The sequence below is a fragment of the Triplophysa rosa genome, linkage group LG6, assembly GCF_024868665.1.
Source record: "Triplophysa rosa linkage group LG6, Trosa_1v2, whole genome shotgun sequence".
Lineage (NCBI taxonomy): Eukaryota > Metazoa > Chordata > Actinopteri > Cypriniformes > Nemacheilidae > Triplophysa > Triplophysa rosa.
Genome location: NC_079895.1, coordinates 9,339,838 through 9,484,016, shown reverse-complemented (window position 1 = coordinate 9,484,016; position 144,179 = coordinate 9,339,838). Strand labels below are relative to the sequence as shown.

The following is a 144,179-nucleotide window of genomic DNA, read 5'->3' as shown; positions in this document are numbered from 1 at the left end:
TGGCCCCTCACTTGTTTTTTTGAGAAATCACAACCCTTTAAATTTCATAATGTAGTCACCATCTAATAATCTAACAGTATTACCTTAAAGGGTCACTTAAAGGTGAAGTGTATTTTGTTTTGTATAAAAAATCCCTTTTTCTATCCCAGGTTAAAGGGAAACTCTACCCAAAAATGAAAATTCTGTCATGAATTACTCACCCTAGTTGTTCCAAACCTGATTACATTTCTTTATTTGGTTGAACACAAAGATATATATTTGGAAGAATGTTATCAACTGACAGTCCTGGGGCATATTTGACTACCATAGTAGGAAAAATGACTGTATTTTTTTTGTTCTGTTGAACACAAAAGAAGATATTTTGGGGAATGTTGGAAAGCAAACAGTTTTTGGGCTCCTTTGACTACCATTTATTTTTTGTCTACTATGGTAGTCAATGATGTCCCAGAATGGTCAGTTGCTAACATTCTTCCAAATATCTTTCTCTGTGTTCAACAGAACAAAGAATTTTATACAGGTTTGGAACAACTAGAGGGAATTTTCATTTTTGGGTGGAGTATCCCTTTAATAATCTGAGATTTGAGTTTGGCAAGCTTGCATGAGTTTTGTTTGATATGATATGCAGACACAGAAAGGACGCACTTCACCTTGAAAGAAATATTTCACCCTCCTTTGACACTCTTCAATGTCCTTGAATGAGCATGGAGTAAAAGTTGACTGTAATTTTGTTTTTTTTCTACAGAGCAGTAACGCTAAACACATCACACCATGCGATTATCCAAAACATCTATTATTGTCTGGTTTCTCATTTTGTCCGAGTCCTGCCCTTTTCCCCTCTCCAAGTTACCCAGCCATCATGTGACTGTGTCTAGACTTCTTAGTAATGTCTCTTAAGTGCACTGTACTTAATTGTGCCTGGAGCATTAATCTGAGAGTAGGCCAACATTTGTTCTACAAAGATGTATGTGATCATGTCACTTTTGTCCGGATCTGTGTATAGTATCTCACATGCACACAAAGGATAATTTACATCTCTGCATGTCCAGAATGTAATCTGTTCTGAACCGTGTCAGGCTGTGTATGTTTATGCTCATGCGTGTGTAAAAGTGGATGTATTTATCTTCCCCGTTCTTTAGGCAGAAGGGAAGTTTGTTTATTTTGTGAGCACAGATGGAGCATGACAATGCAAATACTACTGTGACTTCAAAATCCTCTTTGTTTAATTTTGTTTGAAAGGTTGTGCGAATGCAACATTGGTGTTATAGCAACGCAATAACGCAACGCTGAGCATACAAGCGCTGCACTTACTGTAAATGTCATGATGTTACTGTAGTCGTGTCATTTGCACCCTTTGAATCTGTTGGTATTAAAGCATCTTTAAAAGGTCTTATCTTTTAAAGGGATGCCCTTTGTCATATTTTAATCAGCATTTGTTCACTGTTTTCTGGAAGATGATTTTACTGAAAGTTCTCTTATTGCAAGGTCAGTCTTCCTGAAGCTTCGACCTTGATTTGAGTTTGTATCCCAAGGGCACAATGGTAAGAGAGAGCTATATGTGATTCCACAGTTAATGGATCACCCAGCATGTAACTTGTAAACCTTTCAGTTGTCAGCCCAGATTCATAACCACTATGTTCCTTGATCCATGAACTGGGGAACAGTGTTGATTTTCAAAATCATTCAGGCATCACGCTAGAGGTCTCTCAAAACAGTGTCGAAAATATCCTTTCACTTCTTTTCTAATGACCTTTAGATCATCATCTTTTCTGTTTTCGCTGTCTCCATCGTATCACCCTGTCCCAAAACAATTACTGGATTTCCTTATTTTCTTAAACATTTTTTTTTTGCCAAAGTTTTAGGAAGCATTACTTGATGTATCCTTAACAGATAAGGTAACTCCTGGATGCATTGTGATGGTAATGGTAATGTATAGAGATTCACCGTGACTGTATATCGGCCAATAATCGGTATCGGTTGATAAAAGGTCAATAAAAAGCAATCTTCCCATAGTTTAAAAATGGCTGATATTCAGGGCTCAAAAGAGGACAGGAAAATGCAATGAATTTGTGCTCTGTATATAGAAAATGTAAAAAAATCACTAGTTTGATGTTCAATATAATAGTCATTAAATGAATACGTCAGGATCTGTCACGACCAGAGTGTGCAGAAAAACCCAAGTGCAGGGCAGCGGTGGTAAGGAAGACAAGACTTTATTAACAGGGGACAAAACAAAACACCCACAATGAGGTAAAACACGGACACAACTTAAATACAGAACTGAAAAATAAACACTTCCCATGAGGGGGATAAACCAAGGGTATAAAATAACAAGACTACGATACGACAGGAACCAAACTAAATAAACATGACGCAACATCGAACAAACTTGAACACGAATTAAACAAGGCAGGGTAAACAGACAGGCGGGATCAGGCACAATATACAGGGCAGGAACACAATAAACAGGTAATAGCCAAACTCACAGGTATAGCTCGACGAACAACATAGTACGAACGAGCACAGGACAATAGACACGAGGGCATCTTATAGGGTAACTTACAAGAAAAGATAACAATGGGCAGGTGTGGGTAATGAGACACAGGCGGAAAGCTAAACGAGGGAACGAGAGGGGCGGGGCCATAGACGAGACCAGAGAGAGTGCATATTATGTCAAGACAACAATAATATGTCTCTCCCCACACAAAACATGAGGTTCTGTCATGATTCTGCCACTAGGTCAAGAAAAGCAAGGCAAGGTGGGACAGAACCATGATAGAATAAATAACATTCAGAAAGTTAAGAAATATAAATTGAATCTTCAGAATTTATATCGGCAGATATTGCTGAACAATCGACTATCGGTATTGGTGGAGAAGTTTAGTATCGGTGCATCTCTAGTAATTTTAGCCCCGGAAATAGTGCTGGATGATGTGGAGTGAAAGATTATTTAAAAAATGTATTCAATAAAGTATTGCTTAAACACAAACTTCCACACTATCTGAGCAAGTAATGAGCTGTAAAATGCTCAACAAACTACCAAAAATATTAGTTGAGAACTGTTTGTATGGTGCGAGTGCTGGATTCAGCCTCGTAAATATAAAACTATTTCTGCATTTGTGATCTTAAAACCGACAAAAAAGCTTACGTTCGAATAGGCAGTTGCAAATTCTTTAATAATGAAAACGTACTTACAGGCTGTGAGTGAGAAGTGGCAGACTGTCCTTACAAAGTTGGATTTGCCGCACTTTTTAGAATCAGCCTTTGTGCACAACCAGGTGTTAGTTTGGAACCGTTGTAAATAAAACTTAACCACCGATTTCTAATCCTACAGCGGCAATAGACATGCCTTCTTTCTTTGCGAATACATTTTGGGCGGTGTTTTTCAACGCTTCTCAAGAACTGACCTAGAAATGTGGGGGTCGTGTTTAAACGAGGCGTTTTAGGCAGGTTTGGATGAGCCTCCGCTTTTAAATAAAACATTTCTTTTGGTTTGAGACTTTAATGTTTGCAATTTTACGTGTCTAATATATGCATGAACAACTTGTAACACACCAAAGATACAGGAAAACACGAAATCGAGTCATATGACTCCTTTAAAGGGATAGTTCACCCAAAAATAAAACACGCCTGTCATTTATTTACCCTCATGTCATTCAAAGCCTGTATATGAATCTTTCATCTGTGGAACAAAAAAGATGATATTTTGAGAAATGTCTCAGTGGTGTTGTGGCAATAAATTGTACCAGTGTTGTTTGGTTACTAGCGTTTATTAGGCATGTGCCGGTATCAAATTTCCATGCTGCGATTAATTGATTAAAGTTTTATCGCGTAAGCGGTATTACCGTGGTATTCGATTGTATGAGAAATACAGGTTGAAAATATAAACCAACTTCAGTGTTTTCCTCTTGATAACAACTTCAATTACTTTAAATAATAAAGAGAACCTCGAACATTTAAATACAAATAAATATAAATTAAACAACACACAGTAATGATGTATAAAGTGAGTTTATTCAAACAGAATATACTGCAAAAGAACAACTTTTGTTAACTGCTTTTAAATATACTTATGTCTGTACAACGCTAGTACTACAATTCATATTATTATTATTATTGTTTGAATAACAAGCCAAGCCAGTGTGTTAACTATTATAGCAAGCTAAACATTTATAAACAGCAAATTCACTCGCACTTTGTGACGGTGTATGACTTTATTGCGTTCTATCAACGTATAATTAAAATAATAATTCTGCCACGGTCAAATTTAATTACTCGGCTTACTTTTAACCCAAAATATTTCCAAACCTCAGACTTCACCCTTTTAGAAGGGGGATAAATCGTCGGCAGCGTACATCAGAGTGCGCATGCGTCTTTTGCTCAGCAGCGCACACACACACACACACACACACACACACACACACACACACACACACACACACACACACGTAGGCATCTCCACATGGGGAATGGGATTGTTTAGATCAGAGAACGCATTCCTACGCAGCATACACGCAGTGTACTTTTATCCGGTTGATGAAAAATAAACAAATACGCGTTCTTAAAATCAAAATGCTGATCTATAATTTTTTGCGGTATTTGCCTGCGATAAACACATCACTCAAATCCATTACCACGGTTAATCGCATTACCGAATATCGGCACATGTCTAGCGTTTATAAAGTTATCTTTTGTGTCCTGCAGGTTTTGAATGATATGAGGGTGGGAAAATAGTGTATGAACTATTTATGGGTGACATATCCTTTTAAATTTTAGTTAGGGTGGATGTGGACAGAGACACCTTGAAACGCAGACTTTGTTTTCGATTATCCTTTTGGGATTCTTAGTTGATGTGTTGCAGCCCTTTCTCACCCACTTCACACCCTGACTGAGAACTTAATTTTGTCTGTGTGTCAGACAGTCAGCTGACCTTCACACCTGAGCAGCAGCTCATGGTTGGCTGCTTGAGCTATAGAAAGTGAGGCCCAAAAATCAATAATCTGACATCATTTATTTACCCTCACGTGGCCGAAAACTTGTATATGAATCCTTCTTCTGTGGAAAACAAAAGAAGATTTTTTTGAGAAATGTCTCGGAGGTTTAATGTCATACAATGGAAGTCAAGGGTGGGCAATGTTGTTTGGTTACCAACATTCTTCAAAATATCTACTTTAGTGTTCTGGAGATAAAAGAAAGTCATGCAGATTTAAGATGACATAAGGGTGAAGAATAACTGATGAACTATCCTTTTACGAAGCTGGTTTGGAAAATGGATGGATGAATATAGCTGCTTGTTTAAACACCCCCCCCCCAATCGTATACGCTCATGCCATGAAACAAGAATTCCGGCTGAAAAAACAGGTGTGTGTGGGATCATTTGAATGTGAAATGGATTCGCAGTAATGTGAGGTAATACCGGGTGGCCCTTGTGAAATGACATCAGTCGCATATTGATTTTTATCCCTGAAGGCTACAGCAGGTCATCTGTTCACTAGGAGGGTCATTAATAGGAGTTGATATGCTTTTGGATTGGAATAAATCTGCTTTTTTGTGTTTCATTTAGGCCGAGCGGAGCATCTGTGCACCCATGTGCCGTGGCCCACATTGCCATGGTAACCATTACCCAGCAGCACTGATGAAAGCGTGTCTCTTGCAGAAGCCTCTGTAGGTCCTCATTACCTCACCATGTGTGTCTGCCACTGACAGGGCGAGTGTGAGTGAGCATGTCTATGTGCGTAATAGAGAGAACGAGGTGAAAAAGTGAGAATATTTATTACATTTTGACAGGAGAGAGAGAGACTCGACTAAGGAGCATTATACTTTCTTTATGCTTGTACAGGCAAATATTTGTCCTCTTCCATTTTGATTATAATTTCAATGTAAACTGTGTGTACATTTCTCTCCCCTGCAATTACTCAGCTGTCAATCATCTGACCTTATTTAGCTCCACTGATAGCGTCCTGATGGTCTGTATACAGAATCCTTGCCAGGAAAGCATGTTTAAACTTAACAAGAACAGGAAAGAGGAGGAAGCAAAGCATTCCTGTACGCTCTCCCGGTTCTTCTATCAAATGACTTCTCTGAAGTTTCAGGCTTAGACGGCACACAGACCAACCATAGACTTTCATATACCATCGGATGCATATCACATACAAAAATAGCAATAGCTTTCTCAAAACGGCAAGCTCTGATCTGATTGGCTTTATACAGTTTCTGGAAGGCAGAAGTTTTTATCAGTCTGCTGGGAAGCAAAGTGTTTACAAGTGTCTAAGCTGCTACAATAGCAATATACAAAGCAAATCCAAACCAGTTCTTCATTGGAATCAAAGTTCGCAGAGTTCAATGCATCAGATTTAGTTTTGTTTGAGACATGTACGGTATTTTATCAAATGCAATTTCATTGATTCCCCAAAATGTCACATTTTGAAAGAAAACTGTGGTTGGCTGCTTTGCCTCAAAGGAATAGTTCAGCTATAAAATGAAAATTTTGTCATCGTTTATTCACTCTGTTGTCATTTTAAACCTGTAAGATTTTCTTTCTTCTGCAAAACACAAGAAGATATTTTGAAAAATGTTGGTAACCGAAAACCGTTGGTTCCCATTGACTTCTATTGTATGGACACAAAACCAATGCAAGTCAATGGGGACCAACGATTTTTTGTTACCAACATTTTTTTAAATGTCTTATTTTGTGTTCGGCAGAAGACAGAAATTCTTTGAAAGTTTGAAATGACAAGAGGTTGTGTAAATAATGACAGAATTTGCATTTTGAAGGTGAACTATTCCTTTAAGGTCAGACAAGCACCTTCCTGTCAATCTAGGTTGTTCTTAGCTAGATTAAGGTGCAGTGTGTATTGTATTATATGCTGGTAGCCTCGAGCCAGGCTTTTGATTATTTGTTTAACAGCATGAAGCTCCTCTCCAGGTTTACAAAGTGAAGAGTGCTACAGAGGAAAGCAATTAAAAAAAACAGAGGTCAAGTGTGGGGTTAACAGAAGGATGAGACCTAATGGGCCTATATTTGTCAGAGTTTGAGGCACAAATGTTAACACACTTGAAAAGTCAATGGGTCAGTGAGACTTCAAAAGGGGATACTTTTCAGTCATGTCACCCTTATTGAGCGTTCCCACCAAACGCGACTTGCGCGAATGAATTGGGCTATTCGCGCGTAGTTGGACGCTTGAACATTTTGAGTTTACTCGCTTCATTCGTGCGTGAAATTCACTTCAGAACAGACGCTAATTCACGTCATGGGAGGGGCTTCTGCCAGGCGGCTCCAGTCTCGTGTATATATATAGCTCAAATTGAGTAAAGATAGTTTTTTACAACTTACCAGATTGTCCGACCTCCTCACTCACTTTCTTCCAAGCAAGATCCTTTTTATTCCTGTTTCGATAAAAGTAAGATGTATCGTACAGCTTCGTGTATCCACATACGGCACTCACTTAATCCTTGGTGTTTCGAGTCAGATCCGTGGGCGTGGCTTGTTGGTTTTGATTAAATCTTTGGTGTTTCAAGTCTTACGAAACCTTTACCCTAACCCACACCCTAACCCTAACCTTACTGTAACCATCTAAACTACCTATGATTGTTAAAATTGACGAAAAAACACGTTTGGGTGATCACGTCTGACTCGAAACACCAAGGATTTAGTGAGTGCCATCCACATACAGCAACGATGATTTTGTCCGCCATTGTTGTTTCGGATTTCTGCCTCCGCTCGCTACGTCATAAACACGTCACTATTAGAGCATGCTTCTGATTGGTTAACTCGGCGCGAATTTTCGGCAAAATTCAGATTTTTCAACTCGCGCGAATCGCGCTGCAGGATGTCCTATCGCGTCCTTGCATTGACTTAACATGTAAATCACTCGCGCTTAACGGTTCATTCGCGTTTGGTGGGAATGCAGCATTAGAGATAAAAAACAAGTGTCAGTGTCTTGTCACACAACACGGCTAGTTTATAAGAGAATACCTCAGATTAACATGGCTGTTTTAACTACAACTATATCACAGCTCATTCTCTTCAACCAACTAAAAGTCAAATAGTAAACATTGTGATTTTTATGCAAGTACTGAAAGGTGTTATAGGGGATTGTGGGACTTTTACAGTGATTATCAAGATTATTAGAGACATGTTTACAGCAATACTAGATCTGATGGGAAAATACAGTACATACACTAAAACATACATCAAATAATTACCTCCATGTAAAAAACTGTGGAAAGTGTTGCTATAATTTGGTCACTTTAAAATTCATTACATTGACAGTTATTTTCTTCAGCTGACATCGCATGTCCATCATAGTCCCGAGCTAAACAAACTTGTGAGTCCTTGCACACATCGGCCTATGTTGTTACCTTGTTTTGATGCTTATCTCGCTGGCACCACAGAGACAATGGCTTGTTAGCCAATCGCACATCCTCGCAGCTGCAGTCACCTCTGGTCGATATGGTTATGGTGGGCGCGGTGATGACCTCACGCTGTGACCATAATCAACAGGACAAACAAAGACACAATTGGACGTTATATAAATTGGCTCAGCAAGATGCCTTTCAGACTGATCTTCACACAGGGATTATCCGTTTAAGTGTTGTTTTTACATTGCAAGGTGACTTGAAAATCATAATTAAAATTTGTACATTAATGACATTTATTGTCTAATATAAATACTCTTTATAAGATTCGCTTAATAGGACTAGGTGTCATAATCCCACTATTTAAGCACAGTTTAGTTGCCCAATAGGACATTTCACACGCCTATTACATGACAGGTAAGCGTCAAGAATATGAATAGAGGAAAGAAGGTCTGAGGTTTCACTTGGTTCGTCGGGTAGGCATCCTCTTTTTTGGGGGATACATGATTATAGAAATACATAGCATATTTACACTTACCTTTCCTTGCCATTATCAGAGAGACATCTCATGAGTTGTGTGTCGGATCTCACTTTCATCACATCCATTATCCTGGGTAAACGATTTTACTTCGAGAAATCTTTAGCAGCATTTTACAGTGAAATGACATGTATTATTCAGATGAATGAAAATTTAAGACTGTCACGATATTACATTTTTACTTATTTTGGCGAAAAGAATTCATGACGGCGATATTATCACAATATCTATTCAATAGTTTTTTTTAAATGAACAAATAATGCTATAAATCAGATTCATCTTTAATTCTGTTCAAAGATAAATTTAAATTGACTTAAAAGTACATTTAGTGCGAGGAGAAAAGAGAGAGTTTGTAACCGTTGGGGCTCTTCAAGTAATAGTTTACCCCAAAATAAAAATTCTGTCATCTCACCTTCTTGCCATTTCAAACCCGTTTCACTTTCTGCCTTTCGCAGAACACAGAAGAATATATTTTGAAGAATGTTGTTAACTGGCACCTATTCACTTGCATTGGTTTTGTGTCCATACAAAAAGAAGTGAATGGGTGCCGGCAATGTTCGGTTACCAACTTTCTTCAAAATATCTTCTTTTGTGTTCTATGGTAGAAAGAAAGTCATAAAGGTTTGAAATGACAAGATAGTGAGTAAATGATGACAGAATTTTCATTTTTGGGTGAACTATCACTTTAAGGCAAAAATTCAAACGGGTGCCAAATTATTCATGATATTATTATATAATTTACACAATATATCGATAATCATGATTTTTAACAATACAATTTTTGTCAAAAACAGCATATTGTGACACTCCTAAATCAAATGCAGTTTATTTGAGGTATGGCTTAAAATGAACTTGAGTTTTTCCTTAATGTTCTCATATAATTCGCAATAATTTTTCTATAGAACATGTCTGTGTATTTGAGCACTTTCCACCATCGTGCGGAACCGTCGACATGTCACGATTACAAACTGTTCTCGACTCGGAATTTAGATAATCGTGCTAATAGATTGCCTGCAGAGACGTTATAGCTCAGTCTCTTGTGTTACCAAGGCGGCTGGCCCGGAACGAGTGGAGCGATTAAGCAACGAGAACGATTTGGCGCGATGGTGGAAAAGCACTCTTTGTTATTGAAGTGCTTCAGTGGTTTATCGGAAGGAAAGGATGCTCTTGGTTTTATGAACTGGATTCATTCATGTCGTGCTTGTTTGGACCATTGATACCCTGTGAAATAATAACATGAGAGGAATTTGCAGACCCATACCAAGAATCATATGCTCAAATTTGGCTTGCCACACTGTGACCCACGGTGCGTGACACGCTTTATATATTTGCATGCATGGAGCTTATGCAGCTCTGAACCGCATGCACTGTGCAGGGTTTCAAAGCCATCCCGTTTGCTGTAGTTTAGTGCACAGTGTGGGAACTCTGCATCCCCCTCTGTCCTGTTCCCACGTCAGTCCCACGAACACACATACTCAGATACACACATCTGGCTCAGGCTTCAGCTGAGCATTGGGCTATTCTGTGTGTGTGAAAGAGAGATACATGATTTCAAACCATGAACAGAATGTAGGCGTGAAGAGGCACATATTCATGTTTCGGTAGCATTACCCCCTGATCTCTTAAAATAGTCATTTTAGAAAATAGCAGTGTGATTTTATTTACTCAACATGGGCTTACTGAATGTGTGTGTGCAGGTTTGACTTGTGAGGGCCAAAACTGTGAGCTCTTCTGTCATTTTTTTGTTTGTTTGTATTTTTGTTCGTGTGTAACGTGTTCAGAGGAGGTCATCTCTCAAGGGAGAGAGAGGCAGAAAGAGCAGTAGAAGAGAGCGGAGAAAAGATGCTGTGGCCCGCGTATGTTGCGTAAGCAGATTATATTATGTAAGGGCTTTTTTCCCCCAAAGGACGATAGACAAACAGTTCTGCTTTAGTTTGTGTGTTGGCTTCATTCACCATCATGACTTTTTGCCCCAGTGCCCCCACACACACAGTCAAGTTTCCAGAATGCGTGTGGTTTTACACCCATCTGTGTGTGTTGGGATGTATTTGGATGCTTCACACATGAGAAAAGATTCCACAGCTGGGTACCACTGCTCTCTCTCTCTCTCACTCTCTTTCTTCGATATGATCTCTTTTTGTTCGATCTCTGTCTTTCTCCCAGTAACTCTTTACAGCATCTATTGTCAGCCCACGTGTGTGACTGTGTATGACCAGGCTAAATTTAACAGCAGAGATATCTATCTTTCTATAAATATCCCTCTATACATGTAGTCCTGGATATGTTCTTCTGTGCTAAAGGGTGAGTTTCTTTCCCCCTGCTATTTTTTCCACACAAATTGATCAAATCTATGTAGTTCGTTTTGTAAGTCATCAATAATGATAGAAACTTATTTTAATATATACATTATGCACTGATGGGGCTTTTATCTAAATGTATATGCAATGGATTCATGCATTAGAAATGACTGATGTGATGACTGTTCAAGTTTATAGTCTAGAATGTGACATACTGCCCTGTCCTTTACATTCTGTCTCTCTGAACCCTTCGTGCTTTGCTGAGCCTTTCCTTCGGGCAATCCTCGATTTTCATCTTGATGTTGGCCAAAACTGGGAAACAATGACATCAATCATAATCTCTGTCTGTCTCCTCCCATCTCCATATTTTCATCTGTCCAACTGTCCTTCTGTTTGTAAGTCAGGGACACACCCATTTTCTCTCTTTTGCCCTTCAATTAATCTTTTATCCCCAGTCCAAATCCTTTTTGAAGTTCATTCAGCAGCCATGTTGACAACGCCCCATGGGCGGGTATTTCAAGTCATGAGAATACAGCTTTTATTGACCCGGATAAAAAACAGAAATCTGTGAAACTGTTTGCCTTCTGTTTCAGTTTGGTTTGTGCCTTATGTTTCGGTTAATGCCCTGTTGAAAAAAACAGCATATGCTGGGTTAGGTATGTTTTGATGCTGGTTTGACCAGCTTAAACCAGCTATGGACCAGCACACGACCAACTAAGCACCAGCTTAAACCAGCACAAACCAGCAAACCAGCATCAAAACATACCAAACCAGCATATGCTGGTTTTTTGAAATGATATTTGACTATGATTATTCCTGATTTGAGCAGAAATATAACATATATAATTTTCATTTAAGCCACCCAACCACATACCTTTCAGTCATTTTAGCATGCTGTCTTGTTAGCATTTAACCACATCAACCTCTTATTGCCCCTTCCCAGCTGAGGTAGACAGTGTTTCTTAGGTGCCTTCCCTCCGGGTCACCCCATTCCAGCTGGCACCGGGCCATTCACAAGCAGCTGCCAAACACGCAGTGGACAAACATTCCTAAACACACAGACAGAAAGAAACACAGAGTGGCCCAGCTGAAGCATACATCAACTTTCACACACGTACCTGTGATAGCACAATGCTTTGATGCTAAACAGAAACTTTATTACAATCAACCGCATTAAGCGTTTCCCACTGTTTGTTGACTTTGCCTACCACTGGGGCTCCAAAAAAGAAAACAAAATAAAACATCTGTCGACTGCTTGGCCGACCACAACCCTCCCTTCACTGGGCATCTCTTGTCTCAATCTAGGTTTAAGGCCACCCCATATTCTACACACTTTCCCTCTCTCTTTAGTTTAAAAAGCAATATTTAACTCTAGACGTCCTTCTCTTTCTGTATTTTTTGTGTCTTTATTTCTTCTGACTGCCCTCATCTCCCCAGGGCTGTTTATTTCCCTGTGTTGTTTTTTCTTTTGTTTTATGAATAAGCTAAAGATTAATTATGTTTTCTAAAAGCCTCTCCGTCCCACAGGAGATATTGTTGTGATTGGGGACCAACCTCTTTTATAGAGCGACCTTTCTGCCTGGCTTTATTACTTCAGCTTCCATATTAAAATGCCCTTGTTTCACATTCAGTCCTCTCTCCCTGCTTTTTTCGCCTTTATCTGTCGCTCTCCTGTGGTTTTTGCTTTCCTCATTTAGCTTATGGAGAGGGCGAATATAAGATGTTTTTAAGCTCTGGCATCATTACTTTATGGTAATTTAGCTCATTGTGCTTGATGATGTGTTGTGTATTATTCTTATGTTCGTTGGCAGGTTTAGTTTGGTTGGTATGTGCTGGAATGCATCTCTCTAGGTTGAGGAGAGAAAAGTAAATAGATGTGAACATTAAAAATGGTAAAATATTATTAAAGTTGGTTCATTTGAGGAGATTTTGTGACCTGACTGAACTTTATTGCTGAAATAATTTTACTACTAGAGGTAAAAGGATGTATTGAAAAAAGCGATTGTGGAAGTCCACCTGGTTAAATTACTTTACACCTCCATAAGCGAGGAAGGCGGGACAAGAGCCGTGGGGCAGGAAGGCTGGGCCGGTGGCGTGAGTGATAATGAGTAACAGCTGTACGCGCACCGGTCCCGCATGCCTCACGGGGCATAAGAGGACGAGCGACGGGACTGCCGACGAGAGAGGACCGGGCCCGGAAGTGTTAAGTTTTGTTTATGTTCGTGTGGCCGGCAGTCGTCCGTGAGGGGCTGCCGGCCTGTTTTTACTGCTGTTTATTGTTTATTTATTTTTGATTAAAGTGTTTGAATGTTTGCCGGTTCCCGCCTCCTTCCTTCCGTTTTATTGAGCTTTGCTACACATGGCTTCTGCTGTTGTTTGTTTTGTTATTCTTTCTTGTGAACTAGGTGGCGTGGGCGGCATTCACAAATGACAAAGAACAGTTGAAAAACAAATAGTGGATGATCGAAAATAGAGATCCTCTATAAGTGTGAAAATCAGTTACGTTTTGGAAAAACATTTGAAATGCAAAGAACTAGGTTATAAATTGAATAAGAAGGAGGTTTTATTGAATGTCAAATTTGATTTGAAATGACAGTTCTGTGGACTGTGTGGAAAAAAGGTACATTCAGAAGTCAAAGCTACCTTCCAAACCATTTATTATTATTTAGACCTGGGGGTTTCAAACTTTAGGATGCGAGGGAACCCCGAATATGATGAACCTTTTGTGAGGAACCCCTTACTAAAATACATTGTAACAATGTAACATTTAAGCTGTGTAAAATGAATAATAAGTGTGAAATTGTAAAGAAAACACCTTAAAGAATTGAGTGATGTTGAATGTATAAATCTGAACAGACAAAATTTTAATTTCAAATGTAGCAATTTTTATTACATCTTTGCAAAGACTCCTTTACAAAGCCCAGTGAGTGAAATAAAGGGATCTGTATTGAGAAAAACAGTTCTGAAAAGTATGCATAGCAAGATAGACGAAATAAACACTAAGAAATAAATATGAACACTTATAAATGAAACCGTAATAATGTTCTGTAGACTTTTAAAATCTTTGCGTTGTCTTTTTATTTTCTGGGGACCCCCTAGATTTCTCTGGAGGCCCCTAACCCCTAATTTAGACCATTTATTAAAACTACAAAATATATTTTTCAAATATCCTTGGATTCAGAAACTCAAATGAGCAGTCACATTTATACATTAATGATGTTTATCTGGTGTTCAAAAACTTCATACAAAGTGTTTTGATGCTTTTAATAGATTTTTTATCTGTTTTGGCTAGGAAGTATTAAGCAATAAAATAATACTTCTGCTACACATAAATGTACTCCTCACATGGAAACAAGTCAGTTTATTGAAGTTTAAAACCATTTCTGCTTAGATGGGATGGAGCCAGTGGCGTCAGCCACTCCCATTAGATTTCCCCATGCATGCAAACATATTTTCCTCCATAGTCAATGTCTCTTCCCCACCACTCAAATCCAAATTCTTTCTCCTCTTCTGTAAGTATATCTCACGCTTGTCTACCTCTCTCTTTACACATCCAAGCTTGTTATTTATGCATGAGTAAGCACCGTTCAGACAGTTAATTCTCCTCTTCTCTCTCAACTCCAGACCCTAGCTTCTCTTTTGCACTTGCTTTGCTGCCTTGTTTGGCATGCTACGATGGCCCAGAAGGACCTGAGACTTGCACTTTTTTAACAGATGTAAGAATGCTTCCAGCCAAGCATTTCATTTTGAGCACGTTTGGTGTCGCCAGTGATGGGGAAAGAAAAACATTTCAAACAGGAAATAGGTGTGACCACTTTCGGGTGTGAGTTGATTGAACAAAAAGCCGTGCTGTCAAATGGAGCGTGCAGGGTTGTAGTTCACCATGTACTTGTAACAAAGAATCATTTTTTGAAAATATTTCAATATTGATATTTCCCCTGTCATCGAGCATAAATCTTCTTGCACAGGCTAAGCAGTTCTCCAAGCATGACCTAATCTCCCCCCACGTCTTCTGTAATTAACGCAAGGGATTGGTACGAGTTTTGCTAATTAAGAGCTTGGAACAGATCCTCAGGGTTTGAGGAACCCAGAGCGATGCCGCTTAGTCACTCGACACAGCCTCTTAACTGCATCCCAATGATAAACTCTGACACAAGTCCTTGCATCTATCTGACGGTTAAGACGGCAGCCACGACCTAAGACGTACGCAATTGTGAATAAACAATATCAGCACAGGTGATTGCGGATGTCCTAGCAGGCTTTTTCCGCCAAGGATATGCAATGCAAAATGAAGGCATTACTTTTGTATTATTCAGTCACGTCCTTCACCTTGAGTTGCTAGTCAGGTGATATACAGCCTAATATTGTATTCTCTTTGTACTGCAAAACATTTTATATATCTCTGTCTGTCTGTCTGTCTGTCTTCTCTCTTACTATATGGAAAACTTTTCAAATGTTCTCAAGAGCATGGATCTCCGGGTGGAGCCCTGTGCCCACTTGGCACAGCAGTTGGTTACAAAGAATGGCAAGCTTTTGCCCTTGTGTCCTTTTAGCATGCACTTGTTCTTGGTAAAGACTCTCAGGAGGGGCGTGTCTTTGAGGTTTTTTGATGATGATGTGAGGGGTCCAGATCAATTTTAGGTGCATAGACCGTTTCATCGGACTTGCACGCGCCTGACCCCCAGTTAACTTCTGGTTTGTGTTTGGCTAGTGTCTAATAATATAACTATTTATATAACTATTTATATTTTATTTAATATATGTTAATATTCATTTGGATTATTATTTAACTGTATAATAATTGTGTTAAATAAACGATTTGTTGAATTTTGTTGTATGTTCATTTTATTAAATAAACTATTTGTTAAATTGGTCCTGTAGTTTGGTCGCATTTAAACAATAAACAAACCGTATGGTATCGCAGTCTAAATTCAAAATAATGGAGAGACAAGTTTAGCCAAGTAAGGTTCTTCTCGGCTTCTTTTGATTGTTATCAGAAATAATCTACAGGCACTCAATTGTTTGTCTTGTTTTTCAAGACAATAATAGTCAAATCAGGGATGTACACTAAAAAAATGTTGGATTATTTTTAACCCATGTTCGGGTTAAAAAGGAACAAACACAACCGTGTTTATCGAGTTAAATTAACCTAGAAACTGTCCACATTTGACCCAACAATGGGTTGAAACAAGCATTTTGTGCTAAAACAACCCAGCACAGGTAAATTTATCACCCAGCGATTGGGTTTGTCATTTTTTTGACCCAACCTTGAGTTGAAAATAGCATTTTTAGAGTAAACAGCATATTTCTAATGTTTTTCACCATTTTGAAAAGGAATCTTCTGTCATCCTTTACTCACCCTCTTGTCATTTCAAACCTGTATGACTTAAAGCCATTGCACATCGAGTCTGAAATTTGCATCCGGAATTTACGCACGTTAAAAAATAAATACGACCTCACGTTGTGTCAATCACATTTGCCTCTGATATTTTCGTCCGTCATAAAAAGATTCGGACTGGGTTCGATTTTCTGCGTTTTTTGCATTCGTAGCAAACATTTGGTGGAGTTTTGACAATCCAGAGACACCGTACAAACGAGCGCCAAATATGAAAAAACGCATATATGAAAATTTCGGACTGTATGTGCAAAGACCTTTATTCTGTGGCACAGAAAAGAAGATATTTTAAAGAAAATTGGTAACTGAACAATGGCGGCACCTATTGACTTGCAGTGGTTTTGTGTCCATACAATAGAAGTGAATGGGTACCATCATTGTTCGGTAACCAACATTCTTCAAAATTTCTTCTTTTGTGTTCTTTAGAAGAAAGTTTTACAGGTTTAAAATGACCAGTGGGTGAGTAAATGATGACAGAATTTTTTGGGTGAACTTTCACTCTTAAGGACTGTTTAACAAACACAATCATGTAAGACTAGATGTTGCACTACTCAGCTCGCTACTGTAGTTCTAGGTCTTCTGTTTCTCACCACAATATCTGAAAGACAGATTGTTCAACTTGACTTTTTAGGAAATAAATAACACCTGATAAGCACTCCCAGCAGAAGGCAGGGCAATCGGTTGTTAAAGCGTGTGCCGTATCGGAGCGTCCTCTGTTCGCTCAGGGCATAGATCCTGTGGACTGATTGTTTTTAGATGGATCCTCAGAAACTGTGTAGGCTGATGAATGTGTAGGCTATGTAGGCTGTGAAATAACAGTGATGAGGAGACTGATTGTGGAAATGGCCAGCAATTGCTTCAAGTGCAGCACTCCTGCTCGTGTGAGACCAGCTGTTCTCCGCAATCGTGTGCTGCTCTTCCCTGTTTCCAGAGCTCTTTCAAATAGGATGCTGAAGAACTCATTTGCCTGAAAGAGGATGAAATGAAGCAGTTTGGATAATGAAAACTGGAAATGACCTTGGAAATTGAAAATAGATCAAATGTACTGTATATTAAAAGCAGTATAGGGCAACTTCGATTAGATTAATCTTTCCTCTGTTTGGAAAGCAATAAAACTCTTGGTTCCAGGATAAACCTACAGTACATTAGAGAATGTTGAGTGGGTTTAATTGTATTAAATCCTTGTACGTTTTATGATGCATGTTTAATTATAAAGCAATTTCCTGGTGATGAATCGGGTCACTAAAATCTCAGTAGCTGCCGGTTGTTATTAGGTTGGAATTGTTTAAACTGTACTGGAACATCTTCCTTTCACACTCGGCAGAAGTTCATTTAATTATTGCTCAATATTATTAAGCCGTATGTCTACTGGTTTAATTCAATTAAATGATCACTATTACCTTGACACAGTGTATCAATGCAGGAGTATTTATGCAAAGTTTACAATAGTAACACATAACCTTCTCTTCAGTCCTACATTTTCCCTCCAAACAGTTTTATAATCTCTTGTCTGCTGTGCTCATATTTGCTTTAACCACACGTTCATCCATCAGGCTGTTTATAGGCAAGCCCAATGTCAGGAGATCAGTGCTGCCTCACATTTCTGCATAATTCTATTTTGGCTCAGACACCAACATTTTCAATTAGTTGGACGTTAGGATTGATGGCCGGCTAAACTCATTGTCAGTTAATCCACGCGCGTTCACCTCTAACCCTTCTAAATCACCGGTTCTCCATCCGGCACGGATTACCCTTAGCGAGGGAGAGAGACGGGCGGCACTAATCTACTGCTTTCTCAGAGCGAGGATCATTAGCTGGATTGAATTGTTTCTCTGTGGCTTGAATAGAGATGGATTATAGGCAGCACCAGGTGTTGTTCCATCTGATGATGAAAGTGCTTGATGTGGTATTTTGAGGTGGGGTTGGTGGATGGTGTCATAAGTGGGTTAATGATCTGATGGAGGAAAACCTCATTGGCCGTTGGTGTCAGGGGATCTTGGTGTACCAATATTCAGGCAAATTTGGCATAATTCAGTATTATTGAAAGGTTTGTCATTCTGTCAAAGTGACTTTTAAAGAATCCTGGCTATTTTTATGTATATAATGGAAGTGAAGGAGATCTGGTCTCGTCAAGCACCAAAATGACAAAGCACAATTCAGTTTTTTTTTAAAGTGGTTCTAACAACAGTTCATACAATATTTTATTCATACATATAGTTTTCCATACAAATGTTTTGTGATGTGAACTCACAAAAACGTAATTAAAGGTCCATGAAATTTAGCGGCATCTAGTTGTGAGGTTGCGAATTGCACAACCAATGGCTCACTCCACCCCTCGCACCTCCCTTTCTAAGCACTACGGTGGCTGACACAGGACTAAGATGTCGTCGAGATAATGTATTTACTAAATGCACGAAATGCGCTCTAGAGCAGTTTGTCCGTTTAGGGCTACTGTAGAAAAACAACATGGCGAATTCCATGAAAGGGGACCCACTGTGTATGTAGTAGAAAGAAATAGCTCATTCTAAGGTAATAAAAACATAACGCTTCATTATGTAAGATCTTTATAAACCTCTGAAGATATAGTTATATAGTTATGTATATTACATTCCATTTCTGTCAATAGATCCTCCAAAAAATGACACAAAGGACCTTTAAACGTCATTTTGAGCTTGACAGCATCTGTGCTTATTTTGTTTTTGCTGCTGCAGTGTTGGATGGCTTGGTTTGATTTTTTTGTATTAGATAAATTAGTTGTTGGTGTTAAATTACAGGACATTAATACTATGTCTTTGTGATCTCATCGAAACTTGCTCTCTTAGGAGTTTCAGGGGAATTAAGTCACTTTCCTCTGCAGCCTGCCATGTCACTGGCTCTTTGTTTACTTGCCCAGCATATTGCGCCAAGCTCAACACAAACCTCTCCTTTCACATCAATAATTTGCAGGCTCTGTTATCCTTTACCAGGTGTAACATGCTCTTTTATAATTTCCCAGATTTGTCTCAGAGTTTAGCCCACAGAGACAACCGTCCTGCAACATTTATAAATAAAGTCAACTGATGAATCTACTCTGATTTTGTGCCTTCAGTTCAGATTTTTTGTTTTGGCTTAAAGCAAACATCCGTACTAGATGTCATGTGTTTCTATATATTTCGATATATATTATTGCCTGAAATGCTTAGTTAACTAAGTTCTGTTTTAAGGAAGCCCTTCACACAGTGGTAGTTTAGTTCAGTCGTAAAGCATTGAAAAGTTTCAGTGTGTTCTCAGTATTAGAGACTGATGTCATGGTAAGTGTTTGTTGCTAAACCACTGGCTAAAATTCCCCTTAAAGGTCAGGGATTGGACACTTATTAAAACCAGCCAGTGCTGGTAGAAACAGGACAGAGGTCATTCCATCTAAGCCGTCGCCGACGCTTATTCCCTGACGCATTTTATGCCTTATTATATTTTTTTGTGTCGCTCTTCATTTTCAGCAGTTCTTTCCAGATTTGTCCTCCTCCTCCCTCGTTTGTCCATCCATCCAGCCTTCAATTTTTACGAGGTTCTCTCTAGTGCTTGTGCCTCCCTTTCATTCTTCTCCTTTTTCTCTAGTTAGATGGGAGCATGTCTAAATTTAACCGAACTTCATTTCACAGCACCCCCTCCCTGTACTTTTTTATGCCTCTCAGATTGATGGAGGGAAATGGTTCATAATATCACTGTAATTTTATTTTAGGGGGTAACATTTTTTTATTTTCTAGTTCTTCAGCTGTGTTTTTTGTCATTACTCCTGCTTGGTCATTTTTCTGTCCATGAAAGAAAATAATCTAGAAAATATATTTTTTAATATTATATATAGTTTAAGGTTGATAAACAAATATGGGAAAACCGAGTTTGTTTTAGACCACACACAATTGAATTTATATTAAAATGTGTTTTCAAATAGAGAATTTGTGTTACATTTTTTACATTTTCATTTTTTTACATTTCATTCAGTCATGCTGTTTACAACATATTTGCAATATTTTTTATTTGTTATTTTCTTTAAAAAAGACGCCTAGAGGGATTATGTCTGAACGATGTCCTTTTAGGCCAGAATGATACATTAAAAGCTTTGCAGATTTCCTGGATTTCCAGATTTCCTGGCTGATGGGTGGATAGACATATAAATGACCTGCCTATTCTCAGGTGCCCTTGGGAGCCTTACCACTGATGCTGGGCTTAAGACTTGCGTGGTCATGCCTAACCTGAGCTCTCCTCTATCCGTTCTGTCCTGCCTGAATCACACTGATGTCTTCCACTATCACCTAGTCTACTGGAACACCTGCTGGCCTGAATTTATCAGGCAGGCCCTGATCCAGAAAAGCGACAGCTTAAATGGTGTCTACCGGGTGCATAAAGAGGCAGACACACTATAAATGATAGTGGTTGTACACTCTCAAACTTGACTATAGTTCAGTGTTTCTGTGGTCGGTTTTGTTAAAGCCATAGTTTTTCTGTTTACTCTTTGAAACAATGTGAACTGTTCTTTTATATGTTGGCATCACAGAAAACAGTATTGAACTCAAATGTACAATGTTGTTGTGGGTGGTTGCCAGTGGTGACACTGAGGGCTTTAGTTATGTCTTGCTTGCATTTATGCCTGTCTTTTATATTAGGCACTTCTGAGATCCATTAGCTTCTTCTTACAGATTCTGTGTCTCTGTTATGAGTCAGTGTGATTTGTGCCAAATGGCTTGGGGTGGAAATCCCAGATTACTGCAGTGACATAATGAGTTTCCCTTTAGGAGGCTTTGTTATGGATTCAGTTTTGGATATTAAGACATACAGTACATACTGTGGGCTAGTGCTTCAGGTATTTACAATTAAACCAGTAACACTTCCTGAAAACTAACCTTTTGAATTTTCTGTTATTAAAAGTGGGTAAAATCTGCCATCAATTAGCTATTGCTGTTATTTAAAAACTTTGAGGTCAAGTGCTTTAAAACAAATGATTAAGAGCACATACATGAATACACTTACACTGTGTTCAAAGAAACACAAAGAATTGTATTCTGGAAATGAACACCATTCCCCCCCCCATTTTTTTGCATTATAAAGACAAATCAAAAGTTTGCTACTGTAGGTGAAAGTAAGGATACGGAGTTAATTGAATCACTTCATTAAGGGCCCTTTCACAAGGTCACTAGCGAGAGAACAGATGATGGTGGTGTGTCCTTGCAATTCATTTTTGTACTTTTGTACATATTTTCTATATTTTCATATTTGTTTATTTTTACTGTTTCAGTTCAGTTCAACCGAAAACCCCCAAAAGCAGTATGTGTTTTATTATCCACAGCAGCTTAAGTGTTATGTTTGCGGTTTTATTTTGAAAGCCATTTTAAAAATAAATTATGCTGCAGTCTTGAACAACCTACACATATGGCAAAATAATGCTATGCACTTTATTCTTTGATGCAAGTAGTACACAGTGATGCTTACTTTTAAAATGGCCTTACCCTTCGGCACTGTAAATGTTTTTCTCTATATTAACTGTCTATATATGTATTATATATACAGTATAATATATGAACTATATTAAATCTTTATAAAATATATTTGAAAATATGTATTATGTGTATGTGTCACGGAATGCTAAGTATCAATAAATGCACAATGACAGCGTATAATAAAGACAGGCTTTCAATAATCAATTAGAACTAAACAGGAACAAACCACAATGACATAAACACAGCACACAACCTTTATCCAGGACAAAAGAACTGAGAAGAACACAGGGCTTAAATACACTGAACTAATGAGCTAACTAGACAAGACACACCTGAACTGAATATGAAATCATTAGAAACCAAGGAAACAAACAAGGGAGAACTGAACCAATAATAACATAAGAACACAATGAAAGAAGAAAACAGATATACATGTTACTGTATGTATTATTCAATATTTTGTAACATTGTTTACGTTATGTATTAGTCTGTATGAAGATTTCAGATGCAAAAGCCTCTAAGTGCTATCTGACATTGGCTCCGATGTTTATATTAAAAGTTATTTCACTTTAATGGCAACGAGGACATTGCTATTAAAGTGAAATTACTGAACCTAAACATAGGAGCCTGGTAAAAAAGCATTTTCAATGAATACGTCCTGTTTGCCGTTCAAGTTACTGTATATAACTTTTAATATAATTTTTTTAATTAAAAAAAGTAAATAAAATTTCAAACAGCACTTTGATTTTGAACTTGTCATATAGAATAATACATTGTTAATGCATACCGTATCACAAAATACTAAATAATACATATGGAACATATATGGAAATGTATTATTTAGTATATTGCATAATATTTTCAAGTATATTCCCATATATTTTTATTTCGTTAGGGTAGTGGAGTCATGTAAGTAGACATCAATAATTTCGCAATAAAAAGTACTGTGTTAAGGGCAGCAGAGACGAAAACAAGAAAAGAAAGACACTACATGTGTCATGGCAGTTCTTACAATGCCCATACACAGTCCAGTGCTGCTGGTCAGAGATCAACAGGGATGTCATGCAGGATGTGGTTGTTTTATTTGTATAGACCAGAGGAAGGGAACCATAGTTCAGTTCGTTTAGATCACATAAATCTTCATTAATTTTCACTCTGTTGCTCTGTGGTTATGGGTAATATCAAATGTCTTGTGTGTTTGGATTGAAGCCTACGAACATGCCTGATCACTATAATAATGCCCATTTTGCTTTTTTATTTAAATGGACATGCAAGTTAAAACTTACTGGAAGGAACAGCTTGGAATAGAATGACATGATGTCTTCTTATCGCAAACAGTCCCTAATTAGATTTTTTCTCTTTTCAAGGACCCTTCGGTGGCTAAGATCAGCGGCAGTCGGAAAAAAACTGTCTCCTTCAGCAGTATGCCATCAGAAAAGAAGGTGAGCAGCGCCGCCGATTGCCTTGCCTTCATGCAGGGCGGCTGCGAGCTGAAGAAGGTACGGCCCAACTCGCGCATCTACTCGCGATTCTACACCCTGGACCCTGAACAGGCCTGCCTTCGCTGGGAGCCCTCAAAGAAAGACAGTGATCGAGCCAGACTTGACATCTCTGCCATCCGCGAGGTCCGCACCGGAAAGAGCACAGAGACCTTCCTCCATAATGGCCCATTGGATCATCTGGCCGAGGAAGCAGCCTTCTCCATCATTCATGGTGAAGAGTATCAGTCCTTGGACCTGGTTGCTCTCTCTGCAGACGTAGCCAACATCTGGGTAACCGGGTTGCGATACCTGTTGTCCCACCCTGGTTCCATTGGTGGGGGGAGTGGAGGTGAGGGAGGGGTGGGTGAGGGTAGTGTTGGGAGCAAGATGCGTCAAAACTGGTTGGCGGTGGAGTTCGCATTGGTTGATGAAAATGGACATGGAATTGTGTCTGAGGACACAGCAGTAGCCACCATCTGCAAACTCTGCCCTGGAATTAAGGAAGCAAAGGTAAGATGTTTTGATATAATGCACTTTAAAACATTAAACACAAAGTATTTTTTAAATGTTTCATTACCCAGCCTTGTTAAAGGAATAGCTCACCCCAAAATGAAAAAAAAAACATCTTTTCCGCACCCTCATGTCATTCCAAACCTCCGAAACGATCTTTTTCAGAACACAAAAGAAGATATTTTGAAGAACTTTGATAGCCAAACAACATTGACCCCCTTTGACTCTCATTGTACGAACACAAAACCAGACATTTCACAAAATATCTTCTTTTGTGTTCCTCAAAAGAAAGTGTCTTATACAGGTTTTGACTGAAATGAGGGTAATAAAGGATGACAACATTTTTATTTTGGGGTAAACAGTAGGGTGGCTTCCCTTTAAGCCACCCTGCTGAGATGCACAGCAATTGTTGGAGTTTGGTACTGTATCTGGCAGCTGGGACAGTCGAAGTAGCTTTATGTGCCTGTGTTTGTGTTTGGATCGGACAGTTGGGGACAGGGGTAAGACAGGCAGCAGCCACAGGGCCAGGTCTTAAAGTCTTTTTGACAGTGTGTGTGAGGCATCTTCTTCATGTGTATGTTAAGACAAGCAAAGGCAAAAAGGGCAAGCAAACACGTCAGACAGTGCGGAAGATCTGACTGTATAGGCATGACTCACCTTGCTCCTGGCTGGATTTTGAAATATGCAAGACACAGCCTAGGCTCTGTGAAGACCCACTGTGGCTGTGTTTATGACTTGTGACATTTGCCTTTCAAGATTCTGTTTATTGTCTGCTGCAAGCTGTTTGTGTGATTTGCCTTTGCTCTGTGTACATTTTATTCTGATTGAGGATTGTTCACCCAAGAAGCCTCACCCATTAGCCTTTTACACTGCATGTCTTTTATATAGAACTGTGTAGACAAAAAGTGATGACATACAAAATATTTAATATTATTTTTATAATAATAATGAAATGGATGACTGGTCATCATTAACCATATCTTATTGGCCCTCATTTATGAAACGACTGATGACAGAAAACTGGGCATGCGGTCGTTTTCACACAAAACTTGGCATTTATCAATGCGGGCATGAGCAGTGGCAGTGATCAAATCTCATGTCAGGTTTCAACTTGTGTATGCATGCTTTTTAGATGTTTTACCCTTTTTCTGACAAAAACTGGAGAAATAGAAAGACTGCTCATGTTTTAGTTTAACAAAAAATAAATTCCCACATGAAAAATAGTACTGTAGTAAATTGAAGTATACTGTAGAATGACTGACTACTACACTTTGCTAGTGTATATATTACAGAATTCTGTAGTGCTATAGTTAATCGATAAACTCTACTAAATACTACAGTATATTTAATATTAATTAGGGCTGTCAAACGATTAATCGCGATTAATCACATCCAGAATAAAGGTTTGTGTTGACATAATATATATCTGTGTAGTGTGCATAATCATTTTGTATTTATAAAGACAAAACATACACATACTTGTCTATAAATTTTAAAATTAATTTGATTAATTTATATTTACCAATAATTGAAATTGTAAATAAAAGTTTATTAATAGTTATATTTTATATTTTTCTTAAATATATGCATTTATGTGTATGTGTTTATAAATGCAAAATTAATATGCACAGAACACCAGCATATATTATGTAAACACAAACTTTTATTCTGGATGCGATTAATCACGATTAATCGTTTGACAGCCCTAATATTAATTATTATTAAAAATGTAGTCTTTATTTAGGCGTTTTACAGCAGTTCATTATAGATGGTTTCATCGGACTCACACGCCTGGCCCGAAGTTTTGGTTTTGTTTGGTTATAATAAAATTTAAAATATATAGATTTAATTTATATTAATATTTTATTGTATATTAATTGTATTAAATTAAATTAAAACTACTCAACGTTTATTGATTCTTTGCGGAGGTCACGCAACGTTTGTTTACGTTTTTGCCACTGAAACCGTCTATAGTAAATTCTTAAGTATATTACAGTATCGTTTTATAATTATGTTCAATAGAATAAAAAAGTATTTTCTTATATTAAATACTTATTTTATCATGTAATTTGAATTTCAGTTCATTTGAAGAAGTTCCTCTTTTTTCCATGTCGTAAACTCTTTGGGCAAGGTTTCTAACTCATAAATTTATAAGGCGTGATATTTAAATGACTGTTTTCAACTGCCACATTTATCAGCATCTGATCATTTGTACAATGGGATTGACAACATACAAATTTTTCATGAATCACACATAAACCTTGTAGTAACATGATTTCTGTGTTAAGATCTGCGCTTGTTTGAGAGCAAATGTTAGTTTAATAATGAAGGCCATCCTTCCCAAATCAAGTTTAAACCAGTTGCTGTTCAATAATATCAAACATAATTTTCTGATTGACATTTATAATTTTATGTGTGTGGAAAAATACAATAGATCTTCAAATCTTTTTGATCTTCTCTTCAGGTGCGTTTGCGCTTTAAGGAGATTCAGAGAAGCAAAGAGAAACTAACATCTCACGTTACGCTGGAGGAGTTCCAGGAGGCCTTCTGCGAGTTGTGCACACGTCCTGATGTCTATTTCCTACTAGTACAACTCTCTAAAGACCGAGAGTGCCTTGACGCTCAGGACCTGCGTCTTTTCTTGGAAACGGAGCAGGGTCTGTCATTGGCCACCACTGAGGGTTGCTTGGATCTGCTTCGGCGGTTTGAGCCTTCCGCTGCTGGACGTGAGCGAGGTCTTCTGGGCTTGGATGGTTTCACTCGTTACTTACAGTCAGCTGAGTGTCAGTTGTTAGACCCTGAGCACCAACAAGTGTGTCAGGACATGAAGATGCCCCTATCGCATTACTACATCAGTTCCTCCTACCGCTCTTACCTGCTGGACGATCAAGTGCACGGCCGGGCTGATCTTGGTGGGCTAATTCGAGCCTTGCAAACTGGCTGTCGGTGTCTGGAACTCGGGGTTACCGATGGGCCAGAAGGTGAGCCGCACTTGGGAGTAGACCATGGTCCTGATGGAAAACATCACCACCATCATCACCATCATCACCATCATGGTTCTGTTACCTTGCGAAGTGCACTGGAAGTAGTGAACAAGTATGCTTTCCTCACCTCCCAGTATCCTCTGCTGCTGTATTTGTGCCAGCGTTGCTCACCTTCTCAACAGCGTACTATTGCACAACACTTTAAGAAGGTATTTGGACAGAAACTTTATACCCCTGAATCTTTCCCTGTCAGTCTTGGAGGTCGTGCTACCACTTTTCCATCCCCGGAGCAGCTGAAGGGTAGGGTGCTTCTTGTTGGAAAGAAGCTACCCCCAGAGAAGGAGGAGGAGGAAGGAGATGTGTCTGAGGAGGATGAGGAAATTGGTGGTGGTGGTCCTTTGGCTGGCCGAAGAATGACTATTCCTGGGGAGGAGGAGCTTGGGGTGGTGCTCGTGGTTCCGCCACCCCCACAGCCAAGACGCCTCAGGTTACGTCGCGAATTGTCCGATATGGTTGCAATCGCGCGTACTGGAAGTCGTACCTTTTATGCTCACCGTGCAAGTGCTCAGACATCTCAGCAGCACTCACCCCCATCCACTCCCTCAACACCGGGCACACCATTGACCCTTGATCCCCCCTACTGGACCATGTGCTCTCTTGGGGAAGGGGAGGCCGGCCGGCTGGCTAGCGAGAGCCCAGAAGAGTTGGTGAGCTTTACCAAACGCAACCTGACCCGTGTGAGGCCCAGCTCAGTAAGGCTAGACTCGAGCAACCCAAACCCACAAGGCTACTGGAAAGGAGGTGTGCAGCTAGTGGCACTAAACCAGCAGACACCAGGTGCCATGCTGGACCTGACACGCGGTCGTTTTATGCAAAATGGAAGTTGTGGGTATGTCTTGCGTCCGGCAGTCATGCGGGAGGAGGTTTCCTACTTCAGTGCCCAGTCGCAAGGCTGTGTACCTGGTGTACCTCCACAGACACTCAGGGTAAAAGTCATCAGTGCCCATAGCCTTCCCAAACCACAGGGATCGGGTGCCAAAGGTGAGGTCATCGACCCTTATGTGGTGCTGGAGCTGCATGGTGTACCTGCAGACTGCGCTGAACAGAGAACCCGCACCGCTGCACAGAACCAAGATGACCCGCTGTTTGATGAGACATTTGAATTTCAGGTAAGGTTCTCTGTGCTTATCACACTTAAAGGGATAGTTCACTCCCCCCCAAAAAATTGTCATAATTTATTCACCCTCATGCCGTTCCAAACTCATGTCTGTAGAGTGGAAGTCAGTGGAAGTCAATAGGTTCCAATGTTGTTTTGGTTACCAACGTTCTTCAAAATATCTTCTTTTGTGTTCTGCAGAAGAAAGAAAGTCATACAGGCTTGGAATAAATGATAAAATAATTTGTGTTTTTAGGTGAACTATCTCTTTTAGGGCAATGTCCATTCTCATGTCTTAGGGGTGATTCACATCTCTCGTTTTCTGCATGGTTTAAGACGCAAAATGTGAATCGCCCCTTAATCAGAAGGCTTCAGTCCATAAAAGCAGTTAGCTGGGCAATGTCTCAAAGCACACTGATTACCTACTGCATGCAATATTAACACAGCTCCGACTGAGCTCAACCGCGAGTGCGCCCTTTTGCGTATCCTTACACACACATAAACTGAATAACCTCCCTCAGACGAGAGCTTCCAAACAAACACAGACTGTGATGTTTTACTGCTGTTAGACTACTGTGTGACTATAACAAAAACATTGTTCTGCCTAGCATAAACATTTTAAAGAGCACAACAACTTATTCAAAGCAGAAGCTTGAAAGACTATAAAAATAATGTATGGATTGCAAAAAAATAATTTCTTACTTAATATTTTTGTACTAAGTACAAAATATTTTCCAGTACAAATATCTAAAAATTCTTACATCAAGATACATTTACTTGACAAGAAAAGTGAGCTAAGATATAAACTCTTGTGTTATGATAATGTGTTATGATCCGTCCTTCGGATGAGAAGTTAAACCGAGGTCCTGACTCTCTGTAGTCATTAAAAATCCCAGGATGTCCTTCGAACAAGAGTATGGGTGTAACCCCGGCATCCTGGCCAAATTCGCCCATTCGCCTCTATACATCATGGCCTCCTAATCATCCCCATATGTACTAATTGGCTTCGTAACTGTCTCCTCTCCACCAATAAGATGGTGTGTGGTGGGCGTTCTGGCGCAATATGGGTGCCAGGTGGATGCTGCACATTGGTGGTGGTTGAGGAGATTCCCTCCTTCCATGTAAAGTGCTTTGAGTACCCCCAAAAGCGCTATATAAATGTAATGAATTAATAATTATTATTATGATAAAAAATTATAAGTAAATGAACTCAATTAAGTATCTTTCCTGTAGCTCAGTGGTAAGAGCATGGCACTAGCAATGCCAAGGTCATGGCTTCAATCACAGGGATTGCACATACTCAGAAACAAATGTACAGTATAATGCAATGTAAGTAGCGTTGGATAAAAGCGTCTGCCAAATGCGTAAATGTAAATGTAAGTACGTTTATGCTTAAAACAATTAAAAATATATAAGTACTTAATAAAGAGGTATTTTTCTAAACCCATTCATGGGCAGATATTTTTACATGTACACTTAACTTAGATTTTTTTTCATAAAACAAAACTGTAATTGGTTCTTCTGTGGCATTGCCTTTTGTAGCACCTTTGTAAAAAAAATCTTGTAAAAAACACATTTTCTGGCAGCTTGGGCGTCAGAAAAATACATTCAAATAACAGTTGGTCACACTTTATTTAAAGGTCCAATTCTCGCTATTAACAAACCATTAACTACGACTTTTGCCTCAATAAACTCTTAATTTGGTGTTTATTAATAGTTAATATGATAGTTGTTAGGTTTAGGTATTGGGTAGGATTAGGGATGTACTGTAGAATATGGTCATGCAGAATATGTGCTTTATAAGTACTAATAACAGCCAATATTCTAATAATCTGCATGCTAATAAGTAACTTGTTAGTAGTGAGAATTGGTCCCTATACTAAAGTGTTACCTAACAGCTTTACGTAAAATTACATGTTTTTCTTGTAAATTTGCAGTCTTTTTTCTGTATTTTGACTTTTTTACCGTATTTCAAAAATACTTGGAAAATCTGTAAAAAAACAGTAAAATTCTGTAAAATTACAGTATTAGGTCATTTTGCTTCTGAAGATAATTTGATTTAAGAATTTTTAGATATTTGTACGCCATATCAAGACAAACCTAGTGAGAAATTAATTCTTATTAGTTGTAGTAAATGTAGACCTACCCCTACTGTCAACAAGATGGAAGCATATTTCAAGAGAATTCTGAATTTATACTATATTAAGTTACCTCTTGCTGTTGCATTTGTCTTCATTACTTTTACTGTATGTGCCAACCAATACAGAACTGGCAACTATAACATACAATACATGTCTCCTACATGAACCATATACTGTATGTTTAGAGTACTGCTGACCTTTGATCAAAAACCAGAATGAGGTTAATGGATGCAGTTTGTCTCCATAGATGCAGTTGGGTGACGCAGGTGTGTGCAACTTACACCCCTTCCTAGGTCTGGTATTAGGGAAGATCTCTGTCAAAACGTAATGGCCTGCTAACACTAATGTTCTTGCTCTGCATTGTAGTTCAAGACTACAGTCTAGGTAACTTGTTCCCACTATTAGTGGGTGCCAGTTTCTCCCAGCTTGGCTCTTTTTCAATGAGCTGACCTTTCTTTCAGCAGAATCTAATTACGTTTGCAAGCCAAATTTAGAAAGAGATGCAGAAGGTAGTTTCCTGCTACAGGTGGACACTTGTTTTTACCTGTGACACGCGACGTGTATGCTTGAGTGTGTCCTTTGAAGGGTAAAACAAGGGCAGTATTGTTAAGAATACTGGTTTATAGCACTTTGGAAATATTACATTGGATGTTTCGACATAATTTTTTTGATTAATCTGTACAGTAATTGGACGGTTAAACAGGTAAGACGTGCCCTTACTGTACCTCTTACATACTGTATTAACCCCTGCTATTAGGATATAACCTATAGCTTGTGCCGTATGGTGATCTGAAGAGCAGGTTTTGTGGGGTTCAGTGAAATCTTAAATATATCTCCCACGCACACACTTTCTCGATCCTTTGGGATTTTGTTCCTCTTGTTGTTTGAGTCTGTTTGTCTTGTTGCTTGGAGCTTGAGGACGTCATACAATTACAAGTCATGGGAGGAGATTTGACTGCTAGATTGAGCCCTAGACACATACACACACACACACGCACACGCACACACACACGCACACACACGCACGCGCACGCACACACACACACACACACACACACACACACACACACACACACACACACACACACACACACACACACACACACACACACACAGCAGCAAGGGTACATCCCCTGGTGGGATCTGATAGAATGCTCTTGCGTCTCTTCCTGTGGCCTTTTCCACTGAACGCATTAGTCACTGAGGGACATGTGCCCCTAATGATGCCCAGGTGTGTGACATATTTTGGTCATAGGTGTATTTTTATGTGTAACCCACATAAAAGTACTGTGGTGGTACCATGTTACAGTGATGTATCAGACATAATACAATGGTACAGTATATTAATGTTGTTTACATGTTTTGAGGCATTTTCTTTTATTTGAGATGCATATTTAATGAGACAACATAATTGTTTTCTATCATGAAATGTGTGTCCGCACAGATGGCGCGAGTATATACCCATGCATTTGCATACACTGAATATGTTTGCACTTCAAAAACTCATTTTTGACTTGTCAAGATTTAGAAATGAGTAGTTATTTGGAGTGATAGTTCACCCAAAAATAGTCATCTTTTCAACCTCATGTTGTTAAAACTTGTATATGGCTTTTCTTCTTTGGAGAATTTTTTTGAGAAATGTTTTGTGTCCATTCAGTGGAAGTCAATGGGGGAATGATGTTTGGTTACCAATGTTCTCCAAAATATCTTTTATGTTCTGCATTAGAAAGTCATAAAGGTTTGGAATGACAATATGGAGAGTACATGATAAAATCATTTTTTATTTTTGAGTGAACTATCCCTGAAAAACAAGCGATGTTTTTATAGGGTGCAACTGTTCCCATTTTTCATCGTGTAAGAAATACAGACTTCCTTCTCATCTCCATTATTTTTGTCTGTTTTGTTACTCTTTAGGTCTGTCTGTTTACTTTACACAGGTACATGTCTTACAATAGGTCATTTATAAAGAGTTGTGCAAATTGTGCAAGTGTCTGAACATACATGGGTGAGTTTGATTATACCAGCCCCTCAGGTGTTCCTGCAGTGTAGGATTTATGTACATTATTATTATTACAGTATTTGTGTGTCTGTCCTAGATAACCAGATGCCCAGGTGATGATGTGTGCGTGCATGCAAAAAGTTTCCATATTCATGTAGAGGGGATTGTAGGAATGCACAATACGCATTAAGCACTTTATGCAAATGTATATTTTATGGCCATATAATGGTATGCTTGGCTCAGTGGTCTACAGTAAATTTTGCATGCTGCACAATGCTTAACAAAGGGTTTGGTCATATGTTTATGTTCATGTTCATGACCAAGATGCTTTAATGTATTGAACCTGTTGTTTTATATATTGTTGCTGTTAAATCTTTTTTGGCAAATATCATAATCCTCACCCACTGTTTTCTTCTTTCAGGTAAACATGCCTGAGCTAGCCCTGCTACGTTTTGTAGTTCTGGATGACGACTACATAGGTGATGACTTCATTGGCCAGTACACCATTGCCTTCGATTGCCTGCAGCCTGGCTACCGCAACGTGCCCCTTTTAGGCCTTGCTGGAGACCCTTTACCCCACGCCAGCCTGTTTGTACATGTGGCTATCACTAACCGCAGAGGTGGGGGTAAGGCTCAGAGACGGGGTCTGTCTGTCAGGAGAGGGGTACGGCGTGGACGAGAGTATGTCACACTCCGTAACACTGGAATCAAAGTTCTGGATGATGCTTTCCGCCCCGCTGGCGGACCTCTACGAGAGGCTACGGACCTGCGAGAAGATGCACTGGTAAGGAAGGGGACGCGTCATAAGTTTAGACATCCGCAAGAATGAACATTAGTAATGTAATTGTTTTAATACTAGGCAAGCTACAACCAGGTGATTCTACCCGACCACTTTTTGTTTTGGTGAATGGAACTCCCTCTTTCTGTCTCACTTTAATAACATGACCATGTCAGACACTGAAAACAGATATTACAGTGGGAAAGTATTTGGATTGTTGGGAGTATATTTATTGTTTTCTTTTTGAAGCCTCGGTTTTGAACAAGTATGAACCAGACGCAGAGCACACCTCCGCAATTGTCATGGAGCATTGCCATCCAGTGTGAAAGCAAAGCTCAGTTTTAATAACTATTTCTGGGTTTTACTTTTTCTGCTTACATGCTTCAAAATAGCTGTACAGTACAGCTGTTTAATAAAAAAAACTTAAAATAAAACAAGCAACAAATGTCCTGCTGGTCGAGACTCTGGGATGGATGTGTTGTTGGATTGGTAAGGAAGGTGTTGAGGGGTAGAGTATCTGTGGAGTCGGGTGACGGGGTTGGGATCAGATGCCACCCGTGTGTTAGGTGTAGAGACACAGACGAGAGAGAGAGTCTCCAAAATTATTGTGTTCACAGAGACCTTCTTAGGAATATGTGTGCATGCATACAGTGAGTCCCCCCAAAATAATTGCAAGATTGATTCAAAACACATTTACAGTAAGTCACACTTAAAAATTACATTTTGTTATTGATTAACATTTAGCGTTTTTCTCCTGGTTCATAACTCAAACCCTAGCAAATGTAAAAACTCTAGTGTGATAGTTCTTTAAAATAAATGCAAAACAATATAAACCATTAGAGAAGTTATAATGGTTTTAATGGGATTTGTACTGCCTTTAATGATGGTTCTACTGATGGATTCTTTTGGTGGGATGTTAAATCCTATCGGAATAATGCCCAAAACACACTACAAAAAGGAATTTTGTAATGGTTTTAATGGAAGAGCTAATGGTTCATAGCGGTATTTTAATGGAAACCATTAGAATTTCTGTAATGGTTTCTTTTTGGTTTCTATTGTTTTTTTTCAGTATTGTTGTTTTTTGTCAGCAGGATCTATACCCTAGCCCTCAACCCCTAAACCAGCATCTTTATATTTTCAAATAAACATGATTTAGTTTAATATATATTAGCTGTTTTCCTCATGGGGATCAGAAGATGTACCCATAAGGTCAGTTACTGCTATTTCTATCTACTGAAGGAATTACCAGTTTACAACACAAAGACACATTTTACTTTCTTCTTCGTCCAACTGTAGGCTTGCATTCGCATTATTCCTGTATAACACTCTTCTGTTGGTGTTATTGAACAACAGCAGTGTCCTCTTCATTCATTGCTGACTAATTATTCAGCACACCCCCATAGCTTAAACACAGATATGTACGCAAATCTTCCACTTTAGCCCGCAGAGACACACAAACACGTCCCCAAATGGGTTTGATTATCATTGTGGGTGTGTGATTCTGTCAGGTGGAAAATAGAAACTGGCTTTATATCTGCCACACTGTAATGAGAGGAAACATGATAAAAAGCTAAAAATCCGATTAGATCAAAAGCAGAGGCATTTCCCTGTTGAAGAAACCAGCATATGCTAGTTAGGTATGTTTTGATGCTGGTTTGTGCTGGTCATGTGCTGGTCCTTAGCTGGTCAAACCAGCATAAAAACATACCTAACCCAGCATATGCTGTTTTTTTCAACAGGGTTGACAGCTAAACAGACACAGCAAACGGTTATAATGCAAATGCCTGTTTGTTTACAGGTGGGAAGCTCATTATTTTTCTCTTGCCTTTTACTTCAGCTCTTTTCTCAATTGATTTGAGTAACTCTTCCTTGTTTTCTCTCAAAGTTCTCACAGGTTATTTACTGTCAACATATGTGACAAATTAGAAAGTACCTGCATGTTTCATCTGTTTCAATTTTTGAGCCTTCAGCTTTTCAAATAGTTGTCTCACACTTTCCATCCTGTATTAGTTCCCTTTACCGGTGACACATGCTGTTATTGAAATGTTTGCGGTAACCCAGTGTAACTATTTGTTCACGCTTCCTCTTTCTTTAGTGTGCCACTGTGGCTTTTAAAGAGCAGTGTGGGCTCCCCCCGGTGGCCACAATAAAGCAGTGCATCCAGAGCTTAGCCACAAGGCTGCAGAGTCCAGACGGACCCCCAGGAGCCACACTCGCACTGAAGGAGGGTTACCCATACCTGGAACCCCTCGGAAACTTGACAGACGCCACACGTAAACTGCTAAATGGTTATGACACGGTAAGAGACATACATTATGCAAGTCACACAATGTCGTGAGATTGTATTGTATTGTTGAATTGAAGTCTGTTGTGTGCAGGGAGTTAAATGACAGACAGCACATGAAGGGAAAATGTTTTGGGTGTTAAACAACTTTTTATGCCTTTTTTTTGGCATACGTAGTTTCTCTGACTCTGGGTTCTGTTGTGTGTTTGGGATGGGTAGAGTCAGACAGCACTGACTGGCAGGACATTTTATAAATATCTTTACTGTGGGAGAGGGCAACAAGGGTATTTCCAAAAAAATGTTATTGCTTAATATTCTACTTTCATGGTCCAGGAGCTGAAATTGAGATCACAGTTGCGCTTTAAGTATTAATGTGGTCTCATATGATGCTCAGAACAATGTAGGAAAGATACAAATAGACACAAATGAGACAATGTAAGTGTATAGAATCCATATGTGCTTGTTGAGCATTGGGTGGAAACCCCATTGGCATTAATAAGGATGTTGGAACATGCTGGTATTTATTCTTATTGAAACACATCAGTGTTCAGTAAGGTTTGCCATTTAATTGGATCGCTGTCTACAAGAAACAATTGCATCTCTTATTTGTTCCTGTGGGTTTGGATGCTTTTAACCAGATTGCCATAGATTGTGTGTACATGTACATTGTGAGCAGACCATAATCCTGTTCATGTCTGTGGCCTCCTCAGATGATCTCTGCCAACAAGCAGCTGATTGAAAACGCAGACGGAGTGCAGGAGAGAATCGCACAAGTGCAAAAGGAAGGTGAGTGGAGCTGGGAGCAGATGAGAGGAGTATGATTCATTTGTTCTTTCCACTGAATTTCAGTTTCTTTTAGGCCCTATTGGATGTGTGGACGTCATCAGAAACAGTCTATAAATTACTCAACATAACAACATTTTTAAAAGTCGCTTTAATTTTTACTGTTTCTTTATGAAGTTTAACATGCTGAATACGAAAATCTATTTTTTTTACCAACGATGTTACTCACAAAAAAAACAAAAAAATATTTTCACACATTTATACATTTCGGTATTATTACTTGTACGTAAAAATTACAAGGTACTGGCATAACACTGAGCTCAAAACAACAGTTTAACATAACAGTTACTATGTATTTTGGTGGAAACTATAGCTCCATAAAATGGTACTAGTTAAATATAGGGATGTCAAACGATTAACTCACGGTTTCTCGCATCCAAAATAAAAGTTTGTGTTTACAATATACTGTGTCTGTGTACTGTGCATATTCATTTTGTATAAACACATACACATACATGTATACATATTTAGGAAATATTTGCATGTATTTGTTTACATTTACCAATCATTTAAATTATATATAAATGTTTATATTTTTCTTAAATATATGCATGTATGTTTTTATAAATACAAAATTAATATGCATAGTACACAGACACACAGTCTATTATGTAAACACAAACTTTAATTCTGGATGCGATTAATCACGATTATTTGTTTGACAGCCCTTGTTAAATAGTGACTTCTGTAAAATTATAATGAATCCATCAATGACCAATTTTGAGAACCTTATTGTGGTTTCACTTACGGTAGCTGTTTTGTTAGAAACCACTGAGGAGTTCACATTATTCTTACCCGGGTACACACGACTGCATTTTAGTGAAAATACTCTGTTTTCATGTCCTTATGAGGACACATTGATGAAATATGAAAAACCACATCTACCATTTTGGAATGTAGAGCATTACACAGGCCTTGACAGAATTTATCAAGAGGAGCACAATATTCTCTAAACCAAGGATGATGCAGTACACGCATCTATTATTTGGCTGCTATGTTCCTACGGAATCACGTTCACTCCATAAATGGCATTTTAAAAAGCCCTGTTACTGTTAAGAGAAAGAAACATGTATTATGTGTTTTATGTTATGCCCTCTCAGGCATGGTGTTTCATGAAGACCTGCCCAGGTTAGGGGAGAAGGAAAATCTAAAAGGTCGTAAACAGAGTAAAGCTGTGGAAAGCTTCATTTGGAACATCACGGTGCTGAAGGTAAAGAGCGTGAGCGTTTTTGTTTTGAAATTCTGTCTCCCAAATTTGAGTTGTTTGACCTTATCGAAGTATAATGTGATTTCATGTTCTAGTTCAATTTTATGTTTACACATTTTTTTAGTTAAAAGCACGTGGAAGACTATTTCCTTTGGAAAAACTTTAGGTTTTTCATTAGTTTTTTTGCATTGGTTCATAAATAACTGCAGTAATACAACATTTTTTGTAGCTTTTATTTTGTTACTACTAGCTGCTATTTCTATTCAAAATGTTTATTCTAGTGTGTCATTAGTATACTTCTTTTAAACTAAAAAACAGAAAATAGTTTCAGTCGACCTTTATGTATTTCTCAGAAATATACTTACAATTACTCTTAGGTATACTTGACGTACTGTATACTGACAGATAAGTCTGGATACAGTATATTTTGGCCTATACTAAGTTATACCTGAAATATACTTTTAAGTGTACTGATTTAAAGTTAAAAAACAAAAACAATAATACCTAGATAGAAAGATAGTAGTGTATAATGTGCAAAATAATGTACAAAGTGTAAACTATAAGTATGATGTTAATTTCGCTTTATGAAAACTTAGTATACTTGCAAAACTACTTAACTAGAGTATACTTCAAAGTTGACTTTCATTAACTAAAAATGTGCTTGAACTAGTATTAAACTACTAAACTTTTACTTTACCTATAAGTTCAGTATAGTTGCAGTACAAACGAAAAGCATAGTTGTAAACTAGTTGTGTACTCAGAGTTGACTACTGTTACACTTTAAATATACTTAAAAGTATACTTTTATAAACTAAAGTTCTTTGTTTTAGGGGCAGTGTGATCTCCTGCGCAGTGCTAAGATAGATGCTTTGGACACTTTGAGGCAGCTGGCGTTAGCCTGTGAGGCGTGTGGCCTGACATTGACCTCTGATGGTCAGTACACCTCCCATGGCTTGTCCACCAGACGTGGCAGTAGCCATGGCAACGGTCGCATCTGAGCCACAGAGACATGCTGAGGGATTCCAAGAGTATTTATTCATGGAGGAATGAGTACATGAATGTCTAAATGGATGGATTGTTGGGCCGACAGATGACCAGATGTGTACGTGTCTCAGATGGACAGACAGTAGTAAAGGACATCTGTCCTTTGTTTATTGCAGTGCTTGTTTTTCGAGCACAGCGATGGCCAGTAGGTGTCAGTTGAGGACAAAATCAAGGAATGTTCTTATCAAGACAAACTAAATGAAGGACACCAGAGGAATTAAAGCAAATTCCTTTGTGGTTTATAAAAAATGACAAGGGGCATGCAAAATAACAAAGATTTTTAATGGAATGATTAACATTGCTATAACATTTCAGAAGACTGGACTTTGTTAGTTAACTCCTTGCCATTTGCTGGGTAGAGAGAAACATTCTTTCAAAATGAAAATGGTTTAAATGATCCATAATTTTAAAGAAATTTCTTAATATAAACAATAGTGTTGACTGCAGAACAGAGTTGATAACCACACCACCAAAGTGTGAGATTTTTTTCCCCTCAGGTTAGCATGAACACATTTCCAATACTCCACTTTCAAGTGTTCCACTAAGAGAGTGATGTCACTCTGCCTCGCCTTCGGGCTTCATCTCCCCTATGCCATCACTCCGATTGACAGCCCCCCAAGCCCTATCCAGTGTGTACGAGACGTATCCAGTGCCTCTATGTCTTAGGAAACCAAATCTTCATCTTCCATCTTCAGCTACCTGCAGGGACGTGACAGTATTCGTATTCAGCTCATTAAGAATGCAGAAGGAACACAAGTAGGCTTTGTTAAAACACAGCTCAGCGCTCCATCACAGTGTTAACTGAGCCTGTTCTCACGTCCTCTATGGGATAACCAGCTTTGGTTACACCACATATCTTTGTCATCCGTGCGGAAGACTGTGCCATGTATCCCATCAAGCAAGCATTCCTGGGATTGTTTGGGGAACAAATGTGACACACGCAATTTGATTTACATTATGGGTCAAGAGGTCAACATCATTTTCAATACAGATTCCTTGGCTTGTATGGCTTCTGAATTATGGGAAATTGAATCCACTGGAATGGTCTTCGCTATATTGTGAGAACATTGCCAAAAATGGTACTTAACATGACAAGAATGCCTGTTCTTTGATCAAACAATAACTGATTCAAAAACTTAAGAGGATCAAATTTTAATTAATGTCTTATATTGCATTATGTAACACTTGACAGTTTTGTGATAGACAGTGGCAGTATTGTCTCTACTGCTGCCACACTTACAATAGACTAGTTTTTATTATTCTTGATGTTTGCAACTTTTCTTTCCATAAGAGTAACAGAATAGACTTGTGAGATATAATATAAAATATATATTTTTGTCCTATGATAGACATAGAAGTGTGCATAGTAGTACAGTGTATGAACGTGAGGGTGCTAATGTAAATGCTTTTAAGACATGGTACATGTTCTGAATGTGACCAATCTCTCAGTCGCCCGAGCTGTTCATGTGGTCGTGTTTAAATGGAATAACCCTACTATTGATTGATGTCAAACTCTTGTTGAGAGAGTGAAATGTTTCATTTTGATGTGAATACCAAATGATCATATATGTTGTGAATTAAAGATTCACAACAGTTCATATATTATATGTGTAAAATTGAATGAAAAAGACGAGGCATAACATTTTCACTTTCTGTTGTCTTGTGTCGTCTCCACAACCTTTTACACACTGTTTTTAATCTATTTTTAAACCTTTTTATGTGATTTTACATTAACTGTTCATTTGTCCGTCTTTATCTTGTCATTTCTTTATCACAGAGGATCAGAGCTGTTCCAGAGAGGGGCCATATGTTGTATGCTCTCTCTTCCTAAAATTTGTCCCACTTTTTTTGCCTAGGGGTTGTCCTGCGACTATGAAGGTGTCTGAACTGAATGTGTGCTGACTCCATAAGTGTTCCTTAAATAACAAAACATTTGCTGAAGAGGAAAACACCCACAAACTTTAGACGATATAGCTTTAAACTAAAAACTAAGTTTCCATTGCAAACCTAGCAAGCACAAACATCCCCTTTAAAATAATAAAATGTATGCAAGTGTGTGCAAGACATGCAACCGTTACACCAACCCTTGGACCAGCACCCAGAGGATCTGTGTACCTGAAAACGGGCCAAAAACGGGTTTTGATGGCTCTTGAGACTAATCATAGAGGTGAAATGAGTTTCAGTTTAGACAGGTACAATTATTCTTAAAAGCAAGTTCAGTGTGTCATATCCTCAAGGGTCAATGACAAACAAAACAAACCCCAGTGAGCTGCACTTTAAACTAAACAGAGCAATCTAATTGAACCAGTCCATTGATTCCTGCAGTATTAGGTAGTAGTCTTACATGGTGCAATATTACTCTGACGTTTGACATTAAACATAATGACTAGTCTAATGAGAAGCATTAATCCAGCTGTCTTAATTTGCTGTTCTGCTTTTTATTTGTGTGGTTACTATCCTCTGTGTTTGTTGTTTTTCTAACTTTAAAAATAATGTTTTTTTGCATACTTGTTAGCAATTGTTGTTCTTGTATAAACAGAGTATTTATTAAAAGTGACAAGTGTGCGCTGAACAGAGCAAATTTCAAAGCAACATTGCTTTTATTTCAAAATGTTGATTGGTATTTTATAACATTATCAAGTTGATGTAACACAGATGTGCCCCAGACTAAATAAAGCTATCTTTTACTGACTGTCGCTTATGTTACTTCTAACTTTTGTCTCTTATCAATAGCTCTTAATACCATAAGTTGGATCTAATTGTTTAAAATACGTTTATCCTGATCATTTAACATTTTTATGATGCAACTGTATCAGTAGTGCCTTAAGTTGTCCAGCAGAGGGAGCCGTTTCTACTTTTTTTAATCATCTAAATACATCAATACGGCTGCACAGTGCATGAATTTAGATTTAAATGAACGAGCGCACATCATGTTGTTAGCAAACTCACCTCATGGTGGAGACAGTGACACACAACTGCAGAGCAAGAGAAGAAACGTGAATATCCACTCTGGTGCCTTCTGGAAAAGTCAAAAGCTACTGTAAACTAGGGCTGTATTCAGAAAATCTATAAAATGAATATAAAAGCTTTTGAATTTGATATAGCGAACATCTGCCAGCTGCTGGTTTGTATCAGGAGCATGCGCAGATCAGCCTTTTGCGCTTCAGAATAAGGGCAGGCCACGAGAGAGTACTTTTTAAAGACATTCTGAAGCTCTTAAATACCCACGGGGTGGACACTGGGCTCAAAAATAAATGAGGAGCATGGCTGCCTCAAATCTTCATATTTTCGGTGTACTGCGAAGCATACCTGTATGTGCACCTGCTCTTCGCCTCAGATCAGTGAATGACTCTTGCTGCGATATATTTCGCGGCCACGAGACACGCAAGAATCAACTAGATTTAAAGTTGCTGACGAACCGACAGGCAGCCTTGTTGTAATTTTTAGCACGAATATTCTACTTGGTTTTCGTTAAATTTGCTAAAAAGGAGTCTTTTAACGATATTGTTTCGTTTCAGAAGACGTAACGGATGCACGTTCAACAGTTTGTATCCTGTAACGTTACAGATAAAGTGACGTCAATTTTATATCTCAATCACCTACGTTTACAATAAGGGTAAGTTATGACAGAACTTTAGTTTTGTGTGAACTATTTTGACAACCTTGGAGAGTCGCACGTATTGTCGACCTCGAAGAAAAGTTAAGCAACGTTACGCTTAATGGGCGACTTTTACTTAACAGCGGTGAGAGCAATCAAATCCTTGACACAGCTAGCGTTAAAACAGCTAACTTAACCATTAGCAGCTTGAGCGTTGCGTTTCGTTTCGTTATTGTCGGATTCTCACAGCAAGTCACATCACCGGAACGTTTTTTAACCAAAGGCGCTCACCATCGATGGCGTTGCGCTTCTCAACGCTAATAGGGCCCTGTTAATTTTAGCTCAGAGGAGAGCCACTTTGAGTTTAATTACAGTCTTCCTGAGGCAGCAATTTCACTGTGATTTTGGCGGAGAAGAGGGAAAAAGCGCGAGAAATGATCACCTCTTAAAAGTGTCTAAATTGCATCTTATTTTTCCCCTCTTTTTAACCACAACAAAAGGGACGGGGACAATAGCGCGGCATGTTTCCTCCCAATCGAGCGCGCTGTGACCAATTACCAAGGCCATTATCTGAGACGTATTAAAGATGGCGCAGGAGGACTGATGAAGCGTGATTGAAAAGTTTGGCATGCAAAGTTTCTTTCCACGATGTTGTGTTTCCTCTCTAAGCTATGACACATTATTAACAGCCTCGCTTTCCTCCATATAAATGATGTTTTGTTACTTTCATAAACGTCCCTTGAGGAAAAATGAAACTGAAGAACTATTATATGCAGTCAATTGCATTATGTATTGTCCTATACTTGTGCATTTCGATAAATGTCATGATGAGGTTCATTGTCATATATGTCTCGACCTGGTTTTGACAGAATCACAATAGCATCAAAGCATCAAGGATGGACTGGCAGGGAGCACAGGGACTTTTTCCAGAGGGCCATTCGACTTGTGGACCTGCTGTCAAAGCCAAATATAGGAAGAAAAGGTGCTGACATCGTACCCCCGCCACCTTGGGGTAAGAAACAGACAATGTTCTTTAGGGTGCCATGGGATGGCTTTTTGCATACAGTCCTCATAATTACAGTTTTATCATATTCCTTTTTGCAGATTTGTGGCAGTGTTATGGGATTGTGAAGGGGTTAAGTTCAAACTGCACCTCTCATTGAAAATATATATTTTTTACTGAACAGCTTCCTTTGCTATACTTTCCTTTCCACTTTCTGCAAATACTGTTTTTTTTTCAACCTGGAATTATCCCTGGCTAGTTCTTTAGTCCCAGCCCTCATCCAAGCACTTTGTATTATTTCATGCAAAGTTGAAACTGGCTGACAGATCAAACTTTGACCTCTATAAGACAGCAGACAAAGCTAAGAAGGTATATATATATATATATATATTTTTTCTAAGCTGTTAGATAAGAGAAATGATTCCTTGTGGCTGTCTATGAAGTATGAAATCATTGCCTATTGTTTAAGCGTTTAAGAGTTGAGTTGCGAGTTGTTTGGAGAAGGAATAGTGTAATTGTCTCTCGGTATCATATGTGTGAAAGTGATCCCCCCTCTGGTGGCCCTGTGGGCTGAACTCCACCCCCTACTGATGAGAGGATACCTGTGTAATCAGACAGCACACCGAGAGCCATTGTGTCATAATCACTCTCATTCACACACATCAGCTTCCTACTGCAAGTTTCATTATCCTCCTGTCATTTACCTTTTCTTCTTTTTTTGGCCACTCACTTGTGTTACTTCTCATAGATTCTCATTAGCTCTTCTCTTCTCTTCTCTTCTCTTCTCTTCTCTTCTCTTCTCTTCTCTTCTCTTCTCTTCTCCTCTCCTCTCCTCTCCTCTCCTCTCTATGTACCATCTTTACTTTCTCTTCTGCATCCAGCATCACTTGCTGGGATAGAGAAGAGGCCTGTGTGATTAGCACACAATGTCTTTATGCCATTTATCTTTCATCATTATGTTGACTCCTTTTCATTTTTTCTTCTCCGCTCTCCATCTCTCGTATTACAGGAGTTGTTAATGGCCCGCGTCGCTTCAATTGGTTTCTAAATGCTTATGAGCGGGGGTCCAACTGTGCGCTTAATGAACAGGTAAGTCTGGGTAATTACAGCAATCTCAGCCCCCTCCCAAACACACACACATGCATATGCCAGTCTGGACCATACAAAGCCCAACAGGACTAAGGAAACCAGGCCCTGCAGGAGTCTGCAGAGGCGGAAAGAAAGGGCAGGAGTACAGAGAGACACTGTGAAAGAAAAACAAAGGAGACTGAACAGAAAGATTTAAATGTAGTAACTGGCTATTATCGGTGATTTAGATAAATGCTTGAGATGCTGCAGCGCGTAAATGCTGGAGATGCATTTGGTAGACAAGCGTGTGTTCATGGTGGAGATAAAACATGGATGCCTACTGAAAATGGTCGAGAGCCTGAGCAATTTACATGTAATATTTCAGATGAAATGAAGGTTCAAAATACATGTGTTTTGGGCAGATGCGTTTGTATTAAAGTTTTGACTTTTCCCTTAATTGCTACTAAGTGACTAAGTGTGAGGCTAACCGATTTTATGCTTGGTGTAATAGGGTTTGTCCATATCACTAACTCGAAGTATTAAACTTCAGCTTATTGAGGAGAGGTGTATAGTTACTTTTGATGATTACTTCTGGCACGCAATAAAACAGGCAAAATAATCCCACTTTGCAGAAGTGACCTGTGCCATATCCAGAGACCAGCAACCACTTAAAACTAGCAACCCATTTCAGTCATTTCCCAAAATAACGCAGAGGGTGCTTGGCAGGGTTCAGTGTGTATTGTGTACAATATGTGTTGTCGTGTAACTTCTGTGCTTATTCTGTTTTGATTTCTTAAATCTATAGACCACTTCGGAAAATGTATAAACAACGCTGGTCTGGAAGAGCTTCCTGTTTTTAGTTTTTTAACACTGCTCAAATGTTTGAACAGAATACAACCAACAGGACGTTTATAAGTGAATCAAAATGTTAAACGAATATGTTCAGTGCTGCTGGACCAGTGTTTACTTCTTGCGAAGTGGTCTATATAAATCAGAAACGACGATTTTAAAGTCTGGGGCTGTCATAGGATTTAAAATTAAATTAATGTTCTCTTATTTTGTTATTTATAGCATATTTACTGTTCCTCAGTTGTTTAAATCAGTTGTGATTGTGAAATATGTGTAGGATATTTCAGTTTGTACAGTATGTCACCTATAGTGTAGATTGGATTTAGTTTTTATGATTAGTAAAATTATATATTGTATTAACAATGATGATTTCTAAAAAGACATTCAGCATAATATATATAAATACACATTTCTAGTTTGGTGGTGAAGGCATACTTCAATGATGGGGCAAAAACGTTTTCGAAACCAACATGATATCTGATATTTATACAAGTGTTTTAAGGAATAATTAACTTGACACTCTCTCTTTTGAAACATCTCATCATTCCAGTGGGTCACATCTGTTTCCTCTGGTCTGTCCTGAGGCAGTGGATGAAGTTCCCCTCCCTAAAGCCGCCCGTTACAACCACCACCACCACCACTCTGCACACACGCCCTAACCATGGATATTTATCATGGGTTTTTGTAGAGAAGATGGAAGTGAATTGCTTAGGGATGGGAATTATTAATGTGGCAAAGTCATCTTAAAAGAGCAGATTTGTGGGAAATAGAAAATACCTAAATTTGGTGCCATGAGCAGAGCCAGCCTTGGGACCCCCACTGCTTGTATACATATTTTTGCCATTTGTTTAAACGTGCCAATTCCTGAAAAATGGAGGCAGGCTCCGAGGCAGACAGAGAGAAAACAGCAGTTGTGATGGGGGGCAACACTTTGCCAGATGCCCTTGCCTTTATGAACGTGAATCCTCGAAGGGGCGTTGGGCATCTTGTTCTCTCCGGTCCCCGAGGACGCAATCACGGTGTGCTACTGTCTGCAGGGAGAGAGAGGAGAGGTGAAGGGGCTCGGCCCAGGGTGTCTGTTCTGTATGAGCCTCTGGTTTGACACGGCCAGGCAGCTGGTTAATTCATTAAACTAGGGCTCTAATATAAACAGCCATTCATTTCACTCTTTGACAGTGTGCGGTCTGGACAATGTGAAGCACCCAAATATAACTGCCATACTGTGTTTATGTGTGTGTGTGTTCAAGGGGGAAATATGAATGTTTATGTGTACATGATGTTGAATGTGAAACGTTTGGAGCAGTCGGTAAGTATACGGGAAAGAGGGGCCAGCCAGTGCTTTTTGTTTAAACACAGGACATTTTGAGAGAAGCAGGGTGAGGTTTGGCTAATTGGCAGGGCTTACTGCACAGCTATGGCATTTCTCTGTACAAAGCAATAGAACCACAGGTTTGCATGTAGGTAAAAGCATGTTAGTGCAACGTGGACTATGTTTGAAATGGAAAGGAAAAAGGAATACTAGCATACTGCTTGTTGCATACTATATTTTAAAAGTAGCGTGTTAAACAGAATGCAGTATGGACTGGCAAAACTGTAGTACCTGTAGGATGCATTGCTGTCACATCCCTTGTTTCTGCCCTTTACCCAGTTACCATCTTTGTAGAAAACTTGCATAAAGATCATATAAAATGTAATGATTTGTGATCGATATACTTTGATATAGTGATATAATTAATTGGTTTAGGAAATGGTATATGTTAGGTGCATTGCATTGTGGGATATGGTATTTGAAGCGGCAGTAGTTAGTTGTTTGGTATACTGTGCTGCAGTCACAATTAGTGCCAAAATGTTTGTTTTGTGTTTTAGACAAAATTTTCATAATTTTTAGTATAGCTGCCAGCCACAGAAGGACATTTGTTGATGAGTTCCCTTGTAAAAAAAACAATTCATTTAAAATACATTTATTTCATACTAGTTTAAATGTATTAACATACACTGCTCAAAAAAATTAAGGGAACACCTAAATCACACTATATTAGATCTCAATGAACGAAATATCCAGGTTAAAACTCTTCACATATATACTATGCATAATGATGTGAAAACAAAATAATGTGACAATGGTCAATGAAAGCCAAAATCATAAACACATTCATGGCAGGAATTACAGTTAAATCACTGTAAAAATGATAATACTGGCTGATTCAACTTGTTTGTATTTCACCACAGTAACTCATAATGTTAGTCAGTTATGTGCATGGCCACACGTGCCTGTATGAACTCACAACAATGCCTGGGCAAACTCCTGATGAGATGACACATGGTGTCCTGTGGTGTCTCCTCCCAGACCTGGATCAGAGCATAAGTGAGCTCCTGGACAGTCTATGGTGCTACTTGATGGCTTCGGATGCATGAGATCGCAGAGGTTCTCAAATGAATTTAGGTCTGGGGAAGGTGAGGGCCAGTCAATGTCATCAATGCCTTCATCATCCAGAAACTGCCCACAGACTCTGGCCACATGAGGTCGGGCATTATCATGCACCAGGAGGGCTCTGCACTGCACCAGCATAAGATCTGACAATAGATCTGAGGATTTAATCCTGATACATCATAGCACGTGGAGGTCTGTAAGACCCTCTGAGAATGGTCCTCCCCAGACCACCCTTGCTGTTGCCTCTCCAGTGTACCTGTTGTCACTTTTATTTGCACCAAAACAAGTAAAATTGGTTCACAATCACTTATGCTTCCTTACCGGGTTGATTTATTTTCCTGAAGGTTAACTGACTTGGTGTTAAACCATGATGATTAAGTGTTCCCTTAGTTTTTTTGAGCAGCTGACATGACTTACTGATATAAAATTATAATTACACTTTATTTGGAGTACTACTTTTACACAATGCACATTTCTCAATATTAAGCCTGTGTTTTAATAAACATCTGTTCTAATGTCACTTTTGATACGGATTTTCAATGCAAGATATTTAAAATGTACCTGACGTATATTAGCAATATTTCCACTTTATCACAAGCAAATACACTTAAATATATCTTTACACCATGTCTACGAGACAAAAGACAATAGAACGCATTAGAATTCTAAATTTTGTCCACACTGGATGCGGCGGCTTCGTCCGGTGTAGACACGGTGTTAGTTGGACTTCAGCACTATTTCTACACAATTAAAGTATATTGAGTACAAAATTAGTTGCTCCAATTTAGAAGACCAATTTAGCATATCGCAAATACAATCGCAGTGTATTTTTGTTAAGTTGCCTAAGATGTAAATGGATTTGCAGTATACTTAGCATGAAATAAATGTATTTCAAACACATTTTAGCATATTTGTTTTTCACTAGGGATTATTTATTGTTTTATACAGATCCATTAGTAACAATACAATACACGAACATCGCCTAGATGTTCATTCACCACAGGCACAGGGGAGTGACTGACAGAGCCCTCCTGCTGTGCCCGCGCTTTGTTGAATTTTTTAGTAGATCAATCTCTACTGGAGCTTTTAGCTCAATGTCTCCATTTCACCTTGTGCAAGATGAAGAGAGAGAGAAAGCACAGGAAATTTGTGAAAATAGGCTCACTTATGTGTTTTAAAGTGAAATGAGAGTAATTTTAGAAATGCTTAAAAGACACACAAGGACAAACAAAGTGTATAAAACATCATGAAAGCTATATGCCACTTATTTCCGAGCCATACAGTATTGCTCTTTCTCTCTTGTTTCCTGCTCAAATTACAAAGTGTGTATTCATTAAAAATGCTCTTTGAATAATTAAAAAAAAATCTATTGGAAAGAAAAATGACAAATTGGTCTTCTCTTTAACATCTAAAAAATATTTTTTAGCAGTGAGATTAAAGAAAGGGCAAATTGAGACATTTGCTTTTCTAATTTGTCATATCTGTTTGGAACAACATGGGTGAGTAAGTGGTATATGCGATACCTTGTTAAATAATGTGACATATGATACAATAATGTGTTGAGTTTGTAAATCAATTTAAATCGTATTAAAATGTTGAAAAATATGTCACAGACTGCGCTCAGGTTTGTCCAAAAGACACAAAAGTCTTTTAATTAAAAGTCAGTATTAAATATGGTCTCAGAAGCTTCTCATTCAGTATGCCAGAATAATAGACCGCTTACTGTTTGTCAACAATTTTGTGTCTTCCTTTATTTATCCTAATTATAATTTTTTAAATTAGTTGTTATTCTGATATATTAATAGGCATATTGTTATTAATACACAAACATACATGCACAGGTGTGAGTGTAACCCCTCACTGCTTGCTTTTGGTTGCGAGCAGACGGAGTGTCTGGTGTTTAGGAGCACTGCCTTGTGCGGTTAAGCTGTTAAACACAGGCTTTTCATGGCCCTCTCATTACCTCTCCACCACCGATCCTCTCTCCAGCTTCATCTTCTCAGACGTGGCTGCATTCTCTCTCTCACTGCAGCACAGACCCGCATTCCACAGCATGCAGGGCAAAATAAGTGGCGGGTTGAACAAACACAACACCAGCAATTAATGGTTGCAGTCAACAGTCAGTACAGAGACAAATGGCAAAGCTGAACTCAGGCGGTGTCCCATTGACCTTCCCCAGCATCACTTGTTTGCTCCTGTTTTTCAGACTCTATTTCTTTATTTTTCTTCAAAAAACAGCTAGAACCGGCCTACGCTGATGTGCTGGTCTTAGGTGGTTTACCTGGAGACTGGGCAAGCTGGTGATCGGCTGGTCTAGCACGGTGGTCAGTAAACCACCTTCGGCTGGATTAAGCCGTTTTGTTTAGGAAAGCTAAAAACAGGTTAAGATCTATCGACAATGCCTGTGACATTACATACATTTTTAAATAAACAGCAACTAATTTAAAGCTTATTGTGGGACTTTCAATGCGAGTGCATATGCATGTCTTTGTTTTTACAAACTGGTGTATTTTCTGTTACTGTCAATAGAGCTTGACTTGTATTTACCCAGAGTACGCCTTTAAACGATTTTGTTGTGTATTTATTCCCCATTCAGGCCAGACAGAGGTTGTTTTGATCAAAAGTCATACAGATATTTATCTGTTTGGATTTAGATTATCTGTTCGAAAAACGATTTAATTGTGTGCGCTGTACGGCTGAGAAATGGCGAGACGGACACCTTTCCTAACAGAGTCCTGGTAGACAACCGTTTGACCACCAACAACGCTGGGCTCTGGTCTTATTTGTGTTTAATTCAAAGCCCCTGTTGAGATCACAGTTCGTCAGCCCAGACAGGGGCCGTTCGGGGGCCTACAAGCAGCTCGCGCGCTCACGTATCCGTGTGGGAGTGACTGCGTGTGGGGTCGTTGGGTCACAGCGTGCATCACCCTGATGGTTTTTGACACGGGCCTCCTCGCTCCTAGCTCATTTCTGCAGCCCCAAATAGAGGATGAAAGCTCTGCCCTTTCTCCTTTCCTCCCCCTCCCTCCCCATGCTTCTGTCTCCTATATGTTTATCTTATCATCAGAGCTCTTTATTGGTAAATAAGGGTGGCTGCCCTGCTGGTCTCTCCCGACGTTAACCGCCGCTGATGTGCTTGTGTAACCATAGCGCCCAGTGTTTAGGCTATTAGAGCTGCCTATTTACAATCTGGAGTTTCCTATTGATTATGTCTGCCTTGAATTCTGTTTACCCGAGAAATAAATAACACATGTGTCTCTTCCTCTCTCTCTCTCTCTCTCTCTCTTTTTGTCCGTCTCTCTCTTTACCAATGTTTTCGTGCGTTTTTGTCTATACCTTCCCAATATTTCATCGTCTTCATGTCTGCATATCAAGAATTGACGCTCCCTTATTTTTTATTCGGTCTCTAACAATGATTCCATTTATTCAGTGGTCGGCTTTTGTATTCTCACATCCACTTTTTCTTGAGTTGTGGTTATAATACAGTTGGTGAGTCATTAGCCGGCCCACACGGAATCTTCGCCCACAGAAATTTGTGAATTTCCACAGCTCCAACACCCGTTTTTAAACAAGGTTTCTTTTGTGTGTTTATTTATGACATTGTTGTCTTCTTATGCTTAACTTAATTATTGAATTGAATCTGTTTATTTCTTAATTCATTAATTAGATTTAGTTTTTCCTGAAACCGGCACATAAAGCCAGAGATCCCGTCTGGGCCTGGTCATTAGTTTTACAAAGACAACTGACCTCAACTAAGCACACAGTGTTTCAGTGCAATTCCAATACTTGGACCCAATTGCATTCTTGTGCAATCTGTAGTGGAGACACTACATATCATGGACAAACAGATGCATAGTTGATACATTTGTCCTATATGTTGTGACAGCAAAAATTAGCATACGATTTATCTTCATTGTTATTTAATATTCTAAAAATAAATATTAATAATATATTAACATTTTGTTTTCTACATTTTTGCTGTCACACCATAGGACACATGTGGTATACATTGTATTTGTCAACTACCCAAATACATGCTCACCCTCTCTTCATTTAGAGCAACCCATAGGGCAACCAGTACATACTTCTGTATGCATGTATGCTTTTATACGGATGCCCTTACACACATTCATTCTTCCAGCCATGCTTTGCCTCCTCTCATTGGTAACAGAACCCTGCATTGGAGGGGTGAAGGTCTATGTATGTGTCATTCGTTCCATCTCTCTTTCTCCCCCTCTTCCCCCCTTCACTGATCACATAGATAGAGACACAGATAAGGAAGTGGTTCATGTTCATATGTTTGTGTAGCGCTGCACGCCACACTGCTCACACCAGTGTCTGATTCAGAAAGACTGCATTAACCCACTCTCTTGCTACTCAATCCCATGTGCCCTAATCAGACATATGGAGTTAACCCTTTGTGTAGAACAGCAGAGCATTCCTAGCCTGGTCCCGTTTGCTTGAAAATTCAGCTTATGTTGGTAGATGTGTGGTGGAACTTCTTTACAGTAGCTACTGTAGTTCAAACTGGTGGGAATAGATTTTACAATATGGTTTTTGTAAAGTTTTGGAACAATGTGGCCAAACTTTAGGTATAGTTTATTCAAAAATATAAATTAATTCTTCATGTACACACCTTTATAAGTTTCTTTTGCAGAACATAAAAGAAGATATTTGGAAGAATGTTGGTAGCCAAACAAAATTGGCCCCTATTGACTTCCATTGAATGGACACAATGACACATTTTTCAAAATATCTTCTGTATTACACAGAAAAAAATGGTGAACAAATGGTGTGAGAATTTTTGTTTTTATTTTGGGGTAAACTGTCCCTCTAGATCTGGCATCATAACCTGCCTGTCACAGCTACAAACTGTTTTAATACCCAGCTTAAGGTGAATGTCCCAGCAGGGTTAAACTTCTGGCAGAGCTCCTTGGTCTGAAATTGCTTTCTGGGCTAACACTTCATGGTTAAATTAATTACACTAACCGGAACAAGCTTCACTAAATTGCCAAAAAGACTTGAGGGTTTAGAACAGGTTATATAAGCAGTCCTTGCTAAAACAGAAGACATAAGGTTTTTGGGACCGGGTTAACTTTCTCAGTGTCAGACCAGTGTTGGTCCTCTCAATGCAGTCCAGCATCAGAGTCTGTGATGAAGCCTTTTAACCCTTACAGTGCTTTCAGTCCCAGTGTGTTCCTCCAAAAACTGACACAGGCCACTAATGAAAAGGCCATGTGAGCGTCTGAGTGAGAGCAGCTTGTGTTTGTTCTGCCTATGACCGTTATTTGGAACTATTTAGAGTGACCTCACCCGGCTGGCACTGTCGTCATGCTAATAAAGCTTTTCTTGATTTGAATCAGACTGACACTGGAGAAAGGGAGTGGACCACAAAACCCCAAAATATCAAGGCGCTAATCCATCACAATACAAACACAAATATTGTGTATACACGTTAGATACTGTGTACATTTTCAGAACCATAAGCCATCATGGGAAATCTGACGGTGACATTTTTGTTTTGTGTTTGAATGCATGTCTGTACTGTATACCATGTATGACTACATGTGCTCAAATATTTGTATAACAGCATTTTGCTGTTACCTTTGTATAGCAAAACGTCTTGAAGCGATTAATAACTCATCTCTACCACTAGATCCTGTCTTTTGATCCTCGTTTTTGGTAGTCTCTCATTTACGTGCAGCATGCTTCAGAAAGGCTCTGTTGTTTACAAGTACAAGACGCTAGTTTATCTGAACCAGGAAAGACAATAGTAATTATATGTGTGAAGTGAATCGTTTGTTTGTATGGGGCTGTTGGTGGGTGGATGGGAAGCAAATGAAGTACACAACAGCGTAAACGGCAAACAGATGAGATTTCATCTGGTTTATCAAAGGCTCACATAGCAGTCTTGGAGGTATACATTTTGTGGATTTGGATTGTCAGTGGCTCTGTATCATGAACTGTTTTGTTTGTAATCTCTAGAGGGAGCTAGAGACCAAGCTAAAGGGTCCCTTGTACAATGATGAGTAAAGTATTATAATATTAGAAAGTGAAGAAAAGTATTTAGATACATGAAAGCCCCACTTGAATGTTTTTGCCTTATATATGAAATACTAAAACAAGTAGCATTTATTTTAAAGAAATAGTTCAGAAATGTAGCAAATGTTTGGGGTTGTCTCTTTCAAATCTTTTTGCAAAAAATTTCTTAGGTTTCAAAATATAGGACAAATAATGTATTTGTTATCTTTTTATATTATTGTCACATATCCAGTTTGGTTGTCATTTGTCTTCAATGTACCATATATGTCAAAACAATGTTGGGTCCATATACTGTATGAGTATTTTTGGTTGTATATTATATGATTTTAAGTAAAATATGTATATAATTTAATGTAAATATATAATTTATAAATTGGTAGCCGACAAAAAAAATGGTAAATGTGTTCTATGGTGTGACAGCAAAAAACAAAAACAATCTTGATTGTTATATTACAAATATAAATAATAATATAGAATATATATTGGTTTTGCAAATTTTTGTCACACCCTAGGACACACCCTAGTATGGTAACCTATGTTTGTTAACCACCCAAATATAGTATATGGACAATTACTGTTTTTATTAATGATGTTCTTAATTAAAAAATATTCGTTTTGACAATTGATTTTTTTTCTGTTGCTAATCAAATATAAGCAAACTTTAATACAGTATTAATTTTCTGTACAAAAGGTCAAATTTACTTTTGTTCATTAAGGCATATAACAGTATGGCCTTCTGAATATTCTTAACAACATGGGTCTTCAAGATTTACAAAAACCTGTAGAGCACATGATGTCATATAGCAAAATGGCAAATTACTAAAAATATTTTTAATTTAACATTTTACTCAAATTGTAACACAGAAAATACAAGAGAAAAATAGACGAGTGCAAAGGAGAAGCATTTTCCACTACTGGTCGGAGACATCTGGACCCAGCTGTACATATTCAGGTAGTTTGAGCTCAATTTGGATTTAATTATTAGTTCATCACTGCTCTGGAATCTGACTCAACACAGGCAGATGTGTAAATGTGTGTGTGCAGGTCAGAATGTGTGTATGTCTGTTATTACTGGCAGAGTGTGAGGTGTTGTACTGTGAAGGATCCATCAGCAGTGCAGAGCAGCGTTCAGGAAACCAGCCTTGACAGACACACCACTGATGGAGTTGTGAGTGTGTTTTACAGAGAACGTGAAGAGGTGAAACCTTTAGCGAAAAATCTGACTTTGGCACCTGCTCTCTGTTGCTCTGTCAAGTCAGAGAAAAAAAGAGGCTGTTTTTGCTTATTTAATTTATCATGATTTGTAATTGTAATTATTTTTCCCCAAGTTGTCCTATTCTACATTGCTGATTGCTTTTGATCGGTAGCCTTCAATGGAATGTAAGTTCTGCGGATGTCTCTAAGCTCTGTCACAGCCACAACAGTTTGACAAACAGTCAAATTATAGACTAATTAAAATACACTATGTATCCATGTAAAATAGCAGCAGTAATTGCTATGTTCAGAATAGGGGGACGTTTTGGAATGTGTTTTTATGAGTACACAAAATGTGTTGAGAAGGGTTTCTGCAATATTTTTGTGATTCTGCACATGTGGCTCATAAGAAAAAGTGGGAAAGGCATTGAAGGTGACACTTGGTGGCCATAATCAAAATGCCGCAAAACCACTGTAAAGCAAGCCCTAACCTGGGTCTATGACCCCGGGCCAGTTTGGTCACCATGGTTACAGTATCCTTGGTCTTACTGGCCGTGCAGTCTGCGGTTAGGTGCAGGGGAGTGTGCAGTGCCATGCTGAAATGATGCACTTTCCCTAAAAACCTCCAGCCTCTCAAAATCCAGCCTGGCTTTTCCAGTTCCACTCCATTACAGAGTTGAGCGAATATCCCAAATGCTCTTCCAAAAGCTTATGCTTCCATGTAAACAACACAATCCCCATAATTTACTGCTGGATTGACTGGAAGACGAGAAAGGAGAGAAGAAGAGACAGACGTTCAATAACAATAATGGCCAAAGCTATCAGCTATGCTTTCGCAACAAAGCATTATCTTCTGTTTTTCTAAAAATGGGTTCCAACGGAGAGAATTTGCAGAGAAATGATAGCGGTGAGCTGCCTTCCTCAGGCATGTGCTTTCATGGCCCTTGCGGTCAACACACCCCGGTGACAATGACCAGTGGCCCCTGATTGTCTGGTCTCAGAGGGGCAGGGCAGGCGTGGCAAGTTGTGGTGACCACGCCGAGTTCACACTGGCCCCACACAGGCGCCTGCGCTCCGGGCCAGCCGAGGTCATAAATAGTGGACGGAGAAGGGCCCACAAAGGACAGAGGATAAAGAATGGCTTGGATGATGCTGACCTTGAGATCTTTCTGACCACATAAAGAGTAGACATTCTTTCTCTTGGTGCCCAGGAGAAAACGCATTCCCACAGGATGTTATGTTCGTAAAACTGCTCTTCAAACTTATTTGACATATTGATTGTTTACAGCAAAATATTTGTGGTGCATGTTAAAAGGATCCTTTAAGAATGATTGTAACGTGTTATATAATGAGTTTTGTGGATGTAAGAGCTGTATGTGGATGTGATGCTCTTTCGAGTTTGGTGGGTCAGCTTGTGGCACCTGTCTGTTGTATAGTCACAGTCAAAGGTGAAGAAATCAGGTGTTGTCACCATGGATACATAGTCGTTTTCTCCCTTTTGCCATAACAAGAAATGCATCCCTTATATCCGTGTACGTGCTTGTGAAGGGAAAGAGAAACATGAAGGGTTTATAGAAAATTTACACGCAAACATAACAAAGCCCTGGTGTGTGTGTGTGTGTGTGTGCATGGAACCTCATATTGGTTCCAGTGAATGCCTTGACTCGATGGTTAATTTAATTTAGTTGTGTATCTTATACTATGGCCCTTGTGTTTTGAGTAAACAACACGGAAATAAATTAACTCTTGCGACTTGAATGAGCCAAGGTAAATGGTTTCCATAAACAGTTTGAGTAAACGCAACAAATGGAAAGTCGACAGTGTGAGTGTGCGGTAAAGGGGTTCCTGGTGGAGGTTTATGATGTCATAAATACTTTTTCTGATCTTTGAAGATAAGCAATTGTAGGAAGATGAAGAGAGATGAAGATAACCATCTTTGACATGGCCATTAATGTTTCTGGCCTGAACACAGGAAATGTCTAAGCTCGCGAGCTTTGTGAGCGGCTGAATGAATAGTCTGGTGGCCAGCCTCTCTATCTCACCTGTCTGCACACTGTTTTACTTTCACTGTTCATTCATCTGTCAGTTCACCTGCTCGTCTATCCATTCCTGGTTGTCGTTCGGTCTATACTCCCATAAATATTAGTAGCCCTAATTTGCCCTTTTTTAATTTAAATGGTTATGAATTACTTAATACCAATTAATACATTCCTTTTGAATTTAGCTTTTGATCACTGATGCTGCTCATTTATTTATGTGAATTTTAATATGCGCCTATTTGTGACGAATGTAGACTTTAGAGCACACACACACAGCAACTTTCATAGCACACACAACGCTAACCTATTCCGTTTGAATATGAGGCTTATCAATCACAAATTGTGGAAACAAGTGGCCAAATGAGGCATAACTGTATAAACACAGTTATCATATTTAATAGTATGAATATATTAATAGTAAACACTGATAAATAATTCTATGTTTTCTGGCCTTTTGAGTAGACCAATAAATCTGATCTTTAATTGAAATTTAATTTCCATCCTCACTCATATAGATTTTGCTTTGATTGAGAAATTGTTCTGGATAGTAGATATACTGTATTTCGGAGGCTCCTAAATTCTGCTGTTTGAAAAAGGCATTAATGTTATTGAGCCACGTATCACTACGTACTGTAATAATAAAAAAGACATTAACTTTTGTATTGGCAATGTCGTCATTTGAGACTATTTTATTACCATCAGACACAAGGCCATAGCAGGTGAGGGCAGAGGCTGGGCGTTAATGTTTGTTATACCCTTTATACAGAGGAGGTGGATTAAACGCTGTTCCTCATAAGGCTGCGTAGCACGTCCTTGATCACTTTAAGAGGTTGTTAAAATCATTAAACGCACAACTCATCAGCACTTTTTGACAGCCCTAGCGTGAGAATGAGCTTTCTCACCCATCATCTCAAAAATGACATCCATAAAATATTCAGTTCACCTTTAGCATCACCTTTATTTCAGGGTCTGTTTAAAAACAATAATGCTGTAAAGCGCTCGTTATGTTTACAGTCGCCGTAAAAAAGCAGCAGATCGGTGCTGTTAAATGACTGGGCTGTGTCTTGTTTAATGACAGCGCTGGTTTATTGTGATGAGACATATGACTGTCATCAATAGATGGGGTGGATAGTGCACATGATCCTACACATTATGGGTCTAATAGAAAATTGGCAGGTAGTGCAGCAGACCAACAGGCACTGAGCAACAAACCCATCGATTTTCATTGCCTTGTTCCCTCATTGACTCGCATGCTAAAACGAATGTCTAATTGTGCTCTATGAGGGAGGTCTGGTCATTGTTTATCCAATTATATATGACTTGTGTAATAACAGGTGATGTGGTTTGTCTTAACAATGCATTTAACGGTTATGAGACCTCATTGTCCGTTTCTATACGGGGACTGGAGCTGCTATTCTGTTAAATAGAAACATGTTTAATTTGATCCCAGAGACATTGCGAAAGTAGGTTTGTATATTGCGCCATTATGAAACCATGGGTGGTGTCTGCAAACGGATCCATATGGTTGCACCTGATGAGAGACGGACAGTTTTATTTTGTAATTTACAGTTTAGAATTTGGGTCTAAATTTGCAGACCTTATAAAACAGTTCTATTAGTACGATTGTATATGCATAAATTCATTCTTGCCTTTTCTGTGTACCCAAGTAAGTTATGTAATGGTAGAGCAGCAGTCGTCCGATTCCAGCGTTTCGTCCTGTTATGATGTATACATTAGAGATAATTGTTTGTATTTATCAAATAACACAATCATTTCTGTGCATGATGACCATCATTTATCTTGGTTTGAAAGAGGTAAGTTTGCAGTCATTGACACTGTAAGCAACTGCAAGTAATAAACCAGGATGTTTATTAAGTGAGGCGTCCTTCGCCATTACGTTGCTCCATACAGCAATAAAAGCAAAACCGTACTGACCAAGCACTTATTACATACAGTACAGATAAACTTTGAACGCCCAATAAACATTGAGAAGCTACAAATGCTATCAGCATTTTAAAAACAAGATTTTACACCCGGTATGTATAATAAAAATCCTTTTCTAGTCATACTTTGTTCTCATTAACTAAAACTGATGGACTGTTAGTTCACCTGTTGACAGACTGACCTTTGAATGCACATGGGAACACTGACATTGTCCAGTTACCATAAAATAACATTATGAGTTTCTGTGTATTTTTCCGATTGAATATTTTTAATAGATTTTTTGCTTATTGAGTTAAATGAAATGTATTATTTAAAGAACGGCACCAAGTTACCTTTTCTGAATCAATTCTAATTCAATGTTTCTGTGGTGCAACAGGTTTGCAGTCAAACCACATAGTATGTAGGCCCTGTGGAACTCTGGCACTGTGTTATTGATGGTAAAACCATTTCCACCAGTGGTAAGGATGGTGGCTAAACTGGCCATATACAGTATCCTTGTGGCGTGTGGTGCTGGGTGTCTTAGACTTACCTCAATCACAAGGAGTGAAGGGCCAATGGGATTTTTTTACTTTTCAACTGAGCTGTGTCATCCAATAAGTGACAAGAGATGCTATTTAGTACCACCTCCCTATGTGAAGACTCTAATCCGAGTACTCTTCAAATGTGACCCTGGACAACAAAACCAGTCTTATGGGTCAATTTTTCAAAATTGAGATTTTTACATCACATGAAAGCTGGATAATTAAGCTTTCTATTGATGTATGGGTTGTTAGGATAGGACAATATCAGGTGGAGATACGACAGTTTAAAACTCTGGAATCTGAGTGTGCAAANAATAAAAAAAATGTGCTTACCTGTCTATTAAAACACATGCGAGAGCGGAGTCTCTGTCGAGTCCAAGTTGGTCGCGAAGCTCTCTCCATTTAGAGAGAGCTGCTTGCCTCATTTGGCCTACGTTTACACTTTTTGGGGGTTTCCTTTACTCGCCAAAGCGTAATCGTGATCCATAATAACAGAACAACAGCTGCTGCGTCCCACATGCTGTATAACCACTTCCGCATTTGCGTGTTGCCATACGCATTGTCTCATTTCGGAAGACTGCGTCCTCCTGAGGTCTCATTTGAAGGCTGCTACGTCATCGAGGCTGTCTCGTTTCATAAAAGCAGGTAGGACACTAGGTGTGTATGGGATCAGAATTCCGTTAAAAGTATTGCGGGCATATTTAAAAATATAATAAGCGTAAATTAAATCCGTGAGTCAGAACTTTAAACACATTTTAAATTATATTGCACAAAATTAATACATAAAGACAAAGTTGTCCAAATCGCACACAAATAATGTTTTCGTGGGTTGTTTTACTCATTTTTGTGTTCTTTGATATTTTCTGCTTATATTTTCATTTTTTCTACGCATACGTTATTTTTTCCCTCGCTTGTTTTTCCACGTTCTGCGCTTGCTTTTCCAAATGCTGCAGTTCGAGTTCAAGGTATTAAGGCGGGCTTTTGCTTCACCATTGGTCCACTAGTTCTAGATTGACAGCTCCTCCTCTAGCTAATCAGTCGAAGAGGGTGTTGACGTCACTTCAAACGCGACTCGTGGCATACCCTAACTGTCATCTGCAAATCCCGGACAAGGTACACAGGTAATTGAACATAATTATATCGTTCCTGAGTGTCAGATACACTTCTTATATCTATTATGAGTACGCTCTGCCAGGTTTATTAAATAATTTGTTCTCCGATTCGACCATATGTGACCCTGGACAACAAAACCAGTCTTATGGGTCAATTTTTAAAAATTGAGATTTTTACATCACATGAAAGCTGAATAATTAAGCTTTCTATTGATGTATGGGTTGTTAGGATAGGACAATATCAGGTGGAGATACGACAGTTTAAAACTCTGGAATCTGAGTGTGCAAAAAAATCAAAATATTGAGAAAATCGCCTTCGAAGTTGTTAATCGGAGGCACTGTAGCAGGCCATCCACTCACAAAAATAAAGTTTTGATATATTTATGGTAGGAAATTTGCTAAATATCTTCATCTTTACTTAAAATCCTAATGATTTTTGGCATAAAAGAAAAATAGATAATTCTGACCCATACAATGTATTTTTGGCTTTTACTAAAAATGTTGCTGTGCTACTTAAGACTGGTTTTGTGATCCAGGGTCACAAATGTTAAACCTGTAAAATGATCACAAGACATTTAGACATCTCAGTATAATTCGCTCACGCTTTTCTGTGCATGTATTGTACATTATCTTCAGTACATTTGTCCTTCCGTGTCTAGTGTTTTGAACCCAGCGTGACCAGTAGGATAAGGTTTTGTGGTTTGTTTGAGAGAAAAACACAATGACTAAGTTCACCCTTCAAAAGTAGCTGGTGTTTAAATATAGGCAGACATACACACAAAAATACATAACAAATCACTATATTGCCCTGCCAGTATTGTGGTCATCTGCACACAGGGTTATGATCAGGCTTCTTTAAGACTTTTTTTCACTCAAGATTTTGTGGGCATTATGTTACACAGTATACTTTCAATGACATTTCCAAATCTGTATGTGACAGGATTAAGGGTATTGCAGTTTCTCTTGACCATGTTGGCATCTGTGAATAATATAATTTAAAGCGTTAAATAACCATATATATTTTTGACAGCTTTTTTTTAACAGCACACTCTCCAGAAATGTTTAGTAATTAGTGACCGCAGCAAGAGCAACTAGCCAATACAGCTAGTCATTAAAGGCACTTTAAATGAATGGGCTACGAGCAGTAGGTTTTCCATTAAGAGTACAATAAAACAACAACATTAAAACCACAAAGACTGTGAGTCCAAATGTAAAATTAACCAATCACACCCTTTTGCATGATGATGGGAAATCACATTTAAATGCTGTTTTAACCCCTCTCTGCGGTAAACAACATCTCTACGGTATCCTGTATTTGATTCACCAAACGTCACAGTGAATCAGAGAATTTTGATTAAAAAAATCATATCAAATGCATGTGGAATGTGTTTTAAAGTACATTCTAGTTGTCTGACTCATTGAAATGAATCCCCACCCAAAATTGTTTTGTAAATGCTAATGCTAATAGCTTTTCTTGTCATTTTAAAACCCCTGGTCACCATTCTTCATTGCATGGAAGAGTAAACAGTCTGCCGTAAATCTTTTGTCTTTGATGAAATAAAGAAAATCATATGGGTCTGGAATGACGTGAAGGTGAGTAAATAATGACAGATTTTTCATTTCTGCGTAATCCGTCCTTTTAAGACCTTCATCAATGTAAAGATCTAAAACAAAGATTAAGCTAAATTGTTCCCTTTTTCATGTAGCTTAAACCTGGAATATATTATGTCTATAGATAAATCAAGATAATTCAGTCCTACTCAACATTATACAAAAGCCACTTCTCCCAAAGACTAAAGTCTCTGCTGGGAATTTGAGCCCTAGTTCTTGTCTGCTGCTTATGTACTCATGCAGTTGTTTTGCAAATGCATGTACCATTGCTAATTGAATGAGCTTTAAAACTCAGAGTAGAGCCGGTATCTAGTATATAGTATAGAACCGGTATCCAAAGGCGCCCAAGCAAGAGGAAATGGAAATACTGTAATTAAGACACCATAGAGAACCAGCAGATATGAAGACACGGCCATCACCTTCCGTTAGGTGTGGCCCCTTGGGTCCTAGCATTGGGGGGTGTCCGTGCAGATTGCCTGTGTGGTTTAATTAAGAGCCCAGTAAATGTGCCGCCTCCACACCCCTGAGTCACATGATGGAATGTGTGATGGTTACAGATGCTGAGCTAATGACAACCTGGTGACACCCAACCGCATCCTCCCGCCTTCTTAAACTGTCTGTGGGCCAGACCCCCCACATCTCCAAGTTTGTGTGTGTCTTGTGTAGCGAGTCTTTCTACCTCCTGATGTGTATAATGGGGATGGCGATGATCGGTTGTGTGCATATTTATGGTCGAGCTTGGCAACAATTAGATCCTTCGTAACTGAACAGTAAACCTTTGTGTAGCTTTGGTTTACCATAGGAAAATACTGAACAGAAGGAATTGAATGTGTTGTTTGTTTGAATGAAGCAGCCAGAAAGAGAAAGAAGCAGGTAATTGGTTTCAGTGAGGGATCGGCTGTCAGAAGTCTGAGTTGTCAAGGTAAACTAACCTGCACGAGTGATGCAAAGTGGCAGCCACTGTTGTTCTGTAATACTGTATCTACTGTGTTACTGCAGCTTTTATCTCTCTTTCTCTTACCACTCTCTTATGTGGTCAACTCAGAGGTACAGACACAGTCAGAGGTTGTCGGTGATGCCACAGCTTGTGAACAGATGTGTTACACTGTGCCCTGATGCCCTCTGCCAAACACACATTGTACTCCCACCATTACCCACTTACTGTACGAAACAAAGAGCCCATGTCCTCTTTGATATCATTAGAATCTTTTAGTCTGTTAATGTTCCTCTGTTTGTTTGTGTTTAGTCTGTTAATTTTCCTCTGTTTGTTTTTGTAGACCTTGGCAGAGCCTGCATGTTTGTCCCAATTATGGCAGACGATTATATTTGTATTTTATTATTTAGATTGGGAAACCTGCTTGGAAACTATTTTTTCTTTCATTGCTATTAATAATAGAGAGATTAGACACTGTACTTTTAAATAACTACATATAAACCTGTTAACTTATTTTTTTAAGCATCCTCAAAAATGCAAGTATCCGCATTAATACCATTTGGTGTACAGACCTCTCATATCCAATATAGATTGATTGGTAATGATTAATGAGCATAAACACATAGACATTTACCAATGCTGAACAATTTGTTTCAAATACCACAAGATCATTGTTGGATATTTAAATGATAAGGCAAGTGAATTTCGTGCCCTATCCGTGCACTCCTCTCCACAGTTGTCTGATCGGCTGTCAGACAATGGAAAAACGGGAACATGTTTTCATTCATTGTTTACCTCTGAGATATTCTGTTGTTGTTATTTAGTCACAAAAATGTACTGTAGCCTAATCCTCCTTTCACAAAGTCTAAAAGATAATCAATGGCATGCAGTGCTTCATGTTTATCCTTGTGAGGCTGAAATGTGTAACTTCGCTTCTCGTGTTGAGTGACTAAAGGCTTCCTGATAGATGAGACACAGACATACAGAGAGACTAATACACAGATGGCTGGACATACTTACCCTCTTTCAATGGCCCATGGGTAGGTTGATGTAACCACTCATCTAAATAGCAAGAGACAGATGACCCAACCCGTCATATGCCTTCGACACATTGGTTTTATCTAACCTTAAAAGATCCAGCCCCTGTTAACTCTCTGTCTAAGTTGGCAGCCAGTTTTTAATGGATCAGGCTTTATTTGTGGTTGTCAGGCCAGCTACAAGGGGACATGCTTGACATTTTTCTCAGCTTGTCGCCTGGCTTTGGCCCTAATCAGCCTCTTCGGGTCTGCTAGCAAAGTGCAAAATCATGTCGCCTAACACTGTGCTATTTACTGCTCGGCCCACCAGCAGCCCTGCTAACACGCGGAACATCTAATAAATAATACATCGCAACAGACAGCGGGGGAGGCCACTAGTGTTTGTGTGCAAATAAAAGAGTAGAAATATGATGAGCGGGATAGTGCGGAATGCCTATTTGTTTCTGAGGAAATGCGAAATGCTAGGTCTAATTGTGTTCACGTGCGTGGTTGTCATTTTTAATTTTTGGCTAAAGTAAACGAGTTGTCTGGCCTGTGAGTAAGCTTTTGCCCTACTGGAAATTAAGACCATCTTCTAACACAGTAATGATTCAGAAGCAGGGCTACGTGTTACCCGGGCTGTGTGTAGTTATTTCTTTGTTAAATAGTTATCGCATTGTTACTTTATTATATTGTTCTATCACAATATATGGGTTTATTCAGTTGTGATAATATACTTACAATGTACTATTTATGTTTTACCCCCCAAGGGTAGAAACTAAGTACTATGAATTGATAGATTTCATAGCAGTAGTTAAATTATATTATTAACAAAATTCTATTCTATTTTGTAATGCATAGCTGTATTTTAATGTATAGTTGGAATGTACATTTACAGTACAGTTTTTTATTCTTTTCTGCTTGGGGGAATTTTAACATTTTTCAAAGTGTTGTTTAAAGAACTGAAGACACATTTGTGACCCTGCATGTATAAAGCTAAAGTTTGATGTTTTCTACATAAAATCATCCTACATAGTGTCAAGAACATTCTGTGAAACTGTAATCTTGATATCTTTAATATTGACTGAGTAAGACCATGTCAAATGTTGAAATCATAGTGAAATGAATGATTGAAATCAAACTTTGATGCTTATTATTTCAAAATCTGATTCTGAGGCGGGGACATTCATATGTTGTGAAATACTTTTCATGGGCTGTGAACTAAATCCACTAGCAGTTTCTTACATTTGGAATATGGCGAATAAAATATTCCAGCATGTCGCATTAAAAGAGAAATATATTCCCAACGGAGAGGGGCAAGAGTTAACTAAATCAAGCCATTGGGGACAGAGGGAAAAGCGAATGAAAAACTAGCTACCGTCTCTTTTATTGTTGGGTTTAATTAAATTTTCAGCTCTAATTACAATTAAGCCACTTAGTATGTATAATAATGTTTGCATCACGGAGCAGCACAGATGCAGTCCATCAGCGCAATTAAATATTAAACCGGCGGAGGGTGTACTAATAGTGGAGCAGCATGAAGCTCTACCGTCTGCGCGCCAGCCAATGCAACCGGGACTTCCCATGTGGTCGCTCGGAGACCTGACGAGCACCATCGCCATTTCCATGATTTCCTCCTTTGGTATTTATGCCCCTTTTTCAGTTAGTACTGCTTTTACCCCAAGCGCTCCTTGAGGTGAATATAGGTCATTTCGACAAGCATTTGGTGGAAAAGCATTACTAACAAAAAAAAAAGAAATCCGGCAAGAAATACCGACACATGGGTAAACAGCCCATGAGAGTTGGAGAGTGTTTTTGAGCTGTGAATCGGCGGTCTAATGCAAAATTAGTGTTGTGTTGCCAAATTATTCATGACCCGGGAATGAATGCGTTTTAAACTCAAATGATACATTTCTCGACTCATCCCTCTCTCTCCGTCTTTTCGTGTGTGCGCTAATGCCCAGCCCTCACTTTTCGACGATAAACCTTCACTCATCAAGGTGTTTTGAATTATTCAGGACACGGTGACCGCCAACAACACTAAACAAGGGTTTGTTTGGTTCTGCTTTGTCAAGCGCTTTGACAGCACGCATGTTTCCTCTCAACATTTAACAGTAAAGAGCAAACGTAGAAGATTTTGGTTTGTATGACACTGGTGCTCTTTAGAATGATCGAAATTGTGCCACAATCCAGGTTTTAGTCTACGTACCTTCCATCTATAATATTTATCTTTTTGTCCTCTGTAACAATTCCAAATTTGGACCAGCTGATCAAATAGTATTGTTCTGAAATTAATCAGTTGTTTTAGCTGCAGTTGTGCAGTCGTCCACGCCATCTCGCTCTTTGATTGTTGGAGTCAGTGCATCCCTTGGCATGCCCGAGTCCTTCATTATGGGCAGAGAGGAATGTGTAAGGGTGCAGGATCTTTGAACTGTAAAGTCAGGCTTTTGGCTCGGCCTGCATTAAGGCATGCCTGGATAAATTTAGCAGCCATAGATTCAACCGAAATGGAAGGCTCCTCTTGGGGTAATAATTGGGTGTTGCTGCCTTACATTACAAACGCTGTTGATTCCGTCCAAATATTTCTGCTCACAAACAAAGCATAAACACTAAATATATGAGAGTGAAAAAAATGACACTGAGGACTAAATCAGCCAGTGGTTAGTAGGGTGTGTGTACATTTTATGGGAAAGTCTGATGTCTGCGCCATGGTAAGTCAGGAGTTTATGGTGGTTTGTAATGTTATGCGTTTTTTGTCATTAAGATGTTTCTTTTTTTGCCCTATAGAAAATATGCATATTTTGTTGGAAACAAGATTTTAAAAAGTAAAATAAATAAAAGCTAGCATTTTGTGTTATCTTTTATTTACTGCATATAGACTGCATCCTGATATGATAGCTTTGTACTACTTAGATTTCTGTTTGTTTGCAGTTAAGTCTTAAAGTGACCCAAAAAATTTTATTCAAAATAAATGATGAAAATTCTGTCATCATTTACCCTCTTGTCATTTCAAAACGGTATGACTTCCTTCCTTCTGCAGAACAGAAAAGAGATATTTTGCTGAATGTTGGTAACCGAACAACAGCGGTACCCATTGACTGGCATTGGTTTTGTGTCTATACAATAGCAGTGAATGTCCTGCAGAAGGATATCAGGTTTGAAATGACAGGATGCTGAGTAAATGATGACAGCTTTTTTATTTTTGAATGATCCCTTTAAAATGATGATTAAGAAGAAACTTCTTATTAAAAGGCCATAACGTGACCTAAAACACTTTAATACTGTATCACAGTGTACTGTGTAGTAATGTTTTTAAAATAGGAATAGTACCATGTGTATGTGTTCTTAGCGTTTGCGTGCCGTGTTGTGATAATGCAATGTGACTATCAAAAATTTTGGATGTTTTTGTTACAGGGCACAGAGCGAATCTAGTGGTAACTATTACACACAAAAACCCTCATAACAACCAAATAACATGTGGTACCTTTGGACAAACACAGCGTGGAACACAAACAAATTCAGAGATCCCTTGTATCCCATGAAACACTACACCAGCATGTCAGTACGGCTTCGTTTAGCTCATTACCGCAACAACAAGCTTATGGGTAAATGTCTGACCGTAAATGATGAGATTCTCTTTTTTTGCATGGTTTGAATGTCATGATTTTGCTGCCAGTGTCTTGAATTTATTAAAACATATGGCTTTTGTTGCATTTATTTAGCAATCAGTACTTTTAATCAGTTTGAAGCCTGATAAGCTGCTGTTTATTGATCTCTTAAAAGTGTTATCTAATAAGCCATCTACGTGTGTGTGTGTGTCTGTATATGTATGTGTGTGCATGTGTTCATGTGTTCATGTCTGTGGGCGTGGGTTTGATGGAGATGTTTATGACGAGGGATTATCCAGCAGTCCAAAGGGCACCATAACTGCTGTCTATAAATTTCATATGAACCGGTTCATCATAATGCAAAGCCAAATTAAAAACCTTTCACAAAAATGATAAATATTCATATATGTGTATTTGTGTTTAGTCCTGTTATTAGTTGCACAGTTTTTAACACGGTATCAGTATGGACTGGGGTCCGTGGACCCCCAGAGGGCCACAAGTGCATTTTTACAAAATCCTCACTGTTAAAAGCACTATATCAATCATTTGAATTGAATTTAAAATGTGTCTCATTCTAGCATTAAATATTAAATCTCCTGATTGTTGTTGATGGGTTAAAGAACAGAAAATGTGCTAAGCAACACACAAACCACTATAATCTCAGCTGAAATGCTCGAAAACATAAAAATCTTAAATGGCACATAAATGACAATACTGTACAATATAATGACAAATTCAGGCAACATGACTTTGCTCTTATTCGATGTCGGCAAATATTATATTTGTGCACAGTACATCCACAGACGCATGTAATCAGTGTTGGGTAAGTTACTCTGAAAAAGTAATTAATTACTAGTTACTAATTACATATTCAATAGTGTAATTAGATTACTGTACAAATTACTCTGTCCTAAAAGTATTTAGTTACTTATTACTAATTACTTTCTATATCCTACATCAACCTTGATTAGTTAAATGATTTAAGGATAGACATGAAAGGGCTTATTTAATTAATTCAATCAAATAATATTAAACTACATAAAGTAGTATTATTAACTGACCAAAGTATGACAAATGTGAGAATTATACATTAAAGCAAGGATTTTAAAGTTAGACTTTGAATTTTGATGTCAATTCCACTATTGCACACACATATATTACACAAAGTATTTAGTTTAATTACATCAAAAGTAACTGTAATTAAATTACAGAAAAAATAAGAGAAATCCCTTACTTTACTTTTTCAAGGGGAAAGTAATTAAATTACAGTAACTAATTACTTAGTAACTAGTTACACCCAACACTGCATGTAATAAATGAAATCCCAGTCATAAAATATGTGAGTAAGGTTTACAAACACATCAATGTTTTGGCAACCAAGGCAAAACAAATTTAGGGGTGGGCATAAACTGTCAAATATAAAAACAACCAGTATGACATTAAACAGAAAAAACAAATGCAAACTAGCTTTTCCTCACAGACGTTTTGTTTCTGCAGTACAACAGCGAATTATGGCATTAACCATGGGGTGCAGTTCCTCCGCAGCGCCGTTATGAGCCTAGGGGGCAGTGTAGGCACAGCTGCCGGGGCTGTTTTATTGCCATTAAGAGCTTCGTTTTCATTGCATGACATGTCCTCACCTGATAACATCTTTGCATGGCCAGTCATCTGTTTGTAGAATGCTATATTTTAAGTAAGTTAAAATCTCGGGTAATGTTAAATTTTCACATCTGTTTTTTGGTTTGATTTTCCTGGAGTGGAATCATCAGAATCAGCAGGTTCTCGTCTAATTTTATACATAGGACCTTCTTTATATTGTTGGTTGATACAATTGAGTAACATGATACCCATTATGTTTAAAACATTTCAGTGGGACACAAGAGGGAAAAAGTGGATATTATTTTTCAACACAATCAAAGTCAAAGATTTTGTCAGATGATGACAATCTACTAAACGTCTCCTTTTGTATTTGACAGAAAAATTGAAGTCCTGTTGGAACAACATCAGAGTAAGTAAACAATAATCGGAATAATGCAGATTATTATGTATAGATGGTTTTATCGGATGCACGTGCATGGCCCGAAGTGCTTAACATTGCATTGATGCGTTCACTGATGCCCTGCCCCTTTTGATGTAATTGCTTTATTTTGAACAAGTGCATCAAAAATCTCTTTTTTTGTGATTTAGCTTTCTCTCTCTCTTGCTCTCCAGTCTCCATCTTGCCCGTCTTCCTCTCACCCTCATTGTGCTGTCTCATAATTTGCCTAACTGAAAGCAGGTGCGAAAATCATTTGACGGTGAGTGGGCCAGATGTGCTGCTCCCAAGATGTTGTCAGATTTGAAATCATTTTTCATAGCGCTATTCAAACTTCACCAATTGACATGGCTCCCTCCCATATGCTGCCTCACACACATCAGCTGCATGGCTCAACAGCGATTACAGGGCAGCTGTGAGTGGAGAGCACGATCAAGCAGTTTACACACACAATTGCTATTAATGCCCGAGACTCGAGAGGCTCCTTTATTTATTTATCGCTCACAATGCCGTTGTGTGGACGTGAAGCGAGACTGATTGGGTGCTGTTGTGTGCAGCAGGAGGCAGCAAACCGTGAGGGACACACCTGTTAGTGTTCTGCTCTCTTATCATGAGCTGCTTCTGTTACTCGCTCTATCTGTCTGTCTGTCTGTCTGTCTGACTGATTCTGATGTATGTCTGTTTATACAACAATTTTAATTCTACATTAATACGCTTAGGTACACTCTATTTATTATTATAACACTATACTATATTATTGCTAATTGTTCATTGTGATTCACTTTATAATTAAATGTAGTTACTTATTCAAGTATTTATTCTGTGATTTTTATAGCAGTACTAAGCCCCTTGATACTGTGCAATTTCACCATTATTTTGTAAAGATTTTAGGCACTCCTTATTTGTGGTGACATCATTGTTACTCGTGGCCTCTCATGACTTATTGTATTGTTATTCAACAACAATCATTGAAAGTTTAAAGGAAATTCTGTGACATTTTGCTTCACGCGGTGTATTGTCATAAGGCCTGAACAGGCACAGAAACTTCACAAACTATTTGAACGGTTTCCATTTCAATTCTGATCTTTCGTCTGTGGATAGTCTCAGACAAGAAACTACTCTGAGATGGTTTTTATGGTTTTATGGTGACAGACAGTAATATCAACCATACGCCATTCCACACAAAGAATGGGAAGAGATCTCGTCGCCTGCCTTTTTTGTCCGCCGATGACAAGGACAATGCTCTTTAATCTCTCCTCTCTTTTCTCATTTCTTGTCTACTTTCTAGTCTAACCTTTTCGATTCTTCGTCCTCCAGTAGCCCCCCCACCCACACAGCCCTCCCAGCATGCACTACAGACCAGATGCCAGTGTTGGGCCAGGATTCTCCTGAGGCTTCCAGTAACATATTGGTTTATAATTAATGAAATTAGCACCGTTATCTGTTGTGAAGATCCTAGCTCTGGAATTAGACTCTCTGGAGAAACAGAGAGAGAGAAAAGACAGGGATAAAATAGTTGAGAGAGAAGTGGAAAGGAGACAAAGGAGGCTGGTAAGGAACGTGGGATACCAAAATGAACAGAATGCCACTAATGAAGAAAAGAAATAGAGGAAATCTGAACGTGACAGAACAAACGGGCTTCCATCATTGCAGGAAGGACAAAGCCATGTTGAGCAGAGGAGAAAAGCTTTAAACCACACTTCACTACGCATTAAACAGAGACTATACATCAGTTTACATTAATGTAATGGTCAAAAACTCAACAGGAAACTGACAATATCTCTTGTGTGCTTCAATAAAATGTTCTTTTGGTATTGTACAGTCCAGACCACATTGGCAACTATGAATTTTGGAAAAGCTTAAATATGATAATGATCTTAGAGCAACTCTTTTTATTTAGTTCAGAGAAGTATCATAGTGTAAGGCAAAGATACGCAGAATTTTCATTTTAGGGTGAACTATACTTACTTGAATGTAGGCTTTAGTACAGTATTTTAGTAAATCCAAATATACCAAATGAAAGACATTGATCTTATTCCCTACTATATAAACATGTATGAGATTACAGTGCTTCTTTTCTCTGGAGAAAAATATGAGCAGCAGCATAATTCATCTGAAGTCTTTATTTAATCTTCATTTAATCTTATTGCTCTGTGGAAATTATATGGGAAATATTGAAGAGGCTGCACTGGTTCATTTTCTTTCCTTTGGGTGGTTATATCAGTCTTTCTTAGTTTCAGTTATATCATTCTGTTCTTTTCAAAACCATAATGGACAGGCTGCATCCTTCAGATAATCTATTAGTCCTGGTTTGGGTGGACAGTGTTTGGTCCTGGTGGATTTGTGTAATGACAGGGAACAGCACACGCTCGGCACTGGGTGAGACACGGCTGCGTCTACAGACACGTCGACTTGCAGGCAGCTCTCCAATGTTCAACCTCAACTGCTCCTTAGGGTCACTTTAGCCAGAGAGAGTGATTCTTGTTCCGCCTTGTGCCGATTGCTGTTCACACATACACAGACGCACACACACAAAGCATTGTTCTGTTTCAGAGAGACAAAAATGGACAGTTGGTATGTTTATAATAGACATTAATTAGTACATTCATAGAAAAGAATATGGACAAATGTGGTACCAACTGCGTCAGAAAACACACCACATGCATTGTGCTCACACCCACCCACCCACACACAATAGAGGTTTGTTTAGATGGGGTGGGTAAATTGTTATTGTTTGGAGGATATTCATCATGCTGCATGGCCCTGTGGTCCAGTGGCTTCTGTAATCTGATTAATGGAGCTTTATTAACAAAAGGTGGTTTGTTCAGACCCTGCAGGCGCCATGTATTACTGCCACTCAACTCCACAGTAATGGTCTGTTTGGGAAGCGCTATGATTAAGCACCATTACATGGATACTTAACTTTAGCTACACACAACTGAACTTGGTTAGCAAGCAATGAAGACAGAAAGGAAGATGTTTAAATCGACCAATCATTTGATATACATTGCATATTACAATCAACTGGACTGGATGGATCTAATAATATTTTTTAAAGTAATAGTTTCTAAATACAAAATAAAAGACCACATGCACTCAACTGTAAGCTAATATTTATATTCTAGATAGGAGGAGTCATTGATGCACGTTGGCACGGTTCCATACGCACTCCCTGGACAGACTCCTAATTATGGCCGCCCGAGCTGAGGCCGCCTGCGTGCGCTGCCGCTAACCTCATTCCGCACTATCTAGTCCTCGCCGTTAACTAATCCAATCAGAGCTCATTTCAAACTTCACACTGGAGCACTAATAGAATAATGCCATCATATCAGCTCTGCAGTGAAGGGGGAGGCACGTTCCACGACCTCTCGTGCACACACACACACACACACAGTTCAGACGGATTTCTGGCCCTCCCCCTCCACATCCTCTGGCACCACAGGGCTGGCAATAATAATTATTATGTAAATAAATACGCCAGCCGTAATCACATTCGTGCCACTGATCCAATTAGAGCGCTGATACTCGCTGGCTCTGTGCAGACCGGTGGCTGATAGGTAGAGTCTATATGTCTGTCTGGGCCCCTAATGCTGGAGCCAAACCTCTGAGCTCACCTGATCCATAAACATCCATCTACTTATTAAACACAACAAACAATATCACCAGTAGAATCTGTATCTTTGTTTTTCATCAAAGACAAAAACAAGGGGAAAATCCTCTTTTTTAATGTTTGTTTGTTTGTTAACTCGAGAGCTCTCCATGTTTTTTGCTCTACCTATTGGTTTCTTCAAAATTCTTCAAAATTCTTGCCTTGCCATGTAATATAATTCAACTACAGGCTAAAATATAGTTTCTTCCTAGTGTCTCAAAATTGAGTACACTTGGTACACTAAGTTTATCTTAAAAAGTTCTAAAGACTTTTTTTGTATATTAAGTACAAATTATTGCTTGAAAATAGAAATTTAAATACATTTTATTGCACTTTAGTTTATTTTAGTGCACTTTTTTTACCTGGGTATACACTTTAGGACCTTAGAGGCAGCACATGGGGAGTTGGCAAATAAACCATCCTATGTGTCTTATGGTGTGACAAAAATTTTGAAAAAAAAAACTAACAATAAAAATGAATCTCTCTAATGGTATTTTATTTGATAAATAAATATAAAATAATACAATAACAGTTTGTTTTCTACATTTTTGCTATGTCACACCATAGGACGCATGTACAGTATTTTTGTCAAATACCCAAGTGAAATCTGAAGAATAACACATTTGGTTACTTTACTATTTAGTCAGTTTTTATTAATTCCAAGCAAATGAAATATCTTCTTTGACACTGTTGTAAATAGATGCTCTTATTTTAATATCGCTCTGCATTGCTATTCAACAATGCCAAACTTGTTTCGACTGGATTTGACATTAGAGGTACGTTGCTTGCTTTTGCCATTACATCTGCTTATGATTTTTATAATTTTTAGTTGTTTATGGTGACTCGGAATTGTAGCATTGCATGTGTTTTATGAATGCAAGGAAACTGCAGTATTGAATTACCCACAGAGAGCACCACTTTAGGAGGCCAAATGTTTCAAAAAACGTACGGCACATCACTAGTGAGTGGCAAAGTCACATATTAGTTCTCACACTTGTCAACAGTCCACAACAGTAACAGCCAAACTCTTGTCAGGCCTCCAGAATGAATATGTAGTAATGGGAAAGGCCTATTAGTTTAAGCGATCCCTGCTTAGCGTGCGTAGTGCCATTGGCTCTGTTGGGAACAGTATAGTTAATGCATCATTCTAACGAATGGCTCCCAGACCTGAGTCCCTGCCTTTTACATCTCAATCAGGTCATTTCTGTTTATTTATGTATTGTACGAGGGGGGGGAGGTGTGGAGCCCGATGAAAAGTGCATATTTTTCTCTCTCGATTTAGTTAGTGGAAAGCTTTTACAATGAATTTGTGCATCTCTGCAGATCCAAGGTTTGAATCGCCTGTGTTGTGGAGAAAGTGAGCGCATGTGTTTGTGAGTGCGGTGTGTATGGACACACAGGGGTTAAAGAGATAAAAGGCATCGTATATACAAATGTCTACATGTATTTCCCCCATATGTATTCTTTATATCTACCCATCATATTCTCTCTCTCTTGCTCGCCCGCTCTCCCTGCCTCTCTTTTTCCCTCATATCCTTCTTCTTTCCCAGTTGGTCGCACGCTATTAAACAAACACTCTTAATATTTGGGCTGGCTGGCAGTTTGAATTTCATCTCATGGACGCATCTTGTTTCTTTCAAACCTTGACTGTTTTGACATTCGCTTCAATTAAGATATAAACAAGCAGGGCTCTTGATGGTGATGGCGGAGCCACTAATTTGCCTAATTGTTTGCAGTTGTCTGGGAAGCAGGGGCCTGATCGGCCGAACCAGAGAAGACGAGAAAGGAGAGGGGGGCACGAGAGAGGGAGAGAGAGAGAGAGAGAGGGAGGTACTCAGTGATTATGGCTCTAAAGACTTCCTTCGCCTGTTTATGTGCTAGATCAGCTTCAAACACGGCCATTAGACCACAATTACCGATTTAGACAAGGCAAGAAGGGCTCAGGGGAGGCAGTGGAGTGAGGATGTGGCCCTGGAGGGTGGACATCCCCAGACCCACGGGACTAAAAGAGGCAGTCAGATAAGCACCTCCAGTAAAGCGGCGATAAGGATTTATCAGCTGCTTGAACAGGCAAAAGACTCAAATGAGTGAATTAAAACATTGCTGTTGTGAATGCGGAAAGTGGGAGGTGTCTTTATTAATGTCTTGGAATAAGTATTGATTTAGCAGAAGTGTTTATCTTAAATTGCTCACTGTATATTTCTTAAGGTACAAAATACAATTTACAAATGACAAAATGTTAAACTTTACTGTTGCTTTGCTAATGGTCACAATGCTTGTGATCAGTAATCATGATCACCTCAACTCATAAACTCGCATTGAAAATGAATGATTTCTGTTCTTATTGCTGCCGGCACTTTTTGAATCCCTCTTTTTATACTGTAGATATGCCAAGATAGATTGTGCGACATCAACATTTTACATTTTAGTTGAGATTTACAGCATTGACTTGTCAATCAATCATGTCATGTTCTGACAACCTCACTGACACACAAAATTGAAACCATTACCGCACAAACCCAAGAAAGCCCTTGGTTTATTGTTGGCAGTGTCTTTGGCTGGAAAAGGAAAAAAAGATGTCAGACTGACTAAAGTTTGACGTGACTGGAAAACAGAATTTTGATCATAACATAAGGAAATGCTAAATAGAAAGATATTGTAGTTGCCAGCTATAGACAAGCTAGTGTAATTGAATGTTTGATATACTGTACATTTGTCTTTTTTCTCTCTGCCATTCTTTTTCACTCTTTCTCTCACACACACACGCACACACGCAAACACACACATACACGCACACACAAACACACACGCATCAGTTGCTGTGCTCCTGTTTGATCTTCATTATGCCTTATCAAGTTATGACATCACATTCCACGTAGTAGCAATCACATTGCAACCCAAAATTTCTGATATTGTCAGAACTTTGTATTCATCTCGAAAATTGGCTGTTGGTTAGCATGTCACAGACATTCTTAATTGTTTCAAAAATTTGTCTTAAGGGGCATTTACACTAGAACAATAACTATAACTATATTTGATAACGATAACTATAACGTTAACTATAACTACATTTGATAACGATAAAGTTATGCTTATTTAAGCTTGTGCGCTGCCGCTGCTGTGTTCCCAGTCACTAAAATGAATGTAGATGACCTGCTGATGATGCTTTCATTTTCATTCCCAAACGTCTTTTCTCCAAAATCTGACAGCAAAGGCTGGATGCTGTCTCTAAAGGCTGAATGTCCGGGATGTAAAGCGTTTATTTTGCCAGCTTGCTCGGACTTAAGCATTACATGCCGTAAACACACCGCTTTCCGACCACCACAGTCTTTAATTCTGACATAAAACTCGCATCACGATCATCAATGGCCAAACATTAGAGATCCGCCAAAGATTGTGACAATGTGTTTTGTTGTTCATTAGCTGGAAAAGTTCGTTCTGAAAGTGATCCCAACAACATCGTTCTCTGTGTCTTTATTGTTATAGTTGTGATGTGAACCCTGCTATTCTCCTTAATTAAGAATGATTTTTAAAACTTTATTTTTATAGTTAACGTTATCAGCAATAGTGTGAACAGCCCTTAAGACACAAAACTGATGAGAATTTTTTTGCAGTGTTCATCAACCTTTACAGATGCAACTTTGCCGAAGAGTCTGTTTGCCGAACATCACATCACATCCGCTTCAGGTCCGTTGCTCATTGCTTGTAGAGTTGATGGATAAGATGAGCTTAGTCAATGTCCATAATATATGCATATTGATGTACAAAATTATTTCATTTCAATTCAATTCAATTTTATTTAGCGCTTTTCACAATGTGCATTGTTCCAAAGCAGCTTTACAGGAAGCAAGATCATTATAATAAATAATATCTAATAAATAAATGAATAAATAAATAAATAAATGCAGTCTCCCGGTGAGCAAGCCAACACTGCACTGCTCTGCTGTGGCGAGGAACCCAAACTCCAAAAATTATTTATTTTTCTTCTCACTAACATTGTAATATACAGTAACAATAGAATAAAACACTAACCCCAAAAATCAATACATATCAGTGTTATTTCAGAAGTTTAAAAAAAATAATAATGAAATAACGACAAGCGGATACAAGACCTGTTTTCCGGTTTGGTCATGTGGCATTCGACAATTACCCTATTATCCTCCTCATGAGCCCAGTGGTTACTTGCTCCTTACTTGCTCCTTACAAGGCTTGAACCATTGACCTGTTATCAGACCTGAGCTTTGACAGCTACACCACAGCACCTCAAGTGGTAAAAAGGCCAAGTGTAACATATCAGCTTGACCAGATGGTGCAGAACAGAAGTCGTTCATGAGAGGCACTGATGACCTTTGGTTGAATTTGTCACCTCTTCCCTGGTGAAAGTGTCTTTAATGAATAAACCAATGATTCATTCACAGATAATGATGTGTGCTGGGTGAGCGATGACTGTTTAGGTGGTCATCTATTAGGGAGAAGGTTGTTGCCCTCAAAACCCATCTAGGCCCGCTTCCACTCAAGTGTGGAATCCGATGCATTATTAACACACGATAGAGTGGAAATAATTATTGCCATTATGTAGAATTGTTAATTTAAATTATTTACAATTTAATGACTTAAATTGTGCCTGACCTGTGTTATCGCTGCTTTGGACAGGCCATAGTATGGCAGTGGGTGGCCGGAAACAGTTCATGCCCTCTCTTGCTTGTGGCTGGCATGGGGCCGAGAGATGTGCAGCAGATGAAAGTGTCTTGGTGCTGCTGTGAATGCTATCATTCCTGCCATCTGCAGACAGAGCGCTGCATGCTGCGGCTCGAGAGGAGACAGCAGCTCAATGCTATCGCCGGGGCCATCAGCCAATGGCAGCGAACAAGAGAGGCGGCCCTGCACGCGCTCAGTGGTGGCTAATTGAGTGTGACCGCGGGGACATGAGGCATTGTGCCACACAGGTGAGCTAATACAGCCGCCCATGCCGGTTAATGCGAAGACAATGCCCACACGCATGGGTGCATGTATACAAGACTCAAGACAATATACCGCCAGTGCCTTAAATTTCTGGCAGTTCAAAATATCTGATATCAAATCATAATGTGAATATGAGTAAACAAACCTGCATTGCTCTGTGTTCTTTCAACATGTCTGGTTATCTTCCATTCTCTTGGTACTCGGACGATCTGCATATTTCTTTATGTAACCTGAGTGGAAAGTTAATACCAACTGCACCGGTTGTCTTAATGACTGACATTTAGCCATTAACTGCTCCAGGGTCATAAAGCAGTGCTGTTTCTCAAGCGCACTGACAATCACCGCTCACTCATTAATCACTGCTTAAGGGGAGGAGAGAAATAAGAGGTCAGAAACTGGTGTGAGAACATGTTAGATATTGATTCACATATGACACAGATACTGTATGAAGTTGAACATGAGTTCTCAAACCCTGTGTTTAGCTAAATAGCAAACTGTTTAAATGTGTTTAATTATTAAAAAATATTTTGGTAACACGTTACAATAAGCTTGTATTTGTTAACATTATTAAATGCATTCGCTGACATAAACCAGCAATGAGCAATACAGTTTTCAATGTTACTTAATGCCAATACAATTGTTCGTGTTAGAATGTAAAAAAATAGGAAATACTGAATATGAACTAATATAAATAAATGCCGTAGAAAGAAGTATTGTTCATTGTTAGTTCATGATAGATAATGAATGAAGTACAACTTTATTTTGAAGTATTAGCAATATTTGAATTATATTTAAATACTTTAAGATTTTTAGAGCTCATAAACTGTTTATAGTTTAATTCACGTTAACATTTCAAAATGTAAAGTCCCAGCAATACAAAAAATTACAACTCCAAAATTTTCATGGAATATTGCAGTGTTTATTATTAATAGCTTATTAGTGTGGGTCATTCTCTTTTAAAAAATCATGTGCCCTCATAATCTTCGATTAAAATCTAAAAATGCACTTCTGCCCCATTGTGGCTATCCATCTTCAAAAATGCAAGTTATGGCTACAAGATTTTTTTAAACTAGACATCATACACTTGCAGACTTTTTGAAAGTTTCAGATAGAAACACACTAACTGATCAAATCTGCAGACTGGCGCAGACTTTCTGCAACAAGTCCAGACTGAAAATCTGGGCAAAATTTGAGCAAAGTCTTGTAGTGTATTTTAGCCTTTAGACGCCTTGGGCAAGGCATCCGTTAACTCCTCCCCTCCAATAGTGGGTCACGCCCACAATTTTTTCTCATTCGCAATTCCTTTTCACTCGGAAATGCGACAGCGTATGTAAGTAAAAACGATCCATGGTTCACATGGACTTTAACATTCTTTCATGTGAAATATTTGTTTGTTTGGTTCTATTAGGTTTTAATTATTCTTTTATTTCATTCAGTTCTGGAATTTCTATAAAAACCCACAGGCTCCCTAATGAACCAGTAAGGTTTCGTGAGCCCCTTTTGGTAACCCTAAAACAATGAAAACTTCATGAAACGTCATGAAAGCTTTTTATGGTTGTGCCTCTCATAAAACACTACCGTGGCAATAGCATGGTTCAGAGACAGTATCCGGTGGTAATGTCATCATGTAAGTTGTTTTTATACAATGGTGGAAGTCAAATGTTACCAAAAGTTACTATAAGATTGTTATGTTTCTTACATTATGGTAGTGTGCAAAAGACTATTTGGTTTTACCATCAATGATATATTATTAATAACATGGTACTTTTCAGTAATGGACTGACCTGATCTTGTTTGTTAAATTTCATAGAAAATATATCATTTTTATCATTGAGGCCTGTTGTTCCATCAGCATAAAGGACTCGGGCTATATTTTAAACCGTGAAGTGAGTTCTGTGTCTTTTGCTCGGCATTCGCTGACCTTTAATACCATGAGGCGGCACAATGAGCACCAAGCCCATCATTATTTCCTATTTTTTACACAGACGCTCCTGACCAACAATCACTGGAGCCCACAGATTGTAAACGGCACCATCCGCCACAAGCGTCCACAGAATGTGGCCTCACGGGCGATGTTTGAGACGGCTATACATAGAGTCCCTTCAAAAAAGCCTCCATTCCACAGCGGCTGGGTTAACTGAGGGGGGAGATCGGAGCCGTGGCGGGCGCTGGGGTTGCTTTGCTCTGTCGGCTGTTAACCAGTGAAGGGTGATTGAGTTGGCGGAAAAAGTGTATTATGTGACAGCTTGCTGATGAATATTGAATAATTTGTGGAAAGCTACATTAGCGTGGGATTGTGTGGTGACATGAAAAGTGTATGTGATTGTCACGTATGAAAGATGGTTCGGCTGTTTTGTGTGTATGTAGTGTACCGTGGATCAAATGACCCTGGCCTTTACACGCTTCAAAATGAGGCTATTAAAAGTTTTTAGGCTGCTGTTTGGTAGACCGCTGTCTGGAGTCTTTGTCTCATGTGATTGTATATAATTTAAAAGTATTTTAGTAGCACTATTCAGTTGTTTAGATGTAATAATCTGTGCAACTTTAATGCAAGTAATGTGTCAAGAAAACTTGGTCAAGGGTCTAATTGTTATTCTCAAATTGCTATTTAAATCACGTGTTTCCTTTAAAAAAAGTTATTATATTCTGGCATATTTTTTATCTTACAAACCTTAAACTTTGATCCCCTTTTTATAAAACTAAACTATTCCCTGAGGTGTTAATAGTTACCATTACCGTTAAATGAATTTTAAATGATGTACACGGTAGTTCTTAGTATTAAGTTATGTTTGCATGGTAACACTTTACAAATTTCTGCATACTTTGGCCACAAAGAAACCTTTGAAGTGTAATATCAGGCTGGGGAAGACACACTCTGATGGATAAAAGAATGACAGCCATCAGTCAGGCTTTAATAAGATAAACAATAAAGGGGCAATGAGTGACGGAGAGATGGGCTGCTCAGTCACGTCTGGTTCTGTGTTAATGTCTGAAGTGAGTCCAGTGTTTGCCAATGTCACGTCTGAATGGGTCAATCATTCATGGATGATGTGTCACTGCATAAGGAGGATATTAGAGAGAGCGTATATAGAAATGCATTGAGAGAATTAACACGCGGGTCGATGTTAATGGACAGCCAATTGTTTTGAAATTATGGCAGTGGGTTTGCAAGTTTGTGCGTTGATCTTCCTGTAGAGCCAAACGTTTTATTTTGATTCAAGTTTTGTTGTTCTTGTAGCTTGTGATGTTTATTAGCATCAGTAGTTAAGTGGTGATGTCATTCCGTATGATTTGTTATTTATCTTAACCAAAAATATCTCAAGAAGTGTCTAGGAAGTGCTATAATAAAAAAAAGGAAAATCAATTTTGCAGCTCTGTTCTCATAAGAGTGCCCGAACGTCAGAAAGCATCAGCTATGGACGGGGTGGAGGCGTTTCACCCTGGGACCCCCTTGAGCAGGCCCGCTCCACACACCTGTCATCATGCCCTGGCTGCCGTTGGGCATGAGAGAGGAAGTTGTGATGGCATCTTGGAGAAATCCTGCATTTTTCTCTCTGTGCCATATTGTTATCAATGCCAACCCGGTTCACATGCAAACACTTTTTATAGTTTTCTAAATTACTGTAAAAGTTCCTGTCACCCAAAGAGTGGTAATTCTGGATCCTCTCTTATCTTTGAGCTGGTGTGTTTGTTCAGGTTTTTGATGGATGAAATCATTACATTTCCTCTCATGTTTTTTTCATGTTACAGAGGAGATTAGTTATTCTGGGATTTAGAGAAATGTGGTGTGTAATACATTTTTAATTGCAGCAGCTGTTTGGTCTCCTATATTGAATATTGTGCTTGACGGGGATAGTGATTAAATCAGACAAATCAAACCCACTGCAATCCTTGTTGTTATTTTGATCAGAAATAGCTTTTTGCCACACATACCTGACCCCCGCTTGGTTCCTCTTATGTGGACTCCGTCAACTTCTAATCTAAGTATTAGCAACTTAGTAAACAAATTCCAGATGTCATACTTGCGTGTGTAACAGGCATTATGAGAATTTTCACACAACCTGTTAGCAAGGTCTACATTGGACAGTTCTGGGTGGCATATTGTCATTTTATAATCTTACCTACGATTTTTGACCACACAATTTATTCCTTACGTGCTTGCTTTATGTTTTTGAGGTCAGATATCTTACTTTGGAGACCATGGAATAAAAGTATTCCTGTGTTTGTCAAAAGCCATTTGTATTTTTGTTGTCAAGCTAATTAGGGGCAGCAATCAAACGGAGACAGTTTTGATTTTCATGCTCGGTTGAGGTAATTGAATGTTTGTTCAGGAGAGCTGATTGGGTTGCGCTCATGTGAATGTTGTTGTTTGGTGCATTAGTGTCGACGTATGACACTGTGATACGGGCCAGTGACAGATGCCCTGCTTTAGCCTGATCTCCCTCGGGATGTCATCATGACAGCTCACATTTCCTCTCATCCTCAATCTCTCACTCAAATAATAAGCACAGGCCCAAATGAGCTTCTTTGGTACTTCTTCTGTATACTCTTAAGATTGAGATTGTTGTCGTGTTTCATGGAAGACATTGATGCTTTACCATTCAAGGACACCGATGATGTGAACTTTGAAAGGACAGTTCGGTTCATGTATCAAACTACTATATTTCATACGTCAGGTAGATTATAGCAAATGTATATTATGGGTAACCATTTCATGCATAGATGTCACTGCAGTGGACACCTATCAAAAAGCCATTTTTTGTATTTGCATGGGTTTGATGGCCAAGCACTACTAGTGCATCATCCTATACACTGTCACCTCTTGTGATAAATACACTGTCACCTCTTGGGATAAATACACTGTCACCTCTTGAGATAAATACACTGTCACCTCTTGAGATAAATACACTGTCACCTCTTGAGATAAATACACTGTCACCTCTTGGGATAAATACACTGTCACCTCTTGAAAATAAAAATGTGAAAAATGTTTTCATGTCCTAAACGCAATGAAAACACGAAGGAAACTAATCGTGACTGAGGATATCATAATTCATGCCATCTGTTCATGATGGTTAATATTTGTATATTTATTTATATTTATTAATATATTTATATGCGATTTATATTTGTTGTCAATATTGCCTGGGAACAGGATCAGTGAACAAATACATAATATTAATAAGATGTAAACTGAATCAATTTGTTTATTGAATAGAAAGGCTGAAATACTCACTGCAAAAAGGGTTTCATTCAACCAATTAAAATATTTTAGGGTAAGGATTCACATCTAAATTTTATAACTTGAGCCAATGAAAAATATATACCTTTTCTTTATTATTTTTCATTGGCTTAAATTATAAAAAAATAGATGTGAATCCTTACCCTAAAATGTTTTAATTGGTTGAATGAAACCCTTTTTTCAGTGCTGATGAACTGTTGCTGTTTTAAAGTTTAACAGAGTACAAGGGGTAATATTTTGTTAAATGTTTCATTTTGTGTTGAAAACCAGGAAAAACATACAGTACGTATTTCATTTCATTTGTGATATGAATTGATTATTTGAAACAAAATCCCATAATGTGGAATTATATGTTTGTATATTTATAAATACAGTACTTAAGAAAAGAGTGATGAAAGATCACTACTGCGTGTGTCTGAGTGATGAGAGAACCGGAGAAAAGGCAAAACAGTTAAAAGGAGACACATGAAAGCACGCTTTGGGTATTAGAGTGTTTATCAGTGTGTGTATTAATGTGTGGGAGTGAAATTGGGGGGTAGGTAGCGAGCGTGCCAACGGGAGACCACAGGTGTGTGTTTGAGCTTCACCCCACTGAATTCTGGGCAATAACAGTCATTGGTGCACCTGCGTCCCATGCCACCCCCACGCTCTCACCTCTAATGGCCCCTAATCACGCTGCATCAGGCCCTAATACCCCAGCAGCAGTGCCCTGGCAGCTGCCCCCTCTCCCCTGGCAGATAGCTGTCAATCTCCCTTCATCTGTTCTCTGTCCATCACTCTACACAGTGTGTCTGGTTCAAACGACATACGGCTCAAACTCTATAAATCTCTGAACTGAGAATAGGGCTGTTTTCATGTGATAGATTTGATGTCATGTGATTCTGTATTGTTTGGAGCGATTGTTTTACCCCATTTTGGCTGTTTTTGTCACATTCAAGTCCTTGGCACAATTAACAAAGTCCGTTACAACAAACACAATCAAAGATACAAGAAAAGTATTTGTAAAAATGGCCACACACAGATCCGCTAACACACACGTTTATGTAAACACAAAGTAACACAGGGAAACCGCACGCGGCCACCGACTCGCAACTCTTGGTCACACGCAGTGCTACATCTAAACTTTTCCCACAGAAACGATGATGCCTTTTATTGTGTCCGCTTAAAGCCCTCGGCCGCATGGGCCTCTTGAGTTTCCTCACACGCACTTTTCTGTGGTTTGATAATTACAAACAGACAGCACAGTGTTAGAAAGTTTGGGTGGGGCTTTGGTGGGCCAACATTTATTCAGGGGTGTGTGCTTTGCTCATGCCCAAGTGATGCCCACTTATCCATAGGCCCTGACCTGATTACCAGAAGTATCAAAATGACGTGGCTGTGACCTCTATGGAAAAACTGTGAACTTGTATGTATTCAGGAGCATTGTGGTATGTTTTTAATTTGTTAAAACCATTTGGTCACTCATAGTTAGATAGGATGGTACTGATCATCTGACTTTTATCCTCATCCCTACTAGACTAGAATTATGGCATGAAGATTTGCTCAATTAGACAAAAACAAAACAAGGTTTGCTTCTCATGCTCTTGTCCCTCAAGACCCACTGAAGTCCCATGCAGCTTTGTTGGGTACATAGTGAGTGGTTCCTGTACTTTAAAAATAGCCAATATCAGGTGCAGGGGCTAGAGTTGTCAGATTCTAGAGAGCTTTTAATTGGTCAGAAAAGAATTTATGAGATGCTGAAGTGCAGAATGATGTCATCAAAATCGTTCATCCATTTTGGTGGAAGTGAGAGACTTGCTTATATTTTTAATGCGAGTTTTGTCAATGATTTGGAGCACACTAGAAAACCAAAATAACTTTTTTATTTAAAGATGGTTTTAACGTAGTTTGCATTATTTTCACTGGCTGCTGTAGTGTTCTGATGATTCCTAGCATGTTTTAGCAGGTGCCTGTCTTTATTTGTGCTTGTTTTCGAATAACTTAAATATCACTTGCTACCCCACCTTTTCACCTAATGTAGATGCCATGTTGTTATAATTTGGCATAGAAGAATAATTTGAACAGAGAAGAATAATCTAAGAACCAAAGAGCAACACACAGATTGCCAGTAAAGTATACAGATATTAGTTGAGATAAATAGGGACGAAAAGAATAAGCGAGCAGAGAGAGATCCAGGTCGCCAAAGCTATCAGCAGCTGGGACTAAAACTCATCAGCCAGAAAACAAACCGGGCCACACATCCCTCTCTGGGTGGTCTGGCTCCATTGCGCTCATAGAGCGAGTGCTGATTCTCTTCCAGTGGATGCAGCAGCAAATCCTGCCAGGGACTACGGTTTTATAGCTACGCCACTTCGGCTCCTGATGCTCTCACTGCGACCGAAAAATCCTCTGGCTAATGACATCCAGTCCCAGACCTGGAGGGGGAGAAAGGGTTAAAGCCAGCCAATTGAGCGAATAACAAGTTAAATTAGGAGATTGGAGGGCTGGTGTGGAATAAAAACCAGAGGACACTACCGCAAGCTGTTCTTGGAGAGAAGGGAACCATGTGAAGGAGGGAGGCCTGGCAGGTGGCCAGAGACAGGACTTTAGTGATGTGCTCACGCCTCTGGATGGAGGACTACCTGAGGTTAGGGACTTTTACGTGAGGGATCTCCATACGTTTTTAGCGAGAGAGCAGGAAAGGGGGTTGGATAATAAAATGACATTTTCTTGTTGTACAGAATAAATGATTACAAAAAATGATGTACTTTAGTGTGGCAATTCAGTGGAGCTAATGCTAGTGGACGTTTTTGCGCTTGTATATAAATGCATATTTTATAAACCACAACAAACCCAAGAGAGCACACAATAAAATGAAAGCAAGAAATAGGTTAGAGGGTTAGAGAATACAATAAGGCATTAGAGCATTGATGCGGGAAACTCTTCCTCAATGAAGTTCTTGTTTACTGTGCTGAAACAAAGTCAGGTTTCTGTTTTCAATCAGGATTTTTAAATAACCGTTGATTCAAAAGAATTTATGAAAAAGCACTTAAGACTCACAGAAAATTGTTTGTTACGCATCAGATTGTAGTATAGTGATTTGTTTATTCAAATTTACTTGATATTCAATGAAATTTAAATAGATATGCATTAAAAACCACATTGTAATTTCCAGTAACATTTCTCTTATTTTGTTTGTTTGATTGCTTTTTATTTACAAAATGGGACAGTATTTTGGTCCTTTAGCTATAAACCTTTAACTCATTTGTCTCCATTCCTTATCCCTCCATTCCTAAACAACATACAGCCATACAATCAGCCCCTATAGATTTTTAGAAATGTTTGTAATCAGGCAGAAAAAGCACACACAAAAGTTCAATTTTCCTTGAATGCTCTTTATTTAAACAACACAATTTGAAAAACAAAATCAAAAACAAAACATTGTCATACAAACAAACGAGCCAAATGATGCATATAAATTAATTATCACTTAGTGATAATGACAATGCATTAAATTGACTAGGAAAGTACCAATTCAGGAGTTGCAATCCTGATTCACATTGTAGGCGATTATGAGTACAAAAATCATGAAAACAATGATGAAAATTATGAGAGCATATAAATTCGTCATCTCCGAAGCAAAGAACTGGAACGTTGTGCTTGGTTCAGAGGCACTGTAAGATATAGAGCGAAGATTATCCTTCCTATCCATAGGGTAACGAAATGGCAAGAAGCAGGTTTTTGCTTATGGTATAGAGTATGCGACCCTGTCAGTGAAAATCAGGCTAAAGTCTCAATCAACATTTGATTTTAATCATTTATTTCACTATGATTTCAATATGTGACATGGCCTTACTCAGTCAATTTTACAAATATTGAGGTTGTATTTTCACAGAGTCTTCTTAACATTATGTAGTATGATTTTACTGTTTTCTACATAAATCACAAAAAATGACTTAAGCCGGGTTTTCACAGGCACGGTCACACATCTCTGCATTGTTTTGTTTTTCTTGTGTACTTGCAAATTGAATACCTCAGTGACACATTATAGACTAAGTAGGTCAAATGTGACCTTGTCCGAATCTGCTTGTGTGCATGCCTAAATATTATAAAGCTTTTGAATTTTCACACAAAACTTTGAAAACCAACTTAGCAAACGATTAAACTTGATCTACAAGACTCTACAAGCCTTTGTCTTAACCGCAGTTCCACTTGTCAGACACACCACTCCGAGAATCTGCGTTCTCTCAAGGAAGTGCTCTCTTCACAAGACAAGATCACCTCCACTTAACCTCGACACCACAGCATGAGAGAGAACGATTACTTTCCCGCCTAGTGAACGAGAAAATGAGGGAGCATAAAGATGGTATAGTGAACTGAAAAGACTGAATGAGAATGAAAGACATCGATAATTGGGCAATGACCTTGACCTAGTGCTCATCAGGGACTCTTGGAATCTTCTTTGTTGTCTCCTAAGCGTCTCGCTCTCTCTCCACTAACTCTGACAAAGGCAGAAAGGAGGAGAAGATAGAGGAGAAGTGCGTGATGTTCTCTCATGCTGAGTGCGAAGCCACCCTCACGATAGGTTAAACATCAGTCTAGGACATAGACACATGCACGCACAGGCTCTCGTCATTTATGAGGATAATTTGGGAGGTGTATATGGATGGACTCATCAGAAGTGCTTGTCTCCAGCTGATCTGGGCTCGGCGGGGTGGCGGGATTTTGAGAAGATGCCTGGAGAGTAACGAAAGGGGTGGGGCAGACCCCCAAAACGAGGAATGATTGACAGATTTAAGTAAGGTGTACATCAAGCAGGCAATCGCTACCGTGTTATTAAAGACCTTTTGCAAGAATCTGCAGGTATCCAAGATAAAGATTGTGAGTCATTCCAAAGGCTATATCCATTATCAAATGCAACCAGAGACAATATGTCACGTATAAAGTAAATTTCAGATTTTATTCCATTTAAAATGTCAAACAAGAGCTCCTGAGATTTTGAACACCTTTAATGTGAGAACTTAACTTTGTTTCCCATATTTGATGAAATTGTTGGGGCAAAATGAATTACTACGTAACTGTTGTTTTGGTGGGAGAATGTAGAAGACAGTTATCACTATGAGTGAGGTACAGGCTCTTGACAGCGTGACTACTTTGTGAGCACCAGCACTTCCATGTAAATTATTGTCACTTTTGTACTCTTTTAAGAGGGATCTAGTTATTGAGTCCTTTGCTTTATATTGGCCTTTCCTTGAATCAAAGGAAGAAATGCAGCTTAGCTTGGGAACACAAAACAACCTCATAGGCAACATGGGTTCATCATTGTGATTCCATAATTGTGAACGTGTTCCCCCATTTAACTAATGTTCTGCTGAAATGCATTGGTTTGTATGAGAATGTTTAGATTTGGACATTGTCTATGTGAACCACGTCAGCATTTTGCACAGTAAAGACTCAAAATAAAACATTTCCATTTGTAATAGACAAAACATGGACATAGATCACAATTAACAATTTGAAACAAAAATAGTTTAAGGGTTAGGATTTAACAACATTTTTTTTTATTTTCCATGAAAGAGTAGGTAGCAGCTGATTCTCACAAGCAAATCAGAACCCTGGATCCAAGAGTTGTCATGATGTCATGAGCGTTTCACAACAGGTGGCCATGTTGCCTCATATTAGTCTTTGTTGTTGAACATTCATTCAGAATGCAAAGTTCATGCTTTTCTGATTGGCTCAATAGAAGGATTGTCATCTTATACACAAAAAGATCATATATTTTCCAATGATACTACTTTTGCTCCTGTTTATCTGCCAAGTGCTGTTCTCTTTGGAAGTTTTAATGTTGATAGAATTGGCAGTAAATATATATATATTTCAGATGATTTACTCAGTAACTTCAGTAACTGCTTCTAATTCTTTCCTCTCTGTTTTGGCAGTGTTCCTTTCATTCACCAACGTCTCTCATTACCAAAACAACCGCTCCAAGCTGAAAGCTGATATTAGACCATGAAAATACAACTAAAAATAACACCAAGAACAACCATAATAACAATAACAACAATAATAATTGCGGGTGAAGATAGCAATAAATAGTGCTGTGGAGTTGGGTGTGCGTAGATGTGGTCAAATCAGGACATTGTGGGCACCAGTCAGTAAAAGAGAGAGAGAGATGAGGGAGGCGACAGAAGAGAAAAGGACTACCACACTTCCACACAAGCGCTTGATTGTTGGCAGTTGCTGGAAACTGTTCGCTTTCCCAGCTAGGTCAGCGGCAGGCTGATGCAGTTAGACTGCATTGTCTTTGATTCTGTCCATAACAGTCAGTCCTCCTGCCACTGGATCCTACGTTTTTCCTCGCTGTATTTTTTAAGTGCAGAATAAGAACAACTGGGATGAAACCTATCATCTAAATGTCTTTGTGTAATGCAAGCACTCAACCATTAGACAGATTGGTCGTGAGCAGTCTGGGTTGGGTGCATGGGTGGTGGGATAAAGGGTTGACTTTGTTAACCATGTGGGACTGCTTGGAATGATGTGGTTGGTTGTGGGAGGGATGGCGCAATCTTCAAAAGCGCCATTGGGCTAACTGTGGTCCTTTTCGCACACCACATGTGTTTATAGTAGGGTTCATGGGCTGGGCCGATGTGTAAACCCAACATCTCATCTGTACCTTCAACCCAGCCCCACGCTTTAGCCCCGGTTGGTGACAGTCAGAATGCCCCATCATGGAGGGGAAAATGAGGATAGCCACAGCCTACCACAAATATCCCTGATAAGGCAGGAGTGATGGTATTGGTGTCCTAATGAAGATCAATGGCTCATCTAAAGCTCTGTCCCTGCCATTAACCCTGTGAAGAGGGTGCATGGATAGTGGTATCATGTAAAACACCCTTAGCACATCTGATTCTTTTCTTTTGTACTGCAAATGATGTGAAACTGGTCATTTTATGACATTCTTTGCATCCTAGTGTGAACTTTGGGGTTGAGGCAGCCATCTTAAAATGTGTTATGAACAACTTGTAAAAGCATTTACTACTATGAAATGAGTCGTATTCTATAGGAACTGTTTATGTACCATCTTATCCTTATTTGTAACGTGTGATCTACACACCTCACTTGAAGTTTTCTACAGCCTTAATCAATATGCGGATCTCGTCTGGTTTGGTTTGCCTTCTACAGGTCCTCAACAGACAGTAAAATTGTCAGTAAACTCCTAAGCTGTTTACTTCATACTCTTCTATGAAATAGTTGTAAGTGCTCACCCCAAGCTTTCCCCACCAATAGTCTCTACTGAAGCTGTTTTATCTCTGATATTCTGCCTGATCTCTGGGACTGGGGGATGTACCACACGGGGGCAAGGAACTGGGCCTGGCTGATCCCAGAGGCATGCCTTTGTCTTTACTGTCATCTTGACCTGAAGACGAAGCTGGAGTGGAAGCAGTGTTGGCTGCTCCGGTTGATGCACTCTCATGCCCACTGTAGATCTCCTCGTGACCATCTTCACTAGACTCTGCCTCCTCTGAACTGGAGAGCAGCTCTTCGTCACGATACTCGGCCACGTCCACACCACCGCCCTCAGCTCCTAGCTCCTTCAGCCGGCCGTGATGTTTCATGTGATAGCGTTGGTTCTGGAAAAACTTAACTATGGTGTGTTTGGGCAGATCCAGCTGGGCTGAAAGGGTGTGAATTGCTTCCTGGTCAGGGTAGAGGCCCACATCTTGAATAAAGCTCTGTAGGATGCCTAGGGCCTCCAGCGAGATCTTGGTACGGGAGCGAGGCTTTTTGGTGACAGAGCTAACCCCTCCGCTGTTGCCTGACGCTGCTACAGCCGGATGGTTCTCTTCAGCTCCTAAACTGGGCACAGGGTCTTCTCGGATGGGAGAGTGGTCCTTCAATGGCTGCACAGGCTGTCTGTGATGGGCCTGATGAGAAAGAGGAAAGGATGTGTTAGTGGGGAACAGTGGTGTTTTACCTGATGCTGGAGGCAAAGGTCATCAGAAAGCAATAAGTGAACAGCTGTTTAAAAGTTCAAAGTGTTCTTTTACTGAATGTCCTTTGGAATTAATGTCCTCAATGCACTTGTGATGACCTCTGGTAAAAATCTAACCAGACTGTCTCAGTTTATGATTGTTTAACTTTGTATGTTGTACACATATTGACTGTCTTGTCATTCTAAGAACATCTGACCAAGTATAAATTCCATGCTTGTAAACATACATGCTTATTTATTTCAAATATAAAAGAACGTCAGCTAGAAAATAACAGTTTTTATATGAGATATGAAACTGTTTAAGAATTTTAGGCCATTGTCTTGTACAAACACAGTGTAGCTGATTAGCAAAGCAATGCTATTGTTTTTACATCGATGCAGAGGCTGTGTTTGTTTGTCTCAATAAATTCGCCATTTTTTCTCCAGTTTGTGTGGGTGAAACAAGGAAAGGGGGAGGTGAGGGTGGCCAGAAAGCAAAGTAGTTATAAAACAGAATTCTATATAAATGTCATATTTTAAACGGGCAAGAAAAAGGATCCGATGGCTTCAGATACAAGGGAAGGTGCAGTGTGTCACAGCTGAGCTATCAGAGTCTGTGGGGCTGTCCTGCTGGGTTTATGACCAGGGTGGGGTGCCCAGTGCCTCCACACTGGAATGCTAAGCTATAAATCTGCGGTGCATTAAAATTAAAGGACCTACATAAAGATAATAGTCATGCGTCTCTCTCTCTCTCTGTCTCTCTCCTGCTCTCTCTCTCTATTCCCTAAATAATAACAGGGTATTTTTTAAATAATATTGAGGGCAGGCCAGACCATGAAATTGCTCCGATTTCACTTGTGGGGGCTGTTTTGGGCTGGCGCTTTACAGGAAGTGTGTAGGTTTGTTCTTTTTTCTTCTCTATTTCTCCATAATGTATTACTTTCCATGTCTCAGAGAAACAAACAGAGGCCACAAGAAAGGATCAGAAAAAGAAATGTCAAAGAAGTTTAAAGATGGTGAATAATTAGATTGACCACAAGGAATAACAGTGCAAAATACCCGTTAGCCCAGCGAAAGAGACCACACACACACATTTACAACTCATTCATCCTGTATATATTTGCTGTATGTACTGTATTATAAGATTCTGGGAAAAAGTTAGGTTCATTTTTTCGTACTAAAACATATACACATCTAAAATGCACAAAACACACACTTAAAAGAGACTGTACATTATTATTTATTTTGTGCATGCTCACATACACTCACGCACAAACACCTCATAAGCGGGCCTGTTCTCATTCACAGACTAATGATGACAACCATGTGTCCTAACTGAGAAGAAAAGAGAGTCTTCCAAAAGCCCATCCAGACTAAAAGGTCTTAGAGGCCTGTGTTCATGTGCTCTAATAGAGGACGTTAATGAAGACCTTTTACTGCCAAGCCAAAAGAGTGACTCCATTTAAAAATCAACCCCAATCCTGCTTGAGCTATGAAGTCAGCCTTCGATTTCCTCCACCATCCAATTTATTCACCTACTCAACGTCTTCTCAACCACAGAATTTTTTCCTTCACCCTCCCAAACTTCTTTTTCGTTGTATAATTCAATATTCATCCTCATTGGTTCCTTCTTTTCTAATTCCAAGTTGGGACGGCTTTGTGAGTTTATTGCATTAAGAGAAAGATACTTTTTTCTTTAAACACAAATCAAGGCAAATTATGGTGAAAAAGTATTAAAGAATTATAGAACATAAAAGATTCAGTTGATTCTTAATGAGGACTGTTTCTCTTGGGGATGAAGGCGGGGCTGAAATGGGGGAACTGTGTTGCCACAGGAGACGCCATTAACAAGCGGATAAATATGTAATGATGAGAAAGACACTTTGCTGTTGGTTTGCTTACGCATGACTTCACCTTCCCCAATCACAGTTTGCATCATTTTCACTTCCACATTGCAAGTACCTAGAGAATGGGTAAATCAGTATTCGTATGTCCTGAAGTTAATTTAAGAATGTGTAAAGTTTAGGCAGTCGAAACAAATAACAAAAACTGTCAATTAGTAACCAAGTACAACCTGATATGACTAAACCTTATTTATCAATATAATGTAGCATGCATCGCAAACTCACCCAAAGTACTACTGTTTATTTAGGCACAAAAAATAAATAAAACTGCAAAAATTAACTGGGCAGAAAAACAAAAAAATGATTTTACACTATTGTTTAATAGTTTTGGATGGTCAGTGACATCTGTAAAAACAATGTTGCTGTACTGGGTGTGTGTGTGTGCATGTGCAAGTATGCACATTGCCAGCACTCAGTTGGGGTCCCAATCCACACTGCAGGGTCTAGAGGGCACTCCAGCGCCCATGCAGCATCCAATTTAGCAAAAACAAAAAAGAAATTATTCATAAGAAATGTCCTGCCAAATGAGCAGAGGGAGGCACTTAGAACCACACACCCGGACGCATCCGAGAGGAAGCGTGGCGTTATCCAGAGTGTGTTTAGGTGTGTGTCTCTAAGGTAAGGCGAGCTCTGAGGTTTGCTTACACCTGTCCTATAGTTGGTTGAAACAGCTACGCTACAGCACCATGCACAGGACACAAACACTTGTGCACACATGTGCAATGACAGCATCGCACAGGCGATGGTTAATCTTGGCGCTGTCTGTCTGGAGACCACTTTCCTTTTCTGTCATATGAGCACAAGACAGTCACTCTCTTTCTTTGGTTTGACACATAGTTACAGGATTTCATGGTTAAAACTGAGGGAGGTCTGGGTAATGTGTTGAATTATATTTGATAAACAAATTTGCACATTTGTGACCCTGGATCACAAAACCAGTCTTAAGTAGCACGGGAACATTTTTTGTAAAAGACAAAAATACATTGTGTGGGTCCAAATTATCGATTTTTCTTTTATGCCAAAAATCATTAGGATATTAAGTAAAGATCATGTTCCATGAAGATATTTTGTAAATTTCCTTCCTTAAATATATAAAAACTTTATTTTTGTGAGTGGATGGTCTGCCACAGTGCCCCTGATTAACAACTTCAAAGGCTATTTTTTCAATATTTAGATTTTTTTGCGCGCTCAGATTCCTCAGTTTTAAACGGTTGTATCTCAGCCAGATATTGTCCTATTCTAACAACTCATATATCTTTAGAAAGTTGACTTATTCAGCTTTCAGATTATGTAAAAATCTCAATTTCGAAAAATTGACCCACAAGACTGGTTTTGTTGTCCAGGGTCACATTTAGAGCGTGTGAGCGGTGCGGAGTTGAAGCAGAGCGGAATAGAGTTGTAAAAACACAATGTTCCTTTATGACACGGATTAAGGATTAATTGTCTAATATGCCACTCTGCATTCTCAATTTAAAGTTTTGAGCAATCATATCATCATTTATGATGCTAATGCCTCACCTACAGTACACCTACTGTACATTTGAAGTGGCATGATTGGGGGGAGTCACACTGAGAGGGTCTTTGCTTAAACTGTATACATGTACAGTATATGATGTGTGTGTGTTCGTTCATTAATGTGCTCCTGTCTGCATTCGCAGATGGGACGCATGTGCCGTCTGTGGTAGGCAGGCTGGAGCCGAGGGGGCTGCTGGGTATTTTGATCTGACAGGGGTCTCTTATTACTACATCAAAAACATTGACATGCTTCCGTATGCTGTACGCTCACATATGACACAATGTCACTTTTGGTTTTCTTCTTTGGGAGGTTTCTGGACCCTGACAACTAAATCTATGGCTAACAGAAAGGCTGGTGTAGTTATACAGTAGTCAATATTGTGCAGGAGTTCATGACCAAAGCCACTGTGGAATTACTGGAGGTTTGCTTTAGTGAAATCCCACGAGTCACTACACGTGTGTGTGCGTGTGTGTGCGTGTGCGTGTGTGTTCCTTTTCTTCCCGCAATTATTAATATCAGGGCTGTGGTGGCACTGTCTGTCAGGGTGTGTCCTAAATGGGGCATTTCCTTCTGCGCCCAAAACACATAAATGAGTGTATTTACACACACACATGCTGCCAAAAGACTGTTTATTCCACTGACAAAAAAGAGAAAGCAAAAGAGCTAGAGAAAGATACGCAATGCACCGAGAGACTACCCGACAGTCTCTCTGTCTCCATTTGTTAGTACTAAATCTTAATAAGACTGCTTAACTAAAGTTAATAAATGTTAATAAACAGCAATCGTTGAGAGTGAATAAAACCACAACGCTTTACTGGCAGGAAAAGAAAGAACAGTAGGTTTAAAAAGAAGGTGGAAAGTATTGATCCAAGAGTTTGTAGATTTATGTGTATGCGGTTTGTGTGCGCATGTATTTACATATAAGTATTTGTGTGCATGTGTGTGTGCATACTGTATATGAATGTGTGTGTATGTTAATGCTGGAAAAGTGTGTGTCCACAGTCTATACTGTAATGACCCTGGCTGGCATAGGGGAAAGTCCATTTAATCAGTCGTGTGTTATTTGGAATTGTGTGTGTGATTAAAGAGTTTGGAGTGTGTGGGGTTATTAGATGTTGGCAGGAACGCTGCATGAATGATGCTGATATTAAAACTGAAGCCTTGTAGAAATGTGCATTCACACAATAAACACAGACACATAAACTAAAGAGAATTACGCAACATTCATTTAGCAAATTTCATTCCTTTGTCTAAATTATTTGAATTAAATGCATTTAAATTATTACATTTTATTCAGTTCTAGTTATCTTGTGTTTATGGACATTTAGAGTGTTCAGCATGATGTTTGAAATCTCACCTGAGGGTCAGAGGGCATGTGCAGTACAGTGTGTAGTCGTTCGCTGTGGTGATGGCGGGACTCTTCCTCATACACAAGGTCCCTGTCACCCTGCAGTAGGCTCAGAAACCTCCGGATAGTACACAGGTTCTCCCAGAGAGTCCTGTTCTCTGGGCTGGGACTCTCTTTCCAGCGAAGCAACTCACACAGCCATCCCTTAAAAAACAAAGCATTTTAAATATTAATACAAAAATAATTTATGAAAGTATATTTTTATTACACATCATACAAAAAGTCAGTAACAGGTAAAGTTTAAGTACTGTACACAAAACCTACTTAATTTGTAACCTAAATCACTAAATGATAACTTTTGTAAACGTGTCAATGGTGATTCAGTTACCACTGATGCATTCAGAGAGTTTATTCAGTACATTCATCAGACTGACTAAAACCATATGAATATCTCATTAAAAAGAACCACCGGAAGAGTCATTTGTTTGTGAATCAGACTACAGTGGTTGCACCCACAAGGACTGAAAATAAAACTCATCAGAAAAATATGAGTGTAGATTTATTTCATAGTGACTAATTAAGTTTAGACTTCAAGCTTTGATGGCACTTAAAAAGGAAAAAGTTCACTTTAATCATTTACTCATCCTCAGTGTCATTTCACACCTGCACTGTAAAAAATCCAAGAGTTTTCAAGATGAAAAATTTGAATTTACAAGTATCTTGAATACAAAAAAAATATTCTTGCACTTCGTATAAGTTATCAAAATAATTGAAGGAATTTCAACTTAATTGTGAGTTAAAGTAATGGATTTGATTAAATTAACGTGACTTTTTGAGCACATCATTTTTTACAGATTGATTTTATTCTGCAGAACACAAAAGAAGATTTTTTGAATAACATTGGTAACCAAACAACATTGGAACCCACTGACTTTCATTGTATAGACACAAAACCACTGACATGGCAGGTGTGTGAGCCGGCAACGCCGTGCATCGTCGTGGGAGTCTTGGTGGAGATCGAGGGCTTTGAGGGAAGCCCCGCCCCCACTCCTGCTGTAGAGGGTGAGCTGTTACTGGACTATGCCATTGAGGACTGGATTAATGAAGAGGAATACTGGCTGCTGCCTTCCCCACTGGTCCCGTCCAGCTCTTCCAAGTCCCCGCTGGTCCCGTCCAGCTCTTCCAGGTCCCCGCTGGTCCCGTCCAGCTCTTCCAGGTCCCCGCTGGTCCCGTCCAGCTCTTCCAGGTTTCCGCTGGTCCCGTCCAGCTCTTCAATGTCCCCGCTGGTCCTGTCCAACTCTTTGTCAGCCAGCACCTCCTCTTCAGCCTCCAAGAAGGGCCCACCCAGCCTCCCTCTCCCGCCTCCTCTGTTGTCATCAGCCAGTCCTTCTGCCCTGGGTCTGCTGGCATCTGGAGACCCCTCAGCTCACCCTCTGCATGCCAGCATCGTTAGGTCGGATGAGCTTCAGTATCTCCAGCCGCCAGCTACCTCTGGGGTTGAGTATGTCTCCGCCTCCAGCCTCCGAGACCCGGACTCCACCTCGGCCCTCTGACCCAGCGGCTACACCTTGGCTCCTGCCTCTCTCATCTCCACCTTGGCCCGTCATCCCACCTGGCTCCCTCATCCCTCCGGCTCCACCTTGGTCAGTTGTTGACCATCCACCGCCTTGGGACTACAATCCTACACCTCGTCACTCCGTCCCTGTGGCTATGTCAGGCACCTCCTTCCTCCCAGCTCTACTTCCATCCTTGGTCGTTCTGGCTCCGGCGCGGTCTTCCGGATCCCCGCCTCTGCCTCATTCGCCTGAGCCGTCTGCTTCGCCTTGGCCCTCTGGACCCTCTGTGTCACCTGGACTCTCCGTCTGCGTGGCTCCACCCTGGGATCCACTTCCATCAGCATCATCTCTGTCACTCAGCCCCCTGGTGTCGCCAGCCATCCCATCTCCACCATAGCACCTCCCTCCGGCAACTCCACTAGGGTCATCTTGGCTGGTCTCTGGACCATCATTTGGCTTCTCCTGCTCCAGGCCCCCTGGCTCCTCCCACCGTCCTCGCCACCCTGGCCCCACGGACTGCTACCTCTCCCCATTGCCTGCCCCTCGTCCACCTCCTGAACCCCCACCCTCCCTCCTCAGTTGGACCTTGTTGGCGCGAGGACACGCTGTTCCGAAGGGGGGCGTAATGTCACAGTTATCTTCAGTTTGGTTTTGTCTTCTGTGTTCATTATTAGTTAATTAGTCCCTCACCTGATTCTGTTTTACCTGATTCTGTTCCCCTTGTGTATTTAAGACTGTCTGTTCCTTAGTTATTTGTCTGCCTTCGTTTATGTTTGCGTGTGGTTCCTGTTCCTTTTTTTAAGAAACATGTAAAACTACATTTATTGGAGGTGGCGTTCGTGTGTGTACGTGTTTGTTTTATTGTTTTCTATTTTATGGTCTATTGCTTTTGTATTACCTCTATATTGTACAGCACATTGGTCAACTTCACGTTGTGTTTAATTGTGCTATATAAATAAATTAAAACTAAACTGTGTTCCCTTGCCTGTGGATTATCATTAAATACCTTTGTGGAATACTTTTCCTTGTCGTGCGCTTCAATATCTAGCCAACACGTAACAGTTAGTACATGGTGACAGAATTTTCATTTTTGGGTGAATTGTCCCTTTAAGTATTTAAATATTAATGAAGCACTATAAACAACTGCCACCACAAACCATCAGAAATGCATTGAAAGAACAGAGAGGCAAGAGAGTGTGTGAAAGACAGAGTGAAATGGTGGGAGATTAGAAAGATTTGATTATCTCTGCTAGACTGGGCCAGTCTTTGACACCAGCTGTTGTGGGCAGCCAACCTCTTCCAGCACACATTGTTAATGACCTGAGCATCTCTCTCACTCTCTCCTTTTCCCTCAGCTCCTCCTGGCCAGCTGCAGCAGATGGGTGCGTTCAGCCGTGACCCCCCACCCGACCCCAGACCTGTGAGACCTAACCGCATCTGTCACACACACATTTATGCTATATGTACTAATATACACACACACCACCAGGGCACCGCTTTGCTGACGCATCTCGTACACGCAAACATTTCAAAACTCTAACACATGCCTCCAGATGAGGTGGTCACACCTGCTAAGCCATGCCCTAATAATGTAGAGTTCCTCTGACAAGGAACCAGCAGCAGAGACTGATGCTCTCTCAGGCCATTACATGGTAAGAATTAGGCGCAGCTGGGAGCGGGACCATATTTGACTAAATCAATTATCTCTCTTTGGTCTAAAATGAGACGGAGACAAACAAATGGTCCAATAGATTTTTTGATTAGCACTTTGAATGCCATGCTTTCCAGCTTGTGTTAAAGAAATGGACCAATGTATTCTAACCAAAGTCCAAAATATGTCAATAGTTGGTGAATTGAGAAATTCTTAACAGTAATGAATATGAAAAACATCTAACAAAAGTATTTAAAAGTATTAAAATAATCGTTGTGGTCCACAAGTTGACAAGCTGACCATTTTTACATTTTTTGTAAGGAGGGTCAGATTTTCCTGAATCCATTGAAGTGCACACACATCTGGATCATCGGGTTTTGCAGCAAAATTACATTGCTTTGTGTTGCTTTCCCCATTATATTTTTTTATTTATTCACCAAAGTCAAATTTTGCAAGTGTTAATTTTGGATTCTGGCCTAAACCAAAGCTTATGAAGACGTTCCAAAAAACAAAAGCAGAACGTTATGTTCTTTATAACCTTTCAGCTAGCAACTCTTTCAGAAGCATTGAAAATGGCTCTTCTCTGCTCTTCTATGAGCATTCTTTATATAGCTACTCTGTGAACAAGTGTCAATGTCAAAGGTGTGTGGAGTGGAATCAGATATATCTCAGTGGCACAGAAAACATATTGAAAAAATGTAGTTGATGTACTGATGCACGTTTGTATCGGAGCATAAGCAGTGACTCATGGGAAGAGAGGGAGAGACTGACAGAGACAAAAAGAGAGAGAGATCTTTTGGCAGGAACTGGAATGGTAAGTCAGAGATGAATAAATGAAAGTCATTTATCAGATTTATCATATCTGATTATGATGTTGTTGTTTATCAACAGTAGAGACTCGCCAGGATCAGATATAAACGCCTGCATAGACGGACACCATTATTTCCCCTACACTGACTGACGAAAGAACATTTAAGCTTGGCATGTCCTAAAAAAGAAAACAATATTTAAGACTTCAAGACACATATTTTATTTGAAATACATTTGTTTTATGTAGTGTGCTTAGATGTTCTTCAGTCAGTCTGAAAATCTGGGGAAGCCCATTCTGGAAAAAGTATGATGCTACTAAGAACTTATTTATAATTTGCAAGTTCAGTGCCAGGTGTGCTGAAAAATTATATTGAAGACGAGAAATGTGCCAGGTTTAAACAATTACTATAAACTTAATCTGAATCAGTAGTTGTTGAATACATTCTTACTTGGCTCTTGTTGGCCGCCACCTTGGCAAATAGTGCCTGAGACACTTTTGCCCTTTTCATCTCTTGCTGGATTTCATCATAGATTGCTGACGTGATGTTAACCATCGGCTCCATTTTTAGGGGAAGGTCAGGGTTAGGACCAGAAGCCTTGGACTGGGATAATCCACCAAGTTAAGGAAACAAAAAGACAAATTGGTTAGAAAAATTTTCATTTTTGATAGAGAGATTATATTAAAAGATAACTTGGTATACATGTGTGACGAGGGAGGCGTGACGAGAGCCGTGGGAGGCTGGGACGCGATTGATAATGAGTGTCAGCTGGGCGTCACACCGGCCTCGTATCTCTCACTGAGGAGATCGGAAGCATAAAAGGACGAACGGCAGGAGAATACGGCGAGAGAGGACCGGGCCCGGACATACGTTAAGTTTTGTTTATGTTCGTGTGGCCGGCAGTCGTCCGTGAGGGGCTGCCGGCCTGTTTTGCTGCTGTTTATTGTTTATTTATTTTTGATTAAAATGTTTGAATGTTCGCCGGTTCCCGCCTCCTTCCGCTTTATTGAGCTTTATTACAACATGCATGATATTTTAGACCCTATTTGTATCTGGATTGTACTGAATCATTACGTATTCTTTAGTAATTGCTTTGGAGTACGTGTTTGAAGTACAGCATATTGATTTTGTGATGTGTTTTCTCATTCAATGTTTGAAGTCACTGTGCAGGCACAGGCAAGTAATCTCACATTCCCCAGTAAAAAACGATTGTAAGATAAACATATACAGACATAATAGTAATGATAATACACAAGAACATTCCAAAATAATCACTACTTTGTTCTCATATCAGAAGGATTTTATTGTCTGTATGGTTTAATTGACATTCGTCTTAAGTTTGAAAACAAGCCCATTCATATAATTCATACAAGCATTGTGGAAAGTCCACGCACAAGGTTCCAGGTCATTTAATATAAACGTGCCTTGACAGGAACAGTGTCGTGCTTTCCTGCTTCTGTCGTACTTTAGAGGATTAAGGGCAAGTGATTGTAAACCTTAAGTGAAAGTATAAAAAATGACAATTTAGTATAGTTTGCATTTATTTGCAAATGGAAAATGTTTTTATGTTTGCTCGCTACCTGTACATGTAGAACAAATCTTAGAAGTCTCAGAATGAGGTACACTAAAATATACTAAATAAACTGGTTTTATTTTAAATATTAAACATTGCTAAATCAACTTTAATGGATTGGGTCACACCAACAAAACTGATATTGTACTGTAGGTCAGTGGTTCTCAAACTGGGGGCCCCAAGATGGATCCAGGGGGGCCACAGATTTTGTGGCATTTTATGAAATATCGAAATTTATTATAAATTTTATGTAATCAAACATAAAAAAATCCCCAAAATAGGTCATAAAGGTATAAAGAGATTTTTACATCTATAATTGAAGGACATTTTTTTAAAGTGTATGGTACATTATATCAGGAAAGGCAGTGAGTGAATTGTGTAATACTCACAGAGTTTGTGATTTTGGTCTTATTCTTCCAAATAGATGCCCATGCGTCTGGGGTTAACTGTTCATCAATGCTGCGCTCCCACACTTTCTGTATTGGGTGGTATAGTGCGAGGTTAGCAAAAAACGGCCACTTAGACCCTCAGAGGTCATCTTTTGATCTTTGTTTTATACTGAAGCCAGAGCTTGCATTTTTTTAAAACGCATCTTTATAACAGCCAGATTACAAAGACAACAACTTGCATGCCAAACCAAACAAGTAAACAGATCACATTAATCTAGACAGAAATAAAAGCAATCTCACAGGCATTCAGATAAACAATTCCAAATCAGACACAACACAATTTTTCAGGTATGCCCAGTCAAACAAAAACAGTGGCTCTACAGGGGAAACAGAAATCGCAGCGGGGCTAAACCTGTTAGAAAAAGCGGGGTACCTGAGAGAGGCGAACGCCCCCAGGGCTGGGGTTTGTGCTTGGGGGCAGACTCACAGGAGGGTTCATGCTGCGCTCTCGCTCTTCCTGGTAAACGCGGTCCCTCTCGCTCTCAGGTAGGTTGAGAAAGTTCTGCATTGCTTTGAGGTTCACCAGCAAGGACTGAGAGGCTGAACGTGGGTCCTCCTCTTTTCGTAAGATCTCCGACAACAGGCCCTGGTGTTCACACGAAAACACACATAAGCACGAGGCATCACTTTTTGCAACTTGTCCATGTAGTTACACAAAAGTTCTTCACCTGCATCATGTAAGCCTCCACCCACTCGTAAGCTAATAGAGCACTTTGTTGGCTATAATTGAGCATAATTTACGCTTGGGGTGACTCAGTTTACCAGGTGTGTTAGCTGCTGAGAGGGTGGATCCAATCTCGGGTTCGAATGCTGTGGCATGGCTCACTGACCTGATATATCTCTTCTACTATATAACACCTTCATTATCTCCAGTGTATTTGGTTCAAGTAAACTTGATCAAGTGAACTATGTAAAAACCTCATTAAAGTCATTCAAAATTATCGCTTTTACAATTGCTTCTTTTCAGAATAGTTCAGAATTTATTTTTCAATCAAACAACATTTCATCACCATGCAGACCGTATCAGACCGAATCGCTGTACCTGTGTGCGGTTGAAGGCAACTCGGGCAAACACTGCCTGTGAGACGCTGGCTCTTTTCAGCTCATCTCGCACCAGCTGGTAGATATCAGAGGAGACTTCTGCGGCTGAGGGGTTGGAACCAGGGTCTCCAGGCCCACCGGCTTTGCTAGGTCTCGGAATAGGTGGGTGATTGAGAAACTGCTGGTTAAGAGCCTGCGGGTGCTGATGGAGGAGGCGGCTGACGGCCAGCTGCTGGTTGATAAGATGAGCCATGGCTAACTGTTGTCTCACCACGGGACTGAGTTGGGGTGAAAGAAGTCCCCCTGCCAAAAGAGGCTGCAGGGCTGTAGGCGGCAGTGGAGGAGGCACCTGCGCTCGTAGAGGTGGACTATGATGGAGCTGCCCATGAGATGATGGAGCTTGTGGCTGCCCTTGTGTTTGAGGCTGAGACTGGGCTGAATTTTGAGGTTCTCCGGAGCCACCTTTGACTAGAGATCCAGCACTGTTCAATGGACCAAGCTGTGTCAGCCCTGCCAGGTGAGGGGGTGGACGCTGCGCCAGTACACAGAAATCTGCAAGATTGTCCCTTTCAACTGTGAAGGCACAGAAGATTTAGTCAGACATGATACATTCCTTACCCTTAGGGAGTAAAATAGACAAATTAGATGCAGCCCTATTAGCCAAAGAAACTTCAAAGCGATGATACTCACCCTTGATTTCAGAACTTTCCCGGCCTTGCCACAAATAATCCCCTGAAAGGCAAAAGGAACTCGTGGTAAGTGACAAATGCATTCCCTCTCTAACCCCATGTTAAAACAACAGCATTCTTTCAGTAATCGAAAGGTTTAACAACTTCGGCTGAACCCAATGACTGACATGTGAGTCATCCAATAGGGTTTCTTTGCAGTGGCACACACATCTGGCAATGTGGGCTGAGTGTTTAGCTCTGGGAGGCAAGGAGCAGAACTAATAGAGGAGGTTTGGTGTAACTTAACACCACATATTCTGTCAGCGTGCCGAGGATCTCTTTATTCTCCGCTGGCGCTCACTCGCTGCACTTGGGGTTTGGCCCCACTTTGATCTGTCATTATTTGTAATTATTTTGCTATTTGAAGGGGCAAGGAAAGACAGATTTTGTCGCATTTGAATGCTGAGCTGTGGGACAACCCTCTGTAGAGGCCTGCCGCTGGGAGACCCCTGCTATATTTTAGGGGAAAGAAGAGTGTTTTCTATTAGGCAGCGAGGAAACTTGGGATTCCCCATTCTGTGTGAGAGAAGTCATTAGGAGATAATGTATAACACTCCACACGGAGCTTAGAACGTCTTTCCGTCATCACCCCAGACACCTCATCACACACCAGCAAAGGGTCATCTCAGGGAAAAGATGCTTTCCTGGCCAAATCATGTGCTGGTGTCAGGTTAGCTGTCTTGCCTTTCTCCCTTGATTTTGGATGACGCCACAAACAAAGGAACAACAATGGAACATTGGGGTGTCCTTATGTAATACATGTAAAACTGGATCTGAGCAGAATTTTGGTTGGTCATAGCCTCACCTTTAATCTTTTTGTACTTCTTGTACCAACGACCGAACTCTTGGCACTTGGTAGTTGAGACATTAGCATAGTAGGAACTATTTACTATGGAGGAAATCATACTCTAGAAAAAGCCGGAGAAATAAAAGAGGTCAGTAAAAAGGCAGAAATGGGAACAATGATAGAGGCTGAAAAACAGAAATAAACACACATGGTCAAGTTCTTATAATTACGATGATAAATGGCCTATAAAATACATTGCTGTGGGAAGCCACCCAGGCAAGGCGGATAGTGAACCCCATGATGAGCTCCGAGCCGCAGTGACACAAGTAAAGACGAAAAACCCACACATATGCAAACAATTGATATGAGAATCAACACCCACGCAGAGTTCCACTTAAACACAGCGTGCACAGATACATAAATCTCCTAGATTGCTTGCTTGCTTGGAAATGAGCGAGAATCGTGGATGCACACCCACATAACTCACTCTAACACTACGTCTCTCTCTCTTTCACTTATGGTGAAGTAATTTCTGGGCTTTAGAAATGGCCCATGAATGAGGGAATTTTTGAGGGAATTCTAAATCGAAGAAGACGATTCAAGCTCCATTAAGCATGCACTGATTGCATCGATTACAACATCTGCATGCAAAGTCCAACACTACGTTTTCATTTTGTGTGTTATGTTGTTAGTTTTGGCACAAAATTGTACCCATGCTAAATGTGTGTGTCGAATAGCAGAAAATCTGTATGAGCAGTTAGTGACTGTACCTGGGAGAGTGGACATTCCTTCGCCAAGGTACTCTGGTTCATCTCTTTCAGCAGTTCTTTGAGAGCGTTGCGCACCGTGGCGTGGTTCCACTGTTCTGATGGAAGGTCCTCCAGCTTGGCAAAGCTGTATCCACAAAAGCAAAATTTCTCATCACTCCACATTAATCATCTTCAATTTCTAATCAATAAAGCAGAAGGCTTGGTGCCAAGTCAAAAATATCATTACCATGGAGACACAAGGAAACAAAACCTGGATGATACAGAATGACTATCATCCTCACATCTGGTGGCTCTGTTTATCTCTTCAGAATTCAGGAGTAAACTGCAATCAGTGGGCATGCAAGGACTCATTGAGCAGATAAAAGTTTATTCTGGTCTGTCTCCTGCTTATTTGACATATCAACAATGCTTCTTAAAGTCCTTCAAGTGAAATGAAAAACTTTATAATGGAAACTGAAACTGTAATGTTGTATTATTGAAGGCAAAAGGATTCCTTGTTTAACTGGTAGAGCATGGTGCTAAAAACGGCAAGGTCAGGGGTTCAATGTGTATATGACTCTTTCTTCTGTGGAACATGAAAGAAGATATTTTTAGAAATGTCTCAGTGGTTTTTCATGCAACGGAAATGAATGGGGCCGATGTCATTTGGTTACTTCAAAATATCTTCGTTTCTGTTCTGCAGAAAACAGAAAATCATACAGGTTTGGAATGACATTGTTTGGAAACCTATTGACTCAGTGCTGTCTTACCTCTGTACCCGAATCCGGAGCGTGACCATGTGGTAAACGTCCAGCAACATATCGGCGACCGTTGCCTCTGGAGCATCTGTCAGGTAATGGATGGGCAGGGGGTTCCAACGGCCCACCTTAATGATGCCTGCGGAAAGAAAGCAGAGCGAGTCGATTAACCCCACTTGATCTCATTGTGCCACAAATTTGCGTAGCATATTTCCATGACATCATCAGAGATGGCCTCTTGTCAATGATGGCTGTAATGAAATCTCAATATGGGGATAAATTAGGACGGGCACCACTCTGTTCAGTAGGCAGCTCCACCAAACCCGAACCGAAGCCTGAAAATAGCACATTACATCATGACATCAGCACCCGCTTACAGTAAAAAATTAGCATTGGAGATCATGTGATTATGTTTAAAAAAGGGAGAAAAATCTAGCCAGGGATGTTAACATATGACAGAAGCACAATGCATTGACAGAGCATGTGATTTCTTAAGTGCGTCAAAAACAAGATTATCAGCACTGAAGTGACAGGGGTGTACTGCAGTGTTCGAATTGTGTCAAGGCTGTTGGGGGGTCCCCTAACCAGCCCTAAAAAGAAAAAAAAACGACGAAGCTGCCAGTACAAGCATCAATCACATGATAGTTTGGATCATAGTTATTTGCACATTACACGCATAAACGTCCTTAAAATGTTGATAATCTATTAAAAGAGATCCACATGATGGAGAGATTGAAATATTTATTTCTTTATTTTTTTGCAGTGACTATGGTATCGATCTTGCAGTTGATTTCTTTATTTTGCATTGTACATTTTTTATTCAAAACAAATTTCTTAAGATTTTGCCTATAAGTTTTTGTCTTTTTTACTGAGATTTCGCTCATGTAAAATCACTTAAACTTATTGATAGCAATAAGAATAACAAGTTTTTCCAAATTTATGATAATTTTTTTTACTAATTGAGATTTCCTGTCTTTTTATTTTCCTTTATTTATTTTCTTGTCCTTTGAATCTTGTTCTTTATATTATTGCAATGCAGTGCTATTCCCTTTTTTGGAATATTAATAAAAAGATCCTTGGAGCGAGTGAGGGAGAGGATGCATCAACGTCAGTAGTGACTGTCTGTACAGTGCTGCAAAACCAGCCAGTAGCCGTATGCAGAAGCATATGAGTGTTTTAAACGTGATTCATCTCCTGATCATGTAGATCAAGTATATGAAAATAATCCATATGAACCAATGCAGAATAAGAAAAACAAATGTCATTCCTTTTGGGTGCGAAAGCAGAATTGTAGCCTTCTCGTCAAATTCTGAGCTCATGTTTGCAGAAGAGAGAGCAAAACAATCTCTGGGGAATGTAAAAGTTTTCTCGGGGAAAGAAACATATTCTTGGGGAAACGCAAAAGTTTTGCAAAGGAACGCAATGTTATTGGGGAGAGCAAAAGATTTAAAATATTTTCGCTCGCTTTCCTATTTTTCCACCACCTGTAGCCCTTTAGTGGCTCAGTACCGCATCGCATCTGTTTTGACAATGTGAAATAACAGTGTACATAAATAAAGACTTGCATATCAAAATTAGTAGTCTAACAATATGAGAGGATCCGCACGCAGCCAGTGTCTCGGTGCGACATCTTTGTACATGTCTTCACTGAACACTTTGTGGCGCGCTTGATCATGCATGGATTTTTCAGATAAAAATGCCATTTTAATTGGTGTATTATGAAATTTGTACAAATAACAGACAAAAGTGTTTTGTTTTAACGTGATAATTTGACAAAAAATAATTTTGATTTTTTTTAGTAGTATAGTTTTCATGAAAAACCAAGGGACCCCCCAAGTTCATTATTTTAGACATTATGAGGGGTCCGGGACCGCCCCAGCCCCCCCTCAATTCGAACCCTGGTATACTGGGAAATGCAATGAGTCACAATTTATTGTTTATGAAACAGCGATTATTTACACTGTGGTTTATGTCTGCATCATCGATTTCCGAGATTGTATGGATGGTTTTTTGTTTCCTTCTTATTTTCTGCAGCAGTTCATCCCAGGTTATAAATGCAGACAGCAAGAAACAATGATAAGGATTTATCTATTAAACACTTATCAGGTTGAGAAGCATCCAACGCACATGCAGGCTGTGGGCCACACCATCAATTGTAGGCCCCAAGGGCGCCTCTCGCTCTTTTACAACCAGGTAATATGTGTAGGAAGCTCATCTAGCGCATCACAGCCTCTGACAATTACATCACCCCCCCTCCATTAATGGGCTGTCATAAACATGGGTCAATGATTGTATGATTAACCCAAATTGACTGTTATAAATGCCTTTCATTGTGCAAAGGATGAGACGAGCGTTTATGGCTGAAGAGTAATCTGTAATCGGGGTGTCACTATGAGACAAAGCCATATTTCTGAACGATGTTGTCTGAATGTTTTGTAAATACGGCAGGTAACTAGGGCCGTCCCAGACTGACCTGGGTGAATGTGACGTGCGTTGCTTCCTCTTTTCGTGTAAGCTTTAAAATGAAAGTGTCATTTTAGGGCCTTAAGCAGTTTCAGTACTTTTTATTTCAAAGGCCATAAACAGTTAAATATTTCATTTTGATTAATCAGATTTATTTCTGGATATATAGAATATATTTCTTTCTGATTAAACATGCAGTATTTCTGTAAACTGTGAGAAATATATTGTCAGTACTGCCAAAACAATGAACAAAGCCATCAATTTTCATTTGCCATACATTGATCGAAAAAAATATATATAATGATATAATTGATTACATTATTATATAACAATTAGAGCATTTTGAAATTAAATGAACTATTTCTACCATGGCCCATTTAAAATGTAGTTAAATTAAATATACAAATGAAATACTGTACATATTTCTAAAGGAGGCATTTTAAATATTGCATAATTTCATTATGTTGATAAAATAATATTGTGCACACAGTATCATATTAATAATTAATTAATATTAAAAAAGAACTGCACATACCGAAACTAAAACAAACCTTACTTAATTATACTTAATTTCTGTATCTTTTTTGTTAACTACTGTAATTTTAAAAGAAATTTATATTGAGAAACTTTTAATGAAAAACATTTTAATTTAAAAAAATCATTCTTAATTCTGAATGACACACAAAGCTAAACCGGAGTTTACACTTTACGGCAGGAACAGGATAAAGCCTTTGCCATAGTGGCATCAACTGAGGGTGCCATAATTTTTATTCCATGAACCACACTATGCTATTAAAAATGAATTAGTCGAATCTATTATGCCCTTCGCTCTATTTATTTCCAGATGTCGCAATCGTTGTCAAGATGCGTATTACATGTAAACTGGACCCTCTGCTTTTTGCATTATTAACAGTTTTCCAAATGCTGCACATGTCTGTAAACACATTTCAACACGCACTTATGCACATGCACTCTGTGTAAATCCTTTACATTTCGCATATCCAAAAACAGGAAGCAAAAAGAGACCAAAAACAAATGCAGCAGATACAAAACACATACAAACACAAACTCTCACACAAAAGTATTTCCCATAGTCTTCTAAAAGACTGGCTGAAGCTGTGAAAACTAAACAATGCTAATCACATCACTGTCCACTAAATGAGACCCAGACGCTGCACAGTCTCTCTCCTTCTTTTGTCATATTTGGGTGCTTTAGGCTGTTTGTGTCATCTGAAGAGCTCCAGCTGCATCACATGTCGATGGATCACTTACCTCCAGACACAGAGCTGCCATGCCACTGCTGCCACTTATGCCTGATTGAACGAGTTAGCTTTGGACAGACTCTGCTTTTATAAATTAGCGAGGCCTCCATTGTTTGCTCTCAGCTCAGTGTTTGTATTTTGACTAGGGACATGCTAACCAGACATTCTACATGATCTGTTCCACTGTTTTCTGTCTCTGCTGGTTAATTGCTGAGAATATCGGTAGCACTAAATCTGACCAGGGTGTGTGGGGTCTCATGCAATAGTGAAAATGGGCTAGCTCCACTGTAAGTTAATGAAAATCAAAATATTAAAAAATAAGATAAAACCACTGCAACCTGGTTTCCTAGAAAAGCTAGGAGAAAACGCTAAAAATAACCAATAATGTGCATAACTATATATATGTTGCTTATTTAACTATGCATTTACAAAAGTAGCTACATCTCTATGAATTAAATCAAACTTGTGCAGTTCAACAAAAATGTTGGTGAAAAAATGGTGTAATACACTAAAAATTTTATGAATATGGTGAACCCAACAATGGGTTAATAAATAATACTAAATAATACTTAAATTCACCAAATTGATCTCTTAATGATGAAAAAGTTGTTACAGTAGTTTTTCACTTGAATTGTTGCCTTTATTTTACTCTGAAAAGTGGGACGGATGCGCTCACTTCCAGTGTTAATAAAGCAATGCATCTTGTGTTGTGACCTATTGTGACCTTCTATTCTCTGTACACCCTGTACACACTGTCTTGCTGTCCTTGTTCCACTGTTTCAAAGATATTTGTGGAGATGTAGACAGAGACTTGAAGAGAGTCACGTGAGACAGATGAAGACAATTTGTGTGATTGTGCTACTTCCCTTTTAGAACCCTTTAGTCCTCCTCCTTCAAGTCTGTGCTTATATTACTGGTTTTGCTTTGATTTTTGATGGACAGCGTTTTATTCACTGCTCCATTATGCAATGCAGAATGTACTCGTTGCCCAGCCTCCAGGATGCACAGAACCAATGATTCCCGCTTGTTCAAGTTTCAAACAGCAGCATCAAATTGATATTAAATGTGCTTATGTATTCAAATCTGTTCATCAGCCGAAATATGTTTTAGTCTCTGTCAAATCGACAGTGAGTTTAGACCTCAAACACCCCCAGTTTCACGTTCACGTGTTCTGTTTTGAACAGATGTCCCACTGAAACTAATTCACATAAGAACATAATTTGCGCTGTTCCAATAAACAGTGGTTAAATGTATTCCTATTTACAGTATGAGCTCGCATCATACAAAGACTGTGGTAATGTCATTAATGAATCATTTTTAACTTGGAAAGACTGTCCCTTGTCATTTTCCTCCCTCCCCCACTACAAACCATTGTTCCCATTGCCACATTAAAATTCCTCCTCCCAATGCAGGTCTTTCATGTGGTCGGCTGGTGGCTTGGCTAAAGCTTATGTGTACCCATCCATACACACACACACACACACACACACAAACGCAACCTCGCACACAGCCTGAAAATGTTTTTGCGCACAGTTCGGATAAATAGTTGGACTCCACACACTTGATGCTCTGCATAGCTTGGCTCTGTTGAAGGAATCCCCTAATCTATGAGTCATAAAGACCACAGATCTCTGTTCTGTTAGAATCCACAGTATACAGAAAAACTAAATTGACAGGAAAAGCAGGGCTGTAGCACTCTTGCATTACATTTATGCATTTAGCAGATGCTTTTATCCATTTTATACATTGGGGCAGTCGTGGCCTAATGGTTAGAGAGTCGGACTTGTGACCAGAAGGTTGCCGGTTGGATTCCCAGGGTAACGACTGAGGTGCCCTTGAGCAAGGCACCTTACCCCTACTTGCTCCCCGGGCGCTGCAGTGATAGCTGCCCACTGCTCCGGGTGTACGTGTGTTCACCACTTGCTGTGCGTGTGTTCACTACTCTCTGGATGGGTTAAATGCAGAGGTCACATTTCGGGTATGGGTCACCATATCTGACTAATATGTCACTTTCACACTTATACATTTGTTTCCGACTATATGCAATCCCCTGCAAACCCATAACCTTGGCGTTGCTAGTGCCATACTGAACCACAGGAAAGCTATCTTTCCTTTTCAGAAAAGTCCCATGGGTTTTCCCATCTTTAGTTATCTTGAACTGTTATAAGAACAGGATAGGCAAGACTTATTTAGGTTACTGCTGATTTAACCAAAATAATGAGGAGTCAGAGGTTAAACTGAAGTTACTATGCAAGAAATTCTGAAAACTGTTAGTGTGTAAATCTGTTAATGTGTACTTCTGTCTGGGAAACAGTTAAACAGCTAAATCAGATCAGATAAAGTGGCGAGGACCCCTGCCTTCAACAATGATGAATCTGTTTCTAATTGGCTGCCAGGTGAGTCAGATGGAAAGCTGGATTTGATCATAAATCTAAATTTGGTTGAGGACTGTTAGACCTAAAAATGCACGTTTTAACTAAAACAATGTGGCAGAGAATTCCAAGGATCCATGACTAATCAAGCAGTCAGTAAAAATGGGTCCGTTCCTGACACAAACCTATTGCGTGCTTTCATAAGACGGCAGTATAGCGCACGGGTCAAATGCATTAAAAAGATTTGATGAGGATGATGATAATAATTATTTATCATGAATTAAAATGAGCTAAATCCCATTCCTTTAAGCAAGGCTGGTAACTGTAAGAGCCCATAAACATTCACAGTTACCAATAGGAGTCATTGCGCAAAATAAAATGACTCAACAGGCAACACAGCCTATTTTCATAAAACTGACTGAAATGGCCGGTCGACCCGCAGCGGCTGCATGTCAGACGTGGCAGCACAACAATGCAGCCGTGCTGTAATCCATCACCACTGTTAATTGTCTGAAGCCTTAAAGTACAGGTCTGTCTGTAAGATTCTATAAAAGTACTCAGACCCTTATAATTGAAATAAACAATATCTCCCAGTTAATTACCGGTCAGGCTAATTAAAGAAAGGCAGCGGTGCTGGGAGAGGACCTTAAATATACCACTACTAGAGAGCTATGCAGGACACAATTCAAACAGGGAGAAAATAGATGGGACTCTGTGTAATTTTGGTTGTGAACCGCAAAGGAAAAATGTATAATTTAAGCCAGAAATTATTCATTTAACATAAACGCTTGCTTTCAAAAACAAAAAGTATTCATTTGAGAGTCTCTCTTTCTCTCTCTCTCTCTCTCTTTCTCTCTTTCTCTCATATGTAATTCTCTGCTCATTTTGTGAAGTTTCAGGAATAAACTATGTCACTGTACTTGATAGTTTATGTCGGTGACTGTGGGATACTTGTAGCGAAATCTCTCTCCTCATTTATCTGGGTCGATTTGATGACTGTGAGGTAGTGTGAATAATATTTTGACTTAACTTTTGTTTGTTTATGCAATACTGTTATGTCTTCCTCTGTGTCCTCTTGATATTGTTCATTAACCGGCTGCACTGATGTGTTTTTTTGGTGCGTTCAGGGGAGTAGCGTCTGGGAGTTCCTCACAGATGTGGCGCCATTGTGTGGGCCAGACAGGACTATTTTGCCTTTTCAATCATAACGCCGCTTCTATCAATTTACATACTTGTTTAATTTTAAAGCACATAGGATATTTTTGTAATTTCTGTGTGGGTAACTTATTGATCCTATTTTGGCTCTTAAAGGAATCCATAAAGACTGCTGAGGGAATTTCAAGACATGCTGTTACCTATGAGTGACCTGCGGTGTTTTAGCGAGTTTTATATTTGTTCATCATAAAACAAAACAAAAAATCTTATTTTAACATGTTTTTGATAAGTTGCTTATACGCAATTACACAACCACACAGTGTTTTCTTTTTAAAAACTACAGACCTGCCATGACTAAAAAGTAGCAAACATTTCATCACCCTGACTTAAATGTTTTAATTAAAGGTTGAAATGTGGCCTTTTAAAATACATCAATAAAATGTAACACAACCTCATCACACAACAGTTTTTTTCAAGCCAGAGAATGTCAGCGGCAAACTTATTTCAAGTTCAGAGATGCCAAACACTCAAACTGTTGAGTAATGTGACGTTGTTTGTTAAAGCGGATCAACTTGAAGTTGAACATGAAGGCTGTTTTACATTTTCTACATTACCGAATGTAAGTAAACTTCTCAGTCTTCTGGGAGATGACTGCGTACAACAATGAAGTAAAGCATTATATTCCTGCTTTGGCCCACACACTTATAAACATTCTTTATACACACACAAACACACAGAAAGTGGACACGTAAATGAGAACACACACAATACAGTTCACATGAATCTCTTTGACGTGAAAATACCACATACTTTGCATCCTTTGTTCTTTTTAATGGATTTTTCAGACGGTCTGTGATTCAGTTATAAACAAATGCCCTTCCTCCTCAGTGTTCTCAGACACACAAGCACACGACAATATGTTCACACAAGCACACAACATCTCAACAGCTCTCGCGCCTATACTCACTGCCACCACTAGGTCAGAACGCTAATGGAAAAGAATAAAATATTGCTTACTGGATACTGTACTAAGTATGTTGCCTGCTGTTTTATAAAAACATTATGCGTCATTCAGTTACTAACATTTTGAACATTCGTGCATCTAGTAATAATTAAAATCAAAACTGTGATTCAAATCCAGTCAGTTCAATCAAATAATGAATCATTACGGCAATGATAAAAAATTGCAGCTGATGCTTCCAGTTCATTCGTCAATGGAAATGGCAGTGCATTGTGGGATACTGTATTCCTTGCAGTGTGATCTGGTTGATAAATTGAAAGTTCTGGCAAACATAGTAGTCATGTAAATATTCCATGTGTACGGGAAACATAATATTGCAAATTGCATAGTTTTTCTTTCAAAAATAGTAGCATGCCATTCCAAACATATGCTAATACTGCCTGAAACAAACTGACTAATATAAACAATTTCAGCATGACTTCAACTAAACCTTCTAGAATTTTGGCATCTGGATCAGGGGTAAAGCCTTTTTCTGAGATTTTCAGTAATTCTCCACATAAAACAGTATCTTCCATTCCAAACTGAAACCTGTCACTTATGTTTTAACTGAAATTCATCTACTCTCCATAAAAATTTCCCCTACAAGGACCAAGCCTGAGTCAACTTTAAACATACATAATACTGTGATTATGAGACAGTGTTGAACTCACCATGTGCCTGGGCAGCAGAACTGTGGGAGTAGCCCAGGGCAAGAAGCGCCGTCTCTACTAGCTGAGTGAAGAGGATGTCCTTCCTGACCAGCACAAACTCTGCATGCTCCTCTCGACTCTCGCCTTCTGAGATCATCCCTCCATCCACCTGCTCCACTACGCAGAAGACTGGAATCATCAGACCTGCAACACAATAGAGCGAGAGAGCATGAAAACACTACAACAATGGCCAAGGGGTGAGGAAATAAAGTTACTGATTTAATATGACAGAATACTACAGCAGTGGTTCTTAAATGTTACCAAATCTCTTCAACAGTACAACAGACTTTTTTGAAAAAAAGTAGCTGTACAGTTTTTCATGTCCATAATTTTTCCAAAGTTTTTTTGTTGTGCTTATTACATTCAGTTGCTATTTCTTGTTTCGTTGAAATGACCTACACTGCTACTTTTAGCTTATGAACCTTAATGAGCCAACATGTTCCACACTTAAGGTAACTGCAGTATTGTGTACACAGAGGTACATAAGATGTCATACAAAAACACGTTAAGACAAACTTATATTATAAATTACTGTAAAAAGAATTTCTGTAAAAAAAACTGTAATATTTTGGCAGCTTGGGTGCCAGAAAAAAACATAAAATATTTTTTTGTAAAGAAAAATTAAATGTATTTTTATGTTGTTTTACACATAACTTGTACGTTTGCAATTTATTTCTCTAATTTAATATATTTTACAGCATTTCAGAAATTCTGTAAGACATTTTTACAGTGTAACCTTTCATTGTTAGTAGTATATTTACTTTGTTGTTGTTTTTTGTCATTAAATCTATTTATACTTACTACTGCTATTGTAAAGAAATGCTTCACAGACCTCCAGTGGTTCCCTGGACTATCCACTACAATTGTTGAAAAGTCAGCCTAGTGACTGAACTGGTTCTTTGCACATGGAAATCTGGCTCCACATCATTTCCATTTCATTTTTATTCATTTACATACTGTACATATTCTATTGATGGTTTTATTTTTAAATCAAGCATAGTGTTATTTTGAATAGTCACCACGTGCTGTTCACAAGAAAGGTTGTTTAATTAGAAATTATTTATGAGTAATAGATTCATCATTTACATTTGAATGAGTCGACCAGGGTCAATTGTTGTTCCCAGGTTTCAATGCAAATAGTCAACGTGGGCAAACCGTCCAGATTCTGTATCAAATCAACCATCAAACCAGCTCCATTATACTCCATTAAAGCTATCAGTCTTTATGGTGCCTTTCTCAGGGCTGCTGAGCTGATAGCTCCTCAAGTCAATGAACTGTGTGTTAACAGCAAGGAACCTTAATAAAATTAGTTGCGTGAGCCTGCAACGGATATGCAAACCTTTCTGCTTGCTGTGTTTGAGTTAACAGCTCATGACACTGCACATTATTTTAGTAGTAGTGTTAGCTTTGTTAACATTTCAGTTAAAAATGTTTATGATTAACTTGGAAAATATGTTGGCAAGTAATTTGATGGGTACAGAGTCCCCTCTTCTAATGGGATGCATAGTCATCCATGGCTTGTTGAGAAGTACTGTAGTATGTAGCACCTAATGATGCCTGACAAACGCACATCCCACCCAAGTTTCCTCTGGTTAATCTAGGCTTAGCCTATCCTGCTTTGTTTTTTCTTTAATTTCCCTGAAGTGCTTTATCTTCTACAGACGTCAGTCCAGAGACCAATAATTAATGCTCTACAGAGAAATGAAAGACTGAAAGCATTAGGCTAAAACTTAATACTAATAAAACAAAGCACTACTCTCTCTCTCTCTCTCTTTCTTCTAATTTACACACACACACTTCCACACAAATACACATACTGTATATATTTACGCAGTGCTCCCAGAGCCCCATGGTTTAATCAGTCAATTCCTATATTTCTATTTCCTTTCCATTAATCACTTTGGCTACCAGTTGAGAATGCTCTTATGGAGTGAATTACAGGCCAGGGGCCGGTGCCAATTCAAGTAAGTGAATTTTCCCCAACAGGGAAATATAACTGTCAACACACAGCAGCTCCCAGCAGTCTCTCTCTCTCTCTCTCTCTCTCTCTGGTTAGCTCCCATGGGCTCATCCCTGTACCCTGCATGAGCATTTTCATCATAAGATAATAGAATGTGTGTGCTGATCATATCGGATTCATTTCTGCATGTGTGAATCTGTTTAATTGTTCTGCAACACTCATTCCAAGACATTGTCTTTGTTAGTAAAAGTGTTACATAGGATAACCATGGCGTTTACAGTATATTTACCCAATAAGTGGACATCTTAAAACACATCAAATCTCATTAGTTTTTTAATGTAATAAATTCATGTAGATTGTTAGAAAATTACAAAATTTAACAAATCGCTGCTGTCATTCTGAAACCTTGTGCCTCCCTATTTCGTGATTTTTATTTTTTGACATAAATCATTATTATTAGTCACTCTTTATGTTTATCACTGGGTTTTGCAAATATTTAACCAATAAAAAGTATTAAATAGTGCTTGTCAACTTTGACAACACAGTATGTAATCATTCAAAAAGTACAGTGTTTGTTTCCATTTCCTGAAAAACAGCAAATTTGGACAGAAGGACAGCTATGAAATTCTATAGTTTAAACTCAATGTCCTAAATTTTAGTAAAAGGACTACAAAAATGGCAAACCTCAAAGGAAATAGAATAGAAAATATAGAAATATGAAAAAAATGTTAATTTGATAAGAAAACCTTTTTCAAATTCTACATCTTTATCTCTCTTTATCCTCTCCGATCTATTCTGTCAACTTAGTACCAGTTTAATTCTTCAGCCCAAAGTTTCTCTCTGTCTTTACCGCAATATGCATAAAATAAACTTGCTTGGCCTATGAAATCTATCTATTGTTAGATGTATTTTTATTAACATTGTGTGAAATCAAATTTGATATACACACAAATGCATACACATAATCATAAGCAAATGTACAATATTTCATAATATCTTAGTCTCTAAAAAATATCAAATCTAGATCTTTATGATTGGTTACACACTTTGCTAACTGTCAATGTAAATTATAGGTTGACCTTGATGACATTCACCCCTGATGCGTAACATAAGGACAGTGTTCTGTAGTTTAATAATGTACTTCATCTAAAGTGCGAATATAAACAATTTATTTCCAATTATTATATAAATGATTTTATGATTTCTTATTAAAGGTTCTTAATGCTATAGACGAGGATGGGTCTGAAAAGAAATGGAGTCGGACAGTTTTCTTTTGTACAGGTAATGTCTTGTTGCCTCAGCAGCAACTTGCAACTTACGGACAAGCAGTTTATGTACACACTAAGTAGTACTACTGAAAAGTAATCCTAGAGGTATTCAGAATTGACTTTGAACTTTAAATAATTTTCTAGCTATTGTCAGGGATTGTGTTAGTTTTAAATCTGTACATTATGCATGTAACTGTACATTTAGTGCGGAAAGTTTACAAGTTAACATGTACATATTTGATGGCTAAATATTTTGTAACATGGTTGCTTCTGGTGGTGTTTCACCCAAGAGATGAGGGGCCAAACTTATATTTTGTGCTTAAAAACAGTTACTGAAAATCCTGCATAGTCTACCTTTAGAGACATACTTTACTGTGAAATATGTGTGCTTTACATTTTTTTACACACAACAGTGACCGATTACAGCACCTAAAACAAACAATTTTATTTATATACTTTTTTTTTCACTCTAACCTTAGCCAGAGAGAAATATACTGTATAGTATATCTTAAATGGGTTGTTCTGTAGCTCAATAGTTTTTAGAGTGTCAATAGTTTACAACTATTAAGATTTTTAGCAAAAAAAAAACTGAAAATGTTTCATATACAATAAGATCATAGCGCTATATAACTAGATGGTGTGGCTCGGATAATTTTGTCTTGAAAAATGATACATGTTTGAACTTTTATCAAAACATCTGAAGCAAAAAAAGATGGAGACTTTAGTAAAAGTCTTAATTTGTACTTTAATATTGCTATCTAAAAGAATCTATTAAGTTATTAAAAAAAACTTCCTTCCTTCAAGAAGATTTTGATGTTGATGCCCAAATTAATGTGTAAAAACATTTGAAGCTGTTCAATTATCACAGCTGTGAGTACTGTATATTTGACAATTCATTAGGGTCGCTGTAATCAATACGAGCCCCCTTCCATCACACACATCAACACACTATATTTCAATCAATAACAGACCAAACAGAATAAATCAGGCCCATATAGCTCTACTTAATTCACTACACTATAGTGACCACACTCCTGTGAGCCAGACTATTGTGTATGGGATTAAATCGACAAAGTCAAAATCAGACAAATTAGATAAACTAATAAAAAACACTGACTGAGAAATGGATGGACAGAAGAAAGTGTGAGTGTCTAACCTCCGAGAGGTCTCTGAGGGGCCCCGTTGTAGCGACTGCGGTGTCCGGTGGGACTGCCGTTGAGTTCTAGGCGTCCCATTTTCTGAGGTGGCCCACCAATATCAGGACTGCTGCTTCCGCGCCGCTCTGGGCTCTCCCGCAAGTGAGGGCTATCACCTCCACCTCTCTCCATCCCCCTCCACACCACAGGGGGAACACCAGCCAGAGGATAAGGATCTGAGACAATGAGAGAAAGAGATATCATGAAAACTCAGACCATATCAAGGTACATGCAAGGTACATTGATAAAGATAAAAAAACAGCTTGTACATTTAGAAAATGAGTTAGAGCGGAAAAGAGAGACAGAGAAAAAAATAGCGAGGCGAAATTATGTTAAAGGACATAGTACATTTATGCATTTAGTAGATGCATAGTAGTAAACAATACCTTGCAAAAAACTAAGAAATAGTTACAGTACATTATTTTTATAAGGCTAAATCATAATAACTTCTCAATGTGTCTTCATGACCATGATAAAAAAAATTGCTGATTATTTTTATGTTTTTGCAAATTAATTTTTTTAATTTTATTTTCAATGTTTGCAGTGTAATTAATGCTATAGTTTTCATCATGAAAACACTTTTATCACATATATCATGATTTTGATCCTAAAAGAAATAAACAAAAGGAATTTTAGTTTATAAAGTTGTATCTTATTTGATGCTTTTAATAATTATGAAAACATTAAACTTCACTTCAAAATCAAAGGATTCCCTCTGACTTTTAGTGAGAATATGAAAATCTCCGGCTGACTGAAAACACACAGACATCAAAAAGCAGAGCTTTGGGCTATGTCCTAAAATACAGTGGGTTGTTTAAAACGACGCTGGCATCTTATCATCCCATCAGCAAACAGAAGAGTTGAGGCCCAGTGTCTCGTTCTGCTCCAGTGTGTGCGGAGAATGTAAACTGGTGTGTGCATGTGTGTGTATGTGTTTGTGTGTGTGTTGCAGAAGCCAAAATGCCAGATCTCTAGGCAAATTTAAATACTAGTATATGTGAAGGTGCTAAATGTTTTTTTTTATGAATGATTAAGTCATGCTTATTGCATCTGTGTTTTGGTGTGTGTAAATATAGTATTTTTAAATGCATGTGGATGTCTGAACAAATTCATCTGAGCCCGGGTGCTCCATGGGGACAATTTTTCCGGGGTCTTTGCCTTCCAGCCAAACCTTTAATATTGGTAATGTCCATCAGAGTCAGTGCCAGGCAGTATTGAGTCCATGCCAAAAGTTCAAGAGTGGGAACACACTCACCACTGGCCAAATGGAACTAGGATTTGCATTTCACTTCCTAAATATAGAGAGATGACGATTGCTCTAAAAGACAGAGAGACATACAGTACTTAGGTATACTTGTTTAGGAATTTGCTGGTTTGAGTTTTTCTTGGAACATGATTCATATTAACTCTAAATTCTATTGTTTTCCACTATTATTTTATTTTTCTATTTTATTATTTCCCACTCCGATCTAGGACATGGACTTTAATCCTTCCAAGACTTTTTTCGCAGTGTCCACCCCCTCTATTCTCTTGCCATCAACCTCTTTCTCTGGCCTTAATGAGAAAAACATCATGACAGAACAAAAAACTGCAGAATTACAAGCTGAAGCTACATTTTTTAAATGAATAATAAATTAAAACCATTAGCCTCTGTGTGATGAAGAAACTAGCACCGGTCCAGAAAGCAAATATCTGAATTCTTTAGAGTTTAATAAGAGGGCTGTAAGTAAAACACTTTGAGAGCATTTGTATGGAAAGAAATACACACAAACACAGAGGAATAGATTTACAAACCTAGGATACCTGAAGTGTGATCAAAACACAAACACACATACAGTAACAACATGATTTGTTCCCGTGCATTTCTGAATGCCGAGAATAAAAACGACCGCCCGTTTTTGTTATCATACCTGTTCTTTCATAATTGCACAAAGTTTGAAACACTGCACTTCCCAAACAACATCAGTTCGTACAGCATAACAAGTGTGTAAGATCACAAAGATCCACTTCTACTCTGTGAGGAAAATGAATTTGCTTTTAATTAACAGCTCATCTAAAATGTGGACTTGCCCATTAGACATGTAGTCCCAGGGGCAAAATAAAATCTCTTCACAAAAAGTGACTGTAAATGTTTCAGATACATGCAAGAAACTAAACAACAATAATCAAAGGGATAAAAACCTCAGACGGACAAAATGTCCATTGTGCATGAAGCTTCAAGTGATTGCTCTCACACTGTTGCCTCTCCTCACCACCAGACTCCTCTCTATTTCCCTGCTATTTTATCAACCTTTAAAGTCTTTTATCAGCACTGATGTGCTGTCTTTGTTCCTCCCTCATTGGGCATCGCAGGTTCAAACCTGCCTGATTTTAATGAGTCCTCCGATCTCAATCAAGAACTTGTCTGAATCTTTTCTCCCATCTCTATGCTAATCTCTCTCTCTCGCTCTGTCCCGTTCTTCCTCTCTCATCCACCTCCACCCCAACATCAAATATTTGATGGGGAGATAAAACCAGCTTTAGTTTTTTTGCCCATCACTAAGGTATGGACATGGCACTACTGTATATGGTAAGATTTAGCTGTGACAGTTTGTTCTGATCGCGCATCACCTGTCAGGACAGATCATACAAACTTAATGACACCTCTGCGATACGCCGCTGTCACTCATAGTTTTGAATGACAGAAAACCAGTGGTAATGTGTGATTGTCCACATGTTTAGCACTTTCTGTTGAAACCCATGTAATTCAGTACCACAGGATTTCAAATTCAATCAGATGGTAATGGTAAATCTGCCTCTTTGTCAGTTTATTTTGGTTTATTGCAAATGGCCAAATAGGAATAAGTGATGTGTTTTCTGTCTCAGCTCATATTTAAAATGGGTGAACATTTAGAGGATCATAAAGCATACTTACAGTTACGTCGTTGCAATATAGTATAAAAATAAATGCATCAATTTAGTTGAGATGAATTATTTATGTTAAAGTGCTGTACTTCTGACAGAGACTAAACAAAAAAGATAAATGTCTAATAAGTGCACATTATCACAGTAATACAATGATTGTGAAGGCAAATAAATGAAAGCAAGATCAGGTTCAAACACCGCAATATAAAATGAATAAGCATTATATAAAACGTGACAAAAAATATAGGGAATGCATTGAACCCAGTATATTATAGCATTCCATATGGTTCAGCTACAAAAATGCATTTTTTGTGTTAAGAAAAATCACCCATAAATACTACGCCGTTTGGATAACTGACAAGCTACATGGAACTGAAAGATACACACCACCTAGATTTCAACCTTGTACCTATAGGCATTCACCAAATACATGGTTCCATTTTTATTTGTAATGCTTGCAGCCACACATTACAAACATAACTAATGACTGTTATGTTTAGTGGTACATGAGAGAAGCCAGACGAGGGAGTGGAACAGAACTCTGATCCCATGAGACTCAAATTTCCAAACTACGACGACCACACTGCTGAGACTCTCTTAAGCATGCAGTATACATTTTCTGCCCTGTTCCTCGCTAACCTTCCTCTCCCCTTCACTCTTTTCTTTGGCACTGTTAGTGGCCTCTGCCAATTCTACCACACACAGGAAACTGAGGGCAATAAACGACACATTACCGATCTGACTACGCTCGCCCTGTCAGTCAGTATACACAGAGGAGAGAGAGTAATAGAGACACGCTGAGGGAAACGGCAGAGTTGTAAAAAAAAGGTGAGAGAAAGAAAAATTGCTTACCAAGAATGTCAATGAGCAATAAACAAATAAACAAACTGTGAATTGTAAACCATAGTCTTGACATATTAAAAGAGTGGAATATTAATGTAAGATTCCTGGCCAGTTGTCTTGTCTACTACTCTGAGCAATAAATGTAGCCGTTTACCCGGGTCCAGTTAATAACAACTAATAGAAACATTCACGCAAATGTGCCATGAGATAAAGCCAGGACTTGGTGGTATCTTTGTGTTGACGATGTGCTTAGGCGTTAACCTTATTGACCAGGGAATAGGGCTGTGATACTCATTTATTGCAGGGTTATTAAAGCATCGGCTCAGTCAGGGTACAGATAAAGCAGCTGAAGATGGTGGAGGGTATTAAAGGCCCCTGCGTTGGCTCTTTCTAGCACAGGTGTGTGCGGAAGAGAAGGATAGATAGATAGATAGCACCTTATCACCCATGAATTTGATGGCAGATCAAACTGTAACCAAGACAGATGATTACACTTGGACTACACATTGGACGTAATAACAACAGTAACCATGGTAATAATGATAATTATTATTAGAAGTATTACTATGATTAATATTTTATTTGAATTATATAGTAGTTGCAGAGTCAGAAAGAGAGGTATTGCTTATCTAAATGAGAAATGAAGTTGCCATAATGTGGGTGGATATTTAAATGGACATGTGCAGAGAATATATAGATTGAGATACGAAGAGAGGGCACGACAGACCTTCAGTTCACTAATAAACATCTTAAACAGTAAAAGATTAAGAGTAACTAGTAGTTTATTATGTTCTCTGTCTCATACACAGACAAAAACGCACAAACACAACTGTACACAAACACTCACACACATAAACCACAGAGCAGACTCAGTGCCATGACACTTCCAGGGACCACACATTTAGAAAAATCACACATGGTAGACAACACTAAGCAGGGATATAAAACACATGAACACTCAGATTGAACCTATAACTGCAATCTGGATTTAGGTATGGTTATATAGCTATACATTAAACATTTCATAAAAACAAACACAACAACTTCTCAAAAAATGTATTATGTGTACAGAATGCAGTCTTATTCAGTTCTCAGTTTTGAAGTAGACTACACACACAGCTTGCTTTTAAATACTAAGATCCTATGCACCTTCAGTTCTGCACAAAGGAGCATCACACTTATTGTATTAAATTGACAATCATCATAGAAAGTATGTCTAGTCTTTCCACAGAGTGAAAAATAGACACAGTCACTCAATAAAGACACACAAATGACTGGTTAATGTCGGATGAAATTCAGCAAAACACATTGCTTGATAATTTTACATTCTTTAATAACGAAGTTTTGATAATAACAATAATAGTAATAACAACAAAGTATTTAAAATAATGAAAATACAAAATTAGATTGCCACGTGGTTACAGAAAAGTGATTAATGGCAAATAAATGACTTTTGAGGCCTTTAAGCAGCGAATTCAAAAGAATTGAAAAACTGTTTGTTCTGGACTACATTGGACAATCCATTACAATCGTGTTGAAACACTAGGGCCTAGTAAAAGCAAAACACTTGTTGCCTGTGTGTGTATCCCTGCACCCACACAGAACAACTTTTAGTTTGCATATCACGGACACAGATCTTCTGCGGAAAGATGAACCCTATGATTATTTTCAGATTGCATCTCCTGATTTTTTATTATTACGCAGCAATCGTTTTATATAAGCAATAAGGCACTTGAGATCATACCTGAAAAGGTTGCAGCCACTTCGGAATAATGTGCTACAGTGGAGGCCAGACGGTCACATGTTCTCTTTTTATCTCTCTTTTCATCATGCAAAATGAAGCTGCTGCCTTAAATCTTGTTTTATTTTATAAGGGTATGCTGTAAGTGTCTTAGCCTATTATTGTTTAAGCATAAATATGTTCTTGTGCTAAGTAGTAAAACTCGTCCTAAAGTCACAATTTTAATAATAGTAGAAGGTAAGAGTTGAAGAAAATGCCGGGAATAAATGCTGGATTTGATCCATTCTGATGTCCTTCCCATGCAGTACGCAAGATTAAAGAATCCTTAGAGACTTCCATCTACTGCAGAATAACTGAGACCTATAGAGTCTCTCTTACAGTGACTAATTAGCTTTTTTGTTTTTCCTTATGGTCTTGGTAAAAAAAATACCGTCTCCCCTGGCTATGGGGGCCAAGTTTGTACAAATGAATAATGGGTACATCAATGTAACTTTAAAAAGAAACAGGATGATTTCAAACGCTGATGGCAGCTATATAGCAAACATACCTCCTCCTGCACAGGCATGACTTTGTGAGTGACTCTTCAAATACATTGCTATAAAGTTTTAAAGAGATGTATACATAACTTGGAGTTTGAAATGACAGGGGAAAAAATTATTGTATGTAATATAATAACAAATCATGTGCACTCTGCATGTTTTTTTTTCTTTCTTAATTTAACTATTTACTTCAGAGTTCAATCTAATAAGAATATAACCATCTTCTGGATTGTGGTTTCATTTGCATGCGATGTGTATTGATTTTGACATCGGTGGGATAGCGATTTCATTACTTAATTTTGAGTTTCTTTTTCTGTTTTGTTTTGCTTCAAGCTAAGACCTCTCGGTTCACGAATCCATCCTTCATGGCAGAAGTGTAATCCATGGACTCTGCAAGGAAAAATCTAATTTACTTTATGGGCCTTTGTCTTTTTAAGAGGAATATTGTGCCGTCTCAGGGTGGAAAAACTGTGCCATAACTTATTTGACGTTATAACGTGAGGTTTGTTTGTAACACGGCAACAAAATAATTGAAACTACCTGCTGCTGATCATGAAAGCGTCTATGTCGCACATACTTGATTTATTTCGTTACAGTTATTTCTGGCCTAAAAAGCAGACTAAATTGTCAAGAAATGATCAGTTGGATTATAAAAATTGATAGTCATCTCGCTATTTCATTATTATTCGATACCTCATGTCTATATGTATTATGTTTCAAAATAAAAACGTTTTACTTTTACATTTTGAGTTTCTAGCATTTTAATATTTTAAATAAATGGACAATTAAAAAAATAAAATTGCTAAAATGATTAATTGTAACAAAAATGTTATTTATCCATGTGTCTCCCCATTTCTTCAGGTTTACCTATCCAAAGTTGCAAAAGTAGCAACTAAAGATAAATTGAATACGCTGTTTTTTTTACAACGTGAGATTTGTACAAAACAAAGCATCAGTGAAATAACCTCTCTGTATTTTTTATGTAATATGAGTGTGTTGTCATATTTGATAGCCTTCAATAGCAACAAGCAATACAACAAGATAAAAGTAACAAGAAATAGACTGCACACATTAAATTCATTAAAATATTTTCTTACTTATTTATATATATATATATATATATATATATATAAACAAATAATATTAATGGCACACATAACGTTACATCTTTTATATTGAATCGAAAGAAATATCTAGACTTAAGAGGTTTTAAAATAGGCTATAAGTAAATAAATGCAAGAAATTGCCATTAACATTAACAGTAACACACACACACACACGCACGCACGCACGCACACACACACACGCACGCACACACACACACACGCACGCACGCACGCACGCACGCACGCACACACACGCACACACACGCGAGGCGATGAGACCACAGACAAGCAAGTGTGAAACTAAACTTGAGGCCTATACCTTGTTGACGCTCAAGTAAAAAGCAGGAAAAACTATACTCCCACTTGCCCCAAAGCTCTTAGAAAATCTTGAAATATAAAAAAATTGTGTAAGCATGTGTATTAACACTATTATAGTTTAAATGTGTTCAAATGTGCTAGTATAGTCATTAGCGAAGTAAATTGCTAAAAAAAATCACCACATACCGTTTAATTAATTTGGTAAACTTTGGCCAAATGAACACATTTTGCGATGTTCCTCAAAGAAAACGTAATTTTCTGAACAAACGTATGAATAAACGTAAAAATAATCTTTTTAGTATTTCTGTCCCAAACTTATAGTTTTAAACTTAAATGCATGTTGCAATTATTAATGTGTTACAATGTATTTATATTAAAAAGCAAAACAAGAAAAACGTCAGATTATTATTAGGCTATTATTATTATTTAAATTATTATTATTAATGTTTGCAGTATCCTATCAGATTCCATTATCAGATGTTTAAATGTTACATTATGTCAGAGTGTATATTTTTAAGAAGCAATAGTACCAATATTTCAATGTTAAAATCTACATAAATTGTCATTTATGTTTATGATACATGGCAAAGATACATTGTACATTATTATGTTTGTCTATAATTATTTTGTATAAGGCTTCAAAGAATTGACTTCTATCACATGCATGATTTATATTAATCAATAGGCCTATTCTATACCGTTGGTCTTATCTGAGATGTTAACTAGTTTTAGAAAGAATATTGTTATAGTAGTAGTTTTCATGTAGAAGTATGAAATAAGACGAAAGTTATGTTGCACTTACTGCTTATGGCGTGTCGGTACCTCGGTTGGCCGTTGAGAGGGCTCTGTCCATTGATTAAAAGTATTGAATCCAGGGCTGAGCTTCTCGCTGCCTCGCGGAGGACTGAAAACGGTCGGTTTCGGAAGTTCGGTCTTGGACACTTGGGCTCCGTGCAACGTGCGCTGTGACTGAGCCACTTGAACTGTGAGACTCCAAGCTGAGGGGTACAGGTAGAAGGGGATAGACAGCATGAAGAGAGAGAGAGAGTGCGCGAGAAAGAGGGAGGTTGAAAAAGGGGGACAGTTCACGGGATTGAACACAGAACAGAGATCCAAAAAGCAAACGACGCAAGTTCCGAGAAGCGACCGACGACAATCTGTCCGGAACGGAATCTTGTTCACGGTTTAGTTTGAGTCACGAGTGTCCGTGGTACAAACCGGGCAGAACTGAAACCCTCAGCTGCGGGCGCAAAGACAGCATCAGAAGCTGAAAGTGCATGCACGGGTAAAGAAACAAAACAAAACAGACGTCAAATATCTGCTCTGTGCGATGCGGACAATACCTATTACAGCGGTGCAAAATCTCAAGAGCAACAATGAGTGTGTCACTTTCAATCTCTTCCTTGGTCGGCGCGCGGACTGACGAAGAGGGGGAGCCGATAGAGGAGTGGGAGTGGGAGGGGAGGACTGGAGAGCAAACGTGGAAGTGTGACAGGGAGGGAGGGAGGAACTGGGCAGTCCAAGGTAAGTAATTAATACATTTGATATAATTATTTAATTTATCAATAATGCCCTTAAGTTGCATTTAACATTTAATTTTTTATTTTTAACATTTATTTGTAATTTGGTGCAGCCGTGTTGAGTGTAATAGAATCTTTATAAGTCTTTGTTTTAGTTTGATCAAGCATGTACATGTAATAAGCTCTTTAAAATTAAATGCATGTTAACGTGTTCCTCTTGTAACCAATTTTGACGTATTTAACCGAATCTGAATTCATAATCATTGGGTTGCAGACAGTGTTCAAAGTATGTGTCTAAAGTGTCTTGTAAAAAGGTTTCGTCCAAAAAGGATAACTGGTTTGCTCGACCCACGTTAAACAGTGATGAAAACATTGCAAGAATGCAGCAGTGGCTCTTTTGACATATGCAAAACCTAGGGTGAATTTATAGATTTTATAAATAAAAAAATAATAAACGTAGGCCTATGTGGCGTGCTCACGTAAACACTAGACAACCTGAAATGCAATTTATTTTACGTTTCCTTATAGCATTTGAAACAAAAGCAGTATTATGTTTTAATAGCTGACTTCACAAAAACAAATGAAGTGACAGAGTCGAGATAACAATTACAAATGACTTCATCTTTCAATATCAACATGCAAAGATGTATATTCAGACTTCTCCACGCTGAAAACGAGCAGCCTAATTCTGCAACACGGAAATAAAAACATGGAGGTTATAGGGTCTAAAACATGAAGGTTTTGTGTCTTACTGTCTTCACCAATATTTTGACATATTTGCTATCACAACACGCGAATCAGTCGAAAACAACAACAAAGAGCATTTACAGCCGTTAATATATTAAACGTATTAACAGTGATGTGCATTTCTACAATTGTGGCCTTGGCTGTCGTTTACTTTAGTTCGGTTATCTCGAATAGCATATAGCACAGTAGACTGTATCTTCTAAAGGTTAAATGCATGCAGATGTTCTTATATTTACTTGTATTCTCTGAATGGTCATATTGAATAAAAATATCTTACCTTTTTTGAAAGTGGCTTAATAAGAAGTCAATAACTGTAAAATAATGTGTGCAGTTGGCTGACCTGCAGGTTTGAGACACTTTAGAGTGTGTGAGTGAATGCTGGCTGATTTTCCAACCTCATTCGTCACTATTATAAGATAATGATCCTCGATGATGGCGATGTGATGCAGCGTTGCGTGTCAGAGACAGGTAAAAGGCAAATAGCAACTGTATTACTGATAGGAACCTTTTATTGCAACTGATCAATATTTTGCATGGGGAAATCAGAGGGAAAAGAGCGAGCATGGAGAGAGAGTTTTAACAGGTTTTAAAGCTCTGTGGTTAATACTCGTTCCAGATACAATACCTGCTGGATGAAACCAGAAGTGTGTTCAAATGAAGGATAGACGTCGATTATGGGTTCCTTTAAACATTTGATCAACATAAAAATATGAAATACCTTATTGCCCCCGTGTGATCTTTAAAAGGGGAATGCATTTGTTACTGTTTTGATGCATAAATTAGTGGCATACTTGTTTGTGGTCACTGACAGAATGAAAAGATTTTCACAAACGTGTTGCTCGTCAAGTTTTGTTTGTTTTACCGACTCTAGTATCCTTACTTTAAACCCTGGTCAACAACATCAACAATAACAACTATTACATTGAGAGTTAAAACCCTACGTTATAATAATCATCATGATACACATTATTATTATTAGGATATTATTATTAGGCTATTACTATTATTAAAAACGGTATGTGCATAACGTCAGATATTAACTATATATATAGTTTTTAATTTTTGATGACTGCCATATATTTATCTTGTTTAGTTTAAAATAAATTCATTTTATCATCGACTTTGTTCTAAGCCTCTGGAATTTTCAAGGCAAAGCAAGATCTAATTAAATTCATTAAGCAAACTAGAAATGTTTTAGTTATTTTAGTTATAAAAATACTTTTGAACCATTTAAAAACATTTATTCGATCGCTTGTGCCATTGTATTTTAAATAGATCTCAAAGAATGTTAATGCTGATTTGCAAGTGCAAAATAAAACACTTCTTAATTCCACGACGTGTTTCGAAAAGGTTTATTTCAATGCGCCCAGGACCTAACAGCAGATTTACTAAAAACAGATAGAATGATGAAATTACATGTCACATCAACACAATATTAACAGTATTGTATAAATCTGTCGCTATCTTGTTATTTTACTTTTTATAGCCTACTCGTTACAGTTACAGTAGACCTGCATTTGATTAAAATGAGACTAATAAAGTGGCTAACATATCAAAACATCAAGCTCAATTAATTAATGTGAGGACAAGGGATTATTTTTATTTTTAATGACTCCATTTCTTATATTGAAAGAGAAGCACTCTGCCACATTTCTGTCTTAATGTGAACTTGTAAAAGCTTCCACTCGAGCACATTTAAATTATTGAGCTTTGGGAACCTTTCTTGAGCATCTTCCTGACTGTCCCCATGGGCGCTCCCTTTTCCAATTCTTGGGTAACTGGGGATCTAAAATTAGCTGACTACTTGAAGTCAAAACAATAATCAAACACAGAAAGAGTCAAACCGTGAAACAATTAAAAACAAATATGCCAGAGACTTCAGAAACAAGAAAACAATTCAGGTTGAGGAAGTAAATAATTGAAGTGATTCAATTACCCTGAAGCCTTTGTAAAACATGAAAATAATTACGTGCCTGTTTAGAATGCTTGGTGCATGCAGTCCCTAGGTAAATCTGAAAACGTCTGAAGTTTACTAAATAGACCGTTTCAACAAGTTGGATTAACTAACGAATACAAAAGACTGTCGTAACTAAACGTTCAATAATTAGTTTGTTAAATTAACGAGGCTGCATGTCTCTCAGTTGCTGATTGATAAAATACAAATTAAAGTAACTAATAAACCGATTTTTGCATAATTACCGATTTAAAAGCCCTCCAATTCTAGTGTAGCATATCGCAGTTAATGCATACTAATACTAGGCTTTTAAATGCAAGGACAAACCTACACAGAAAAGATAAAATCATTTATTATCTGAACTTTCTCATATAATAATTCATAAAATATTTAAAAGATTTACAGCAAGAGTTTGTCGTTAAAACGATGTGCACGTTATCTTAGAATCACATGTTCATCGTGTTATGCTGATTACGTATGTGTTGAAAACGGGAAATTATGGTTCGTTGCGCCGACAGAGCAGTAGATGTGGAAATAGCGTCGTCTAGTGGTCGAAATCACAACCTGACATTTAGTGATTCTCTATCAATAATGTTTTGAAGGATTTAAATCGCCTTTGAGTTTGGTCTTTCAAAGTATTTTTCAGGGGTCAGGTGGAGTGCGCGTGGTGGAGGGATTCAAACAGTGAACGAATATTGAATTAGGAATATTGCCTATACCTGCACAGTGTAAATGGAAATCCAGGTTACCGTCCTCATCTCAATTCTTCAACTTCTTCAAGATAATTTTACAATACAAACCTTTTGGTAAGTTGTTTTCGTTTTGGTTAGTACATTTTTCTTCTCATTTGTATGCGTACAAGTAAACTATTTATTACACGATAAGCTAAATGGTAATAATATCTAAATTGAATAACAACTGAATTTTGCTTTTATTTATTAATTAGGAATTAGCAGCAGCTTTACCAAAGTTAAAAAAAATCATCCATGTGATGCGATAAATATTTATCAACATGTAGCAAGTGTTGTTAAAATTGCTTTCAGACAACATTCCTCACTTTGTCATGCGATGTATTTTACGTGAATTTTTTATGACAAATTTAACTTAATTCGTTGTTTAATGAGTTTAATAATGGCCGTTAAGATTTAAGAAGATGACCCTTTTCTTCAATGTACTTCACGGCCATGTTCATTTAGCCTCCTATAGTTGAACTACCTGCTAATAATCCTCACTGTTTGTAATCTAATCATATATTTTTATTTTAAGTCTTTCCATTAACACAGATTTGCCCGTTAACATTTCTGAAACTCTGACTCTCAAAACATTTTTTTTATTTTCAGTAATATTTAATACAATTCAGCTGCTCGACATGAATGAAGTTTCCATGTCTGCCAGTATTTTCAGCAATTGAGATGGCAAAGGTTTTAGCGTTTGTTCAGCACTTTTGGAGCTGCAACAGCTCCCGTGCTGATGCACATAATAAGGAGCGATGTACTGTAGGCCTACTTGCTGGTGTAGGTTTACAGGCGATTATCCATCATGTCAGACGAAAGCTAAAGCGATCTCAAGATCGCGATATATAACGTTAATGAAGATTCCACGCATTTTCCGATGCAGATAAAAATATTAATATAAATTGGCACAAAATCAACTATATATTTTATTGTTATTTTGCTATTCTTTCGTTTTCTACTTAGCCTATATAATGGGCCTAATAATAATAATATTAATATGAATAATTCTTTCAGGCTATATTATAATTATTATATTATTTCGAATGTTTTACATACCTAAACGCAGATAATAGAAGGGAACGATTAGGCTACATAACTATAGTAAAATCACCAGTGTTAAAAAGGTCAAATTAACACTCACAGTGTTTATATAATCCACATTTTGGATTATATAAACACTGTGAGTGTTAATTTGACCTTTTTTAACACTGGCGATTTTGCTGTGCAATAAGGCGAAATTATTTAATATTAGACTTTGTATCATACAAAGACAATGATATTACAGCTTTAAAATAAACATGAACAAAAACTAAATGATCAAGAAAACGACTATGGTAAATCAATTTGTCTTGTAAACGAACTCTAATAGGGAGTCAATGGCACGGGAGCAAATTGCTTCCACTCAGAGGTCACGATTCTCCGTGTAGGTTTCCCTAATGGTTCCACTTGCGATATCATCATCGTACGATGTGACAAAATCCTTTAGTAAACGAATAAAAACATTCGATAATAGGCCTAATAATAATAATAATATCTACACTTCTTTATGGTTAAGGAATAGAAATGCTGATGATTTTCACGTGCAGGAAAAATATGGATTTCTGAATTGTCTTGACACTAGAGGCTCTAAACATGACAATTCTAGTTCTGCTTGTCTGAAATGTTTATTACGGTCATTTACTATAAAATGTTTCACTTTTACATTTATAAACTTACGTTTATTTGTGGGTGTCGTGTTGAAAACGACGACCAAATAGGATCAAGTAGCCTATTGTTTTTAGCCTATATAAACTACATGTTAAATGATATTTTTTTGTGTCTTCGCATTGGTTTTTACTTGAAATGAAATCCGACTGACCCGAGACATTCAGGCAGGGGCTTGGAAGCAAACGCGAGTTGTTAAGTGTGAGCACTCTGCACTATGTCATTGGGCAAAAGTATTTGACAGTTGGAATGATCTGTAAATACTTCATTAGACTGTGTATGAGTTCCCCCTTGTGCCTCATGGTCCAGTTCTGCTAAGATTTACAAATGAAAACATAAACAGAACAAAAAGAAATTGATCCTGCGTTTGAAAGCGGAGGAGGGGCTCTTAAGAATGTGATCTGCCCACTTAACGTGAAAACCAGGCAGTCTGTTGGCCAAGGTGAGTTTTGACCCACCGCAGCTTATGCAGTGTTTCTGCTAATGAATTTCAAGTTCATTCTGTCTCGAACCTCCTCAGGGTACTTCACAGGTAAAATCACTAATAGAACAAGGAGATTTTTTGAAAACTCAACTTTATCAATTTTAAAAATGTATTATAAAATAAATGTAATTCTATAATTTATTCTAATTACAATTTTTAGGTGGAAAGCCAATGATTTCTTGTTTTCTATCAGTTAGTATTGTTACTTTCTTTGAGAAACTTTACAAGTAATCGGAAAAGCTTTTATGCATTTACTAAAAATGCAACAAAATTGTTAGTAAATAAGAAAAAAATATAATGTCCATAGGATTGTACTAAACATTTAAATATGTATTCACAAAATGTTGGACTATACCTCTGTTTCCAAAAAGTTGTATTAATAATTAGAATAAATAAGCAAAATTAACTTGATCACTCCCTTGATTTCAGGGCAGTGTACATGTAAAACTAAACCCACCGCATTCTACGATCTTAAGAATGGCCTTCAGAAAATCATCCCCAATTTTTATTAACCACAACAATTCAACCTGACATAGATTTTGAAAGCTGATTTTTTTCTCTAATGCTCTCTTCTCTCCCATCACTGGCAAATCTGTGTCTAGACAAGGAATCAATGTTGACACAGTCACATGAACCAGACCTACCAAAGGACCGTCTCAAGGAGTGTGATGGGATGGGCGGATGGGAGTTGCTTATGTCTACTGATGCTAATGCCACATGTGTCGTCACTAACTTAATAGGGATCAAAGTCCACTTTCTGAGTCTCAAGACTGGGACAATAAACAAATTCCTAGGACTGAGGCCCACTTTGTTAACAACAGAGTCATAGACACACATCGCAAACACCCCTGAGTAAACAGCAATAAATGACAAGCATCAGAGCTAAACATGGCCTTGTACAGAAAATCCAAGAAACAACACTTGAGCACTTGTGTTGTAAAATTATTGAAATGACAAAAGTCTTTTAAGAATTTTATCCAGACATCCTAAGCCAAACATTCGGACACACTCATCCATATTACTCACCACTTTTTACACCAGAGGTGGATGAGACTGGATATTGTTCATCTGGCTTTTCTGACTCTGACAGCCTTTTCTGAAATGACAGCAGTTTGGCAGAAGAAACGTTTAGTCGATCAACAAAACCAAGTGGCATGGACAAGTTTGGTTTCACGAATGGGAAGAACTATGATACTTAGCGTGCATCATTTACTGCAACTCACCAATGAAGAACAGAATCATTGTCAGGTAATATCTGTGATTTGCATGTCATCTGTCTGATTTACAAGTTGCTTTCAGTAAAGACTTTTTACCTTATAAATGGATCGGCAGACAAAAGGTTGAGCCCAAACGGGGTTTGCGCTTGGCTGTTCAGGTGGAGAGACGCAGAACAGACAGGGTTGAACAGTATTGCGTGAGTGTTTGTTAAAGTAGGAAGTGTCATTGTTGGTAAGCGCTCCTCAGTTTAACACTCACCAATCCACCTTCTTAGTTCTAAATCTTCCTTGGCTCTGTGACATTTTCCAAAGCTGGAATATATTTCTGTGTCTCTGATGCACTAAAACACAGAGTGAAAGGACAGAAAGAAAATACAAAGAGAGAAAGAGAGAGAGAGAGAGAAATGGGGACTGGAGCCAGGTCGCATTACTCTTACTTATTAAAACCTCAATCAGGTCTGAGAGCTCTGGACTAGAGCAGTCTGTCAGACTCAGCTCAGAACAGCACCACAGAACTTGATCCTTCTCCTTTTTTGTGTGATGTGTCTATAGTCGACATTTCAGTTCATTACAATCATGACTCACTGGCATGCACCAGGGACACGTTTTAATAAAAGGTACAACAAATTTGAAGAAATCAACTACAATATTTAGCTGAAATCTACAGTCACAGTTTGGATAGGCCACTTGATTTTAAAATGTTGATAGATATATTGTGTTGCTTAAAAGTTAGACCGGAGAAGACAGAGAGGTGTATGCAAAAGTAGGTACAAAATATATAGACGGTTTCAGCGGCAACAACATAAACAAACGTTACATGGATCAAACTTAACTTCCGTTAGAGCTTCGCAAATAATCTATAACTGTTGAAGAGTTTTAATGTAATTTAATACAATTAATATACAATAAAATATTAATATGAATAAAATATGAAAAAAAGTTATATCATAGCAAATACAGACCGGAAGTTTAAGGGATAGTTCACCCATAAATTTTAATTTTGACATCAAGTTGTTTCAACTTGTATAAATTACTTTGTTTTGCTGAACTGAAAAGAAAGATAGTTAGAAGAATGTTAGCAATTTTCAGTTCTGGGACATCATTGACTACCATAGGAAAATGTAAATTGTAGTCAAATGTGCCTTAGAATTGTTTGCTTTCCTAAATTCTTCAAAATATTTAATTTTGTGTTCAACAGAACATAAATATAAATTTTTCTATTGTAGTCAATGATGTCCCAGAAATGAAAATTACTAATATTCTTCCAAATATCTTTCTCTGTGTTCATCAGAACAAAGAAATTTATACAGGTTTGGAACAACTTTGGGCCAGCGCGTGCGCTCGATGAAACCGTATATATGCCTGTTACATTTATAACAAATCAACTAATTGTTTTATCAGTAATGTTCTCAGTATTCATTTTAGCAAAAAGTTTGCAACACAAAATAAAAAAGTTTAAGTATGCACTTTAAAAAAAGTATGCATCTGTGAAAATGTAAAGATATAAAACTACTTGATACTGGACTGAATTATAAAAATAAAATTTTTGCTTGCATTGTCTTTATTGAGTATTTCTTTCCTCTTGCATCGTACAGGGCTTTGAAGCCGTTCAGTTTGATAAGAATCTGAGTTGTGATGGGCATGGACTCTTAGGTCAGAGGTCGTGCTGGTTCTGTGATCTCGTGTTTGTTATTGCTATGCTGCCCTTGGCCGGGTTAACACAGCGCCGTCATGACGACTCACCGCACACCACGGAGGGGGAAGGTGGAGGTCACCCTCTTAACTGTGTTGATGGGACCCGGGGTGGCTAAACTAAAGTGGTGAAATATTATCCCACTAAAGAGGGGGAAATGAAGTTTCAAAGCACACTTACCACCATTGCTCCCATTCCCCTTGTCAGAACGACTGCCTGCCAAACACGCTGCACTGGGTAAGTGACAGCTGGAGAGAGCTCTCACACTTCACAGGGCTTCATCTGTAATCTGTAATGGTGTAAAGTCATTAGAATAAAACTGAGAGGGTAGGAACTAAATAAAAAATAAAATGGATCGCACTTTAATTTTACAGTTGGACGGATACACCTCAATACATTTGACATATTAGGTTCATGGTCATAACGTATATCTACAAATATTTTTGCATTTTTCAATTCTTAAATTAAGTGACATGTCAGTCAGTTTTCAGTAAGTTGGCTAATGATTAAAGATTCCCGTCTGGATGGTTAAGAGAAGAATTTCGCGAAGAAACAAAGAAAAATTCAATCAATGTCAAGAGCTCATTTTCCATTTTAAAATGTGTCTTTGTGCATGATAGAGACATAAAAAAATCTATTTTCCACAGCTATAAACATTTTCTCTCCAGAGTACTAACTTCTAGGTTTTTCACAGTCAGTAAAACTAACTGTAAAAGCTAATTTGGAGAAAAATATATACAAAGTCCAGTGGTAACAACGTCACTAATGAAAGCAGATCAAACAAAACGTTCGCACACTGAAAACTGCTCCACAAGTTTAATAAATAACCAGCAACGTTTTGACCACGTCACTAATGCCAGCTGGGCCATAGATGCACAGTGTTAAAAGTGCCCTATATAAACAAAGCAGTTTGAGTCAATGTACATGCATTGCCATCTATAAATATCAGACTTTAAAAATTATTGAGTTACTTAGCGTGACATGTTTATGACACATTCCCATTTACGCTAACAACATAAGTGTATCTTTGCCATCTTCTGAATTTATTCGGCATCTTGTTGGGTCTGTTTGTATGTGTAACAAAAGATGTGGTAATCCATTAAGTCCTCTCTCATTGAGGGTACCTCATGTTACCAGTCGGCCTACCTTCCCTGTCCTTTTCATTGACGCTAATGCAGAACACATTGAGGGCCAAAGCGCTCAGACCCAGGCCGTGGTAAATTGGGCTAAGAGAGCTGGCGCATCCACTTAATCAGCCATTATTTATGGGGCTCAGTGGTTTAAATCAACAAGAGCAGGAACTGGGGCCAGGCCTTATGGGTTTATAACTGCTGTCAAAATAATCACATACAGATATATTCATCAGAGCTCAAACCAGATCAGTTTAGTGCCCCCCTCGCTGCTTAGTCTCTCACATTCTTGACACTTTCCTCTCTGTTAGTGAAACAACCCTCCTTCCCAAAATTGCTTGATATTGGCTTGTTCACACATATGCCACACACTTTTTTGTAACACTTAGCTCTTGGACTTTGCTCAGCACGGGTAGACCCTCTACACTGCAATGACAGCATACCTAAATATATTGGAGGAAAAGATGTTGGCAGACGTGAGCAGTGAATGGAAGGAGGAGTGAGGGATAGATTTAAAAAGAATGGGATTCTTGAGTGTAATACATGATCATTGGAACAGAGGTTTCTGGGGAACTGGACAGGGTAAACTGCTGTTTTGGCACTGAAGAACAGGGGAGGGCTACCAAAGAAACAAACTGCTGGGAGACAATGGTGTAACCCTGCGTGAGGCTGAGATTCTGGGTGATCCTCATTCTCCATGTGCCATTAATTAAGTTAATAGCCTTCAAGCTATTTACAGGATAAAGACTCTCAGATGAAGGGTGGGGTAATTTGATCCAAAAGCAGGCATGTGCATTAATGGTTATGCAGCAGCTTGATTTCAGTTAATATATAAAAATGCATAATATAACAAATCGGATGAATGATGGCTTGGATTTTACAACCTGAAACTTGACGTTACATTCAAGATGCAGAAATTTCCTTTGATATCCATACAGAATTAAAGGAATAGTTCACGCAAACGTTAAAATTCTGTCATCGTTTACTCAACCTTTTGTCATTTCAAACCTGTATGACTTTCTTTCTTCTGCAGAACACAAAGGAAGATATTTTGAAGAATGTTGGTAACCTTACAACGGCAGTACTCATTGACTTGCATTAGTTTTGTGTCCGTACAACAGAAGTGAAGGGGTATCGCTGTTGTTAAGAATATCTTTGTTTGTGTTCAGCTGAAGAAAGAAAGCAAGAATTAACACAGAGTAGTGGGAAATAGTTGTAAGAGTGAATAGAGAAAAATAGCCAACACAGCATCTGTAGCACCTGGTTTCTCTCTGTGGGTCTGTGTGGCGAGAGGAGAAGGGGATTGGTGGTGAGCTCAGGGGTCTTCTCAAGGACAAGGCCAAATCTGTCTCTGCTTTGTGCAGCTCTAGGTGGAATCAGGGCTGCAAGGTGGCTTGTGTTTGCAGGCTTGGGGGTCTGGCTAGAAGCAGTGTTTTGGGGCTTTCTTACTGATTGGGATCTAATTTGTTGGCCTGAGTAGAAGGAACTTTTTCCAGCCTCCACCCAAGGGAGTCTGACACAGGAGCCCTGAAGCATGATGACTGACGGCCTCTAACCAATGCTGGGACCAGAAAACACAGCTGTTGAAGAGGTCAATGCTATGATCGAAGAGACAATAATATTACACTTTTCCCCCTTTAAATGTGTTTGATGATGATCGTCATCAACATGGGGCTTCAAACATATTTTTGGGACTTCCCCCCAAAATTTGAAACCTTCGAAAAGCAATCGAACAGACAGTGTGTGCCACCTTTAGTGCCAGATAGGCACTCACTGATCTACAGTATATCAGAATCAGATGCTATTAGGAGTAGGTCAAAGCAAACAGCTGAAGGCCGGGCATCCCTGTCTTCACGTGTCTTAATCTAATCTAGATAAACCTAAGGATGAGCTGGACTTTGAATCCAAAACAGACAGGGAATTGGTTTGGTTTGTTTTACTTTATAAGAAAAGTGATTTGAGTAAAATTTGCCTTATTCAGATCACTGGAGAGAGACAACACAACAGTTTTCTACATTATTGTGAAGAACACAAAAATGTATACAAATTAAGACAATTTCACACTGTAAGAGAACTCCTCACACCTTCTCATGTATGTTTTTGAGGCCTTAATACCAGTGTGTGTGATACCAGTGTGTACATGGGCATACATTAACACACATACTGGGCCAGAGGAAGCTCTGTTCTCAAGTCCAGTCTGCCCAGCATCACACTAAGTGCTCCTGACAGCCAACCGCACAGTTATTAACTGTGATCCGCCACCACAGGGCCTGGGCACCACTGCTGTGGGGAGGGCGTTCGATGGGCTCCACAACCTCACAAAGGCTGCTTTCAACGGCCCCCTTGCTCTCTAGTCCCCACACATCTCTAATACACACATACTGTACTTTCTATGCACATGCTTTCGGCTCATATTTAAAAACCTATGTTTCTGCTAAACTGGTTAGTGTTTCAACAATTTTGACGTGGGAGAATCAATTCACCAACAACTTTGCAAGGTCAACCTAAGGCCCTAAAAAGCTTTGGTGTGGTACCATGGTACCATGATGCAGTGATGGAACCAAATGGTCATACCAGTGGTACTTTGGAACAGTGTCGTACTGAATAAATAGTATATTCATCTTCTATGATGTTTACTGCACAGGGAACTTACTAGCAAGAAACTCAATGCGCCTGAAAGAGATGCTGTCAGAACACTTTTAATCTAGGCTGGTGGTTTTAGCGCTGTTTGTTTCTTTGGCCTCACACGTCTCAGCCGGCTCTTCTTGAGCACATAGATGCTGAAGTCCACTTCCATCCTGTGAAATAGGGATGCAGTATATTTGAAACATTCTGGGGGAGCATCCATAATGACAGCTGTCTATGTTTAGCCTTTCAAATATTTCAATAAACAGCAGCTCGTCCTCGCAAACAGACGGGTTTAGTCGCTGAATCGAAAAACCCCAAGCCACTTTTCCTGCCTGCGTTTCCCATAATTAGAGCCCATAACTCGCTGTTAAATAGTTGAGGTTTTTTCTCCTTTGAATCGACAGTCTTTTATATACTCGCACGGTCGTGGGACAGTGCTGGCCGCTTCAAAGCAGCGCTGGGCTGAGCACGACTGACATGCATTATTCTACACAAGCGCTGCCTTTTGTTTCCCTCAGACTGCCGGCCACAAAATATTTCTGTTTCATTTTTTCCTAACCTTTTCTAGTAAAAGGAGACACAGTGTTAATGATGTCAAAGGTCAAATCTTACGAAAAGTAGGCTTGCCAGAAAATAGTAATGCAAAAGAAGAAGAATGTATTGTTCACTATTTTACTGTGTACAGCTTTTATTCCCTCAACTAAAAAAAGAAAATGGTGATGCAAAAATATTTACAGTATTCAAATACTATTGTAACTCAAGGTTAAAGATAATACATTTATTATTAATTTCTTATAATAACATTTATTTAATAAAAATAATACATCTATTTGGTTAATAATTAGTTAATTTATTACAATAATTCATTTCAATGTCTCTTATTTAGTAAAGACAACTCATTTGCATATTAAAGGTTAACACATTAGCATCCTTTTTCCTCAATCAAAATTAAAGTTATAAAAAATTAACAAGACATACTTCAAAGTCAGGGTAAGCAGAAGAGTTAGATGACTCCGCCCTTCATGAAGAAACTTTCTTATTAAAACATCAGGCCAAAACTGTTAAGTAAAGATATAAGACATTTAAATGTGTTACTTGTCACTGTATATCTGCAGCCACACCTATATTCATTTACATTTAGTCATTTAGCAGACGCTTTTATCCAAAGTGACTTACAAATGAGGCAAACAATAGAAGCAATTGGAACAACATAAGGACAACAAAAAGCATAAGTGCAGTAAAACTGGTCTCATACATCCTACCACAGTATACAAAGCTAAGGTTTTTTTTAAGGATAGAAAGAGTAGAAAAGAAATAGGCAGAGGAAGGGATGTGTTTTCAGCCGATTCTTAAAGATGGCTACAGAATCTGCCGATCTCGTAGCAGCTGGAAGATCATTCCACAAATGTGGAACAGATCCAGAGCAGTGCCATCCCTTTTTGGGATGGCACTACAAGACGTCGTTCGTTTGCAGAGCGTAAGGATCTGGCGGGTACATAAGTCTGTATAGCGAGTGAAGATATGGGGGTGCCGAACCAGTGGTGGTCTTGTAGGCCAAGAGCAGAGCTTTGAATTTGATGCGAGTGACTATACGGAGCCAATGTAGCTTATTGAAGAGAGGAGTGACTTGCGCTCTCTTCGGTTCATTGAAGACCACTCTTGCTGCTGCATTCTGGATCATCTGTAGAGGTTTGGTTGTGCAACGCATCGCAATAGTCCAGTCTGGACTAGGACTTGCGTAGCATGCTCGAACAGGAAAGGTCTAATTTTCCTAATATTGTAGAGGATGAATCTACAGGACTGGCAACATGATCCGTGAAGTTTCATCAATTACCACTCCCAGGTTTCTGGCCTTTCGGAAGGTGTGATGGTCAATGAGACTAGTTAAATGGAGAGGTTGTGTTGATTCTTTGATGAAGCATTTATTCAAAGCTAAATGGCAAAAAAATTGCACTTAAATCAGACTAAGAAGAGATTTAAACAGCTGATTTGTCAACCTAAATGTATGATAACCAGCAGTACAAATTCCCCCTTCTATACGTTTTATAGCATTGTTGGAGTTCAAAAAATACAAGCATGCTTGTATCCTAAAGCCACCAACCAATGGGAGCACAAAAAATTGTTTGGGAGAATAACAGTGGAAGAAGAGAGGCATAAGTTGAGAAAAACACCCCTTATGTTTGTGCACACTAACACACACATTACCCCACTAAAAAATCCACAAAGACACCTTCTTTCATTCGCTTAATTACAGTGCTTGTAACACTACAGTGTATACAGTATTAAGTACACTTAACTTTACAAATCTGCTTAGACTGTCCTATATACATTTACACCTATTCTCTTCATCTTTGTCTAACAAACACACGTACACACACAGACAAAAATATTCAGAGGGAAATTCACAACACGTATAACCACGCTGTAAAACAGTCATAAAAACAGATGCCTCTAATACTTCCTAGGCAATCCAGGCCACACCCTGACAGACGAACTCCCCCAGGACAGAGACCACCCGTCTTTTGATGCGGACACAAGGAGCAAAGCTCAGTCTTGATTCAGCACAATGTAACCTCCACCGCAGCTCAGCAGCCTAAATAAACTATACCTGCAGTGCTGTCAGAGGTCACAACCGTTGCGATGGAGGGTGAACTCTGTGTCAAGACAGGCCACAGACACACAACAGACTGCTTCAGGAACAGACTCTATCAGCAAGTTATTATAGTACATAAATATGTATTTAATATGTCTATTATTGACGTATATGTATTAAACACTTGGAAATTAACCAAAATTACTATTAACAAAAGGTCAAGTGCAATGCATTCACAAGCAGTGTAATGGAGACAGTGGTCTTATGAAAAAGGCTGACAAAAGTTGGTTGGGATTCCACTGCATGATTAAAGACAGCAAAACCCTTTGATGTGTAATGAGTTGTAATTAATGCTTTCCATAATGTGGCCATTAATAACTCTGTTCAAAAGATGTTTCAGCTTTAAGAAACAATCGATGCTTTGTCTTTCTTCCCTCTTCTGAAAATTAGTAAAAGATGAATTACCATTTGTATAAACAGTTTACTTATATCAAAACTATGGTAGTGAGACAATGGCATACATTTATTATTACTATGGACTATGGATTGTATGTCTCAAGATGCACACAGGAATGTTTTTTAAGGTATTTGAAAAAAATTTATCAAGTTATTTATTCAGTTTTTAAATATTTTTTTTTTGAGAAGACAAGCTTCAAAGTTTTTGCATTCCATTTGACTTTGTAGATAAAACTAATGTAAATAGGTTGAATAAGAATATGTGAATAAAGCAATTTTGACAAAAAAAAATGTTAGGTATAATCTTATTCCAAGACGACG

General features: G+C 38.6%; 2 protein-coding genes across 3 annotated transcripts in view; one reads left to right on the top strand and one right to left on the bottom strand.

Annotated features, from left to right (window-relative positions):
* Positions 1-41,173, top strand: part of plcl1 (phospholipase C like 1) — a 53,302-nt gene extending 12,129 nt beyond the window's left edge. Inside the window, exons 2-8 of the mRNA XM_057335864.1 lie at positions 23,424-24,047; positions 26,512-28,200; positions 32,749-33,111; positions 35,201-35,404; positions 36,100-36,175; positions 37,333-37,442; positions 38,270-41,173. Of these exons, the coding sequence (XP_057191847.1) occupies positions 23,424-24,047; positions 26,512-28,200; positions 32,749-33,111; positions 35,201-35,404; positions 36,100-36,175; positions 37,333-37,442; positions 38,270-38,437 (3,234 nt within the window). The 3' untranslated portion in view covers positions 38,438-41,173. The remainder of the gene's footprint in view (positions 1-23,423; positions 24,048-26,511; positions 28,201-32,748; positions 33,112-35,200; positions 35,405-36,099; positions 36,176-37,332; positions 37,443-38,269) is intronic.
* A 45,599-nt stretch (positions 41,174-86,772) lies between these two features.
* Positions 86,773-128,182, bottom strand: satb2 (SATB homeobox 2). 2 transcript variants are annotated; one of them, XM_057336822.1, is made up of 13 exons: positions 127,801-128,182; positions 119,508-119,723; positions 115,085-115,267; positions 106,174-106,300; positions 105,425-105,548; positions 104,673-104,775; positions 103,830-103,871; positions 103,141-103,712; positions 102,472-102,684; positions 102,039-102,125; positions 100,527-100,679; positions 96,070-96,264; positions 86,773-91,245 (listed from the first exon to the last, which is right to left on the bottom strand). In XM_057336822.1, the coding sequence occupies exons 2-13, from the start codon at positions 119,677-119,679 to the stop codon at positions 90,625-90,627; spliced, it is 2,592 nt and encodes an 863-aa protein (XP_057192805.1). In that variant the 5' UTR covers positions 119,680-119,723; positions 127,801-128,182; the 3' UTR covers positions 86,773-90,624. The 2 variants fall into 2 exon arrangements, with proteins under 2 accessions (XP_057192805.1, XP_057192804.1); XM_057336821.1 differs by having other exon boundaries at positions 102,526-102,684; positions 127,801-128,053.
* Between the last annotated feature and the right edge of the window lie 15,997 nt (positions 128,183-144,179).

Coding starts and splice junctions, on each gene's coding strand:
- satb2 (XM_057336822.1), bottom strand. CDS start 119,679: ATGGAGAGAGGTGGAGGTGATAGCCCTCACTTGCGGGAGAGCCCAGAG. Junction 115,268..119,507: donor CCCTCAGAGACCTCTCGGAG/GTTAGACACTCA, acceptor ATTGTGTTGCAG/GTCTGATGATTCCAGTCTTC. Junction 104,776..105,424: donor AGGAATGTCCACTCTCCCAG/GTACAGTCACTA, acceptor GGCTTTTTCTAG/AGTATGATTTCCTCCATAGT.